General features: G+C 41.7%; 8 protein-coding genes across 13 annotated transcripts; 5 read left to right on the top strand and 3 right to left on the bottom strand.

Annotated features, from left to right (window-relative positions):
• The first annotated feature begins 2477 nt into the window (after positions 1–2477).
• On the top strand, positions 2478–44408 carry rasa3 (RAS p21 protein activator 3). Of its 2 annotated transcripts, XM_063474192.1 has the most exons (25): positions 2478–2703; positions 16982–17099; positions 18858–18961; positions 22535–22629; positions 25616–25692; positions 31023–31103; positions 31227–31299; positions 32991–33064; positions 33167–33271; positions 33402–33558; positions 33662–33810; positions 33890–34004; positions 34104–34178; positions 34255–34378; positions 34755–34861; positions 35413–35490; positions 35628–35705; positions 35978–36051; positions 36808–36867; positions 39721–39827; positions 40742–40824; positions 40955–41163; positions 41254–41357; positions 41450–41633; positions 41766–44408. In XM_063474192.1, exons 1-25 carry the CDS (start codon positions 2649–2651, stop codon positions 41839–41841), a joined length of 2562 nt encoding a protein of 853 aa, XP_063330262.1. In that variant the 5' UTR covers positions 2478–2648; the 3' UTR covers positions 41842–44408. The 2 variants fall into 2 exon arrangements, with proteins under 2 accessions (XP_063330262.1, XP_063330270.1); XM_063474200.1 differs by lacking the exon at positions 36808–36867.
• Positions 44409–45231: 823 nt separating this feature from the next.
• On the top strand, positions 45232–65034 carry pros1 (protein S). Its single transcript, XM_063489976.1, has 14 exons — positions 45232–45510; positions 46042–46199; positions 47078–47102; positions 47195–47278; positions 47361–47483; positions 47619–47744; positions 51141–51269; positions 51347–51587; positions 59655–59841; positions 60011–60175; positions 60321–60489; positions 63209–63345; positions 63417–63645; positions 64070–65034. The coding sequence occupies exons 1-14, from the start codon at positions 45432–45434 to the stop codon at positions 64255–64257; spliced, it is 2040 nt and encodes a 679-aa protein (XP_063346046.1). The 5' UTR covers positions 45232–45431; the 3' UTR covers positions 64258–65034.
• Positions 65035–68202: 3168 nt separating this feature from the next.
• gas6 (growth arrest-specific 6) lies at positions 68203–84055 on the top strand. The gene is made up of 15 exons (XM_063474180.1): positions 68203–68693; positions 68968–69128; positions 71193–71217; positions 71314–71376; positions 74239–74361; positions 75078–75197; positions 77382–77504; positions 80024–80145; positions 80342–80460; positions 80589–80778; positions 80879–81043; positions 81128–81296; positions 81394–81533; positions 81620–81821; positions 82151–84055. Exons 1-15 carry the CDS (start codon positions 68618–68620, stop codon positions 82300–82302), a joined length of 1950 nt encoding a protein of 649 aa, XP_063330250.1. The 5' UTR covers positions 68203–68617; the 3' UTR covers positions 82303–84055.
• A 1753-nt stretch (positions 84056–85808) lies between these two features.
• LOC134638827 (transmembrane protein 255B) lies at positions 85809–101479 on the bottom strand. 2 transcript variants are annotated; one of them, XM_063489778.1, is made up of 9 exons: positions 101363–101479; positions 100624–100766; positions 100429–100491; positions 90689–90778; positions 89679–89759; positions 88747–88832; positions 87980–88139; positions 87563–87709; positions 85809–87050 (listed from the first exon to the last, which is right to left on the bottom strand). In XM_063489778.1, the coding sequence occupies exons 1-9, from the start codon at positions 101424–101426 to the stop codon at positions 86805–86807; spliced, it is 1080 nt and encodes a 359-aa protein (XP_063345848.1). In that variant the 5' UTR covers positions 101427–101479; the 3' UTR covers positions 85809–86804. The 2 variants fall into 2 exon arrangements, with proteins under 2 accessions (XP_063345848.1, XP_063345927.1); XM_063489857.1 differs by having other exon boundaries at positions 87563–87706.
• Positions 101480–103041: 1562 nt separating this feature from the next.
• grk1a (G protein-coupled receptor kinase 1 a) lies at positions 103042–109522 on the bottom strand. The gene is made up of 7 exons (XM_063474168.1): positions 108572–109522; positions 108023–108150; positions 107709–107866; positions 106480–106563; positions 104656–104780; positions 104222–104423; positions 103042–103830 (listed from the first exon to the last, which is right to left on the bottom strand). Exons 1-7 carry the CDS (start codon positions 109271–109273, stop codon positions 103538–103540), a joined length of 1692 nt encoding a protein of 563 aa, XP_063330238.1. The 5' UTR covers positions 109274–109522; the 3' UTR covers positions 103042–103537.
• Positions 109523–111072: 1550 nt separating this feature from the next.
• On the top strand, positions 111073–114548 carry LOC134638752 (potassium-transporting ATPase subunit beta-like). The gene is made up of 7 exons (XM_063489656.1): positions 111073–111184; positions 112538–112666; positions 112751–112864; positions 112976–113181; positions 113280–113342; positions 113603–113695; positions 114281–114548. Exons 1-7 carry the CDS (start codon positions 111073–111075, stop codon positions 114437–114439), a joined length of 876 nt encoding a protein of 291 aa, XP_063345726.1. The 3' UTR covers positions 114440–114548.
• A 1296-nt stretch (positions 114549–115844) lies between these two features.
• tmco3 (transmembrane and coiled-coil domains 3) lies at positions 115845–126481 on the bottom strand. 2 transcript variants are annotated; one of them, XM_063474117.1, is made up of 15 exons: positions 126370–126481; positions 125490–125642; positions 123641–123957; positions 122684–122851; positions 122151–122330; positions 121860–122060; positions 121628–121756; positions 121416–121508; positions 120087–120273; positions 118901–119018; positions 118618–118813; positions 118337–118487; positions 118145–118224; positions 117904–118053; positions 115845–117286 (listed from the first exon to the last, which is right to left on the bottom strand). In XM_063474117.1, exons 3-15 carry the CDS (start codon positions 123896–123898, stop codon positions 117173–117175), a joined length of 2025 nt encoding a protein of 674 aa, XP_063330187.1. In that variant the 5' UTR covers positions 123899–123957; positions 125490–125642; positions 126370–126481; the 3' UTR covers positions 115845–117172. The 2 variants fall into 2 exon arrangements, with proteins under 2 accessions (XP_063330187.1, XP_063330196.1); XM_063474126.1 differs by having other exon boundaries at positions 125490–125639; positions 126370–126478.
• A 37-nt stretch (positions 126482–126518) lies between these two features.
• Positions 126519–132731, top strand: dcun1d2b (DCN1, defective in cullin neddylation 1, domain containing 2b). 3 transcript variants are annotated; one of them, XM_063474148.1, is made up of 7 exons: positions 126519–126623; positions 128366–128582; positions 128662–128830; positions 128988–129118; positions 129204–129286; positions 129567–129663; positions 130210–132731. In XM_063474148.1, exons 2-7 carry the CDS (start codon positions 128408–128410, stop codon positions 130287–130289), a joined length of 735 nt encoding a protein of 244 aa, XP_063330218.1. In that variant the 5' UTR covers positions 126519–126623; positions 128366–128407; the 3' UTR covers positions 130290–132731. The 3 variants fall into 3 exon arrangements, with proteins under 3 accessions (XP_063330218.1, XP_063330210.1, XP_063330226.1); XM_063474140.1 differs by lacking the exon at positions 126519–126623 and adding an exon at positions 127359–127445; XM_063474156.1 differs by lacking the exon at positions 126519–126623 and adding an exon at positions 127542–127626.
• The last annotated feature ends 3952 nt before the right edge of the window (positions 132732–136683 follow it).

Raw genomic sequence — 136683 nt, 5'->3', positions numbered from 1 at the left:
TAAACCCGCAGAAAGTTTTTATGGTTTTCAATAAATTATGTGTCAGATTGATACGAGGAACAATCATGTAACTTGCCAGATTTCTTGAATAAAAGCATTAAAAAGGAGCTCTGATTTGATCTGGAAAGCAAGGAGGTCATTTATGTGAAAATATATCTTTCACCATCTTACAATGCTGTGTTTGCAGCCATTCCCCAGCTCTCGCTGAATGGTACCAATGATCAGTGGTCATGGCGATCTGCATATTAACAATCATGAAACTGAGTCATTGTTAGGCAACGGTGCTAGTTTCTGTTATTGTGTAACCTCCTCACACTGAAGAAGTCACTTGGATGAGTGATGAATTGATAACATCCAGACCAGAACACTGAAAACATAGGTTTACCTTTGTAAGCCTCTGGATGCTTTACATTTACATTAGCATTAAAGAACAAGGCACTCTGAGCTTTGACGGGATTAGGAAAATCTCTCTCACTAGTTATTGAGTTAAATTTGGGAAGCAGACAGAGTGTTTGCAGCCCCTACTATACTTTCAGTTAATATTCTCTCACAAAAATGTATTTATTGATTTTCTGATAAACCTGAAGTTTTTTCCTGGTGCTGTTTCAACATTCAGAGCCACCTTTTATCTCGGGAAAGCTGGGCCGAGTTAATTCTGGTCCTATATTTTTCTGCGCTGGTGGCCTTTTACTCGTCTAAACACTTAAGGTCATACTCAGCCATTTCATAATGCAATATAAGTGAGGAATAACACGCCATGTTATTATTAAACTAGTAAACAAATATGCTTTCCTGCATTTGCGCAACATCCCTAAGATTTAAAAAAAAATCTTCTCTGACTGATGCTGAACAATTAGTTCATGCATTTATTACTTTTAGGTTGAACAATTTTAATTCATTATTATCTGGTTTCCCTAAAAACTCCCTGAAAACCCTTCAGCTGATCCAAATTCCTCGAGCAAGAATACTGACAGGGATAAGGAGAGCATATTTCTCCCATATTGGCTTCTCCTCACACAGAAGGTCTTGAATAATCAGGCCCGATTAGGGCTCTTCGTTCTGACACTGCAGGGTTACTTTTGGTTTGTAGAGTATTTAAAAGTAGAATGGGAGGCAGAGCCTTCAGCTTTCAGGCCCCTATTCTGTGAAATCAGCTCGCAGTTTGGCTTCGGGAGACAGACACCTTCTCTACTTTTAAGATTAGGACTAACTGTTCCTTTTTGATAAAGAATATAGTTATAGCTGAATCAAGTGACCCTGAATTCCCCTTGTAGTTACACTGGCCTAGGCTGTTGGGGGCTTCCCGTGATGCACTGTGTTTCTTCTTCTTCTTCTTCTTCACTTTTTACTCTCTGTGTGTTTATACACCACTGTGCATTTAATTATTAGTTATTATTAATCTCTGGCTCTCCTCCACAGTGTGTTGTTTCTCCTGTCTTCCTTTAATCAGCCCCCAAACATGGCTCAGGGATGGCTGCCCCTCCCTGAGCCTCAGTCTGCCAGAGGTTTGTTAGGACCGTGTCTTGGAAATCAGCCACAATACTTCCTGTAACATCGCCTTAAATCTTGTTGAATTCAGTTATGAGAATCCACAAAGAGCAGCTCTTTACAGCCCATACACAAAATGTACTGAGGCTCACAATACAAATTATTAAGTTGTTTCTGAGTGGTTCTTTTCCCCAAGCCACACCGCTGCAACCTACATGCCAAGTCACACTTCAACCACTGACGATATTCATTTTCCTGTTTAGGTGTGGCGACACCGCTTGCAGCACAGACAGCAACAAACAGAGTTAGTTTTGTTTTGCTCTTTTATTCCCTTTGTTTTTTCTTCTTTGTGTGTTCCACATAAAATATAGCCAAGAACTCATTAGAATTAGAATTTAAGTTGAAATAAAGCTTATATTCCCTTGCATTAATTTATTTGTATTGCTCTATGGATATGACAAAAATAGCTTCCAGAGGAGCCGCTTTTTTCTTTCATACTTTTAGTACATTTTAATACCTGTACCTTTTCACTTTTACTTGAGTAAAGAAGTCGAATCAGCACTTCAGTTTTCACCATACTCACCATACTTTTACTTGAGTGAGTACAATATGAAAAATAATTTTAAATCACAGCTCATGGCCTCAGATGGTGTCATCTGTGGGCAACTGCTGAAATGTAAACATGATAAATGTAATAATAATAAATAAAACTCTTTGGGACATGTGAGATTAACTTGATGCAAGGCAGTGTGATATTTTCCCTTTAAGACCTTATTCCAAAGAAGGAATATGTCCTATTCAAATTTATTGTAAATATTATTTTACATGTAAACTTTAAAGCTTTTGTATACAGCACAGTTTTCGTGGTGAAACCGCTTCCGCTGCGCTTACATCGCCCGGCACTGTTCACCCAGCATATACTAGTGGGCGGAGCCGTATAAACCACACCCCCTCTAGCGCGGCTGCTGCTGCTGCTGTTGGTCTGAGGTTGAGTCCGCTTGTTAGAGCTGAGCCAGCCAGCAGCCGGAGCGCGATCGCCGTCTGGGGAGCATAGATGTGCAAAACCCCTGGAATATCCGTGCGCTGGAGAGGCCAGAACCGACCACCGTGGAGGACCGTCTTCATTTAGTCGTCATAAAGGAAAGTGCCACGGCGAAAGCATGGCGGTAGAAGAGGAAGGTCTCCGGGTTTTCCAAAGCGTTAAAATAAAAATAGGTAAGAGAAAAAAAATCCCTACCCCCAGCCTGAGCGCCTCAATGGATGGCCCCGTATTCACGGGTGAAGCAGGCAGGCAGTGAGGGGCTGGAGGCTGTAGGGACTCGGATCTGTGTTGTTCAGCCTGGTATTGTAATTCAAATCACAAGCTTTTTCCTCCCAGCGCACAGACCGGGACCGCTAATTACAAAAATGAAAATGTTAAGGGGGGGAAATTTCCAGAGATCCAAAGCTTTGGGGGATATTGTGGGAATTTGGCAGCTGGCATTTGGACCCAGATCATGTGCGTTTGATAGAAGTCTCCACATGCGGACTTGAACCGATTAGAAGCAAGCTGTGCGGCTGCACACCAAACATCCGGCTGTTTTTATTAGTATTATTGTTATTAATAATAATAATAATAATAATAATAGTATTATGTATCTCAGATAAAGTAAGCCTTGATTTCGCCTAAGCTGCAGCCGGCCAGTCATGTTGTTGCACCCCTCCTCCCCTTATCCCTGCTTTCTCTGCACTCGCCCCCTTCCAAAAAGCTTTATGCATGACTGTCTAGCTATTGATTGTTAGCCCAGATTTCTATATTTAGAATTGTAGCTAGTCTCCAGTGGGTAACCCCGGTTTCTAGGAGGTATGTGGTGCATGCATATCTTGTGAATGGAGCCATGAGGACTCGTGCAGTGGGTGCTTTATTGAAGAAGACAGTATCCTAATGCAATTGTCTAACTGTAATATAGTAGTAACTGCATGTAAGCCCGCATATATCAAGCGCAAGAATTGATAATACCGGCTATAACAACAGGACTGCTGAGAGCTTTTCATGCTTTCATTTTTATTACTCTTTAATTGTTTGTGCAAAACAGTCTTATATGTGTACTCGCTCTTTTTTTTTTTTTTTTTTTTTTTGTTAATGAATCTGCGGGACTGTTGCTAACTTTGGAAAATACTTAAACAATATACTGGATTTGCAAAGCAAGTTTTGAATACACGTTTCAGGTGTCATCAGAGGGAACACTGTGACGTTTGTTTTGCGAGGGGAAGTGGTCCAAAATGCCACAGCAGTCTGACCTGTTTGACAGCATGTTCACATGTTTGCCTTTTTAACATCAAACCACAGGGAGCAGACAATCATTTCCTCTGTGTGCCCTAACTGTTATCACGGGTCCTTTTCACTGACATCTGGCACCCAGTTCATCCCGTCTGTGCTGTCCACTTTGTTTTGACTCCAAACATGCAACAGAAGGGATGAACAGGGATGAAGGAGGGGTGGGGGGGATAAAATTTTACAATAAACACACATACAAGCTGTGTGCCAGCCAGTATTTCTGGGCACAAAACTCTCCGGTTGTCAGCTTCTCAGTTGAAGTTAGGCTTTGTTTCCAAGCTTCTTACCTCCAGGTGAGTTCCCAGGAGAAAGTTGGAGAAAGAACCTGAGTCAAGTTTATGAAGTACTCCCAGTGAGATACTATGCTCAGACTCAAGGGAGAGTTGGAATATTTAAATTACTATGGTCTCATTAGTTTGCTGCACTTTCTGAATGAGTGTTCAGCCGGCCAGCAGCTTTGAGTTCCTGTTCAGGAAAACCGAATGACTGGAGCAACTCTTCCCGTCACAGATGTCTTTCCTAGATATACGTCTGCTTACAGCTCATGCAAGAAAAAAAAGAAGTGGAGGACTCATATCCTTTATTTTAAGAAAAGAAAACTGTTACCAGTTAGAGTCCAGACCTGAATGTACCTTTAGTATTGAAATAAATGCAGACACATGACAGCTGTGAGTGTCATACACAAACATGTTGTATTTTATTACTGAAGAACTACTTAGGCATTAATATTAATGTCTAGTCAGCATTTCACTGTTAGCTGGTTTCATAAAAGCCAGTATAATATGAGCTTTCTTTTAGACATACCGATATTTGGCGATTTAAAAATCCGATATCCTGATATATCGGACGATATTTTTCTTTATTTTTCAGACACAAAGCAAAAACAGATTCTCCTAGATTTTGTTATGTATAGTTATTTGTTTAAATATTTAAACTTTGCCTGACTCTCCTCAGATCAGCTGGTTGTTGTTTGTAGCATTCCAAAGTCAATTGTTCCTAACAGGGAAGTTGCAGAGCTCCCCCTGGTGGACAAACCACGCTGTCACTGGTAACATAGTCAAAGGGTGTTTCTCCTGGCTATTTTTTTTAAACTTTTGTAAATGTTAGCACTGCTGCATAGACAAATATCGGATGATATTGATACACACTCGCTACACTCTAGGTTTTTTGACTGTTTGTTGGACATCTTGTTGGACTGGAAGTTACTGGATATTTTTCACGGTTTTTCTGAAATATAATGTGTTTATTATGGATTTACATGTGCCATTTGCCTATGCCTTTTTATATACCAAACTGCTCTCTAAACCTTAATTGAGAAAATAAAGCAGAAATTAACACATAAAAATAATATTAGTTGGAAGTTGTATTACATCGGCTTGCAAAATGTATTCCATCGGAGGTGTAAAGTGTATGTAATCTAAAGTGAAGCTGTGTTACCCTGTAAACTTTTGCCAGTGAGGCATGATTACTGACACTCATGAGGAACATTTGCTGTGCGTTTTCATCACTTCCGAGCACTGACCCAATGTTTCCTTCGTCCTTTTTCTTCTGTGTCATCAAACAGTGATGACAGTGGAGTTTATACTTTGTTGTTGCCTAGCAGCAGTCATACTTGTCATCAGTACGATTCCCATGGCGCTCTGCTCCCAGTAATGTCTGTGTAACGCTTGCATCACATTGTTTTCATCAAAGTCTTCTCCTTTGGCGTGAGAAGACATTTTGCTGATGACTCAGAGCTGAAAATCTGCCACATAGTTGAAGACGAGAGGCAGCGGGGGAGAAAGAAGGACTTATTATTGTAACGCTGTTCCAGGTGATGACTCGTCTCAGTTTCCTGGAGGAACACGCGAATGTCGGAAACTGAACGGGGCTACTGGGCCCGAGTCCGTACTGTCTGGGGAAAGGCAGGAAATAGGAAGCTGCCCCCAAATGTCTTCCTGATTGGCTGGACTAGACTACAAAAGAATTGTGTTTTTTCCTGCATGGCAACAAGCTAATACAAAGCAGATGTAGTGAGATGCAGGGAGAAAGGGACAGAGGTGGTGTCTCACGTACAGGAGCAGGCTGCGCTCCGTCTGTCGGCGGCTGTGTCTGTGTCGGCGCTCGGAGAGATGGGAACTCTCAGTGGCACAGCTGGAGTTGGGACTTTGCACTAATTAACAACAACATATGTGCATTTGGCCTCTCTGTTGCTGCTAGGAACATAATCTGACAAACACTGTGCAAAACACACTGAAACAATATCTGGGCTCAAATTACTGCGCACGCCTTTGAAGAAATAAATAAGAATATAATCTTAATCCTGGCTGCAGGCATGTTAAGACATTACACGCTCAAACCCACAAAACTTAAAGGTCACTTGTATTGTTTTTAAACACTAGTGGCGCTCTAGAGCAGTGGGGTTTTTGTTTATTTTCCTTTTTTTGATTTGTTCCATGCATCATGACCCAGAAACAAAGACGTTAACATGCAGGCAGCGCACGTCGGGCTGAATGAACATAAGAATGCACAAAAGCCGCAAAGAAATAAACTTACTGCCTCCAAAGATGGAAGTGAACCGCGATATGAAATATTGAAAATGTATTTTAAGAAAGGAATGCACTCCATGGGTCAGTTAGACCTTGAAGTTGTTGAGGCTCAGGCATGACGTCCTCTTGTTTGTTTGTACTTTTGCCGTGTTTTTACACAGTGCAATTGGACCGACCTACTGATTTGACTCATTTGGAAGTTTGCATTCCTGCGTACACCTCTGACAGCTTCATCAGGGAAAGTTATCAACATAGCCAATAACAATTTACAATCTACACAATAAGTAAAGCGTTGGAAGAAGCTTATGCAAAAATACTCTGTAAGAAAATATGGAATAACAATCCTTGAAAGTGTGACAGATTGTTTGTGGCCTTTTTTTGAGCACTGCCAAAATTCTCCCTGAGTGTGTGTTTTACAGGAACCTGCCGTGTAAGATGCCACAACATGCTGACATTCAGTAAGCTTTTAATAATGAAAATGGAGTTACCTACAAAGGACAAACAGAAAAAAAGAGACTGGGAGTCCCGGCTGAAGCAAACAAAAGAGGAAGAAACCCATGAAGTGACCACACAATGGGTCCCCTAAACAAACAAAACTGAAAACAGTAGCGCCGGTAACTCCCAACTCAACCTATAGCTGACAAACAAAGCTGTAAAAGCAGCAGAAAAAAACCAGCCGGTGCTGATGGAGGTGAGGCGGAAGGAACGAGGGACCGAGATGCCGGTTGGCGACGTTTTTATTCATTGGCGAGCCTTCAGCAGCCAAGCAGCGCTAAGAATAAATCAGACAATTGAGAGAGCAGGTTAACGAGGGTGACAATAAAAACACAACAAGACGATTACTCGACCACCACGCCGGGGTCATGCGTAACAGTCATTAACGGTTATGTGGAGCTGGTTCCCATCACCTGATAAATATCTGTCTCCTCAGCTGTTCAGTGCTTCCTGTACTCATCAGCTAATACTAATTTGCATGCTTATCAGTGCTGGGTGGGTTATGGGGTGTATAGGATTAGCTGAAAACCACCAAGACATTGCTAATAGCACTGAATCAAAACACAAAAATTCTTGCTGGGGGTTACAGTAAGTATTTAGGTCACATACAGGATGCATGGTTTGCAAATGCACCCACTTTACAGCCCACTTTAATCTTAAGTAGGCCGAACCAGGGAGCCTCCCCTTTCTGTCACTGTACAGTTTATCTGCATATTTAATCCCTTTTTTCCTTATAATTATCAGTATGTCGTTTTTAAATAAATGAGAGTAATCTGTCAGCTCGACCCGTTTGGGCTTAAATTGTAAGAAATAAAAGTGTAAAAGATTTTTTTTACTGCGGAACTATTGTAAAAATTTCTAAAGTACACTGTGAAATAACAGGAACTACACTGTCATTTATCTGTTTATCTAATAATTAATTACTTTGGTGTAGTATGGCCATGGGAGAGGTCTTTATCAGTCGGAGAAGCTGTAAAAGTGTAAAAGCTATGCCCTCCTTCACATTTTCCAAAGCAGTCCAACAGCCTGGATTGGAGTCTTTTCCGGGCCGATTCTGGCCCCCAGGCCTTACGTTTGACATCCCTGGTTTAAACGCTTTCACGGTGCGGTCATTGGCTGATTGTGCCATAGTGCAAGTCACCGGTTTGGTCTGGAATCGATTCTCCGCATAAGCTGCGCACCCTGAACTGTTTTCATAGGCTTGATGTTGGTTGGCACAGAACTGTTGTGTTACTGCTTAATGGCGCCGTAACAATACAAGTGTGATTTTTGGAAGAAGTGGAAAAAAGAAAAAAAAAACATAGTGAAAGAAACTGCACGGAGTCTGGAGGAGAAAAAGCGGTGGCGGTCCAGGAAACAGGAGTGCGCGGCTGACTTCAAGAGGTTCAGGCTGGGAGGGAGAATTTGGTTGGGAGTGACAGAGCGTCCCTCCCCTCCCTTCGCTTTGCCTTTCTCTTGACAGGTGGCCAACAGAGTTTCCCAAACTTCATTCTGTCCAGACTGAATGGGAGATGCAGAGTGACTGGTGGCTGCGTGAGGAAGGGAGGGGTCAGAAACAGTTCATGTGCGTGCAGCGTTGAAATCTGATTTAGTTTAATGGAAGTAACAAGATCAGTTTGGTGCTGTTATTACATTATATTCATCTACAGTAGATGCTTAATACACTGCATAAGCACAGTCCGCCATTTTGTCCTAGAAGGTGAGGTGTGTTGGAAAAAAGTTTGCTGCTGTAAACGTGTGTGTTGACCTGTTCAGATGCAGACAGTGTAGGTGGCTTTAGGCTGGTGGAATAATCCGGTTTGTAATGTGTCCTCCATGGGAAAACAGAACGGGGAATAATGTGGAAGTATTGCCGTAGGCCCCGCATGCAGGGTCAGCACGGGTAAATAGAGGTCTGGAGAGCACGGCTCCTCCCGTGTGTCCTTCAGATGCCTCGTGGAACTGGAAGATCTCTACCAACTGGCAGTGACTTAAGCGTGAAAGCGTTTAGTGGACAGAGAAACTCCCGTGTCACAGAGTGTCAGGAGACGTTACCGCGTTGGTCCTCTTGTCACGACTTTCATGTGAAGTTGAACTTGTGTGGCAGGCGTCTGCACACACGCTGATTAAATCTGGTTTTGCAACAGCGTTTTCCTCCTCTGGCAACACCGGCAATGTCAACTTGCCACATGCGGGGACGTACACCCAACTCGCTCTCCCTTCCTGCGCTTGCAAAAGATAACGTATCTTTGTGTTTGCCAAGCCTGTTTGTGAGTCTGCGTGTGTGGAAAAATAACGGGTGGGAGGGTAAGCGCTCGTTTTACACTGTTTAATTGCTTTTTTTCTAGAAGTCATAAAAACAAACACAGAGATTTCTAAGAATTATGTGAACGGATAAAAAGCCCGGAGGCAGAGTTGAGGTTAAACTGACCAGAACGTAAAGGAAATAAAGAGCAGTGAAAGCAGCTCTCTGCAGCAGCTACACGCCGACGTGACACCGCGGCCACATCACGAATGAACGCACCAGGTCTCTGATCGGAGCTTAATTTAAGCCTAACTGTCCCTGCACAGTTGTGTGTGTGTGTGCATGTTTGTAGTTGTGTATTTTTGTTTCGCTCAAGTTTTCCATTGAGACTTACGAATCTGTGTAACCATTAGCTCTGTGCAGTGGCAGAAAGAGATTGGGTTTGATCAGTAACTGAATCCTGGTTTATCACACAGTCTGTGCTGTGCAGCCTTTAACCATAAACTCCCTTTGTTTTCCATGCTGTTCCATGCATGCTCCTCCAGCAGCTGTTCTGGTTGGGTGGAAACTTCAGGATAAGACAGCTCAGCTGGTTTCATGGGAGGCAGCGTGTGATAAGCTGCAGTGCGTTTGAAAGCACCTCGAAGCGTCTTTGCAAACCTAAAGAAGTGCAGTTCCTAGTGTGGTACAGTCATCCAGTGGACAGTTCAATTCACACTAATCGTCTCATTCATGATTTAAACGTTCATTTCCACACCTATGATTCCTGGTTTGGAAATACTTATTTATCTTATACTGGGCTTTGGCACAGCTCTTTAGTCCATCTGTCTGAAACAAGTACTCCCAGCCCCCTTGCAGCTCCCTTTAAGGCAGGCTTGTGATTGGCTGCCCCTCACAAATGGATGGTTCAGGGTGCACTTGGCGACAGTGTGAAAGAAAAACTCCCTTCAAACAGGAAGAACTCTCTGACAGAACCGGGAATTCTCAGTTTTTCATTAGAACCGCCTCATGTCTTCTCCTGATGTTACATAATAAACCCTATGATGCAAATATCTGTGTGGACCTCAGAGCCAGCAGTTCGTGCGATCGAGTTTTTCTTGCAGAACACTTTTTTTTTCTTAAAAGTCTGGATGTCCAGGTGACGTCGAGACATGAGCTCAACAGCGGCTCAACCTTAATTTAGGAGTTATTTTTCAACCATGACTGGATGTTGACAAAAGATGGCCAGCCGAGAGTTATTCATCGTCGATATCCCAGAGAATATTATTTTAATGTTTTCACGCAGATAAAACGACACTTTCGGAGCCATACATGTGGCTACAGCCGAGTGTGAAACAAGTGGATCCGTTATATGGTTTAGTGAAACTTTCGCATGACACCCTCAGCCCACGTAGGCTTAAAAAGTGGCCGTTCTTATCTACCACACCCCTTGTAACATCCTCTACCTGAAGCTGATTCTTCAAGTGTGATTTCCATGCTTAGATGAAAGTAAATCTCTCTGCAGCAGTGCTGACTTATAACAGCCCCCTCCTTTTGTAAAAACCTCAGAGTGGGTGAGGTTTCAGCAGTGCAAAGAAACTGGTGGGGCGGAAGCACAAGCACGAAACGGCTGTCTTAAAAGGTTAACAGGTTTTCACTGATTGTGGGTTTCAGGATGCGCTGGTGCAGGTTCGTGGCGGTAATTGTGGCTACCTGTTGTTGACTGTGTGGCTTATTTCTGACTGCACTGTAATCTGCTCCTGGGCCGTGTTTATTCTCTGAACTGGGCGTACTGATTAGTGCTCACCTTGGACGGTTATAGCTAAAGCACAGATGCAGTTTTAGAGAAGATTGCTTATTCTCTTTGTCACGCGTGAATAGGACTTCCAGGCAGCTGGACATCACATGAGGTCATTCTCCCAGTGTGCAGAATGACTTCACAGCTCAGGACCACTTTGAGGTTAACTTTGAAAGACGCGGTCAGCATTGGAGTTGCGCTGTGCCAAGTGTCGGGCCTCGTTCGTGCCGAACTGTCCCACCCCCAACTGTTGCTTTAACCTCTGTCGTTGAAAGTGCAAAGTCATAGAGTGAGCATTTTTATAGGGCAAATTATTAATCAGATACTAAAAAAGTTGATTGGGAGATTAACTGATGCTAAAAATACATGTGGGCTGTGCTTCTGGTTTCAATGATAAAGCAATATTTCCTGCAAGAACAAAGTGCCAGCTGTGGAGATCCACCAAAAAGGCCTGCGTACGTGTGTGTGTGTATGTGTGTGTGTGGGTGGGCGGGCGTAATGATTTTATGTTTAGTCAGAAAAGACTGTAATGTCTTACAGTTTGGTTTCAGTTCTCGTTTTGACTCTCTACCCAGAAGCATCAAAGGAACTGAGCGGAGACAGAGGGATAATATAAATGAGTTTCACTCCTTTCCATTCTCACGGTGTCTCTCTCCGTCTTACACACACACACACACACACACACACACTCTCAGGGGTAACTGGGTTGTTCGCCGCTTTTAAACTTCGCCTTGGATCCAGTTGAAATTCCTTTCTCCTCATCTCATTTCCTGTTGTCGCTCTCTCCAAAGCTAACCGCTCTCCAGTTTTCTATCTGGCTGACTTCTCTCTCTCTCTCTTTCTGCAGTCTTCCTCGTCTCTCCCCCTTGATTGAGTACACTGCTTGTATTTTTCTCAGTAACAACCCTCCACCCCCCCACCCTTCCTTTTCTTAAAGCCTGCGTTTCCCAGGCCTGCTACTTGAGCCCACGGCGACTCAAAGCATTCGCGCCTGTGTATCCTCGAATGTGTTCGTGTCAGAGGGGATTAGAATAACGAGCCGAGCGGTGCGTCTGTAACTGTACGCCACAGCGTGGCCGACTGAAACCGGTCGACAGAAGGAGAAAGCCGAACATTCGCTGCATCCATCGCGTTGGCTTCGCCGGCTTCCGTTTCCTCATTTCTTCCGTTGTTTTTTTTTTTTTTCTTTCCTCTGCAGGGATGTAAGGTTTCTTTTTAAGTGTCTTATTCGGCGGTTCACTCTTCCCCTGTCATCTCAGCTCAGTGCCTCCCCCTGTTTTGCGTGCACACAGAAACACGTGCAAAGTGTGTGTGTGTTTGCTTGTTTTGCTCAGATACTAGGGCAGGATATTCTCCAAGGGCAGCTGCGGTGATGCTTGATGAAAAGAAAACAAAAACTGCTGTTGTTGTTGGTTTTCTTTCCATATTTTCTGCTTATTATGAATCGCGAGAGAACACACACACACACAGCTCTGGAGAAGTTGAAAAATGAACAGATGAAAAAAAAAAGGAAGCAGTATGAGATGTAGGGAAAGTGAAATCAGGTTAAAGTTTATCTTGAAAGGGAAAACGAAAGCAGGCGTGAAAGACAAGTCCTGCACTGATAAAAACGCAAACAAAGGAGGCTTCAGACCAAAAGAGTAAAGGGATAAAAGGAAGAAAATGATAGGCAGGCTGAGGCGGTGGATTACAGACTCTGGTTTTATAATAAAGTCTTTAATCTAACTTGATGAATGGCAGGTTACTGAAGAGGCTTATCTTTTCTTTTGTAACAGGCTCACTCACTCGCCATCAAACATATACACACAAATATCTAAAAGTGGAGTTTGTATGCTCCACTCTCAGGCTGACAAACTCTCCTGGTCATCATCCAGATAAATAAAACGGCCCATCGCTTCTTCCTCTCCTGAACAGGAAACTGTCACACTGTACATCTAATTGTGGTAAAGACAGATGGTTTGGCATATTTACTACAGATCATGTCGTCTTTATAGAGCATACGATCATTTTCTGAGCATTCAGGCAGCAGCCAGTTTCATTTAGTTCCTCAGTAAAGCACAGCATGGAAACACTGTGATCCTTTATTGTAGCTGCCTTTATTTTAGCTTGTAAATTGCACAGTAACGCAGCTGGAAGCAGTAACTATTCTGATGTGCTTACAGGCACTCGAGCACAGTGTATTCAGGCTGTTCAGTATGCAAGTTAGTCCAGGCCGAAGGTGGGAAATCAAGAAGATTCTTCTTCAAGCTTGATTCTGATGTTGTGTGTTTGCTTGCTTGCACAGTGTTAAGTATCGAGATGTTGAAGTCGAGTGACCGCTAATCATGAGATGCTAGGTTTGGACATTATGGGTGTGTGACAGCGTAGGATCAGGTGATAAAAGCACCAGTCACAAAGGGATAGAGACTGGTTCGCGACCATCTGACAAACAGTTGGGGAGTGTTTGCTGGAGGTTGGAGGAAGTTGCTCTGAAGTCGATTGCTCAAGCTCCTGCCACAGAGGCCTGGAGACTGGTCGTTGTTCCCTGGCAACCACAGGTTGCTGGGTAAAAATGTGTATCTCCTGTTGGGGAAAACCTCAGATTGCTTTGTTCACTAGTGGATTGTCGTGGTTGTCGTGTTTTTCATGGAAGACCATGAATGAGCCAAGACCCAGAACTGTAGTGAAACTGCCAGTTCACTTTCAAAGTAGAAGTTGTGCCTTGTGAAGCATGTTGAATTTTGCATCGAGGCACACCTTTTTACTTTGAAGCAAGGTCTTCTCAGTTTCAGGTTTGCAACACAGTTTTTCAAATCATGCTACTGCTTGGCTAGTAGTTAGTGAGCGTTTGCAGACAAGCCAGCATCTTCCATGTAAACTATGGGTGACTGTGACAATCTGCTAGTGACTACCCTCACTGTGACCGATTTCTCTCAGCAGCCACTCGCTAACCAGTCCAGGAGTGGACGCTTTTTTCCTAGCGACTGGTGGTTGTATCATGTTTAATGTGACAGGCCGCACCTCAGGAATGTGTAGGCGCTACTAATGAATCAGGGTCTGGAAAATGAAGCCAATGTGCAGGTAGCTAAGCTTGCAAATTCTAGAATCACCACTTTAGACTGGCTCCAACTTTCATTGGAGTATTACCAAAGTGAAGCTAGTAAGCTTAGTAAGCTAGCTAGCTAGCTAAAGTGCGTCGAAAACAGTTTTTTGTACCAACCTAAAAAAATGTGTGTTTTCACACTAAAATATTATTAACTCACTTTTGGTGCCAGCTTCAGATGGCTGTCTGAGGAACACTTCCAACTTGCCTTCATTTAATTAAATTCAGTTCAGTTTAGTTTTAGTTACATAGCGCCAAATCACAACAGCTGCGTTTAGAGGCTTCAACAATCACCTGACCTGAATATGTGCAGGAGATACGACACATTGGCAGTCGTAGAACTATATTCTTTATGTTGAACTCACAGGTGTCAACACCCCTATTATGCTGTTTCTAATTTGCATGAACATTAAACCCTATTCTAAATAACTTGAACGCACAAATGATTAAGTTTTGTGTTTTTGTCTAATGTTGCCAGATTGTCTACATCCACATATTACAAATAGTTGAAAGTGGATGAAATATCTTTGCTGGTTTAGCTGCTGTGGGACGATTTCAGTTCTCCACTTACTGCATCATTTTGATTAAAATGGTTGTTACCCACCATCTAGCGCGGGAAAGAGGCGCTGTTAGATGACTTTGCACAGTCTGTTTACAAAGTGCAACACTTAGATACTGCAAAAACATGCAATTTGGGCAAAGTAGTGTCACCAAAATCATTTTGCACATCCTGTCGGTTATTGTGGGAACTTAAAAATAAAAATGAGACTTTCCCCTGTTTAAAAATATGTTACCCTGTTTAATCAAAATGTCTTTACACGTCTATTCTCACATTAATACTACATTTTTAAGGGGGGAAAAGGACCATAGCCTTATATGATCTAAGTTGTAATTATAATATATATATTGATATATTGAGTCATCTATGTAAAGTTACTAACTTTACTGTAAAAAAAAACCCAACACTGTTTACAAGCTACTTGTAAGACCTCATGATTTGAAACTTTTAACCCCTTGAACTATCTCAAGACTGATTTTTTTAAAAATAGATTTAATCTGCGCTGGTTTTGTTTTTGTTTTTACTAAGTTGAGCCATTAAACACACTTGCACGCATTAAGCACTCTCACTGGGAACGCTGTGGTAATCCCATGATGTTTCTGGTCACCAGGATGAGTGCAATCTGCAATCTTACAGTTCGTGAATGAAAGCGGGTGGAAAACGGAGATTGGAGAGAATTCGGGTGGTCGGGGTGAATGAGGAGGATTACGGGACGGAGATAAAGTAAATATGAGAAAATAAATGAGAGCTGCAGAAGCAAGGGAGCTCTAATAGCAGTAGGAAGTAAAGGGATAAAGACAGAGATAAGAGTCGGTTACATCATCTTGAAAGGCAGATGGAGCTGTATAGTTTGCATCAACACGTCAAAGCGGTGCCGCGTGTGTCCTGTTCCAGAGCTCAGGTGTCGTCTTAATTTGTGAATGAATGTTGTTATTGTGAATTGTTGAGTAATGATTCACGCAGTGCACCGTGTCATATTACAGACCCCACAGGGTGCACTTCACGTCTTTCTTTGTCTCAGCGAGGGTTTAAGGTTTATCCAGCATCACGGACTGAAAGTGGAGGCACCAGATCGTATCTTGCTTGCAGCTGGCTGCTTGCCTGCTATCTATTTTACAAAAAACGAGTGGGAGTAACAACAGCGCATTGTGAAAACGCTCAAAGGACACGTCTTGTGTTTTGCATTGTCAGCAAATCATTGATTTGACTGATTGTTTTGAATTTTCCTTGTGGGATTCGTTAAAGGAAATGTGGAACATCTTGCCCCACCTTCCTGGTTCTGTGATAAGATGCGGTTATCGGAAAGTCTTGATTATATAATGCCAGCAGGGGAATTATGTTTTAGTATTTATGGTAGGGCTGATTGAGTGGACCTGGAGTGACAAACAGGAAAAATAATTTGAAGATAGCCGTCTGCTTTGCAGTTTCACGCCCGGCTATTTGGTGTCAAATGTCAACTCTCCCCTCCCCCCTAGGGTCAGCCGCAGGGTCGGAAACCCGGCAGTGGAGATTTCTGGCTTAGTATCTCTGATGTGTTTCCTAGTGCAGTAAGAGTAATCAAAGTTTATATTGTTATGTATCATATGATAGGGCAGTGGTTCCTAACGTGTGGATTCACTCCCAAGATAAATACAAAGTGACGCAGGATGATGGAGGAGTTCCTCATCGGGACTCTAGAAGTCTTTAATAGGATCCTCTTTAAAGGATAAAAACATAAGGAGACATGCTAAATATGAGGTAAGGTAATGTAAAAGGCAGAAATGTGGATAAAGAGAAGTACTGTCTTAAAGAGAAAGTGTCAATTTATCAAATAGCATCACCCGCCCTTTAAACTTATGCTTCTTACTGTGAAGACGTTTTAAAGCCAGAAATAACAGAGCACCGTATGCTAGCAGTGTCAGATAACCACACAGACAATGGAGCGTTACTCAAGCAGACGTTCTCAATGATGGTTAACACTGTGAGTCCCCCCCAGGGTAAAGAGGGTAATGGCTAAAGTGGATGCACGTCTTCATAAATGAGAATAAATTGGCCCTGCGGGACCAGAGTACCACCTCTCCGGTTTGTGTGTTTGTGTGTCTCGGTGGGTGGCTGGATCACATTTTTGTTAAAGGGAGTGCTGACACACATGTTTGACATACAGGAAGTGTCCCACGCAAATTCTTTCATTCACAGATGTGACATCACAGACACAGCACGTGTCGCGCTTTGTTTTCTGAGGCCACGGTTTTATATATCTGCACATAAAAACAGCCGCCCTGGCAGAGCTAAGCTCATTATACATGGTGTCGGATGTGGTTAGGTAATGACAATGAGAGTGCGCGTTGGGACACTGTACCAGCTCAGGACCCCTCCTCCCTCCTTCATACACTCATCTCTAAAACAACAAACTTTACATAATGGTTTTTTTTAATGCTTTCCTAGTTCTTTAATAAATAATGACCTGTAGCCTGAATAAACACATTAATTTTTCCTACTTAATATGCCTGCTTTGTTCTTTTCATTGTGCAGGAGAAGCAAAAAACATCCCTCCGTACCCGGGGCCAAACAAGATGAGGGACTGTTACTGCACAGTCAACCTGGACCAAGAGGAAGTCTTCAGGACCAAGATTGTGGAGAAGTCACTTTGGTACAGGCCCAGCTGTCCATTTTTACTTCTGTCTTTTTAACTTTGCTTCTTAACTTTTTGGTGTGTAGTTACAGAAATATGCAGTTGCGACATTTAAATAATACCTAAAGGCAAAGCTGATCATGAATTTAAACAAAAAGAAGCACCAGAGTGTTAAAAATGGCAGAAAAGGGAAAACGATTGAGGTGTCTCACCTGATGTCAGCATGTCCACCATAGTGGAGATGGTTGAAAGCCAACATGTTTTAAAAGGCACAACTTTTATTTTGAAGGCGAACCGCCTCCATTTCCAGGTTTGCTGCACAGTTTCACTACAGCTCCGAGAGTAGCTGTGCAGTGTCCATCACAAAAGAAATCACAAAAAGTTTTAAGTCAGCTGTTCAGGAAATAACCATTTGTCCCTAGTGACAGTTGTTGCCGGTTGCAGACCAGTCTCCATATCTGTGTGACTTGTTAACTTAAACCTACACTGTCACAATGACTGTTACATATCTAAAATATCAGACGTTTACATGGTTACATGTGGTTAGTGGTGACATGTCTGCAAAACCTCAGTACAGCCGAAAGATGTTTTGACATATATATGACCTATAGTTTGTTCTGGTCTCAACCAGTGGATGAGTTTGTAACCTGTAGCTTTTTCCTGTGGTTTGGTTTCTGTTCACGCAGAGAAAACTCCAAGCCAACCGAAACGCGTCACTACAAACCATGTGAAAACATTCAGTCTGCTTATTGGCCAGATGCATCTAGGGCAGGAGAACAAGATAAAATACAGGAAAGATGTCCTAATATTTGTATTTTTTTGGCATCAGGCTGAGACCATCTGAGTGGGATTACGGTGGTCACATCTTCACATACGACCCACGCCAAGGGAGAAAATGAGCCATCTAAACAGACTAAACCGGTGTTCCTCAGATCAATAAACTACTATTATTTTCACTTTATGATATCTGCGCTGTTGCTCACACTTGAGGGAAAGCTGAGACTAAATCGATGGAGTCAAAATGTACTTAGCCCGCGAGGGCTTTATTTTCATTGTCTCATGTGATTCATTGACAAAATCAATCACTGCTGAACAAGGAAAGGAAAACAAATGTGGTTGTGATGTTTACACAGAGGGGAATGTTACCTTACCCCAACTAAGACCCACCTGTTCAGACAACACTGAAAAATACTTTGGAGGCACGAATAGTTTGCAGATTAACCAACCAGTCCATCGATTAGCTCACTTTAAACTTGATAGGCTGCTTTGTTACTTTCCAAACACGACAGCTTGTGTTTCATAGAATACTTTACATTGAAATATTGCTAGTAAAAGTATTACTTTAAAATATGACGCTGTTTCCAGACAAAGATGAAATAAATGAATTAAAAGGCAGTTATTTGGTGTCGAAGATAATGCAGCACCACTTTAATAGCATGGTTCACAACAGGTTGTAAAGGGGTACAGTGGTACTGAAACCCACTGCATTCACCATAACAAGGAAAACTTGCACACTGTCTTTCTCAGTATGACTTCTCTATCTAAACCAGTAGTTTCTCATGATAATGAAAGCTCCGATCATTTTTTCTTTGAATAACCAAAGCCTTTCATTGCATTCGTGACTTGAATCTGCATTTTGCTATATCTCTTTGTCCAGAACATGTTGCAGACATGTGACCTGAATTTCTTCTCTCAACTTTCAAAATCTCGCCATCTGTGTTAGTCGTGCAGCTTGCTTTATCAGACTGATCACAGTTCCTCTCTTCTCTCCTGCAGTCCGTTCTACGGGGAGGACTTTTACTGCGAGATCCCGCGTAGCTTCAGGCACCTCTCCTTTTACATTTTCGACAGGGATGTCTTCAGAAGGGACTCCAGTATCGGTGAGTAGGCAACTGCTCCGCTCGATAAAAAAACCTCACCGTTTCACCTCTCGCTACGGGCGTTACGATTCTGAAACCAAGGCGAAATTCTGTAGTGTGAAACCCACCCCACCCACCCACCCTTTGCTTCAACTGTTGAGCTCTCTGTCCTCTGTCCCAGAGCAGGCATGCTGAGACAAACCTCAGTGCAGCAGCTCAGTGTATAAGTGTAAACACAGACAAACAAGTTATATGTTGCGTGGGGGGCCATGGTAAATATACTCACCACAGGTTTTTACTGTTCTTACTCAAACCTCCCACTGTTTTTAGGCATTGTCCTGTGATTGGATGTTAAATTGTTAGCTGTATCTGACTAGGCGCTTCCATCATAGGCAGGCAGAGCCAGATAAGTGACAGAGTCACAACTCATGATTTTTACAGGTTTAAATAAACAAAAACAGCTGCATGAGAGCATAATGCAGAAGGATGCAAGCATGGCGGTGGTGTCATTATTCTTTTTGCAAGGGAGTTCGTTTAGGTGGATACACGCACCTGGTGAAACCATTCATTTGTGCTGAGGGTGTAAAATCAAAAGTAGCACCTTAGTGAAGGTCACAGCTGACATTTAGCTGACTTAACCTTTTTCCATGCTCAGCACATCAATGAAAGGGAAACAGCCAGTCAGAGCGGAACAAGAGCGTCCCTCCCACTGATCCAGTCCAGCACCTACCGCAGACTCAACCACGCTTCACTTCCTGTGTTTTGATTTGCAATCGTGGGCGACTGGTCTCTCATTCTTATTTCTACAGAACCATCAATAGGTACCAGTGTGTGTCTCCATGGCAACGTACAGACTCATTGATGTTTCATTGATGTTTTTCCCATGATCCAGGATCTCTCTGTTCTGGGTTGGGACACCTTTTCAAACACCATTAATTACAGCAACAGCTAAGGATGCATTATTTCCTTGTTAAAATGTTATTTTTTTCTGCCCCAAAACAACATTGTTTGGATTCCTTTTCGTCTTGTTGCACAATATAGTCTGGTGAGCTTTATGTTTAATTGAATCTCAGTAGTTTAATAGCCACCTTTGATGATTCAGTTTCAGAAAGAGAGATATTGTGGCTTTCACAATTTGATGCAAGTCAGACTTTTTCAGGAAGAATGAGAAAAAGAAGGAGGGACAGAAAACTCAAAATCTGAAGGATCTTTAGACATCACAGCTTTCACCTGAGGGACATTCTTTAGCCAGCTATTACCCATTAGAGCGCCAAATGGCTAATTAGCATGTTATTACAAAACAAACAGGATGTCAGAAAAGGGGAAGCGGAACTGCGCTGTTACACCCTTATTGCTTTCTGATAACTTTGTGCTTTTATTGCACGCTCACAAGAGACCATTCATATCCACGTTTTGATTCATTTGAATTTGTTCCTGACTTTTAATTCATTTGTGCACACGACCACGATGAGGAGTTTGTCTTATTTTGTAAATCAGCATGTTCTGGAACAAAGACCATAAAATAATCCTGTAAAACTAGAAATAGAGATTGTGTCTTACATGCGTGCAATAGCATTTTGAGTGCTGGATGTAGTAAGAACATGGGTACTCTATTGTTACTAACTACTAACTCTACTGCTGCTATGGTCAGTGGGAAAAAATCTACCGTTGTGGTTAGAAGTTAACATACACTCATCATAGGCATGAATATAATGGCAATTTGGGTTTTTTTTCAAGGTGTAATGATTGTACAGGATACATCAAGAATTGGGAGGACAAGTTTGAATTTATTTTGTATTTTCTCTAATCTACACAGGGTCAAAAGCATACGTACAAGCTCAAAGTAAGACCCTTCCTAATATTCAGTTAAATGTCCCTTAACAAGTTGCACCTCAACCAAACACTTTTGGTAGCCTGGTGTAAGTGTGGCCGGATATTTGAACACGCTTCTTGGCAGAATTAGTAGAGTTCATTGAAATTGGACGTTTTTGTTTTTGTTTTGTTTTGTTTTGTTTTGTTTTGTTTTGTTTTGTTTTGTTGTTTGTTTGTTTGTTTGTTTGTTTGTTTTGGGGGTGGTTGTTTATTTGTTTTGGCAAGGACACAGCTTTTAAGCACAGTCCACAAACTTTTAATATGGTTGAGGTCGGGCTTTTGGAAGGTCATTCCAAAACCCGTTTTAATGTGTGTTTGGAATCATTGTCCTGTTGTAAAACCCACTTGTGTTAATGTTTCAGCTGTTTAGCTGTTAATTTGAGGTGAGGAATTTGGAGATGGATTTTCTTCTTCATTATTTTATCTACTTTGTCCAGTGTACCAGTACCACTGGCAGCTAAACAACACCAGAGTATAATGCTACCACCACCATGCTTGACAGTTGGTACAGTGTTCACCTTTACTCCTCCAAACATACCTCTTGTTATTGTGGCCAAACAGTGTAATCTTTGTCTTGTCTGACCATAAATCTTTTCTCAAGAAGAAATTTGGTTTGTCCATGTGGGCAGATTTTAGTAAATTTTCTTGGTTGGCAACCTCTCAATTCATGGCAATATAAACCTCACTTCACTGGTGTTCCAGACGTTCCCAATTCATGCCAGCCTTCAGCCTTGGTGGTTCCTGGGTTGCTCCAAAGGATACTAACAAATTTCCTCTCATCTGAGGTTGGCAGTTTGGATTTTGTGGTGAAACATCAGAATAACTTGTACTGACATCCAGTTGTTAAACTGATGTTCTTGGAATTTGCACTTGTTTGGAAATTACTCCAAGAGACCTTCCCAATTTGTGTAAATCTTGAGTTCTCCTTAGATCTTCACTGAGTTCCTTGGACATTTCCATTGTTCTCAGCATTGATCAATCCAATGAGTGCTGTCAAACAAATCCTTTATTGCTGGCAAAGACAAACTACCAGCTAAAGTCAAACATGATCATTACAGTTCAAACAAATCGTTAAAAGCCCCAAAATTATCGTGAAACATTCATGCCCACGATTACTGTATGTAAACTTGCGACCACAACTGCATATATACATATATATATATATATATATATATATATATATATATATATATACCATCATATATGTATATGTGTATCTGTATAGTGGGTATGACTGCTTTATCGCAGAACAATGTTTTGGCTACAAATACGTGTCAAAGGTGTGTGTTTGTTTGTGTGGGCGGATGTTTCTATCATTGGGTGTGTCAGTGTGTACTGGTGGGTTTGGATGTGCAGCGTGGTTGTGTGAGGTCTCAAGCACCACACACACAAATGGAAAAATTTCTGTGTGTGTGGGTATGTGTGTTAATGTTTGTGGGTGTTGCAAACCCCTACTCTGACTGATTTCAGAAAAGAAATGACAGGGGTCATTTCCAGGGTACCGAAATGCACGTTGTTGTATTTCTGTGCTAGGTGACTGTGTGCATTAAAAAGCAATTGGCATGTGGTTTTACAGTACATGAGCAGACATGTAAGTATTTGTGTAAGAGTTTGTCAAGCATTCACGATCTACGTCACACTGAAGTACGCAGGCTTTCTGGGATGCATGAAGTGAGTTGTGTTTTTCAGCTCATTTATCTTTGTGTGCTAACATGTGCATAGGCAAGGTTGCCGTGAAGAAAGAGGACCTGCAGAAATATCACGGGAAAGACACCTGGTTCCAGCTACAACCTGTCAGCGCTGACTCAGAGGTGCAGGTCAGTACAAAGGCACACAGACGTACTTTTATAACAAAACTAAGTGTGCACTTTTCATCTCGTCCTCTCTTTTTGTACAGTCTCTAGTTGTTGTTTTTTTCTACAGAGCTAAAGGGTTTTTATATCTCATCTAAAAATGTGTACAGTTAAAATTGAAAGCTGGCATTAAATACTTTTAATGTCAGTCAACATTCAAAGCAAACCTAAACCATAAATCATCACTGGTAAGAGAAACCCTTTATTTGGGTCAGTCTTTTAATAGCATTTCTAATTTCTCCACTTAATGCAAATTTAACAGTTCACAGCATTAATCCCATCACACAGCTGCACAGTCATGTTCCCCTTTTTTCCCCGTACACTGATAAGCTTCTTTGAAAATTTTCACAAAAAAACATCTTACAGTTAAACATAGTGTGAAAAAAGACATTGTATTAGATTATTGTAAGCCCACATTGCTTCATTATGACCCTCCTTTTATTTGTTGGTGCCATTGTTGTTTCGATGTGAGTTTATTCCTTTTGATTTTTAATATAAACTAAACACTTGGTGGCAAACACATTGTCAGGTAGTCTCAAAATCTTAAAGTCTCAAAGTCTTAAAATTTTAACCCAGCACATGAAAGATCCCCAATTCGAGACCAGGTATAGACACAAATCCCTGGTAGGGTTGAATCAGGAAGGGGATGTGGTGTAAAAAATCTGACAAATCAAATATGTAGTTCCTCCTGCTGTGGCGACCACCCCTGTGAATAACAGAGCACCTGAAAGAATAGGCTAGCTGACATTAGCTAGTGCTTGCTAATCAGAATCAATTCTGATTAGCAAGCACTAGCCTTCAATAATGAATACTAGGCTAAGGTCACCTTCTCAACCAGGTGTGCCACAGTGGTACCCCAGCTAATGTTAGCTAACTTTCGCTAACAATACCTTAAGCTAAACTTAGCAAACATGAATTTACATTACTTACCAGTCTTCATTTTATATGTTGATAGCTATAGAGTGCCCCAGCTAATGTTAGCTAACTTTATCTAACACTAGCTGAAGTTTTTTAACATTAGCTGACATTTTCAAACATTAGCCTTCAGTACATGGGTCACCTGATCAACCGGCACCTCAGCTAATATTAGCTGCCTTTAGCCAACATTAGCAGACACTAGTTTTTGATACATGGGTTGCCTGTGAGCTATAGTGGCAAACACTAGCTTAGGTCTGTCCTTAATCTAATATTAATTAGGGTACCTAATATTAAGAACTTGTGTCACTTTCTGTACTCATACAGTAAATCCCCTTTTAATAAGCTCTTTTGTTTAAGGGAAAAAGGCCCTACTTAAAAATCATATTCCTGAAGGTAAGGTACTAAACAGCACTGTTTTGGTACGGAAATACAAGTGTTTTAAATGTACTCATATCAAAACATTTTAAATATTACACCTTCCCTCCACCATGTATAGATGTAGTGCATCTGTGTGTTCGTGTCTGAACTGGGGCAGAACCCAAACAAACAGACTGTGTGTGCACCTGAAACATTTGAGACTGGGGGGTCAAAGTCACCTGTGTCTCTGTGTCTACATAAAAAACATTTGTTCACCTCCAGTAGTTAACGTGCAGCTTTTATAATATTACTCTATGCTCTCCATTTGCCATGAATGAATGAAATTAATGGCTAAATGTCAGCTGATTGACAGATGTGAGAGCTTATGTTTGGACTGCAGGTTTTTGTTTTCATTGACTCATCTTGTATGACAAAGATAAAAGAAGTGTTTGCGGGAAGATTAAAGGACAGCGCTGGGTGAAAGGGTCGTTTTAATGTTCAGTGTAGCACTGTTTGCAGTCTCTCTGTTACCACTGATGTGTCTGTCAGTTGCTTTGTCCTCTTTCCCCTCGTTCACAGCCAGTCGTGGCAGATGACTGCCCCTCTTTGAGCTTGGTTCTGCTGGAGGTTACTTCCTGTTAAAAGGGAGTTTTTCCTTCCCACATTTACCAAGTGCTTGCTCACAGAGGGGTTGTGTGATTGTTGGGGTTTCTTTCGTTTTAATATTGTAGGGTCTTTACCTTGTTGTTATGATATGTACAGATTTCATTTTATAGCACTTGTCCACCATACTTATTTATTACATGTGCAGTATTCTCTACTATTCACTATTCAGCAGTGTCACTCACCCACACACATGCACACACAGAGTGTGAGACACAGTGAACAGTGAACAGTAACATCTGCAGACAGATGGGTGTGTGTAGCCCTAGAGCAGGGGTCTGAAACAGAGAGACATTCATGCGAGTAGCCGGGGAGAGGAAGGATGTGTGAGAGAACGAGACAAGAGAGAGAAAAGTGAATGTGATGGATCAGATGAAGTAGGAAGATAGAGTGTCTCTCTTCTCTTTTCAATAGAGGACACATTGTTTTGCCTGTGTGCACATGTGTGTGTAAAGTGTGCATGTGTTTGTTCTCTCAGCTTGAATCGCGCAGAAAGAGCCAACGCCTGTAGGTTTGCATACTGATGCTGTTAATTAATGGAGTTTTTCTAGACAGCTGCATCGCTGCACTGTCATCATGTCATTAATCCAATCACTTCAGAGGAAGAATAACTTCAGCATGATGTTCAGGCTCAGCTATTTTCACAGTGTCTCTGTTACTGAAGGAATTCCACTTGTTCATGATTGTGTGTTTTTGTTTTGTGTGGGGATTTATTAGAGATAAATTAGTCCGTATTTCTGTGTGTGTTGAATGAAACTCCCTCTCCATGGATCGGTCCTATTCTGAGAAACTGTTTCACGCCTTAGATAAGATTAAGTAACACCAAGTTTGCACCAGATTGCATATCAGTTTCAGTTTCAGATTTAGCAGAAATTTGTCTTGTGACACAAACCAACTGTGTTTCCTGTACACACATCAGGGTAAAAATCTGCAGCGGGCTGAATTTTATGCTGTGTTCTCAGTGGACAAACAATGGGCTAATAACAGGTGTCTCTGTTTTTGTGTCATGCAGGGAAAAGTGCACCTGGAGCTTCGTCTGAGTGAAGTCATCACGGACAGTGGCGTCATCAGCCATAAACTGGCCACACGGTGAGGCCACTCATACACACAAACACGTAAACACACAAAAAATGCTTATATTTAATGTACATTTTTTACCAGCATTGCCATACCATCTTTCTTTGTACCACTATGGCGCTAACAGGCGGTGACAAAGACAGTTTTTTTTGTACATGGCCTTTTGTTGTTTGAAAATGTGACTGTATTCACATGTGACTGGTAAACCTAAGCGATGAATAATGATAATTGTGCTCATGGATGAATTATTACGTTTACGACTGTGTGCGCTTGTTGGTTTTCCAGCCTTTGTAGCGTGTAGCAGTACAGGCTAATGACGAGCCAGCGTGGCTCTGTTCCCAGAGCACATCGTGGGTAAGGAGCTTAGAGTGGAAAGCAGCGGGTCATCTAGTCAGATTTCTCTAGAAAGACACGTGTACGGCAGAGACGGGGAGAGCCTTGTCCATTAAGCAAAAAAGTCTTAGCCATTATTAATTAACCGTTAAAGTGATGTAAACTGGAGACCGAGCTTCATTCACGTCTTCAGAGTTGAGTCCCGTGTGGGTTACATTTTAAGCACGTTGTTGTCTTGTGTAGTTTTTGTTTGATGCTACACACAGGGGGCTTTTTTTTAAAGGCGAGTGCATAACTAGTTTCAGTTTCCATAAATCACAAAGACACAGATGATGGTTACATCAATTTAAACCCCCTTCCCATCTCTCAAAGGGAAAAACATGACATGCTGGCAGACGTTAGTACTCATTTTACAGCAGAATACCTCAAACACAAAGTCAGATATGTTTCTGATTGAACTCCACGCCCCCCAAGGGTTTAAGACTACAACTATGAAGTAAGTGTGTAGCCTGCTGATTTATACTGAATGAATTCCTCGATTCAAGTGGTGTTTAAACTATTTTAAGAAACCACTATCACCCAAAAAAAGAAGCAGAAGCAGCAGGCTGTATTACTTTTTATTAAAATTACTGCAAAAGTATAAACAAAATAAGAAGAAGGCTTTAAAGTTTTTAGTCTTGTTACTTTACAGTATTCCCAGAGTTATGATCTCTTCTTATCTTGTCTGAATTTATATGAAGTCAGACAGAGTGGCTCCATAGCCCTGGGTTTGATTCTAGGGGACACAAATCCCTTGGGAGTTGTATCAGGAAGGACATAGTGTGTAAAAATGTAACAGTGGCAAGTCCTTGTGAATAAGTTAGAGCTGAAAGCTGAAAGTAGGATATACAAACAGACATAGCCACCATGACATCATGCATTGGTTTCTGAACTCTGCATTTTAATGCCTCAGTGTCAGCATGTTAATTTTGTGTACTTTTTTAATAACTAGAGGTTGGTGAGTTGACGTATAAGCTAGTAAAAACAAGCTTCTTTGTTAAGCTGTATCTGTACACTCTGCAGGTCGGTTTCACAGAAACAGATACCAGCTAATTAATGCCAAGCCAGAACCAACCTCACAATATGTCATAATTAGCTACACAGCAAACCATATCATTTGTCAGGTAATTTAATTATAAATGCTCCAAAAGGCACCAACACCATAAACCGAGAGGTCAAGCGTGACTGGAGTAACTGGAAGCTGCCTGTCAGTCAAACGGACTATGCCCTTAACTCTAAGACTTAACAGCTGTCTAGATAACAATATTTAGACTTGAGAGTTATAAGAATAAATTCCCACTGTATTTATGAGTGGGGAACATTTGCACAGAGACAATAAAATCTTTTTTGTGTTTTAATATCGGGCTATAAAAATACATCTTAATACTATTAAGTATTGAGAAACAAGTATATTAATGTAGAGTTGACATTTCAATGTGGGACTCAGCCTCAAGTGGCGATTAGAGGAACTGCAGTTTTTGACACTTTTTAGTCCCAGAGGTTATTGCTAGACTTAAAGGTACAGTGGGGAAAATCTCACCACTAGATGTCAGTAGATTGCAGATTCAGTTAACTGAATTCTGTTTTCTTACCCCACTTAATTCAAGTGCATAACCCTAGCTACGGTGGCCACTGTAGGACAAACTTGTTTTTAAAAAGACCCGTTTTCAGGTGGTAAAACATATCTATGATATTTCACGCCTTCAATCTAAAGGCGCAAATATGAATTAAAATTTGCCTTCACAAATTGTTCCAACTTTAGCGTACTGCTTATGTCTCTAGCTAGTCTCTAGTCGATCTTGACTGCTGTAATCAAGATGGCGGGGCAACATGGCGACTTCCTCAAACTGGTGCCCTTCTCCTAGGTATTTTTAAGTTTATGAGTCTGTTTGAACATGTAATTACACACTAATAAATATATATTTATAAGTGCAGTGTTCTTCTTTTCTATTAAATATACTAAAAAAAGACTGGGTGCACCTTTAAGGTCTATTAGGTGTTCACACTCACAAAAACAGAGCTATCCCCGTGTTGCAGATTTTGCACATTCCTCTTCCTTGCCTCAATCTGACCTCTCAGTAATATCTACATGTAGTGCTACATGTAGCCTCGAGCCTTTAGGGATCAGTAGCGGTTTGTAGTGCTCGCTTGTTTCTAATTTCCACCCTCAGTATTTTTTTCCCCCATTTCTATTTCTTTTTTCTCTCAGCTTGCAACCGCAAATATCACTGACTCAGAGTCCCCTGAGGCAGTGTATCAGAGTTCATGCAGGCTCCTTGTGGGCCCTATTTGGAAACAGACAGGTAAACAAAATGCTGAGAAAACTGATGACTCGAGACACTGACAGGCACATTGGAGCTGGTCATGTAAAACCATGGGAGACATCAGGAGATAACAAGTGCCTTATAACGCCCCTGCTCTCATATATCGCAGTGGTGTAGCCATCAGAGACACTGACTCATAATCACATCCACTCTATTTGTCTGGGCTGTGATGTAATTAGTTTCTCTTTTATTTGAGTGATATTGTTTTTGACAGGAAGCATGGGTGCAGCGGTGAAGCACATTAACCTAATATGAGTAATGTGGACTAAAACAACCAAAAAAAAAGTCTGGATCTCCACCGCTGTCTGGCATGCCAGAGCTCACAGCAGTGATGAGGTAGCGTGGGGCCAGGATTGTAGGCCAAACAGGGGTTATATAAACAAGCTTACTGGCCAGGAAGTGCTCTGGCATTAGTGATGCTTAACCCAGCCCACTTCTTATTCGTTATTAGGGGACCTGCGTGTGCACGCGCATGTGTGTGCATACATGTGTGTCTGTTCAATTGCGGGCAGCGCTTCTGTGATTTGCCGTGTGGTTCATCATGTGTTGTGACTAGTGGTGCATCACAGGTGGTGACACACAGGAAGTGATTCGTCCCGCTGGGTGTCCTGTTTGGGTGCTAATCTCCTTACAGCATGATGTCATGGGGTAGGAGGACAGCGGTGACACGTAGACATAGATTACAGTGAATCACCCTGAAACATCATTTTACCGCTTCGTCCTGACCTTTTTTTCAGTGTACTCAACTAGCGTTTGGTTAGTTTTTAGTTCTTAGTGCTTTAAAAGGAAACTTTTTAACAGCTTGCTTTTTGTAGCACATAAACTGTCTACCTCACACAAATAAGATGAAAAATATACTTACATTATACCATAGGGGAGAAATTAGAATATGCAAGATGTCAATAACTTAATAAAATGTGGCGATCATAGATTTTTATACTATAAAGTGTAAACAATCTATATATTATCTAATTTAAAATGCAGTGTGTTTATTTATAATGAAAGAGGTGAAATAAATGTCACATTTTTTAGAAAAATCACAATTCTTGGGTGTCACTGATGGACCAAAAGCCTTCCTGTGTTTAGTTTTCTCCCTTAAACTAAATCTTTGTCTATTTTCCTAAAGATACAGTTTTGATGGTTTTAACGTGATCTTATTTTCCTGTAACTTCTCACAAGTGACGCTTGGGTCGTGACTGTAGTTGCTGAATGGCGCTGGATTTAAAACTGGCACAGGCACTTGCCAAACAGCTCAGAGGGAATTACTTTCTTACATCTTTTTTTTCATGTGTTTCTCAGCACAGCCCGGTGGGGGATTTGTCCCAGAATGCCCCGATGGTCACTGTGTGCCAGCTGCTGGCATTCAAACTATTTTTTTAAATGAAATGTTCACACAGAATGATGGCAATGATTCGAATTTAAAAAAAAGAATAGTTTTATTCATGTATGTAATTGGTTTTGTATTATTTTAAGACGTTGAGGGATTTTTTTTCAACCTGGTAAAGCCACACATTCTTAACAGGTGGACCTGAAGTCGCCACTTTGCACTGGTGCAGACCAAGCTAAGAGCAAAACAAGTCTATAGGGAACGTGTATGCCGAGAAAACTCTTGTTTCAAATGACATCACCAGCCCAAGATGTCAGCACCCATTTCTGAGATGTGTTGGCCTCTCTTTTTCTTTGCACAATGACAGGAAGTGGTGACACATTGTCTGTTGTTAAATAGTCCGTGGGTAAAGCTGAATGGACGTTTTCTCCAGGAAAGGCACAGGAGTGATTTAAAGATATTAATCATGGGTTAAACTGTATTTAGCCTGACCAGCAGGAAAAACATCCTTAAATTCTCACAAAGGCTTCAGATGTCACCAATTATCTCAAAAAGTATATGCAGGTGTATTCAGGTAAATTTCTTTAATGTCTTCAAACTAGAAAAAATTGATTCTTAAATGAATTTTGAGCTGTATTGAGTCTTTTTTAGCACTAAGATACTGAGAACCTCCAGAATAAACTCAAATAATCACAAAAGCATAGTCATCTACTTTCTGCATGCAGGTTGTTTGCTGGTTGTTTACCTCCACAGAAACTTGCATATGTGGTCGGATGCTACGTGCACAATAGCAATTATTTCTGTGTGTCAATAATAGCTTTTTTTTTGTTCTTATCCTATAGGCGGGTTGACTAGAGGTCTGAGGCTTTTACTGGCTGTGCAGGGCTGTGAGATTGGGTGTCAGCTCTCAATGATCTTGACAGTACTCATGACTCTATTACTAGTAATATCATTAACTGATTATGTAAAGTGTAATGGGGCTTCCTCCGGGAGTATATTCAGACGGTTTTGTTTTACCATTGGTATTTGGCGATCTCTTCATCCTTCACCTGTTTTTTTTTCTTTTGCTGCTATTTTTAAATGAAGGAAACAGTTGAGCCAACTCCTCTTTTATTAAGGATTGGAGATTAGAACACCTGAACTTAAAATAATTAGTATATTGTAAAGAACATCTGGGTTTTTACAGCTGTTATTGTGACAGAACTTGTAGGACTATGATGTGTAATAGTTGGATAAACAACATATTAATGTCTTTCAGTTCTGTGTATGTGTGTGTGTGTGTGCTCATTCGCTGATGTTCACTTTGTCTGTTTCTGCAGAGTACTGGAGTGCCAAGGTCTTCCGATTGTCAATGGCCAATGTGACCCCTACGCTGCCGTGTCCTTGCTAGGTCCTTCAAGGTGTGAGATCTTACACAATTAAGTGTGATTTTAGAAGTCAGCATGCACAACTTTATCACGTTTAGCTTTGAATATACATGGACGTGGATGATTTATCTCCATCTGCTTTTCTTTACCGCTCAGGTCAGAAGCCAAGAAGACCAAGGTGAAGAGGAAAACCAACAATCCACAGTTTGAAGAGGTTTTCTATTTCGAGGTAGTTTCTCAAGAAATGCAAAAAAAAAATATTAACAATACAAATAAGTGTAATTGTCAATTTTCCAATTTCATGTAAAATGTGGCCTGATTCACAGTCCCAGTTCCTCTGAAAGGCCATTGATGTTATTATTCTCTTGATTACACTTGAACGAGGTTATTGATGAGTTAAACTGTTGTGTTTTACTTGGGGAGGGGTTATCCCCAAATTACTGATAACTATTCGTTAACAGCACCTCATTTTTGCATCAAGTTAGAGGTTTTCGTGGCCAGTGAGTTTAAGATACAAAAACCTCATATGTTCCTCCCACTGAATGAGCAGCGATATTTGCGCAGGCTTCACATACATTAAACACGAGCTGAATGATTGATTTTTAGAATCTAAGATAGTAAATTGTGGTCTGTATGAAGAGCATAACTACGTAGAGCCCTCATAGCTATTGACTCCAAGGCTTTGGGGCAGTGTGGCAATGCCAGGTGTTTGCTATCACTCTGTTTTTGACATAATATCCTGTTAGCTCACTCGGGCATGTTTGCTGGAAGTTTAGGAGCAGGTTTGCTCCCAAAGTGGGCTTTCAGGCAGCGAGGCATTAAAAAGACAGGAACTGAGGGGAGGCATAAGATAAATAATTTGGGGGGGGGGGGGGGGGGGGGGGGGGGGGGGGTGTTGAGCTGTGAGTACTAATTGTAGAAATAGGTCCTCTTTAAATTTTTAAAGCAGACATTGTAACTTTTACAAAACAAGTGTGGCTAATAAACAAATGCTAACAAGCTAATGTGTAATTAGTGTCTACAAGCTACAGTCATGTGAAACAGAAAGTTTTCACGGGATTTCGTACACTCCTGTGAAAGACTAAGTACAACCTTACTTCTCGGTCAGTATTATTAAGGTGCCGTTAATTAAATCCACTCGATTAACTGATCCTCAGCAAGTGTGATCACCTCTTTAAAAGCAAACGTTTTAGCTGTTTGCCTTTCTGGAAAATCTGTGTTTGCACAATGCCACGATCTTCATAAGAGTGGACGTCCCAGCAAATTCACCCCAAGGTCAGAGCGTTGCAATGATCCAATGATTTTTTTCTCTTTTGAGGAAAAAAGCGTTTTTTGAGAGAGAAAAAAACATGGCAGCACAGCTTAGTTAGCAACGTTACATATGAACAAACTAGAAACTAGAAAAATGTTCTTTGGTAAAACAACTCTCTCTTTGCATTAGCTTATATGTAAAGATATTTTTCATACACCCCCTATCACACTGGCCCCGTTAACCCTCGCTCACTCTGACATTTTTGTGTTTGCTCCTCCTTCTCGCTGAGGAACTTACTCTGCTGTGGCCTCCTCGTTGCAGCACCAGCAGACAGCAGGACAAGACTGTGATTGATTCAGACAAACCAAACAATCTGGCCCATTGATTTCTAGCCGACAAGAACGTCCTATTTATTCCTAACCACCACATGAACACAACTGTGCATTGCCTGTCATGCTTTCAGCTGGCAGCACCTCCCCCATCGCTCTAACATAGCCCATCCATCATGTTTCTGTCATGTGATCAGATTTTTTTGTTTTATTGCTTCAAAATCTCTTTTCTTACTGCCCCAATCCAGCGTGAGCGAGATCCTCTTTTACACCCAAAATCATTTAAAATCGTTTTTTTTTAATAGGATGTAAACAAATTGAAACTTTCTCCATTTCTAGGTGACGCGGCCGTTGAGCTACACAAAGCGGCAGTTTGACGTTGAAGAGGAGGATGTTGACAAACTGGCGCTGAGGTGAGTCAGTTTGCTGTCTTATCTGTGCCAGGATCAGTGCTGAACTTGGCGTGGCGTCAAGCCTCTCTGGTGTTTGATCGGTTCCATGCTCTTTGTGTTCAGGGTGGACCTGTGGAACGCCAGCAACCTGAAGTTTGGGGATGAGTTTCTGGGAGGTGTGCGTGTGCCCCTGCGGGTCCTGGGTCAGGCCGGAGTACACGACGCATGGTGAGAAAAAAACAGGGCACATATTCCACCCTCCACCCAGTCCTCACTTTAGGATTACATGTTACAACTGTCCGTTTTTAATCCAGTCTAGTTTTAAAGATGTTATAAAACGACACTTTTTCCTGTGCAGGTACTTTCTGCAGCCCAGGGAGAACGGGGGGAAGTCTGTGAAGGTTGATGAGCTCGGCTCTCTGCGTCTGAACATCGTTTACACCGAGGACCATGTCTTCCCCTCCGAACACTACACTCCGCTCAGAGATCTGCTGCTGCACTCTGCTAATGTCGAGGTGTGTGCACCTGCTCCTGCTCTGCTAACCCCTCCCCCCCACCCAAGTGCTGTTACTCGTGCCACTAACCGCCGTTTCTCAACCCCCCCCCCCCCGTGTCCAGCCCGTTTCAGCGTCCACAGCTCATATTCTCGGGGAGGTGTGTCGAGAGAAGCAAGAAGCCGCCATCCCTCTCGTGCGTCTCTTTCTTCATTACGGCAAAATAGTGCCTTTCATCAGCGCCATTGCTCATGCTGAAATTAACCGCACACAGTGAGTGACTCATTACAACTTTTAGACCAGTATTTGTTTGTTTTCACTCCAAATTCTCACTTTTTTGTTCTTTTCGCAGGGATCCAAACACCATTTTCAGGGGAAACTCGCTGACTTCTAAGTGCATCGATGAGACCATGAAGCTGGCAGGAATGCACTATCTCCAAGTCACGCTCAAGCCAATTATAGATGAGGTGTGACACTTTGATGTCAACACGTTTTCCATTTCACCAAGTTATGTTTGAAAAATCTCTCATGAAATAATAATCGCACACTTTCCTAACTCGCCGCAGATCTGCACTGAACACAAGCCCTGTGAAATCGACCCTGTCAAGCTCAAAGAGTCAGAAAACCTGGAGACGAACAGGGTAAGAAGGAGAAACCAAAGAAGTCTGTTAGTTTGTGCCGGTGCGTGTTTTCTGACTCCTGCCCTTCACACCTCAGGAAAACCTTCGTCACTATGTAGACCGCATCTTCAACGTTATCACAACCTCTGGTGTTCGCTGTCCCACCGTCATGTGTGATATCTTCTTCTCTCTGCGAGAGTCTGCTGCCACTCGTTTCCAAGGTAACCTGGAGCATGAATGGCTTAGAGGGGGATGAAAAAAGCTGCTAATATGAAACAGAAAATAAAGGATGGTAAAGGATGTGCAAGATGTCCAAGGACACTTTTTTTTTCTATTCACTCAGAAACAGAAAGGCTTTTTATGCTCTGCTAAACACTTAAACCTCCTTTACAACCCTTAAGGTCATCTGTAACACATTATGAACTGCGTCTCTTATACTGTGCTGCCTCCTGTTGGCATTACATGGCACTGCATTCATTCAGAACGAAGAAGCTTTTACATGTTTTCTTTGTGTGGATATCCTGCATCAGTCTTGTTTTTGTGAAGTTATGGACTTTCTGAACAGGTCTAATCAAAACTTTGTTTTCGGCTCTCTAGTTGACCAAGACGTCCGATACACAGCAGTGAGCAGTTTCATCTTCCTGCGTTTTTTTGCTCCAGCCATCCTCTCTCCAAACCTGTTCCATCTACGACCGCACCATCCGGTGAGTTTGATGGTTAACCCTTTAATGCCTAGTGCAGGGGTGTCAAAAATAAGGCCTGGGGGCCAGAATCGGTCCAGCAAAGACCCCAGTCTGACCCACTGGACGGCTTTGGAAAATGTGAAGGAAGGCATGGATTTAGACCTTTAACTGTGTTTTTTATAGTTTTTACAGCCTTTCCTACTGATAAAGACCTCCACCACTGCCTTTATAGTACACAAAAATAACTAAGTTGTAGATAAACAATAACAATTAAAACACAGAAAAGTTTGCAGTGAGATACCAGAACTTTTTCTGGAACTTTACACTTTTATTTGTGCTGACAGATTTATTATTTGCCATATTTATTTATATTTATAAGCCAGATGTAGCAAATATTATTCAAATTAAAACTTTTTTTAATGTAATAAAAGTTTAATAAACAATAAAATAGATTTTTTTTGGGCAATTATTTCATGATTCAGAGCTAACCAAGTTTAAATATTCCTGCTTTACTTTTTTCTGCTCTGGTCCGGGTTGAGAATTTCATTTTAATCGCCCTTTCCTCCCCTCAGGACCCCGCCACTTCGAGAACCCTCACCCTCATATCTAAGACGATCCAGACCCTGGGGAGTCTTGCCAAGTCAAAATCTGTGAGTTTCTCAGCTCAACGTGCAGTTTTTCTGTTTTCGTTCCTGTCTCTGAGCTGGACTTCCTTTGTATTTCAGTCTAAGCGTTCAAAAATGCTGACCTCTTGTCTCTTGACATACTTTTTTTTGTGTCCTTCAAGGCCAATTTCAAAGAGTCTTACATGGCTGCTTTTTACGACTACTTCAACGAGCAGAAATATGCAGACGCTGTGAAGAATGTGAGTGTTTGATCTTTGATTTTCTTTCACTTTTCTTGCATTCAGTGAATTTTTGCCCGTCAGCACACACACGATCAAATAGTCTTTTAGTCTTGCGTGTCACAAGTAGAATAAACACAGATGAACAGATAATAAATGAGTGAATAAAAGGATGTGAAAGCATTCATTTTACAGATATAAAAAAAACTGGGATGGCGCATGAGCCCGACCTAGACTTTTACCACAGCAATAAACGTTTTGATTGATGGCCTTCTTACGCTTAACCTCCACAGTTCTTGGATCTGATCTCCACGTCTGGAAAATGGGATCAAAAGAGCATTGAGACACCAATCATGCTCAAAGAGGGGTAAGGAGCCTGCTTTCTTAAACTTTTTATGGTGCAGACTATAAACAACTCCAATACTTCTCCTCCGAGATTCTTCTTTGTTAGATAGGTAGTCATGTACACAGTGGCCACTTTATTAGGTATACCAGTTTAACTGTCCATTAAAGCAAATATCTAATCAAGAGCTAATTTGAGCCAATAGAATGGCAACATCAAGGCATGCAGAAGAGCGTCGCTAAACACACAATACATTAAACATTGATCTGACCATCTTCTGATGACTGCTGGAGGCAGCTGTCTATATTTGACCATGTAATGAAGCTCAAATCATCATTAGTTTCTTGAGCATGACAATGGGTTCACTGTATTAAACTATATTAAAATGCCCTCCACCCTCCTCGGATCTCAATCCGTCTTTGGGGTGTGGTGGAACGTGAGATCACATCATGGATGTGCAGCCGATAAGTTTGATCCCCCATTTCCCGTCTTTATGCAAAACTAATCGGCTGCTGACAATTTTCTCATCTGACTGTCAGATTAGACCTTTGCGTTACAGTGAAGCAGATTCAGCCTTTACATACCTGACTCCTTAAAGTAAACATTTCCAGAAAAGCTCCATCTGAGGTAGTAAACAGATTCTTTTGTACTGACACGTTGGCTGTTCTGATGTTTCTAATGAGGCATTAAAGAGGAGGAGAGTTTCCATTTGACATTAGTTGTGCCAGCAATTCACTCACCAGCATCCCCACCCTCTTTTGTTTCTGCAACTGTGCGTAGGAGTGTAAAACTCACTATAAAGAGGGTTGATGGGAAGGGGTCAAAAGGCACGAAGGGCAGGTAAGAGATTCTCTATATAAAGGCTTTGCCCTTGAGACCCCCCTACTGTTTGTGCACTGTGTCCCCACCTAAATCTAGCCGGGTATTTTTTTTTTCTCCCACCAACATCATGCGCTGTGGTAGATGCTGCTGCACTTTACTTTATATCTGACCTGTATACAAGCGGTCTGTCAGGTTGACTATCTGAAACTCTTATTATCTGCTCTGGATTTTAATCTTTCTGCATTTACATGGCAGTAGACCGAAGAATACAGTGGCTGTAATGGTATAAAGTAAAGTGTACACCTTTAAGCCTGCTTACTTAGGAAGTGTAACCAGTGTTGATGGCCTTAATTTGTTGTTCCTCCAAATGCCAGACATGCTTAGTGTGACCGCAGGGGTGGTTTACTGCAGTGATTGTTAACCAAGGGTACAGTATGTCACGAGAGGGTATATTTTATTAAAGTTAAAACACAAACAAAACAAAAATTATATTTTATGTTTCATTTAGTTAAAAGTTTATAGTAAAATAGTAAAAGTAATTCAAAGTAATTGTCAAAAGTGGAAATAGCTAGCTAAAATAATTGCAAAAAGTATAAATTGGCAAATGCTATACTGCTATAAAATGATGAAACTTTGAATATGACGAAATTAAGATTAAGCAATTGAAATTATTTGCTATACATATGCATTTACAGTTAAAATAGTGAGCTACAACTGAGTAAGATTCTGTCTTAACATTACAGATAAAAAGGCAAAGTTTCCAATTAAACATGAAAAACTGTTAAAATTGGTCACTAAATATAATCAATAGCTGTTGAATGGAGTGATAGCTAAAATATGACTAAAAAGTTATAAGTCAGTCATTAAAAATGTGGTTAGCAATTTAAATTGTTAGCTACAAATTTGATTTATAGTTAAATTAGCTCAATAAAAGTTAGTTGTCACCTAATTGTATGGCTAAACAAGCACAGCTTCTAGTCAAACATTGGTCACTAAACATAATAAGTAGCTGGTAAATACAGTTGTAGCTAAATCTATAACTAAAAGGTTAGGAATGATTCATTTAAAAAAAATGGTTAGCAGTTAAAATCGTTAGCGAAAACTATGGCTTTACAGTTAAAATGCCTTAGTTTAAGTTAAACGTTAGCTAACAATATGAAGTTACCACAGTTTATGGTTAAGCATGCTAAACAGTTAAACTCAAGGTCAATTGTTAGCTAATGGTACAGATTAACAAACAAAGCTTTTGGAAAACACTGGTACTAAACTAAATAGCTGTTAAATAGAGTCATGGCTAAAATTTTGACTAAAATGATTTATTAAAATACTTTCTAAATGATGAAAGTGTTAATTAAAACTGGATTTACAATTACAATAACTCTATAAAATTAGCTCAATAAAAATTAATTGTTAGCTAATGGTATGGATAAACATGAAACAAAAAGATAATATTGGTCACTAAACATAATGAACAGCTATTAAACTGGGTGTTAGCTTAAATTATGACCAAATAGTTAGAAATTATTAACTAAAAATATGGTTAGTTTTTGAAATTGTTAACTAAAAGTATGAATTTACAGTCAAAATAGCTAAATATAACTTAATTGTTTGCTAACAGTGCAAATAAGTAAACACAGTTTCTTGTTAAACACAACAAACAGCTAAAATTCATTACTAGACATAGTGACCAATAACTGGTAAATGTATTAGCTCACTGATAAATGGCAAGATGATAAATAAGATGGCAAGTAAATAGTAAACACTGACTTAAAATTTGAGTTGTTGATGACGAAGGGGTTTTGACTCCACCTGACATGTCAGGTGGACTACTGTGTGAGCATTTCTTGGATCACATATCTGCCCCCATCCTGACCCTTTATGTCCTTACTCTAGACTGTGACCATATCGCTACTAAACACAACTGAGTTTCCAACACAGCTTGCAGCAGGTGTGAGACCAGCATGTTCTTCACTCTGTAGTAAAGAGTTCAAATTGTGTTGTGGGAAAGTGGTGGTGCTTTTGTACTTCACATGACCTTCGGCCCCTAAAACGCAAAAACAAAAACCTTCTGCTGTTTACTATCCTTAAAAGGAGCATACCAGTGGTTTTACATGTTTTAACAATGAATTGTGTCTTTCACAAAACATTAGAAACATTTTAATACAGTGATTTTAAGCAACAGGCAACCACTGGTTCTTTTAATTGAATGTGAGTGTCAGTTTATAGAAATCAGAATACATCCTTGAAGATATCTAATCCATTATATTGGATATTTACATCATATTGATGGCATTAAGGCGCAAAAGAGAGTGACATGTAAACACAGTTTTACAAAACTTAAAAAAAATACAATAACTTTTAAACAACTAAGAAATTGATTGGCTTATTTCCTAAAAAATGAGTGCTGATGATGTCATGCATCATTTTTCTTGCATTTCATCTCTAGCGTGTATATTTTCATAATGTAATGGAATAAAGAGAAATCAGTGGCTATCTGGAAGGCTGGAAATAAATCACTAGAATCCTGTTTTAGTCAGTGATTTATGCACAATTTGTTGGTACTGGGGTAAAATATGCAAAAACACTGGTACCTTTAATCTGCTGACCCATCTCATTTTTTGACTCATAGGCTCATGATCTATGAGAGCTGTACTGTACTTAAAAAAACCAAAACATGTACAGCAGCAGTTAATTCAAATAACTGCCAGCATGTAACTGGAATGATTAATAGAGGACTGCAGCCGATCCCTTTTAAGTGAATAAAATAGCATTTACAAATAGCTTTACGTCTTACACATTTAGGTAGCACACTTTCCGGTGTGGAGAAATAAAAATGCTCATCTCGTATTTTTCTTTCCCATTTTTGTACAGGTTCATGATAAAGAGAGCCCAGGGGAGAAACCGGTTTGGAATGAAAAACTTCAAGAAGAGATGGTTTCGTCTCACCAACCACGAATTCACCTACCACAGAACGAAAGGTGCGCTCTCGTGATCTGCTCGTGATCCCAGTAACGTTGTTTACTCACCTGATTGATTGTGTATCATCAGGAGGGTGGGGACATGGGACAGAATCTGCATACTCATCATCCAACATATGTGGAGGATATTAGGTTACTGAACACACATACATGAGCAGTTTTCAAATTCCTTAAGCAGAGGGCTATACTACGAAGAAAAATGGGAATCACAATGGTGGTTATCAACATCCTTTGTTAAACCATATGACTTCCTATGAGTGCATCCTGCTGATAAAAGTCTATAAAGGCCATAAAAATAGAGATAGAGATTTGGAAATATAGCTTAAAATTATCTTCTGGGAGCTGCTCAAACATCATCCTACCTAGACAACATCTTGACCTGGCCTGGCAGGCTGAACTCATTTCATGAACTGATGTGGAATAAACCAGCTGTGCTTTCTAATATCATCTTTTGTATTAGATCTTCCACATATGTAGATCTCTTTCTGATTTTTAAATGGTTATGTAATGAAGAAAGGTGAAATATCATCCTACAAAGAGAAGTCACAAGCTTATAATTGATGTTAAAACTGATCTCAACAATCTGCATGGGTGTAAAGTGTAACAAATTAAACATCTTAGAAATGGTAGCCAATTGTCTCTTTTAACTGTTAGATTAAAAACTTACGATATGAGTAAAACAAGTTTTTTTTTTAAAAAGTCCATATGAAAATAGTACAACTCCTTACCAGTGATACTTTCAATTACGACAATTTGCCACAAAGCAGAAAGCCTAACAAGAAAAGAAGCTGGACGGAACAGGTCAAATAAAATGTGTATTTACACCATACCACGCATCTCAATGACAGTCATAACAATCCAGTTTGTTATTACCTCAACAGTTCCATGTCTGATGTTGTTCCTGTTCCCACCAGGTGAGGGAGCTCTTTGCAGCATTCCCATAGAGAACATTCTGGCTGTAGAGCGGCTGGAGGAGGAGTCTTTCAAAATGAAAAATGTAAGGACCCCCCCTGTGAGCCCCTGTGAAATATTTGAGGGTTTGAGTATTTGGGCCCAAATCTCTCCTACAAGTGTTTACTTTCTTACCTAACTTGCACTCCTTTCTTCCCACACTCGTCCTCCTTCAGATGTTCCAGGTCATTCAGCCAGAGCGGGCGCTCTACATCCAGGCCAATAACTGCGTAGAGGCGCGCGACTGGATCGACATCCTGACCAAAGTCAGCCAGTGCAACCGCAAACGCCTGAGCACCTACCACCCTTCAGCCTACCTCAACGGCCACTGGCTGTGCTGCAAGCTCTCAGCAGACACTGCTCCCGGGTGTACGCCCTGCACCGGGTACATAAAGTTGCTAACATCTGCGCAGCTTCACATTCCTGTGCTTTGTTTCCGCTCTCTCTCATTCCGTGCACACTTCATTTTTTTCAGCGGCCTCCCGGCAAACATCCAGCTGGACGTAGATGGTGACAGAGAGACCGAGAGAATTTACTCCCTGTTCAGCACATACATGACCAAACTGATCAAGATGCAAGGTTAGACGCCAAGCGCATGTGTTTTTTTCTTTTCAAACTTCCCACATTTGTTTTTTTCACATTTTCGTCTCTCATTCCGTTTCCCGCTGCAGAGGCCTGCGGCAGTAAGTCGGTATATGACGGCCCCGAGCAGGAGGAGTACTCCACCTTCGTCATAGACGACCCCCAGGAGACCTACAAAACCCTGAAGCAGATCATTTCAGCCGTGCAGACGCTGGAACAGCAGCACACCAAGTACAAACGCGACAAGTTCAAGAAGACAAAGATAGGCAGCCAGTACGTGCACTGCTTGTGTTGTATTAGGAGATTAAGTTATACATGAATTCATTTATTGTATCTATAACAAAGTGGAGGCGCTAGTTCAGTACACTGCAGTCACATTTTTTTCCCCCTTTTCTTTGTACTCAGGGAGCATCCGATTGGAGACAAGAGTTTCCAGTGCTACATCCGCCAGCAGTCTGAGAGCTCTACCTACTCCATCTAGCCACAGCCCTGGATCCGGTTTCTGTGATGGTCAAAACCAGCATATTTTTCTCTACTGCAGAAAAATCCACCGAAACTGAGCTCTGTGTCTGGTATTGAGTTTTAAAGCATTTCCCTTGTCTAAAAAAAGCAAATAAAATAACTTCCTTAAGACGCTTGTGGAAGCAAAGCAACCTTTCACCCCGATCTGATCCAGTTTTGAGAAAATGACAACTTTACGACTCGTTGCCAAACTCCAAGAGCCGCGTATATGGACCTACCTGCAGTTTCTCAAAGTGCATCGCTCCACATTCAGACAAACAGATCTCACTTTTAGAAGAGAGAGAGGAGAAAAAAGAGGAGCACTTGTGGAGGAAAGGAGGGATATGAGTGAAGAGGGAACCGTCTCCTTTCCGTGACGAGAGAACAAAGGTTTTCACTGGACAGTTCTGACAGTGACCAGCACGCACTTTAATTGCCTCCAAATCTTCGGACGAACAAGCCTCACAGCACACTTTTCAGAAAGCGACTTTTACCTCTTTGATTTGTGTGCGGTTATTTTAAATGTTGTTGAAATTGTTACCTTTCATTTGCCGTCTGACGGACGAAGCTCCAGACGAGAAGGAATGACTGCAGCTTATCCCCTCTGTGGGTGATGTTATACCTGTGTACCTTTCACTTTCCAGCTTCTCCCCCCAGCGTCTTCGGGATACAAGTTCAGGGAGAGCCACAAAAACAAAACAAAACAAAGGGATCGTCGGGCCCATTCACAGCCCAAGCGACTTCATTTAAGCTACCGAAAATCTCTCCACACACAGTTTTAGCCCATATTTTTAAACCCTTTTAAAAGAGTTTTTCACGTTTTGTTTTTGAAGCTTTGGTCTGTTTTGGTTGGTCGTCGTACCCCAGAGTAACCAGTACCCAGGTTGCCCCCCCCCCAACACACACACACACAATTTTCATCACTCACTGTCCATTTATGGTGGATAAATATAATTAATGTCAGAAAAGCAGCTTTAATGATGAAACGGAAAGACACTTTTCCCCGACACCCAGCGCTGGGCTAAGGCCCCACAGCTTGACATTAGCTCAGAGGCCTGTTTCACTCCTGTGTAAGCAGGAAAATAAGTAAAAGCCAGTCTACCCCCTTCAGCTATCACAAATGAGATCATTAACAGGGATGTTTTATTTTCAGATACACTTCTAATTATTACACAAACTAACATTTTAACCTGTCTTAGTTTGTAATTGTGAAATGGATAGAGTGTGACTGATTGTGTTGCCCCGCTGGTTACCTAATAATAATGTGGTTCTTTTGTTTCTGTGAGTTAGCCTCTCACTCCCTCCGTACCTTGTCGTTTGAACTCTTATTTATATGCATTCCACTGAAAAGCTACCTGCTGTGAAGCGCCTCATGATCTATTGAAGGTACAGGATTTATTGTTGCTAGCCAGCTGTGTTGTGTTGTCCCACGCTTTCGCAAAGGCGGACACATTTTTTGTCTTTCACTCCGACAGTGCATGTGAAGTGTAGACAGCAGCCTCTGCAAGCGACTACAAACCACGACTTTTGTATTTTCCGAATCCAAGTATGTGCTTATGTAGCCTCGCGGGTGTTCGCCCCTATGGTCACAGGATCCCAAACAGTGCCAGTTATCACTTTTCTAAAGTTCATTTTTGAAATATATATATAAATATATAAAAAAAAAACAACTGTACTGTTTGTAAAACAGCTGAGCAACTAATCCAATTATATGTTTTTGTTTTTTGGGTGGGTCAAATAAGGAAGGTTCTCAACAATTTGACTCTGTTTTCTATCTTGTCATACGGAAATTTTGCTGTGTATCTGAGCTGGATGAGGTGTGTGTGTGTGTGTGTGTCTGTTATGTGGGTGTGTGCTTGTTTTTGTCAGTGTGGACACATGTGACTGACATGATGGGTTGTGTTGCCAATTGATCAAACAGTGTTACAGGTCAGGAAAGGCAGATCACTGCCTGTAATTATACTGAAGACACTGTTACTTCACTCTTGGCCTGACGTAGCGTATCCCCTCTTTCCTCTCATATACAATCACTGTTTCTTTTCAAGAAGATTTTGCCAATCTATTCTCCCCAGATGTCTTATGAACAGTAAAAAATATTAAGAGAGCAGCCTGGGTTTAACCTCTTTCAGGTTTTCCTCCCCCTACAGGTTACTAACTCTCCTCAGGTTTATGAAACTCATATTTATTATAACTTTCATTCAAACCTTCCCAGAATTCCCAGCGAAGTTGGTGTGGGTATGACTCCTCCAACCCCGATACCCATAAAAGGAATGAATTATGCAATAACGGTGTTTCAGCATGCAATAATATTAGCAAGCCCTCGATAAGCCTGTCAAGTGATCACAAATTAACAATGCACATCTGCTGATGTTTTGCAGTCAGATGCCTCTTCAGATAAACACATATTATAAAAGGGAGAACAGTGTATTTTGTACAAATATTTTAAAAGTATTAAAATAAGCCTGTTATTTGTGTACATAAAACAATTGAATGAATGGTGAAAATGTGATGTGTTTTCCCCCGAGTAACCAAATGAAACAATTATTAATGCAAATCTGGTGTCTGTGTCATTTATTACTTATCAGTAAAGTCTACTGTACAAACTCACATTAGCAGATTTATATTGTTTTGTTAGAATTGTCCTGCCTAAGTATGCCAAGCTTGTAGCATCACACTGATAAAGACGTTATTATTATCATTATTATTAGCACTCAGAGCACATTACACTCCAAAAAAGGCCCACCTTAAACACGAAGTAGGAACCTTTCACACGATGCCATAACAGATAATTTAAATGTTACACATGAAATTATAAAGTGAGGTAAGTGGCAGTGAAGTAATGTATGTGAAACCTAATATACAGCTTTTTTTATCTACTACATATTCTAATCTACACAAATAAATATGACCAAAAAATAAATATATAACGAGGTTTACACGATGATGATTATTATTACTATTATAACTGCTGCTATACTATATAGTGAAATAATATAATAATAAGTAAAAAACATTGAAAGTAGTTTAGCAGTGCCATCTTAGCAACGGCCAGACATTTGCGCCATTTTTTTCTCGTGTTTTTGGTATTGGCGTGGCGTTTGTGTGTGTGTGTGTGTGTGCGGGGGGGTTAATAATGATCATTTGGACTTTAAGAATAATTAAAAGTATTATAACTATTCCTGATACTAGAGCAGCCTGTTCAGCACAGAGTTTTGTGGTTATTTACCTACACAGTGTGTCCCGGGCCTCCTTTAGTAAACCTATTTTCTGCATGAGTTCAGCCTGAGCCGAGCCGCACGCGCACGCTCGGTTAAAAAATAACGGCACAGAGCGCGTGAGCGTGCGTGCAGCGTTCCCTAGCTGCCTCCCCTCTCCTCACACTCCACACACACACACACACACACACAACCCCTCCGTGTCCCGCTCTGCTGGCAGCTGCCTGTGCTCCCCCCATCTCACCCGACGAAAAACACTTTCGGGAAGAATAAAGTTTTTTTCCTAACGGACCTGCCGCTCAGCCAGTCTCTACTCGCAGCCAAACCGTGGCCTAGCAGGAGGAACGGCTCGACTATGTGGAGAAAGAAGCGGGCTCTTGGGGAACCCCTGGCTTGTCTCGTGTTTCTGGTGACGCTGGTCGATGCTTATCGGTGTAAGTACGCTTGAGGTTTTGCGGTTTTACGTGTTGAGCTGGACTGTAGTGTTTAGTCAGAGTGTCCCAGTTTGAAGAGAGCAGTTCACAGACTGGACGAGACCAGCTGGGAACCGTTTCAAGACTTCAATATTTTTTGTAATCACTTTTAGCATATGTGAGGGTCACATGGTTCCGTTGTTCACCATGAAACAATGCTTGGAAAACAACGTGAAGTGCTTATTACAGCAACTAGGGGTCATTTCTGAGAAATGGCGGTTTCGCAATAACACTCCCTACCTCTTTTCGGGCCAATTCATCTAAAAGTAATTAAGCTGCCCTCTTCATCCATTTAGGCAGAAGCCTCGGGAGAGCTGTCATGACAGAGGAGGCTTTAATTCCTTCGGGCATCAGTCATTTCTTTTTATTGTAATGTTGTTACAGGTGTTTATACTAACCAGCAATAGGTTTGTTGGACTCAAAACAGAGCTGACAGTTAAAAGATGTGCTACATGCATGCGGTGTACACATACGTGTTTGTGTCTCCCATAGTCTTGAGCCAGAGCACAGCCTCACAGTTCCTGAGCAGGCACAGGAGGGCCAACTCAATGTTTGAGGAGAGCAAGAAGGGCAACCTGGAAAGGGAGTGCATCGAGGAGCTGTGCAACAAGGAGGAGGCCAGGGAGATCTTTGAGAACCAACCGGAGACGGTGAGAGCTGACAGGGAAAGCCAGGCCCGACTGGTCAAACTGAAGTGACTAGATGGCAGTGAAATAGAAGATGAAATAAGCAGCAAAAGTTGTAACAGTGGGTTGGATTTTTGGCTGTTATCCAGCATGTGTTACTAATGACATTATGAAGGCACAGAGCTTAGTAACACAGTAACAAGGGTGTGTAATCGGTGGTTAGGGAGCTCCAAGTCGTTTAAGATAAGAGATAAGATAAATCTTTATTAGTCCCACACGTGGGAAATTTTTGGTCACGGCAGAGAGTACAAGTTAAAGAGCAGTAAAAGTTAAGAAAAACTCAATAGAATAGGAGAAGATAAAATAGAATAACATACTATACAACAAGAACGAGATACTATATACAATAGAATAAAGTACCAACAAAATAGAATCATGCCTGAACTTCATACTGTACAAAATAGGAAAAAAATGCTCAGTTATAGTAGGAAAAAAAAGATCTGTACTGCAAGTATTTACTGCTTCTTCATCTTCAGCTCCTTTTAGGGGGCACCACAGAGGATCATGTACCTCTATCTCACCCTATCCCTAGCATCCTCCCCTGTCACATCAACCCTCCTTCACTGGATCCATAAATCCTCTCTGTGTTTTTAATCCTGCCCTGCAGCTCCCTAGTCATTATTTTTTTGCCAAAATATCCACCATACCTTCTCTGCACATGTCCAAACCATCTCAGCCTTATCTCTTGCTGTGACTTTGTCTCTAAATGTCTCCGTCTCATCTGTTTGGGCTCTTTCTGTAAAATAGTAAAAGCTAAAGATGCAGCTGCATTTTCTCCTTTCTGTCCTTATCAGTAAATACCAAACTATCAACAGCCTTTTTTTTTTCTTTTTTTTTTGCAGGAATACTTTTACCCTAAATATGTTGGTAAGTCTGCTAAATGGATCACATTTCTTAATATTTTTGCACTGTCTATTTTGAACTGTTTGTCTCAAATAAACGCTCATTTTTTTCTGCAGCGTGTCTGGGTTCACACCGTGTCGGCATAAATAGCCAGCACTCAGATGCCGGCATCCCCTCTAACCTTCGCACCTGTGTGAAAGGTGAGCTTAAACCTCAAACTAAGCTTTTCGTATGCCTGTTACACTTCTCTGTAGCTGTCAAATGCTGTGTTTCCAAAACCAGAGATCAGTAATCAGTGCACGCCGTTTCCATGCTACAAGGAGGGTTCAGAGCGCTGCGAGGATGGCATGGCTGCCTTCACATGTGTGTGCAAGCAGGGCTGGAAGGGGCCGCGCTGTGAGGAAGGTGAGTTCTCATTTGGTCTTTTGGCATTTTAAACATTTTTCATAATTTTTTACCAAAATACATCCAGCAATCATTCATTCCTAATCTATGGGACCTGCTGCTGACTTATTTTTGTGCGGTGTATTGATTGGGCAGACGTCGATGAGTGTTCGGATCCTGAACTTCATGCCGGATGTAATCAGATATGTCAGAATATCCCAGGTAGCTTCCACTGCATGTGTGAAGAAGGCTACATACTCACCGACAACATCAACTGCATGGGTAAGACTCTACTGGATGGTCATTTTAATAATAATTAGGCTTAACTGATTTTCCTTATATACACTTGTTTGTGTCACGTGTGTGCCAGCTCTGTTTTTTACGGTCCCGTCTCCAGCAGAGTTTTACATGGCAGCTGAGCACGATATAATTCTAATTACTTTCTTTTTTATTTATTCATATGGATGCATTGCAAAACACATTTTAAAAAAAGATCAGCTCCCCCAGCTGTTGCCCTCTGGGGCCCCACCACTTGTTTTTTCAAAGCTGACCTGAGGTGACTCCTTATGTAAGAGGAAGGGGAAAGCTTTTAACATTTGAAAAGATGGTTCATCCTGATTGTTGTAAACACACCAGCAGGCTCGTAGCTCAGAGCTGTAAAAACATGCTTAAACTGTCCGTGCTTATCGTTGCCTGATTTCTCTGCATCTTCTTTTGCTGTGTGTGGGCAATCCAGTCACTGTTTGTCTTTCAGGCTGACCACTGCATGTTGAGTTCAAAGTCTTCACAAACATGTACTGAGTCAGACTGATAAATTTGCTCTCTTTATTTATTTATTTTTTGATGGACTGTTAGATAACACAGCCTGTCAGTAGAAATCAGTTATTATAACCTATTATTTAGGGATTCAAGATATTTTATTAAAATCAATCTGCCAGTTGCGATAACTAGAAATTATTTACTTATATGCATTAAATTTTTGATAATTTTTGGATTCCATTTTTCCAGAGATGCCAAAAGAATCTTTGAGCTCCCCAGAGAGAAATTTTATCACCACTGTGATAAGATTTCCCATACTTGAGCACAGTCTACGTTTTTGTTTAGAAAATGTTTAGATTTCTGTAAAATAGTGTTACAGGGGTCACTGTCTTAACTGCAATGTGGACCCTTTCTGAGAAACCCTGCTGATATTTTCAGACTGGTCTTTAATTTGCATCAATACTCAATAGTCGTCGTAGCAAATATAGCATAAATAAGTATGTAATGGAAGTCTGCACGTGGAAGTGTTTTGTTAACCTCCCAAAGTAACCAGTACATCTGTGAAAGCAGCTTTTGTGCGCATACAGTTATGTGAAAATGGAAGTTTTCAACGGACTCTGTGCAGTTTTATGAAAACTCTATAAAAGCAGACGTTTTGGCAGTTTGCTGGCACAATGTGACCAAATTCAACCCAAGTTCAGACCGTGCAATGCTCAGAGAAACTGACCCCCCCCCCAAAAAAAAAAATAAAATAAAACAAGATCTATGGCAATGTAGTTAACTGTCACTTAAATATTAAAGTTCGTGGCAGTACAATTAGAAAAAGACTGACCATGAAGATGCATGTGCCGGAGACTGAAGACTAAGCTAAACAACATCAAAGACACATGAATGGGCGTGAAGCTGATCAGCTGATCTCTCCAGCCGCCCAAGATATCAGCAGCAGGGGAGGTGGCAGCCGGGACAGGTACGTAGCAGAAGCCCATTTCCACCTCAAAACCATCCCCCCCATTGTCCTCCCTCGCCCATGCTCCCACCCCCATCCACCTCTTGGCTTCCCCTGCCAGTACGTCACTGTGATGGCTGGCAGGTGAGGAGCAGGACTGCTGGAACAGCTACATCAAGGCAAGGTTGCAGACTCTGATGGCATCAATCCCAGGATCCTGATGCACTGTGCTGTCCGGCTGTCTGGCATCCTGCAGCATCTCTTCACTTCTTCAAAAGGTTCTAGTGCCGTGGAAGAAAGACGCCATGTGTAGCACTAGTACCAATGAAAGCTGCTCCATCAGGGCTTAACAACATCAGACCATGTACCTTGATGTCACATGTCATGAAGATGCTGGAGAACTGGTTCTGGCCCGGCTTAGCTCTCAAGTGAAATATGCATTTGAGCCTTTTCAGTTTGTTTACCGGCCTCATATGGAGGAGGATGTTGTTATTTACCTGCTCTAGCATGCTCACTTCCACTGGCATTGGGAGAATCATGTTGTTTGATATTTCCAGTTCCTTTAATACCATTTAACCCTTTCTCCTGAGTTAGACACTGCTTAGGATGAGTGTCACATCATCTACTGTCTGTCACATGAGGGAGGCATGATCCAAAGTGCATTATTCAACAGAAAAAAACCCTAAAAATCAGAGTCTTATTTAATGCTGGAAACCTGACAGAGAAAAACAGCTAACTAACTAACTGGATTGAGACTTAGACAAAATATACACACTGAGGATAATGAGGAAATGTGGCACAGATGGGAATACAGCTGACGCTGATCAGGGATAATGCGAAAAGAGAAGCAAAATTGAGCATATTCTCTCATCCCATGTACATTATCAGAATAAAACAGAAAATAACTAATGCTGAGACCAGGACTAAGATATATAAATTTGACACAAAGACAGAAGATAGGAAACAGAGACATGACTGGAAAGTCAGAATAGGGAAACTAAAAGGTGATTAATAAACTTATCAACTAATGTAAAAACTGAAATACAAGATAATAGAAATACAAAACCAGAAAACAGCAACTAGCCCAGAACCTGGGTCAAAGACCCAGGGACCTTGACACTGTCTCCTGGATTGCTGACTATCTCTCAGAGAGTTTTCAGTTTGCATGGCAGAGAGCACTCTGTTTCAGGATCAAAAAAATAATTCACAAGGCTGGAGTGATCATTGGCCAGAATTTACTGTATACTATTTTTATGCTTTATGCTACCTATCTGTCATGTTTGGAGAAAACCAAACACAGCATATCAGCACAAACACCTCACACCATCTGTCAAGCACGGTTGTGGAGGGGAGATGATTTGGGCACCTGGCAGACGTTAAGTCTGCTCTGAACTCCTCTGTGTACCAAAGTAATCTAGAGTTAAATGTGGGACTGTTTGGTCCAAATTGGGTCATGCAACAGGGAAATGATCCCAAGCAGAGCAGCAAATCAACAACAGCATGTTTTTTTTTAAAAAGACTCAAGGTGCTGCCATGGCCCAGTCAAAGTCCAGACTTCAACCTAACTAAATGCTGCTGCGGGACCTTAAGAAAAAAGCTTAAGAGAAAATCTCACAAACCTGAATGAACTGAGGCAACAATGTAAAGAAGAGAGGGCCCAAATTCCTTCACAGCGATGTGAGAAACTGATAAACACAGAAAACAATTACTACAAGTTATTTCTACTAAACGACTGCACAGAGACCTACGAAATCCTTCTTTTTCACCTGTCTGTATCTCTGCTTACACTACAGTAAGGCAAATCATTAAAGTGTGTTTTTCATTTGAAACATAAAAAAAAATCAGATTTTCTTTTATATGTGTTAATTGTACTTCATACGAGTAGCAAAAATGACACTTTACTTCCTTATTCTGAAGTTCAGATTCCAACCACTCTGTTTGCTCATCGTCACTTTTCCCCTCATGCCTTCCAGATGTCAATGAATGCCTGCTATACAAAAGCATCTGTGGAAGACAAGCTGAATGTGTCAACATACCAGGCACTTACGACTGCAAATGTCCTGTGGGATATAAATATAACTTCACCTCCAGGACATGTGATGGTAAGCTTTCAAACTTATTACCCAGACGCAGAATCAAGGGTCACTGCTAATAAAGCCTTCCCAACCTGTCATTGCAGACATGAACGAGTGTGAGATGAATCTGTGCAAAGGGGTTTGTATAAACACTCAGGGCAGCTATTCGTGCTACTGTGATGGTCGCCAGGGTTTGCATCTGGCACAGGATAGGCGGAACTGCGAGAGGATCCCCGTGTGTGTCAAACTGTTTGAGGAAAAACACCCTGAGATGCTTTACTTGGGAGAGCAGTTCGCAGGCCTTCCTGTCATCTACCTGCGCTTCCGCCTGCCGGAGAACACAAAGTAGGTGTTTGTCACGCACACACACACAGAAACACACACACGTATTAATGTAGAGGACCAAGAGTCACAATACATGTAGTGCAAAGATGTTATCTTTTTATGCTAAAGGTTTTCACTGTTGTCTCAGCCCTGAACCAACAGGGTCTCATAGCCAGTGATGGGAATAACGGCGTTACAAGTAACGGCGTTACTTTTTTCAGTAACGAGTAATCTAAATATTATTTCTATCGGTACAACGCTGTTAGCGTTACTAACAAGCAAATGCGGTGCGGTCGCGTTACTATTTTTCAACAAACAGACGGTTGAAGCTGTGTTCAGCTTACCGCATCTTATATCAGTTGCACGGAAGTAGCTACGTAAGTAATCTGGGCGCTACAGCTTTAAGCAGCTGCGCGCACTCGGGCGGGCGGCAATCACTTTCTAGTAGACGATCACTTTTTGGCACAACACCTGGAGCTAGGGGGCAAAACAATCGCATGAGTGCTGCTGTTTGACTGAGAAAGAATAAAGTAGTCGTGGTAAGCCAATCACACGACCACTTTAAGATGACAAACCAACAAGGTGATATATACCAGTTTTTAAATTGTGCGTAAAACCAGAGTCATGATAAACAATATATACGCTGTGTTTTTTCCTGAATAGTTTTGTCACGTTTACTGTCTAAGGACAGCGCTAGCAAGATCTCTCTGCTTATGATCAAAAAAACAAACAAAACAAAAAACACCCCTTTCGTGTTGGTGGAAAAATGCACCATGTCGACCAATCAAAAATGATATGGCAACATGACATTTGGTTGTTTAGGAAGAGGGGGAAGTTTTAGGAGTGACTGCGAGAGAGAGAGAAAGACAGAGAAAGACAGCAGAAAAAGAGAGCGAGCGAGTTTTGAGATGTGAGAGATTTGTGACATTTAGCATGTTTGGAGTGTGTAGTTAGTGTGTAGTGTTGTGGATAGTTTTGTGTTGTGTGTCAGAACAATGAAGCGACTGCTGTCACCAGGTAGAAAACAGGAGTGGTACACCTACTGCTGTCACACCTGCAGGTATCAGGCTGTGATGTTCTCCTTTATAGTGGGCAGAAATTTTTGGAGTGCCACAAATAATTTGTGTGGCATCTTATCAAATGCAGAATACCTGATTGTTATGTAAATAGTTTGAAATGGTTATTTTAAAAAAGGGGTAAAAGGTAAATGGCTGCAAATAACTTTGTTACTTGCAAAACTTGTGCATATGATTTTAAAATTGACAATTTCAATTTGCGTTTAAAGTTCTGAAATATGATTCATTAAACATGTTTGTGGTTGTTACAGTAAAAAATATAACTCTTTCTACTCGGATTTTATGTTTTTTGTCTGATTTTAGATCAATTGTGTTAATACAATATGTCAAAATGAAAACATAACTGTAAATTCAGACACGTGAGGTTGTGCTGAAAAGGATGATACCAAACAAGGCAAAGTAAATAGTTTTTAAATGTGAAATGTAGAGGGAAAATCAAAAGTGGTTAAAAATGGCCAATTATACCCTGAACCCCAGAGGGTTAAACATTTTTTTAAAGTAACGCATTAGTTACTTTTCAAGTAATTAATTACTTTTAGAATCTTGTAACTCAGTTACTAACTCAGTGTGATTGCACAAACTGTGTATAAAGGGTGGTAGTACTGATTGGTGAGTGACGATTAATTGCGCACCAATTTCTCTGACATCATCTTATCACTCCTTATCTTGCTATTCAAACGTAACAAGTTACATCATGTAAAAAAAAATCGATGACCGTTATGTGTGTGCGTGTGTAAAAACAGATGGATGTACGTAGGTATTTTAGTTCTGCAGAGCCAAATAAGACAGGTCAGGGTGAAGAAGTTACAGCCAAAGAAAAACCTACCACAAAGCGGAAAAGTTATGACAAATCAGACTACGAGGCAAAAAGAAAGCACAGCTTTTTGGTTTCATGGACAAAAGAATTTCTGTGGCTGGAATATGACAAGCTAAATAACAAGATGTTCTGCCGCGTGTGTCGTGAGTTTCCCTTGATTTCTGAGTCAACAAGTACCTTTGTCACTGGGACCAGTAATTTTAGGAAAGACCCCATCAGAACCCACGAGAAATCTCTGCATCACAAGAAATGCATTGGTGCTCAGTCTGCAGCATCTTTCCCAGAACAAACACCAATTGCAAAAAACATACTAAAAACAAACCAAGCACAACAAGAAGTCCTGAAAAAGCTGTTTAGAACAGAGTACTATGTTGCAGAGAGTGAACTACCATTGGCAAAATTTAGCAGTCTTTGCAAACTTCAAAAAGCAAATGGCCTAGATCTTGGTTCCACTTACCTCAATGACCATGCTTGCAGAGAGTTTATTGGAGCAATAGCACAAACGTCAAGAGACCAGATTAAAAAGGAAATTCAAGAAAGCAGGTTCTTATCCATTCTTGCAGATGGCATTACAGACACTGGTATAATAGAACAGGAGTTGGTTCATGACAGGTATGTCAGAGATAATGGTGACATATCCACATACATGATCAAATGTCAGCCAGTCAAGAGTGCAAATGCTGCAGGTATTTTAGAGGCTATTGATGAAGCAGCAAACACCATGGGTCTCAGAGAAGACACGTGGAAAAAGAAAGTAGTGTGTGCAAATTTTGATGGTGGTACAGTGATGATGGGTGAGAAAACAGGAGTAGCTGGGAGACTGAAGCAGAGGATACCCCACATCATAACAATCCACTGTGTGGCACACAAATTAGAGCTAGCTGTGCTGGATAGCGTGAAAGGCTGTGAGTACCTGGTGAAATTTGAAGACACACTGAAAACCATCTTTAAGATGTACTACTATTCTCCAAGAAGCGAAGAGAACTGACAGAAATAAGTGAACTGCTAAATGAGAAGCTGGCACATTTCAGTGGCCTGAAGAGCACACGATGGCTTCCAAGCCGGCTGAGATGTCTGAAGGCTGTGGAAAAAAATTACATTCCCACTGTTGTTCATATGGAGAACATGGCAGAAGGAAGTGATGTCAAAGCCAAGGATGCAGCCAAGGCTAAGGGGGTGGTGCAGGAGATGAAGACTGAGAAATTTGTTCGCTTCCTGCATTTCATGTTGGACTACAGTACCATCTTATCCAAGTGCTTTACTGATTTTCAGCATGATAACCTAAACATCACACGAACAAATCAGTTAGCCGAGAGCACCACATCACACTTACTCAGCCTAAAAACAAAACCAGGAGAATATCAGAAAACCTTGGACACAAAGTTCACAGCAAACGAGGATGGTAGCATTTGCTACTCTGGAACTCAACTAACAACTAGAAAAATTTGCATTTCCTGCGAAAATGCTGTGTGGATGCTGTAAAGCTGAAGCTGTCCGCTGAAACTAGCTGAAAAAGCTGAGAAGTTGCAGAAATGGTAAAAACTTTGCCGAAGCATAAGAACCTTGCAAAAACGTAATTACTTAGCAGAACTGCAATATCTTCCCAAAGTGTGGGGCCCGCCCCCTAGAAAATATGGTGAAGCATATCTTCCCTTTGGTTTGTGCCAAGGTAGGTCTCCCCTGCAGAACTGGTTTTCCCTGTGTCGGGAGCATGCACTGGGCTGTTCAAATCACGGACAAACAGTTTCTGCCCTGGAGAACCTGCTGCATCATGAGAAAACTACTGATTGCTAGGGTCCAATGTTTCCAAATTTAACACAGCTGTGCTGTTTTCAAAAACTAATTTATAAATTAGAAATTTTTACAAATTCTCTCGTGTGAGGCGGCATGCTCTCCAGAGCAGGAACAAGGCTGAAGAGGAAATGCTCCGTTGGAGATTGGCGTGGCCTCTTCAGGGACTCCAGGATGGCCAGCTCCACCGCTGATGGACCGTCCTGGGACCCGTCCCTTGTCCGCCTCGGAGCTGTCCTCCTCTGTGGGCCTGTAAAAAACAGCACAAAACAACACAAAGAAATGAGAAGGCTGCTACTAGATTTTCATTTTCAACATTGAAAAATAAAAACAGGATATAAACAGATTGGTTGTAGATATTTAGTAAAGGTAATCACAAGGGAATCCAACCGAGTAAAAAGTTATTAGTGCTTGCTGTACATCTGTTGCTACAATTACATACCTGTGGTTGCAGCAGCAGGAGCGGAGGGACCAGGGACTGGGGAGCCAGGAGAAGCAACAGGGGATGCTCTGCTGCAGAATAAGTTGGCTCTGTCAAGACAATATTAAATGTTAACAGGTTGAAAACAATAGTCATAGAGAAAGTATTTACAGTGGTCCCTCATTTATTGCAGCAGGGTTTCTCAGAATAACTAGCCCCTCGCCACGCACTTTATACACTTTTTTATATTACGAATAATTATGAATATTACTCACAGTTCTCACAAGTTGATTCTCAAAGTGCAAACCTTTGTAGATTTCAAAACGTAAAAGTATTATTATGCTGCATTTTGTCTTCGTCTGCCTGCCACTTTTGTGCGCCTTTTTCCCTCCCGGTGCAGGTGTCTATTTCCGAATAAGGGTCATAGTTATGGGTGTTTTTGTGCTGTTTTTTTATTGGACGTGATGGTTATCAAAACCAAACATGACAAATTTGAAAAGCGCAGGAGACACGACAGCAAAAAAGCGAGGCAGTGACGGATGAACAGCGGGACCACTGTGTGCTGTTTATTAATAAACAATAACATATATTCCTATATGACAACATGCATAAAAGCAAAAAGGTATTTGTACATCAGTGGGAAAATAGCGGGGCAGTAGGCGGGCTTGCTAGCTTTTGTGCGGCTTCCCCGGGTCAGTCAAAAATTTCAAAAGAGAAATGAATAAACTTACCAGGTTGCCACCTTCACATATCTTCCTCCAAGCTCGATCCTTTTTATTCCTGTCTCGGTACAGAAAGCAGCTGGTGTCGTACAGCTACGGGTGGTTTGCTACGGCATTGATTAGCCTTTCCTCCATGTTGAATGAAGTATAAAGGGCTTTGGCTGGACCTGCCCCTTTGACCTAGGTCAGAGCCACGTCACCAGGCTCCTGATTGGTTGTTGCGGCGCAAATTGACGCTGGAGTTCAGATTTTTCCAACTCAAGCAGTTGACGCGATATGCGCGAATGCACAAAATGCAACACAAAAACTGACGTCTGAGAGTCCTTCAGGTGCCGTATTTTTATTCACGCGTCAAAGTAGCGCGTCTGGCGCATTTGACGCGTGAATAAAAATACGGCACCTGAAGGATGCTACTTTGACGCGCTACTTTGACGCGCGTTTGACACGTTTTCGCGACGCAAATCTGCTTCTGAATTTTCGCGGGACCCGCAATTGCGCGTCATCGCGCTTTTCCATTGACTTTACATGTAAATCTGACGCTCTATCACACTCGGTTTGAACACACCGTTAGACCATTTTGTTCAGAAGAGATGGGGGAATCTTCAAGTGTTGACCATTGGTGTGTGTGTGTGTGTGTGTGTGTGTATATGCATGTGCGAGCATGCGTGTGTGTGTGTGTGTATGCATGTGCACGTGAGTGTGTGTGTGTTCGTGTGTTTGGGGGTGCGTTTGTGTGACCTCCTGCTCACCAAAAGGGTCATAAAGGCAGGAAGTTTACTAAACAAGAAAACAGAACCCTCACATAGGATGTGCCTATAATAAAACACTACAGCCTCCCCCACCATTCAACAGGCTGGGGAGGGGGTCAGAAACAAAGGAATGTCTTTGATCATATAGTTTGAACCAAGATTTACAAATTTAAGTACAATAATGGCAACATTTAACAATTTGACTCCAACACTTTCCACTACCCCTGATCACCTCCTGTATGCTTTTAGTCTGTGTTTTCATTCGTTCCTTATCAGGTCGTCTGTTGTTTCACACCATATTTCCAGGTCTCATGTATTCATGTTCAGGTTTGTTCATGTTCATGTCAGGGTTCTTCATGTTGTATTTTTTCACCCAGTTTAGGTTAAAGTTTAGTTTTGCATCAGTTTGCCTTGCCCCTTTCTTTGTACCCTTCTATCACCCTTATTGAACGGCTGGAGGGATGATGTCATCATCACTCCATAAGCCAATGAGATTATCACATGACATTTTTGAATGGGGATATTTCTTTTCAACGGTTTTCAATTTAACGTAATATTTAAGTGTTTCTTAGTTTTAGACTAGTTGGTTAGTCTATTTCAATGTTTTAAACCATATCCCAGGGTTTTTACCTCACCATTTATGGAGTTTTAACAAGCAAATAAAAGACAGAGTTTAATTTTGTAAAGATTAGATGAAAAATACTCAAAGGATACATTTAATTGGTTTATTATTATGTTACATAAGTTGAAAAAAGTAAAACAAGTAACTACAGAAACAATATAAAAGAAAACTTAAACAATCAAATAAGTAAATGAAGGGGAGGGGGGGGGGGAGAGAAAACCCCAACAATCCCCTCTGAGCAAGCACTAGGTGACAGTGGGGAGGAAAAACTGCCTTTTAACGGGCAGAAACCTCCAGCAGAACCAGGCTCAGGAGGGGGCAGTCAACTGCTGGGACTGGTTGGGGGGTGAGGGTGAAAAAAAAGAAAAAAGATGAAGAAGGTAGGGAATATGTGTTAGGAGAGAAAGGGAGAGGGGGGACAAGTGAGGTGAAAATTAAGATGGATGGAGGAGGGCGAGGCTAATCTGAACTCCAGCTGAACAACCAGCAGAACCCTCTTTTCTTCTTTTCCAGGTATTTTTCCATGAGCGCTTTTTTCTCCAGGATAAGGGTTCTCAACTGATCATTTGTTTCTGCATTTTGCTTCTCGAGTTGCTTGCATCTTTGCTCCATTTCTTTTAATCCTGCTTGTTTTTTTCTAGGCTTTTCTTTCGGGTCTTTGTATGTTGCCTCCTCCATTAGATTTGCCTTGCACATGTCTGTATTTCTCTCTTGTTTTTTGTTGTGCATGTCTTCTAACAGCTCAATTTTTCTCTGGATTTCTTGATGCGCACGCATTTCAGTTATTTGGCTCTTCAAGTCATTGATCCTCAACAACATCGCATTCATGAGCTCTGAGTGTTTTCTCGTTATTCCATTGATCGTGCACTGCATCTGTGAACATCGTTTTTCCAGTATTTCCTTTTCTCTTTCCAGTTCAGGTGTTTTGTCCTTCATTTTATTACAAAATTCTCGCAGTTTTAGATTCCTTCTCTCAAAGTCCTGGAGAATACGTTTTTCTTCTTCCTGTTGCTTTTTTTCTTCAAGAAGCTCTTTATTTTTGCACTCTGTTTCATCAAACCTGACTGTCAGATCTACGTACATTTCCTTCATGGCTTTGAGTTTGCGCTGCATTTGTATTTCCTTTTCTCTTTCCAGTTCAAGTGTTTTGTCCTTCATTTTATTACAAAATTCTTGCAGTTTTAGATTCCTTCTCTCAAAGTCCTGGAGAATACGTTTTTCTTCTTCCTGTTACTTTTTTTCTTCAAGAAGCTCTTTATTTTTGCACTCTGTTTCAGTCTTCTGTTGGCGGATTTTTTCAATTGTTTTCTCAGCTTCATTGAGCTTTCCTTGAAGCACCTGATTCTTTTGCTCCATGTTTTGGAGATCCCATTGCATCTGCTCAATAGTAGCTTTCTTTCCTTGAGGCTGGGCAGATGTTTCTTTTAATTCAGCACTCTGTGTTCCTGATGAAAGAAAACTAGAAAAAAACTTCTTTCGTCCTTGACCAAACTTCATTCCCCAGCCCTCATTGATAATTTTTATATCAGGCGTGAAATTTAGGTGGTATGTTTTGTTTTTTTGGGGGGGAGGGGGTCATGATACTTAATTTTGTTTTTTTCATATAACGGGTCATCAGTCAAAAAAGCCTAGGAAGGATTGCTTAAACAGATGTGGCCATAATTCAAAGAGACAGGTAATTCTGGAAGGAGGGAATTGTTTGGAGAAAAGAAAATATTATCCAAAAGTGCCTTGAAATTGTGCACAATGCTGTCCTTACTTTTTTTTTGCAGTGGTAACAAGTGACAAGGCACAGCCAGGGTTTTACATGTTATTCATCACTTCCTGGAGGTTAATGAGAAGGGCCGTATTCTAGTTACTGTGTAAATTTACCTGTCTTCCTCCTGGTAGGTTTGCAGCCGAGTTTGACTTGCGTACTTTTGACCCAGAGGGAGTTGTTCTGTATGCTGAGTCTTCTGAAGGCTCGTGGTTCATGGTGGGACTCAGGGGCGGTCGCATTGAAGTCCAGTTCAAAAACCAGCACACATTTAAGGTTACCAGCGGAGGAAAAGCAATCAATGATGGACAATGGCATGTGGTGAGAAAGTCTGTCACTTTGTTATCATATAGCGGACATAAATCCTTAAGACTACATTGACGAACTAAAATGATGAGAAGTCTATTACGCTGTGGTAACATGTAGTGTGCAGAGTACATGATAATAGTGACGTGCTGTATTATGATATAGTGTTACGTGTGACACACAGATCTCTGTGGACGAGCTGGAGAGCAGCATCAGTGTGAAGATCAGCAGGGAAGCTGTGATGAGCATTAACAGCCCCGAGAGTCTCTTCACATCAGTCAATGGCAAGCTGGAGACCAAAGTTTACATCGCTGGCCTGCCTAACCGCACCGACAATGTCATCAAGCCTGTAAGCTGTTCATCCCAAGGCATTCACACATAACTAACCTTCCCAGGAGACAAGATGCAGCTAAACCTGTGTGAATTTAAATTTGTTGGCTGAGACATTGTGTTAAAGAGCAGAAGTTCACACTACTGCGCTGTTTGTTTATCAGATCAACCCCAGGCTGGATGGCTGCATCCGGGGCTGGAACTTGATGAATCAGGGGGCGTCTGGGGTAAAGGAGGTCATCCAGCAGAAGACAAGTAAACACTGTTTCGTGCATGTAGAACGAGGATCTTTCTTTACCAGGGAGGGACTAGCACACTTCAACATAGACTACAGTGAGTAAGTTATGTTACACTTTATTAATCCCTCAGGGAACATTTGGCGTCTGCATTTGGTCTACACCAACAGCTTAAGGGCATTACAGCAGCAGCTCTTAAATTTAGTTTTTGTGCAGTTCCCTGGTTTAAAGTCTTTAAGAGGGGAGTTAATGCAGTGGGTCGAGAACTCTGAATTAACACAGGAACATAGTGAGTGTAAAATACCACAAAGCTAGCCCTGTTAGGTTTGTGCAAAGACCTGCTGATACAGCTGATATAGATCTAAACTTATCATATGATGCATTAAAGGAAGACCTGTGATCTTTTATGAGCTGTGAGAGACATTTTGCTGGCATGGTTTGGGTCCACTTTTCTCATCAGAGGCAAGGATGACCTCAACTCACTATAAAGTTTTTAGCCCTTACTATCATCTTACGATAAGATCTTTTTGTTGTGATTGGAGTGGTCTGTTAAGATCAACCCTCTAGAGATGTCTGAAGATAACAGTCCACTGGGGGGCTCCCTTGACAACTGCATACTGTTATCTTCTGCTAAAAGCGGATTCAAAGGGATGTGATCAGTTTGAGGAATCTGATGGAAAAGGGAAAACATCAGTTAGAGGCTGGTGAAGGGTGAACATTGTATACTGTTAATGAGAGCTTACTCATCACACTTTTTACTGGAGAAGCGGGCGATGTACAGCAGGTAGGCAGCTGGGAATTTAGGAGAGGCAGATGAGACGAGGAGGAAAGGGGTAGGCAGGTGGTAAGCAATAATCCGGGTAAGTAATCCTGCAGACAGGTGGAACGTTGACATGTTGGTCTGGAGAGAGGAATGCTGGCTGGCACTGTTCTCCTGGCGCATAAACAGTTATGCAGTCTTGAGAGACGAGACTCTGCAGGAGGACAAGGAGATGAAGATCACTAATAATGTCAAAATATTAATCAGAACATTGTCGTAATGGGCTTTTTACCAAAGAGGCTGAAACAATGATCAGGCAGGAAACAGTTGCCATGCTACTCTTTAGATACACCAGCTTGATAAAGTAAAATGTCACCAGGTGCACATGGAAACCCCGAGCACCAAAGCCACCCCCAGCCATCCCACTGTTCCTAAAGAAATAGACAAAAAATAAAAAACAGGCTCTAGCTTTTGGACTAATAGACTTTTTCCAGATACCTTTAGAAGTTTTTTCATTTGCATCTATCAGCAGCAGGAATTCTAAAGAGACATACTGTACATCCCAGTGATACCTACACCAGTAACATAAAGTATGCTGTGTGTCTTTTTGTGTGTCTCAGAGAGCACCAGTGTTGGAGAGGCAAAGTGCACCTGAGGTTACTCTTTCTGTTCTTGAAATAATGTAGCATTACAAGGAACTATTTTTTCGATGTCGTTGCTTGCTCTGGTGTACTGCGCCTCCCAGCTCTCCCATATCCAAGAGCTTGACTAACAAACCTTTTTTGCTGCGTTACCAGCATATGCCAGTGTGTGGCCACCCTGGACAGGTCACCAGTTCATTGCATTATCATGTTACGTCCCCGGCCTACAGGTAACCTGGACATAACATGAGACACGGTTCATGAATCCTGACGCATGGCCCTGAATCATAACAATTATTGTTATTATTATCTTGATGTTGTTTGGTTGACTTCTGCCTGGTTACTTTAGGTTTACCCTACACAACACCACACACCTGCTGACACATGCCTCGTTAAGTTAATTATGGTCTTTGCTTAATTTCGCTAACAATTCGATAAATTATGGTGTAGTGGTTTACACATTTTCCTAACAAGTGAAAGCTTCCTGGTTTGATCCTGAGAGGAGAGACAAATCCCTTTAAGGTTGGTCCTTCCCAACATCTGGTGTGAATATCTGCCAAATCAAACATGTGGAGTTACTTCTTGTGAAGAAAGGAGCAACTGAAAGTAGATCCTTCTTAATTTTTTCTTCAAGTTGTGTCTCTACCATTTTTCGTGATTAATCTTGAGCTGGATCATGACAATACAGAACTATAAAAAAGCTTATTTGATACAGAAACTCCCATTGCTACATATAGAGGGAACAAGGGGCTCCGGAACTGAATGATCTGCTTGTGAAAATCATGTGACGGCCATATACATTGGCCAGATCTTAGACTTTTACCCAGCACGTCATTAGAAAGCCATACTAACGCTGGATAAGGCCTTCTCCTCAAAACAGCTTCATTTGATGGTGTTATGGATCCCACAAGCTGTTGCACTCATTTGAGACTCTGCTCCATGTTGATTTCATCACACATCATTTTTGCAGATTGTTCAGCTGCACGTTAATGCTGCCAATCTTCTGTTCTGCCATATCCCAGAGGTTTCCTGGTTAGATCAGGTGACTGCAGAGGTCACTGCAGTACACTGAATTCACAGTCATGTTCATTAAAACCTCTCTGACTTTTGATCTGTGAGATGATGCTGGAAACAAATCACTGGGGACATTGTAACTAACAGCCGTTGGATATTCAGATCCATGACTGAATGACTGATGGTCAAAGGCCAAAGTTGCTGCGTTGCTAACATGTATAGGCTGGTCGTGTCTGTGTTCCACATTATAACAGAACCCTCTATGAGTTTACAACCATGTAATTTTGAGAATGATATAACAGACCTGTGGGAAGTTGTTTTGTTAAAAGTTTGTAGAGAATCCTAAATTTTTAACCTGACAAAAGGAATAAATCTTTCTTGGCATGCATGTGTGTAACCAGGTGATTCTGGAAGCTGGAAAATGGATATAAAGATGAACATTCGTCCATCCAGCAGCACAGGTGTCCTCTTTGCCGTTGTCTACAACAACACAGTCCCCCTGTCAGTGGCTGTTGTAACAAAGGGAAAAGATGCTGCTGTAAGTTTGGTCACATTTTGGCTGAAAATAAGCACCTGTCTATCATCCTTAATCCAATGTGTGCTCTCCAGAACTTGCAGGTGTTCCTGCACGATGCCTCGGTGGCCACGTTGGACACTGTGATGCTGTGTTACCCTGATCGGCTGATGGTGCAGCTGAACGTGACTCCCACAGAAATCCTGATCTCAGCCAACTCCTCTAGTGTGACTTACATGGAGTCCAGTGCCCTGCAGAAGGAGCTGGAACACCTCAACAGCACCATGCAAAACCCTGTCAGCACATACATTGGTGGAATACCGGGTTAGTAATTATAAGGGACTTTAAGCATAAATTATCTTTGATGTGTGATCAAAATGAATAAAGGGTTTTGAGATTTTCATGTGGGTTATCCTCTTGAATGTGTTGCCCTTCCTGCTGGATCTGTGAGCCTTGTGTGAACAGTGGTGCTTTGAGCTGCTAATGCTAATATCCACATGTTGCCATAGTCACAGTGACAATGGTGACAGCATGCTGAAGCTTAGCAGGAGGTGTTTATTGTTTTTCATGTTTCATGATTAGCACTAAGCAGAGCTGAGAATGAAAGGAATCAGAAAACCTTTAACTAGATGACTGCACTAGATTAAATGCACCAAAACAAGGACTCATTCATATTGAAAGTAACATGAACAACGATACTTAGTGTCATAACAACCCATCAAACAGTTACTGTGTTTCTCTCCTTCAGAAGACATCCCTTTGCCTACCACCCCTGTGACGGCCTTTTACCACGGCTGCATGGAGATCAGTATCAACAGCCAGCAGCTGGACTTCGACGAAGCTCTCAGCAAACATAACAGCATCAAGTCCCACTCGTGTCCTCCAATCACTACGGCAGATGATGACCTGGAGGTGGCACACATGTACAGAAAGTGACCCGATTTAAAAAACCACATTGCATTAAAAAGCCCTAAAATTAGGCAGTCCCACAAGGGAAACTTCTTGGGATATTTTGGAAAGAGAATCTAGAGAGGAGGAGAAGACGAGACGGAGGCAGAGAGTGATTTTAAGCTTTTCATCCCTACAGTGTTCTTGTTTGTACCCTGACCTATTTTGTTCTGGTATTGCTTTAGTGAGTCACAACAAAGGCTGGCTTACCAGTGAGGTAGCCGGAAGCTGGATGACATAGGTGTAGCAGTTTTTGTCTGCATTAAGTTGTTTTCCAGGAAAGTGGAAACAAAAAGGAGCTGAGCTCTGCAGCGTGCATGCCATGAGTTGAGCAACAGATGGTTATGTTTGTGTAGAAAAATAAACAAATGGTCACTGCTTACCAGGCTATGAGACCACCTGCATCTTTGTCCCTGCTGCTGCTGAATCATGGTACTCTCTCTAAATTGTTTAAAAACAACTAGTTGAAATTAATGTTTGTGGCTGGAGAAACCACAGAGGAGATATCTGAGCCTTCAGGCGTTCCTATCAAATTCTGTTTCATCTCCTTTGTTTAAATCACCATCTGGAGCTCTGCATTTCCGAAGCCTTGCTTCAATTTACCACTGTTGTCATCAGAGGTGTACACCTGTCATAATTACAGCATTTATTGTTCTCCTGTTTCTTTCCTCATCTTAAGGGTTCTCCTGGTTGTCATTTGTTTCCACTTTGTATATAAAACATGCCATCTTTAATATATAACTTAAATGTAGTTGCTTGGTGTTGTGTTTGATGTTTGTTTTAATAAAACTGTATCAAAGCAACCTTATTATTGGATTCCAGCCCTGCTTTGTTTTGGTCTCTCACCACTGGACAAAACAAGGTCAGAGACTGGGAACAGATTCAGAATTTAGTTTCATGATTCAAAATGTGTCATGATTATATCAGTGTCTTACTTGGTGAGTTTTCTCATGTTCAGCAGAAAAACCTTAAACCCATACTTCCCAGCACTGCATCTGTCCAAGTACTTGGTGACACAACAAACTCATAAATCTGCCATTTACAAAACACAGTTTGGAGGTGTTTTCACATCAAGTGATGTGCTTTTTAATTTTCTGCAAAGCCCACTGTCGCGCAGATAAGAACCAGGCAAAACAGGACAAATGTGGACTGAAATATAAAGAAATTACTGAAAAACATGTTGCACAACTTCCAGAGTAAACGAAACAAAAGACTGTTACTTTGCAAAGGACTGGGATAAAAATAAACTTCACTGAAAATGAAAGTAAAAGTGGGCATAAGACTATTGAAAAATACTCAGTTACAAGAAACTGTTGAACTTTGAACACTGTAAACAAGTATGCAAGCCCTGTATACTCAACAGAAGACTAAACACACATTATCCATGCAGCTGAATGGCTCCTTGTGTAGCTGTATCATTATGTGTACCATAAATTGGTATTTAAGCACTTAATGTCATTTCACTACTTTAAATGCTGTTTAGTAGCTAAAACTATAACAAAGAACATATTTTATAAGTAAATGCTATGACCAATGCTGAACTATAAGTTATTTTTCTACTGTAAAATCTGCAAAGCTGTTCAAATTAAGGACTATACTTGGGGGGTATATGCATTTTATTTACATTTTTGTTCCTTTATAGCTACTCCACTACTTCCTAGCTTGACTAATCAGTATTTCACACACCCTATAATGCCTACAAAAAACAATACCGTAAGTGGTAAGTTTTAAGATACTTGGAATCAATTAGTAGCTTAAGTAGGGGCATTTCCAGGACTTCTTTACATGCAGTGACACAGGGGAGACCAAGAAAAGTGAGGGAAGGGCCTACATGAAGTCTGGATATTCAATCAGAAGGAAAATCAGTGTAGAAATCTGGTATAAAAAATACTGGGGACAATTTTTAGACTCATGTGGAGCCCTGTGTTCTGTTACAGATTTATCATGTGAAAAGTGGTGCTGTAAATAAGTTTTAACATCATTTTGTGTAGAATAATTGTTTTGCAAAGTTGGGGGAAAAAAACCTTTTTATTTACGTAAAAGCTATAATCATGATAAAAAAAAAATACCTGACTGACCGGGCCAATATATCTGATTAAAATATGTTTTAAAGTAATTAAAATAAACACATGTAAAATGCCACTTTCAGAGTCATATACATTACATTATACTATTATACTCTTAATTACTTATATATTACTAGGTAGCTTTATCTATAATAATACAGTTTATGATAATAATAATGAAAGTAACAAAAGCTTTGAAAATAAATAGTACTGAGAATTAAAAAAACAAAAAACTCTATTTGTATCCCAGTATAGCAGAGTAGAAGCCGAAAGTAGCAAAACATGGGCAGAATTTAAAAAAAAAAAAAAGTAGAATCACATTAAACTTGTACTTGTAGTAAAGCCTACACTAAAGTAAAAATACTGTCAGATTCATACTGGTTCTACTCCTGGTCTCCTTCAGTGTTGTTGGGCACTCTAACACTTCCAGTTAAAGTTAGAAGTCAGAATTTCCAACTTTCAATTGGAATGCCCCTTAAAGATGGATTTTCAGTTTGGAAAGCCGGAGCAGCCCCACCAACCTTGAATTCACAATCCAAGATTATGGCAATGCGCATAAACATTAAAATGTAAAACTTGAAATTTGTATTGCCATGGTTTTTTCCCATTGTATTTGTGACTCGCTAAATAAGGAATATGCAATCTGCTGACCAGGCTCTGTTCATGAATGTGCTGAAGTTGTGTTTTTGAACACACACACAAAAAAAATCCAAGCATTGTGGTGTACTGCTTGCGATGCACAAATAGATCTACCTTGCTAAGAAGAAAACCAAATCCTCTTTTTTCTTGCTTTTCTGACTTTAGTAATAGAACACGCTCAACTTAGGAGTGACGTCATTCCTACTTCTGACATGTGACTGTGACATAGTCAAACATTTGCGATAACTGGCAATGAGTATTTTACATCGCTGTGGAGAAATTTTGGCCCACTCTTGTTCGCTGAATTGTTTTAATTCAGCCACACTGGAGGGGTTTGCTTGTTCAAGACTTTATTTTGTTCCAAAAAGTTCAGTTTTTTCAATAAGCAAATAGGCTTGGCTAGTGAAACTGAACTCAGCTTTTCAGAAAATGTGGTTATTCATCGTTAATTCATGATGATTTAACAGGCAAATATGAAAAATATGCAAAAAAGAAAGAAAAAAGAAATCAGGAAGGGGAAAATACGTTTTCACAGCTCTTCAAAGTTTTTATCATTAACTAAAACTAAACTAAAAACTAAAATAAAATGTGAAAAAAATTAAAATTAAAATGAAAAACTAGACTTGAAATATAAATATAAAAGAAGTATGATTTGTTTTAATATTTGTTTTTTCTCAATTTTATTATAACTTGCCTGACAAGACACTGAGGAAAATGTTTATTGAGACTTTGGTTGTCTAAAACACTAAGTAAACTGCTTTCAAGAAGTTCTGTGTTTTTATTGTAACAATTGCACTGATTTACTTTTTAATTTTTTTAAAGTAACAGAAGAACTAATTAAAACTATAAACTTAAACTAAACATTTCCAAACAGTAATAATTAAGCTGAAATAAGAAAATCCACTTTGGAGATTAAACTGAATTAAAAAGAAAAAATCAAAATGGGGGGAAAAAATAACAATTAGCGTAGTCTGTGCAACCTCATGCCCCCCTCTGGTTATGCCCCTGGACTAACGTTTAAAATACTTTTGAAGGCATTGCAAAGTACTCGAGTATTGCTTACTTACTTACAAGTATTTACTTACTAACCACAAGTGCAACACCCAAATCACGGATTGCGTGCCAGTTAAACAGATTTTTTTTCCCCAGTGTGATGCGCGCGCACACACACATGCACACACGCGAACATACACAGAGGAGGGAGGGAGGGATGAAGAGGTGTCTGCATCACTTCAAACTCCTGCCTGCACTTCTCAGAGAGCTACTCCTCCTCCTGAAGCAGAGACGAGCAGTGTTCCTCCGCAGACTGTCCGGTCCGCAAACGGCTAAGTAAAAGTCCCCACACACCGCGATGGGGACCAGCTGAACCGCACGCGAGGGGGGTAGAAGAGGTCGGTCGTGCAGTTTCCCCGTGTAGTAGTAGTGAGCGTCCTGGAGGAGGAGGGGGACACAGACACACACACAAGCGCGCGCGACGTTCGTGTCCTATCGTAGACGTTAACGGCCAACGGTCGGAGCTAATCACCTGAATACCTGCGGCGTTTCGCACCGACGCCTGCGCTTACACCGAGAGAGGCTGAGGAGGGGGTGGGACGGGGCAGGAGAAAGTTTCTCGAGCTTGGCGCAAACACAGCGGTCAAACAATGCGGCTGACCCCGACAAAGTCCTTTTCGTCGGCAGCGCTGCTAATCCTGCTGCTCGTCCGCTGGTCCGACAGCAGTAAGTAAACAGTTACATGCTAAGCGGCTAGCTAGCCCGCTAAACCCTCTTTGACATTTGAGTTGCAGCTGGTGATGATACACGTCTCGGTTATTGCCAGCACTGACGGTTAACGTTAGATATTTCGCAACATCCCTCACACTGTTTTTCCTGCGCCAGTGTATTGCTTAACCGCAGAGTTGTTTGACATTCACTTGCTCTTTTTTTTTTTTTTTTTTTTTTAAAGGTGACTAAACTTTGCCCGTTTTGTTCTCTTTTGCCCTTCTTTCTTTAGTCTCACTGTCCCCTCAAGAGGCGAACCAGTTTCTGAGCAGACACAGGAGGGCGAATCAAGTCTTCGAGGAGACGAAGCAAGGACACTTGGAGAGGGAGTGCGTGGAGGAAAAGTGCAGCAAGGAGGAGGCCAGAGAAGTGTTTGAAAACGACCCGGAGACGGTGAGTGGTGTGTTCACAAGTTAGTCTCAGCTGCAGCTCAGCAAAGGCTGCATGCGAGCAAAGGCGGGCTTCCTTCTCATCCTGTGAGGAGGTACTGCAGTACCACCAACTCCATCAGAGCACCATTACCAGCTGAGGTTGTGTTATGTACTGTAACTTCTGGGAGGCTGGGTGTTTACATCATGTTCATAATGACTACACACACACTAATGATTCATTGTCTGGGCTGCTTGCCGCTAGTATTCATGCTTCAATAAGTCCAACATGCTGATAGCTGTCAGGACACATAATATTCCCATGTCTGGGACTTGGCCGCTTTCCACGTCTTTTGTTTTGTTTCTGTGACAGACACTGAGTCAGTATGACTCTACTGTCATTTGTGAAATCCCTTTTTTTATATATTTATATCCCCAATCTCCTCTTCATATTGACATGTGTCCTTAAGTTGATAACAAATATGGGATGTAGCTGGATGTCTTTCTGGTTCTTTTTCTCATCGTGTTGCATCTTCTGATGTTGCACATGCACACTTTTGCTCATGCATTTCATTCAACATTACTGTGTACGTTGCCCTGCTAATCTGAAGACACGTTTCCAACTTGCCATTTAACATCGTACAAAATCCATCACACGGGCCATGCTCAGAAACCTGTACTGGAAATTAGTTTCCATTCTGCATTCATGAGTGTACACGTCAGCCTTTCCATCCATGTGAATTCATAAGCCTATTTTATATGTACTACAGTGTGCTGTATGTGCAAACAGGCTATAAATAATCCAAAGTGTTTAGAAAAACACACGGAACTTGGGCTTCTTGGGCTTCCTTAGGAAGATGATATGTGTTACAGCAAATAATAGTGCAGATACATGCCCAGAATCTTCTGCAGCAAGTCTACCCTAACGTGGCTGGATGCTTTTGATTGTGAACTCTGTAATTTTGCTTAATTTCTACATCTGACATTCATATTCAACGGTTTTAAGTGGTGGACTTGTGTTGGTGATGTGCTGCCCTTTAAATGTCACATTCACTCCTTAAGATTTGATATTGTGAATTGTAGCAGAGAGGGAGCGAATGAGGCAATCGATGACTTAAGATTACTTGTAAGATTAGTCCGGCGCTGAGGGAGGGAGGATTAAACTGAAGCTGAGGTGGATTCTGGTAAAAAGGGTGAAGTCGGGTGATGTCTGAATCAGATCCACGCATGCCACCGGCAGAACACCAAATTACTCCTGTAAGTTTTGAACCTTGTCATGACACAAAGCTGCAGTCTCACTCGTATCTGCATTATTCATCCTGAAAGGGCCTGTCTCTGACTCTGCATTTTATTCTGCTGCAGCTTTGTAGCTCTGCAGAGAGGGAAAGAGAGAGAGGCTGGGGTGTTCCCAGTGCTTATGCTCATCCTTGGCAATGGACAGTCATACCAAGTTTCTGGTCTCTCATTTATTTGATGACATACGGGACATACAAATGAGAAGAAGGTGTCAAAACTAACTTGCTCAGTGTGAGGTTCAAATTTAGTCGTTTTGGTTAACCTTTGAAGGTCAGCTTCCATTTTAGGTCAGTGTATAATCAGGCTTTACCCCACACGGAATTTTGCCTGATTAGTTTCACTTAATAAGACACCGGTCTAACGCAAGCCTGCTGCATCTGGCATCTACTGCAGCATGAGTGTGACTCTGTGCCTCCAGAGTCTCAGATTTTGGCCTATATGTGGAGAAGTGCTGCAGCCAGAAAGCAGGAGGGATGGTACTACTACCAGGAATGCAGAGAATGCTGAAGAAGCTCCTGTCATAGAGCTGCACCCTGTTAGAGCAGATTACAGAGTAATCATAGCCTAATCTCTGCATCACACTGCCACATTTCATGATTGTTTATGAACTGTTTTTCCTGCAGAAGTGAGCTATAAAAAACCCCCAAAACAAATGCACAATTAAGTCAAGTATAAGCAGAAACCTGTTACTAATTTTAAGAGTTCATTGAGATTGTATTGCCTTGTTTAGATTTTTGTTTGCAAACACATAACTTTACCCTCTGTGTTTTGTTTTTGTTTTTCTCTGATGCAGAACTACTTTTATCCCAAGTATTTAGGTAAGTTATCATTCTGCCTAAAACCATTAACCTCTCTCTTGGCTGATTATACGTTTGTCATCCCTTCAACTGAATTCCATTTTTGTCTCTGTCTAGCCTGCCTGGACAGGTTTGGAGATTCTGAAAAGAAAAAACAGGATCTGGTCACATGTGTCCACAGTAAGTATTTTTTTTTTTTTTACCTCCTCCTGTCTGCCTTTCAGCTTTATTGTTAGTCTGTGAATAGGTTAGATTAATGCATGTCTACATCCTGCTCTCTCATTTATTCTCAGTTTTTATTTTACTGAGAAAGTTGCTACATGAAGAGACAGGGAGCTAGTTATGTTGCAGGGTTGTGCTGCACTGCAGTATAACTGCTCTGCATCACACTCCAGTGTGTGCTCTCTGCAAGTACAGAAGCAATCGGAAGCAGAGATGTGCTGAATCTCTTCGGCACCTCCAGGTCCATTTTCTCAGCGTGGCACACCTAGCTCCTTTTAAAGTGAAGTGTGTGTGCGTGAGTGTCTATGAGTAACATTGCAGCACTTTGCTACAGTGACGCTACACGTTGCTGAATGAGTGACACACCCCTTTAGTCGTCACATATTCGCGCACTCACTTCCTGAGCGACTGCGCCAGCCTCTTCGTGTGTGGGCTCGGCTGGGGAATGACGTAGAGAAGATGGTCTGACGCGAGGATGGCTAAGGATTTCTGCTGCATCAGGATACAGGAGACCGGCTTTACTGCTATTGGCTGTTGATTGTCTTGCGGGGGAGGCGTTTCCATGACTCAGCTGCAGCATCGTGACATTTAAAGATACGGCAGTACTTTTTTTTCCACCAGTTGTCAGCACCATCTCCTTTCCACCATTTTTCTATCTCGCCCATCAGTTGCCTTTCACCACTGATGGTCTCAAAGCGGATTCTGGCTTTCCACTAATTTATTTATGGAATATTTCCGACATGCACAGCGCATTATGGAAACATGTACTGAGAGCAGACAGGGTTAATTCTCCCACTGCTCCCTGCTTCTGTTTCCTTAGTCTGCAGTTTTCTGTGAATGGCACTCTACAAAAATGGATAAAAATAGATCACTGAAAGACACGTGTTACTGTTCTTTGACATCCACATTATGGCACATAAATTGTTGCTGCTCTGTAAGCTTTGTAGGCTGTGATTCCACAGTGTGTGTTTTAACAAATGGAACTAAATTGTGACTCTTTGTTGGGGGACCATTAAATTTTGAAGCAGAGGAAACAAGCTTGGCTCCTGCAGTTACACTTCTTGTTTAATGGTCTACAAAGCATCACTAACCAGGAGCATGGGTGGGATTCTTTTTTTAATATCTGCCCTCCTTTGTCAGAGAGTACAATTGCATGCACTGATGCTGATATGCAAATATTTTCAGTTTTGATGAAGGAACATTACAATGAAGGAACAACTTCAATGTAAAAAAAAAAAAAGAAAAAAAAAAGAAATATCTGATAAAATGTATTGTAGTAAAACATTCCTGCTGTGTTATTTGTAACTGAGGGATCATTCAATGCTCCTCTGTAAAGCACTGACATCAGCTAAGTATTTGTGCACATAACGCTCAGTTTAAATACAGATGTTTTTAATAAATGCACAAAGTTACATTACACCAATAGCTGGTAGCTGAGAGGATTAAGTCTGTTAAGGCAAATATACACAACTATAGCATCCAACCTTAGGCATTATTAACTTAATTAAAACTTAAGATAATAAAACGGTCCTAATAATAATAACTTAAAGGTGCTGTTTAAATGTTTTTAGTGCTGTCTCTTAACATTTGTTTTTTGTCTTACTCTGCATTGATGAATTGCTGATCTTTTCCTCATTGCTGGCATCATGCAGTGCTTTAATGTTTTTAAAGTCTAAATTCAGTTCACAAAATAATTGTCTCTATTTAGATTTTGCTCTTTCCGAATGAGACGGCTAGCTTTGGCTCTACACATCTCTAACGTGTAATTTCGACTACATTTAGCACACGTGTGACAGTCAGTATTTTTTATATTTGACTATTATTACATGTTATTTTTAGAGCGGCTGTCTGGCTTGCTTTCAGAACATAAGTCACAAGCTGGTATCTGTTATTAATACACACAGCATGGACAGATTCATCTCTGTGTAGGCACCATAAATGCTGAATGGTAGATAGAGGATTTGGAGAATATTGGTGTATATTGTAATATGGACATGTTATTTTCATAAGGTCTTGCCCATTGCAGCGAACGGATCCCATGCTTCACGTAGTCTTGTTTTTGTTTAGGAGTGATAACCTGGCATTCCTGAAAAGATTTGGTTTTGTATTATGTTTCTGTTGACACTTTCACAGCATCCCAACTGTCATATGTGAAGCTGCCAATAGAGATTGCATAAACAAAATAAAGGTTCACAGATGCAAAGTACCACAAGCCATTAGTGTGTAGTTTTGAGCAGCTGTCATGCAATGTTACAAAAATAGAAAAAGTTGTGGCTTTGGGTTTTATATGCAAAAACGCAAATCCTCTCTATTTATCTTTCTCCCTCTCTCTCTCTCCTTTCATTTTCTCCAGTCTTTGTCATTTTCTCTTTCTCTGAACTCCAGCTAACATGTCCAGACTTGTCGAGTACTCAAACTCCTTCTTGGGAAGGAAACAGATTTGGAGAGAAACTGAGCACTATTACACAAGCGTGCAGTGGGGGAAAAAAAGAGGGGGGGAATTAAGTGTAAATATTGAATAGAAAAGTAGCAAAAACAAGAATTAAAAATAAAGCTAAATATCAATTCAGTATTGTTTCTTGAGAAGTAGAGGACAGGTGTTGGGAATTAGGGCATGTCCGGAAAGAGAGCCTGGCCCAAGTTAGGCTATTTATACAGATCTCCCAATGTGCAGAACCTAAGAGTTTCTGCATATCAGGAGTGTCCTCTGTCTGTTATGGTATACAGTTACACTGACTATAAGCAACCTTTGTACAGACTTGATGCTTAAAGCAGTAATAACATGTCTTTTTCTCTGTCTCTGTTTTCTCACACTTTAAGATATTCCCAATCAGTGTTCTCCCAATCCCTGCAATCCCAGCGGTACCGTCCGCTGCGAGGACAAAAAGGGCGACTTCCTCTGTCATTGTTTTACGGGCTGGACGGGAGCCACATGTGAGAAAGGTACTGTCATCATTATGGAAAGCTGTGTCCTGGAGCTCAGCAGAGGTTGAATTTTTGCTCTGTCGTTCTGGTACATCAGTGCAAATGTCATTACTGTGACCTTGGCTCTGACAGCGAACCCCTGTCCTGTCCACTGATAGAAACATCCTGCTTTTCTCATGTGTAAACTAATACTATTTTGTCTCTCAACGATGCTGGAATTAATTTGACCTTGAAAAGCTGTTATTGTTGGCATGCTGTCTAATATCCAGCTCCTGCTACAGTTATTAATGATGTGTGAATGGTGCGTAAGATCATTATGAAGTGCATGTACGGGAAGTGCTATCCCAGACTCCAAACTGGGAATCCATGCCTCTTTAGAGGTCTCTGGTATAAACTGAGGTTTGCATGCTTGTTAGAAGTTAAATCCACATAAGTTCTAAACTCTCACTGTGAGGGAGAGGGGAACAAGTTTCTCTGATTTATGGCGCAGCCATCATTCCACACATTTCCACTGTGACTCATCCTACCACCTTACTGCGAGAGGAAACCAAAACAGATTCAGTTTGAGTCGGTCTGAGCCTTTTCCACTTGACAACCACAGTCCTCCTAAACACTCAGCCACAGTTACATACTGTGTCCCTTATTTGGAATGCACAACAAACAAGAAATTCACAGTCACTAAACTGCATCCAGCTGAAAGCAACCTGCATTTCTCACCTCTCTCCTGCTTGCAGATGTCGATGAGTGCAGCAGGAGAAATGGAGGATGTGACCACGAGTGCAACAATACTGTGGGCAGTTACCACTGCTCCTGTCGCCAAGGCTACACACTGTCAGGACGTCAGCTGTGTAATGGTAAGCCGCAGACCACAGATGCACGTTTTCTAATAGCTGGAATCAAGTCAGCACTGCTGCAAATAAACATCATCGCCATTTACCAATTCTGAATCCACTTCCCACTTCCCACTCTGAAAATGTAAATTCTTTTTAGACTTGTATAATTGATTATGTGGTATTTTTTATCTACTTCTGCTTTGGACATGTATTTGTATTTTGTATTTAATTTAATATCAGTCTCATAGACTGTAGATGGACGTGCCCACGATGACGTCATCCATTGGTCTCTGGACTCATTTTGAGCCTCAGTGTTAACAATTTGGCTGCCTCCACATTAGTTTTTTAAAACCAGAAGTTAATAGGTCTGGTGTCCCACAAGGATCGATTCTTAGTCCAGGCCTTTCTTTTCTTTAACTTCTTCCCCTGGGCCTGATTTTTAAAAAACATGGACATGCATGCATATCTTTCCTATGCAGACAACACCTAAATCGACATGCCTATAAAAAGAAATGTCAATTCAACCCCTAAACCACTAAAGAAGTGTCTGAAAGATATCAGATCACAAGAAACTCAGATCATTGTGTTCAGACCCGGTGGTGTGTGTACTACTCCTCTCTTGGACCTGGGTCCGAGTGACTAACCTTGATGTCAGACTGGACTGTGATTTTATACTAGATAAGCATATAAATTCCATTATTAAAGCTAGTTTTTATCATTTTGTCAGTTTTTCATTTCAGACTTTTATCCAGATTCAAATCCATTTTTCCCCCAATTTTTGGATGTTTTATTTTATCACAACAAATCTGGACTACTGTAATGCGCACTATATTGGCCTTAGCAAAGCTTCCCTTGCTTGCCTACAGTTAGTCCAAAATGCTGCAGCTCGTCTTTAAACTGGAGCACATCTCCCCCGTCCTGGCCTTCCTTCACTGGCTCCCTGTTTGTTCATTTTAAGATTTTATTTTATTTTTTTAAAACCTTTAATGGATTGGCATCACCAGACATATCTCAGCTCCTAACTCCATTTAAAACATATATTAAAATGTTATTCTTTGGCTTTTAATTCAGAATGAGAGTGGTGTGTTCTTACCTTCTGTTTGTTACTGTTGTTGTTGCTGATTTGTTGTGTGGTGCTTTGGTGCTTTGTACAACACTTGTGTTTTTAAAAAGTACTTTTGTAAATAAACTGATAATTGGTATAGTTGCATGTTACGTCCATAAACTACACAGGGACAATGCATAGACACACACAATGCTAATTATTGTTAAATACTAGAGCAATAAGATGATAGTACTGTGTTTGTCAGATAAGCCATTAAAATGCTCCAGAAACGCATACCTGTCAATCAAAGCTGCCATGCCCCAAACTCCAGTGCCCAGATGGACGAGTTATTAACAAAAAAAAAAAAAAAAACTCTCCCCACTTATATGGAATTTAGTGGCTGAAAGCATTTTGACACGATGCTCTGTGGGAACTGAGTGGTCACTGAAAAAAAAGTGCAGTTTCTGGCCTCAGAAGTTGCAGCTTAGCCTCCATACCCACGGATTGCAGATGAAAACTGGCCAGTAGCTAAATCTAGTTCAGGGCTTCTTTTCTTTTTGAGATCAGTGTTTTTGTGTATAATCCCTGACAAAAAAAAAAATAAAACTAAAGTTAAATTTGTAATCATTCTGAAGTTCAAGGCCCTAAAACAGTCCAGCAGCAGTGTTATTCTGTCTTGTGTCATAACCATCACTGTGAGTCCATAAAAGAACACATGGCTTTGATTAGTGAACAAACGAGGCAGAAAATAAAACATTACAAGCTCATGTTTTCCTAATGTGGACCCCTGTGTAAACTCACACAGTTTTATTTATAGTTTTAGCTTTCCCCCCAGAAAAGAGAAGTCTGAGAAAGGCCTCAAACTGTTGTGTGATTTAACATCCTGAAAGGTTCCTTCTGTAAATATTTATTTCAGTGTAACTGCAGTGCTGGAACATACAGATACTGTGTATTAAATATGCAAACAATACATCCATGTATTTAATTATTTTTCTTTGGAGCATTAAATGGTAGTTCTTAGCACATCAGGACCAGGTTAAGTTTCCATTCTTCAAATTACTCCCACTGGATTGTCCGATGTCTTTTCCTTTGAAATGTTCCTGAGCCCTTACACGTGACTTTTGGAGTCTCAAAGCTGAGGACATTTTGGTGTCTTTCAGATCTGAACGAGTGCGAGATCGCGGGTGTGTGTGGAACGGCACGATGTGAGAATAAGGAGGGTGGCTACGACTGCTTGTGTGACATCGGCTATGTTTACGACAATGAAACCAAAAGCTGCGTCGGTAAGTGTGTTTAACTACACATAAATACACTTGGTTTAATCAGAACTGACTGAGGAAAAGCTTTACCCTCAGCGGGGCTCGGTGCAGCTGCGTTGCAGGGTCAAGAAAGGAATGCAGAGGTATTTGGAGAAATTGTATATAAGTAGGTAACAGGTCACTGTGAACAAGTCTGCGTTTAGAAAAAGATAACTCAGGGAGTAAACATACAGCCTGAGCCATTAATGCACCTTTCCTTGGTAATTAATGTTAATCACTCTAAAGAAAATGTGGTATAGAATAGAATAGAATAGCCTTTATTGTCATTGTACAGGGTACAACGAAATTGGAGTGCCACTCCCTTGGTGCAAAATGCAATAATAAATATAAATGTAAAATATAAAAAGTACAATAAAACAATCGTAAGTACTCAAACAATAGTAAGTACGATATATACAGGATAGCAGCATTAATATAATGACAGTATGAATAGCAGCATAATATAATGGCAGTGACAGTATGTAAGCAGGTTCAGTTGTTTTTGTGCTTATTTACTACGGTGATAGCTCTGGGGAAAAAAGCTATCCATGAATCTGTTTGTCCTGGTTTTATGTGACCTGTACCGTCGGCCTGACGGTAATAGTTCAAACAGTTGATTGCTGGGGTGAGAGTAGTCCTTGATGATATTGCCAGCTCTGCTGAGGTACCGAGAGTTTGCAATGACCTCCAGGCTGGGCAGAGAGCAGCCAGTGATCTTCTGGGCTGTGTTGATGACCCTCTGCAGTACTTTCCTGTCTGCAGCTGAGCACCCTGCATACCATGTTGTTATACCGTACGTTAGGATGCTCTCTATGGTGGCTCTGTAGAATGTCACCAGCAGCCTCTCCTCCAGGTTGTTCCTCCTGAGCACTCTCAGAAAGTGGAGACGCTGCTGGGCCTTTTTTACCACCGCCGTGGTATTTGCAGTCCAGGAGAGATCGTCAGAGATCTGCACGCCCAGAAACCTCATGGACTGTACCCTCTCCACACAGTTCCCGTGAATGTAAAGTGGGGCCGGGTCTGCTCTGCCCTTCCTGAAGTCCAAGATAAGTTCTTTAGTTTTCGTGGTGTTCAGTTGGAGGTTGTTAACTGAACACCACTCAGTCAGTCTGTTGACCTCATCTCTGTAGTCCGACTCATCCCCCCTTGAGATGAGTCCAACCACTGTGGTGTCATCCGCGAACTTTATGATGGTGTTTGAGAGGTGGGTAGGGGAGCAGTCGGATGTGTAGAGCGTAAACAGGAGGGGACTCAGAACACATCCTTGTGGAGACCCGGTGCTGAGTGTGATGGTGCTGGACAGGTGGGGGCCGAGTCTGACAGACTGTGGTCTATTTGTCAGGAAGTCCTTGATCCAGAGGCAGATGGGGGTGGAGAGTCCCAGGTGAGACAGTTTCTGGACCAGGATCTCCGGGATGATATGATTGAATGCTGATATGATTGAAGTCCAGAAAGAGCATTCTCACATAGCTTCCTCGGTGCTCCAGGTGACTCAGCGCAGTGTGGAGCGCTATGGTGATAGCGTCCTCGGTGGATCGATTTGTCCTGTAGGCAAATTGGTGGGGGCCCAGAGTGGGAGGCAGACCGGCCCTGATGTGCTGACAGACCAGTCTCTCAAAGCACTTCATCACTACAGGCGTAAGTGCAACAGGCCTGTAGTCATTTGGGCTGACCACAGCTGTCTTCTTGGCAATGGGGATGATGGTGGAGGTTTTGAGGCAGGGCGGGACGGTGTTTAATGACAAGGAAAGGTTGAAGATTTTAGTGAAGACTCCGGTCAGTTCGTCAGCACATGCTCTGAGAACCTTTCCATGTATTCCATCAGGACCTGCCGCCTTCCTGGGATTCACTGACCTTAGAACACATGTAAGGTAGAGCGAAACCGCAGCAATCCTGTATTTCAGGATTTTTATGTGACAGCTACCACACAAAATCCTACTAGTTACCTTGGAGCTCAGTTATTGGACTCGAGCTCAAGATATACGCATACACGCACACAAATCTGATCTTCCAGTTTTTTATTCCAAAATATGTGTGATAACTTAGCCACCAAATCAGATGTGTTGAATCAACATGGAAAAGAATCTGCAGATTTAAACCGAAGCTTTGAATTACTCGTGTGCCCAAGTTCTAATCTCTACTGGAAACCAGACTTTTCATAACCTCATTGTCCCTCCTTAGAGAATTACTGCTTATCATAGCCTGCTCATGGCCATGTAAGGTTATATATGAAGTGTGGCGATACCATCCAGTCAGCGTCAAAGGCCACTTAACTCAAGTGTTGTTTGCATTCCCTGATATGTTTTTTCTTCTTTTTTCCCCCCCTGCATTCCTGGATCTGATGTTTTGTTGATCCTTGTGGGGTCATGTTTTGACTAATTCCTCTGCTGATGTGACTTTGATAAATTTATGAACTCTCTTCTTCTCTGTAATTCTCTCATGTCGCAGTCGTCACTCTGAGCTCTCACGCCCTTTAATTTGTCCAATCTTCTGTCGCTTGTCAGATGTGGATGAGTGTGAGACGGGTGTCTGTGAAGAGGAGTGTTTGAACACTCAGGGGAGTTTCCACTGCTTCTGCGACGGACGCCAGGGTATGAAGCTGGCGCAGGACCTTCGGAGCTGTAAGGTGAAATACAAAAACCAGCTGCCACTGTTGTTAAATGATGATTAAAAGCTATGTCTGTTGGACCACATGCTATTTTTCTTGCCTGTACCATCCCGTAGAGGGATTAAAAAGTACAATTTCAAGTGCCATCTTGTATATGTGCATGATTCTCATGACTTTATCTCCACGCTGGTTGTGTGTTTGTCCTCTCCTCCAGCCTATAACTCCCTGCACGACACCGGCCCTGAAGAGGAACCCCCGCTCTCTTTACCTGGGACGCATGTTCAGCGGTGTTCCAGTGGTGCGGCTGCGTTTTCGCCGCAGGGTTCACACAGGGTGAGAAATTTCTGTTGGATTTTTCAACGTGTTCATCAGCAACAGCTGTCTTGTCTTGGAGGCATTTTCATCTTAATTACCTTTGGACAAAGACCATCTTCATTGCTGTTTCCCAATTCTCTTTTCAGCTTTTCAGCAGAGTTTGACTTCCGCACCTACGATAACGAGGGAGTGATCTTCTTTGCTGGAGGTCACCTTAACAGCTCCTGGATCGTGCTGGCGATGAACCAGGGGAAGCTGGAGCTGCAGCTGAAATATGGCGGCGTTAGCAGGGTCACCAGCAGCGGACCTATTGTCAGCGATGGCCAGTGGAGGAAGGTCTGACTCTTCTGCTGAGGATCAAAACAAATAATACTACGCTGTATACACTGTCTTCATTAGCTTATTAAAAGCTTGTTAAATGTCCGGTTTTAACCAGATCTCGGTGGAGGAGCAGGGGCGGAGCCTAGTGATTAAGATTGACAGGGAAGCAGTGATGAAGATTGCAGTAAACGGGGACCTGTTCACACTGAAAAAGGGGATGCATGAGCTCAACCTCACTGTGGGGGGAGTGCCTTTCAAAGAGGACAGCCTGGTCAATAAGGTGTGTGTTTTGTTTTTTTAATGTATGCACCACAAAGAGACTTTCACACATTTCCTAACTGTTGTGACTTCATTCGTTCCTCAGGTGAACCCTCGTCTTGATGGTTGTATGAAGGAGTGGCGCTGGCTAACGGGTGAAGACACCTCCATACAAGAAACCATCAGGTCTAATGATAACATGCAGTGTTTCAGCACTGAGGATCCGGGGGCATATTACCCCGGCACAGGCTTTGCTCTCTTCAACATCACCTATGGTACATGCGTGTTTGTGTTCATAGCTTGAACAACTCTTTGTATTCATTGTAAGCACATGTGGTCATCTTCATCCCCCTGCCCTCCTCTTCTCTTCAGAATCACAGAACCTGAGCGTCCACTTGACCCTGAATCCAACCACTGCTATCGGGGTGCTTTTTGCACTGGTTCACCAGGACAGAGTGCCTCTCTCCATTGCTCTGGCTGATTATAACCCTGTAACCGATGAGTGGCGAGATGTGAGTAAATACATCCCGCACTGTGCACGTGTTCAAAGCCACTTCTGTATATTTCATATGCAAACTGACCTCCTGTGTGTCTTTAGTTTGTTCTGGTGTCTGTAGGTAATGTCGTCATTGCCAGCTCTCCTGCACCCTTCTGTGATGGTATGAGTCATGAAGTCCAGGTGACTGTCTCTGGTAACCAGACCCTTCTGCTGGTCGATGGCCATTCTGGACGAAGTGAAGATGCTGAAGTTCCCACCGGCCTCCTGTCACAGTCTACTACCTTTATAGGAGGCCTCCCTGGTGAGCACACACACACTTTTACACAGAACAGAAAAGTTTTCCATAAAGTTTTTAAAGTACTTCCTTACTCTGTTGAAGAGTATCAGCTTCTGTTATTGTCTGCATGACTGCTGGGTTCAGACTGGAAAACATCCCCGGCAGCTAGAATCTTGCACAGTTCTCAAAGCTGAAAGAACAACATAAGATTTTTTGTAATGCAATAATTTAAAAATAAAAAAAAAACCCACACAAAACGCCCCACATGACAACAGATGGATGAATGTTTTCACTGACACGTTGAACAAAGTGAATAATGTTATTTGGACACTTCTTGTGATTTCCACCCTCAGATGTTCCTCTGGTGTCCACGCTGGTGTCGACACCCTACAGCGGCTGTATGGAGGTCAGTGTAAACGGACAGCCTCTGGACCTGGACCGGGCCATCCACAAACATAACGACATCCGCTCGCACTCCTGCCCCCTGCTGGACTCCCACCAGTGAACGGCGCTTGAATCTGCCAAAACCGATCCATAAGCAGTTCATTGAGACAAGGGGGGTGATGGGAAAAATGTTTTTAATTGGAATATGTCACAGTGTGGCTCGAGCCCAAGATCACCCCTTCCCCTCCATCCTCTCCCTCCCCAGCCTTATCCTGTGATGACACTGCTGCCTAGAAGCAGTGGCAGGGATTTTCACAGCAGTCTCAGTGTTATGACCCAGCAAGTTAGTTCTTCTGCCAGTGAGTAACACCCCCTGTACAAAGGGAATAATAGCTGCACAGCATTGCCTGAAAACTGGCTGTGTTTTAAAGCCTCGTAAGCTCACAAGAACACGCAGGGTCTAATCCAAAATCAATGCTACGGGTTTGGTCCTGGGTCAGCCTTCTACGCCTGGTATCCTGTGCTTAAACGCAGATCTAACTGGAGGTTTGTAAGCAACGACTAGTCTGTGCTCGTGTTGCTTACATCCAGCTCACTTAAGGTCCACGTTCACAAAGCTTGAATTAATCGAGTGCTAATGTAGAATCTCCAATTAAATGAAAATGTAAGAATTAAAAACACGGGGACCAGAAAGACAGTCCTACATCAGCTACTTCACTCAGAGAAAATGTGTGGACAGGTGCTCAGATCTTCAATGAATAAATCCCATTTGCCCTTAACCCCCCCCTTGCCGCAGCGAGGCAGTATGAACTTTGCGTTCTATAGAAAATATTGCACATCGTTGCAGGTATAAATGGACTGCCTTCTTGAATCCCCCCCCCCCGCTCTCAATTGGAGGAGCACTCCATATCTGCCTGCAACTTCGAAAATCAACCGTGTGCCTACAAAAGAACAAACCAACCCACACTTGTCGACAGCTTCCCTCTAAACAGGTGAATCAGTTCCCAAAGGTGCAGCACTGCAACCCAGCAAACTAACCGACGCTTTGCAGTGTGTGCCCCTGAGGATTTTCTCTTTTAAAGAACAGACTCGCACTCATGTTCATCACAAAAAGGTCCCTTCTTTTCCCAAAAATCACCCAGTCACAGTTAAAGCCTGCCATATACCAACCCGAGGACAGTAGATTAGACACAGAAGCACAGGGAGACAGGAAGGGGCCTTCTCCACAAGGGAGAGAGAGCACTGCATTGATCGCACCACACAAGCTACTGAGAAAGGAAAAGAGGGCGCTGTAATATACTGAATATGTAAATAATGTGATTGTACAATGCTTTATAGAAGACAGAGCAAACACTACCTTAAAATCCCCCCTTGAGGCACATTTATGGTCCAAAGTTCAAAGAAAGATCAGAGTCTCTCAACTTCATCTGCTTCTTTAAAAAAAAAAAAAAAGGTTTCAGCGACAAATCATGGTGGAACTGGGAGACTGTGAGAGCAATACCCAGGCATCAAGCTTTAGAGACTCAGTTTTTAATTTGATTTATAGGTGCTCAGCGAATCAAAACACAGTAACAACAAAGAATGTCAGAGGAGCGAATGCCTAAAGGGCTCCAGTGTTATTTTACATCCCTGTGTAAGGTATCATTTTCTAGTTTTCTGATGGATGAATGCCAGAATATAGAGCTTGACCTGTTAATGTCTTATTTTATTTTTTAATCATATGTGATGTATCTTGAACTTCTAGTTTTTATTTTTCACCTTAACTGCCAGTATGTGTATGATGCTGAGAGAAGTCTGCCTTTTTGAGTTTTAACTTCCCTCAGCAGTGAAAATCCTATTTAAAAAAAAATAAAAAATAAAAGCAGCTGTATGAACGTCACTGAGTAAAGTTGTGTTTTGAAAAACAAAAACACATCCGTACACCTTGTGCTTCTGTTTCCGATGCTCTCGACTGTTGCAGCATAGCTTAAGCTGTGATAGAGCTCAAAATTATGCTTTAATACGGAACCTCTGCCTTAGAGGCAGGGTGACCTTGAAAAGAGAAGAACTAAAACTTTCTTTTAGATGGAGGATAGCCTGAGGGGCTGCATCAGGGGTCTCAAACCTGTGATTCTAGAGCCACATGTGATTGCTTTGCCCTACATCTACAGTGACTTTGCCATTGGACTATTTTTAAAGTTGTTAAACTGCTGTATGTTTCAGTTATTGTCAAAGTAGGCTGCTTTTAATGTAATTAATTTTCTCCCAGAGACCATTTGCAGTATGGTAAATGGATTGGTGCTTATATATAATGTACTAACAAGTGAACGCAGTGGAAGTAGTACTTTAAAGGAGCTCATGAATGAAGAAAAGAGAGGATGGATGGAAGGAAGTTAGTGAATCAGAAAGTGCAGATGATTAGTGAGGATGAAGGGAGGGCACCTACGAAGAGTGGAAGATGGTCCAGATCAGTGGTCCCCAACCTTTTTTGCGCCACGGACCGGTTTATGCCCGACAATATTTTCACGGACCGGCCTTTAAGGTGTCGCGGATAAATACAACAAAATAAAACTAGTACCGGTACCGAAAAAAAGAAGATTTATTCATAACACACATGAAAAGACCCAGGAAAACCGAGTTAACGATAAAAACGATAACAAAATAACGCTAAAAACCGATAAAAACCCTGAAAACCATACATTTCACACCCGAGCCTCAACTCTTGCGGCCCGGTACCGGTCTGAGGCCCGGGGGTTGGGGACCGCTGGTCCAGATGACATACCTGTGGAGGTAATGAAGATGTGTAGAGGGCAGTGGACTTTTTGATCAGTGAATTATGTGAGGCCTGCTATGATGTCTGGTTTGGAGACAGTGACACTGAAAAAAAGAGCTGAAGATGTAAAGGTTTTCATTGAAATGACCAGGAGGGACAGGAGTAGAAATGAGAAGACATGGGAGAGTGGTTATAATTGACAAGGGAGCTACCAGGCATGAGGAAAAGAGGAAGGAATAATACAAATAAAGGGACACTTTTGTCTCAGTGCTTTCCAAAATTCACAATTGGGGTTTAGTATCTTATCCATGGATACTTCGGCATGCAGACTGGAGTAGCCTGAGATTAATCCATGATCTGATTGGAAGACAACCTGCTTTATCACATGAACATTCACCTGTAGCTAGTCTACTTCAAAGTAATCTTAAACATGATAATCTCTTTCAATTCTCCTGTTTGTAAGAAAAATAAGTTTTGTTTTGTTTGTTTTAATATAATGTGATAAATGCAACAAAAAATATAGTTTTGCATTGAAACTGTAACTGTAGCCCACTACAAAATAGTGACTTGTGTTAAAATCTTTTAGTATTTTATACCTGTAAGAAACACTGATGCCTAACAGGCTGTGTCACCTTTATTAGAGAGTTCCAATAATAGTTTTAAAATTATTTATTTTTGCAAAAACAACTCAGAAATTTATATTTGGGCCTCGAATATTAAAAACATGGGTTATTATGGCTAAACTACCTAAAGTGTGTGGAGCTGGGAATGACCACAGTAGGTTCACTCTACAGTTTAATAACAGCAGTCACTACAAGCAAATATATCACAGAAAAAAGCAGAACTACAGCGCAGCGCACTGGGTTATGCAGAGGTGTGCTTTATTGCTTATGAATGTAACAAGATTATGAGACTATGAAGTTACACGGTCTGCCTTTGAGGTGAAAAAAACCTAACAGAAGCACTGGGAAAAAAAAGTTCAACATTTTGGAAAAAATAAACTTATTTGCTTTTCCGATGAGTGAAGGCCAAAACAGGGAAACCCGAAACCCGTTTGCCTGGATTTGTTTGAAAAGTGGAGGACAGACGTTACACAAAGTCTTTGAAGACCCGTTTTCAGACTCTCTGCCTCGGATATTACAGCAAATAAACTTATTTTTGTCAGTGTTGAACTCCTTCAAAGGTGAAGTTTTTTTTCAATATAAAGCCCTTACTATGCATTTCTTACAGGTCCAGCAGTCCCATGCATCGACTCAGAGGTCATATCGACTGTAAAGTGCACATTAAATGAGTCACACAAACATAATTAAATAACAGCTACATGAACATAATTTACTCTCAGGAAAGCCCTTTGAACTGTACAGTATAATGAGACGATACACAGGACGACCTGCAACTTAGAACAGAAACCAGACCACAGTCAGTATTTAAACTGAGTGTGAACCATCCAAAGGCCAGCCTTAGGCTTAAAAGAATCTTTGACATCTTGGGAAATTTTGCTTATTCACTTTCACTTCACAATTTTTGTCTTTTTTAAAAGAAAACTTTTGTTAATAATCGAGCAGATTCAGAGGTGCTGGTACTTTTCCCTCATTTCTGGTCTTTTTGCTGCCGTGCAGAGCTTCAGAGCTGTGTGGTACTGAGTGAATAAGCAAGTTTCCTTTGATGGCTACATATTAAAAGGACTCATGTCTACATATTAAACACTACATAACCATAAATCTCTGTCTGACTTCACTTGAAACCCATTAGACACACGTGAAACGCAGCATTTAAATCATTGAAATCTCTGTTTCTGAAATGTTTTGTGCTACTTTCAGTCTGACCAGGTGAAGGTGTTCGCAGCACGCTCTCCATATTTGTCTAAAGTCTCAGCAGGCGTAAGGTGGAGGTTTCTCAAAGGCGCTGTAGGAGGATGCATAGAGGACCGGAGCGTTGGGGGTCAGCATGTAGCCTCCTGGGTCCTGGGTGGCTCCCTGAGGCTGTGGCTGGGGGGGAACCTGAGAGGGCAGCTGGCTCTGGTTCTCCTCAGATGGGCAGGAGGAGGGGGAGGAGACAGGGCCTCCCCCAGGAGGGAGCATCTGGGGAGTAGCAGGTGCCTGGTGGTTGGTGTTATGCTGTGGGAGAGGGGGAGAAACAGGAAGTGGTTGGCTGCAGAGGCATGTGGAAGTTCAGCCAAAGAGATATCAAATATCAGCAAAGATCAGCCCCGAGCCATCGATCAGACGGACAGAAATACGTAACCAAAGCAACACGTCTGCAGATTTAAGATGATTGCCTGGTTTAGGAAGATGGAATACTTGTGGTATCTTTTCATGGAGTTTTTAAGCTTTAATGTGAAACAAGCCCAGCTGAGGAGTCTGCAGCCAACCAGGAGCCAGCTGCGACTCTGTTATGAGCTACAGCTGTGCTTTCAGCTCATGTGTAACAGGCATTAGTTCACTTCCATCACCAGCTGTTTTGATACTAGAGTGCTAGTAGGCAGGAATGTACACTCAGTGACACTTTATTAGGTACACCTCAGTAGCATCATTTGGGTAAAGTGAGATTCAAGAAACCAGTCTGAATAAAAGTGGCTGGCGAGTGCATCTCCCTGTGCTTCACTCTTAGTTTTGGCCTCAGCTCCTACCTGCATGGATACTGGGTAGTTGGGGTAGGCGGGCAGAGCCTGCCCAGACGGACAGAAGTTGGGGTAGGTGAGCATGTGCTGGGTCGGATTGTACAGGATGTGAGGTGCTGGCGTTGGGCTGGGAGCGATCTGAGGAGCAGGCTTCTGCTGGAGGAAACGGTAAAACATGCTTTAGGTAAAGAGATCACTAAAAACAAGCTGCTGTTAAAATAACAGGTTAACACACATTTACACAGATGCAGGAACACATCAGGAAGTTTAAACTGCTCAAAGGTGCTGCGTTTATTTAACCAAATAAGCATGTAGCCGATCATAGCATGTGACTGCTTCTAAACTCTCTGCCTTCAAAGTTTTGGGTTTCTGTTTTTTTGGGAGGGAGTGGGGGTAGAGTGAGTTAAATCCTCTTGGACTCCTCACCACGATATCCTTGTACGCTCCGAGGATGGCGGCGGTGATGATGCCCAGGAACAAGCCGATCACGTTGAGCACCACCGAGGTCCACATCAGGCGGTACAGCTGGACCACATCCCAGCAGCTGCTGACCCCGGTGAACTCGTAGTAGTGTGAGGAGTACAGGCTGGAAGATAAGAATAAGTTGTGACATGGCAGGAAAATCGCAGGTGTAACTTATTTAAGTTCTGCTTTATGGCTCTTATTGTAGTTTCCATTTCACATCCCAGACTGTTTTATCCCAAACCTTCCAGGATGGCAAGAAAACAAAGAGTCTCCTACACCATCCATCACTTTTGCTTGCTTTATTATTTCCAGACAGCCTTTTATCGGCTTATGACTGAGTGGTAATGCGGTCAAAGGCACAAGGAGAATGTTTTGAAAGCGCTTTCTCTTGTGTGTGTGTATGTGTGTTAGGCTAAAATATCCAAGATTTAAGAGCTGGCTGTCATACAAGAAAGAGCTGAAATTTCCAGGGTTTTTTTTTTCTTGCAGCAGTTTCTCTGAGCTCTTTCTCATGTCTGGGATGCTATTTTCCTGCTGCCCTCTGGCCTCTCTGTTATTATTAGAAGACTATAAGCTCATAACTGGAAAACAGAAAAAAAGTGGTTGGCCGATATTCTGACATGACTTGTGGAAAAGCTCCTCTGAAACTAAACTGGAGAGAAATGGTTAAACAACACAAACCTGTGTTGTGTTATGTCCTGCAGACCTGCAGTTTGAGTTTGTCTCACCTCTCGCAGTTATACAGGTAGCAACAGTAGCAGGTGTTGCTCCTCACTTTCAGCTTGCATGACTTCTCAAACGAGCGGCATGTCACCTGCAGCTCCAGAGAGTGGATAAATGAGAGAGAGATGGGTTAGATACAGATGCAGAAACCAGATAAACAAAAACTGCATGGACCAATAACCAAACACACACACACAAAGTCGTCAACATATTGCTTCCACAGCATCTACGTGCTTTTTATTTGATTTGCAGAGGGAGACTGAATGCTGTTGCTTTCAGTGAGCCAGTAAATCTGTGTAGTAACATCATTTGACCACTAGGTGTCACAGCAGCCTTTGCAAAAGTTTAAACTGAGCATCAAAAGGTTGTAAGAGCACGCCACACAGTACTGTGGTATATTCTTTAAAACAGAGGTGTCAAACATAAGGCTGGGGGGCTCAGAACGGGCCCAGCAAAGACTTTAATCTGGTCACTATTGGAAAATGTGAAAGTGGGCATAAATTTTTAACTGTATTTTTATAAGTTTGTCCTACTGAGGAAGACCTCCCCCACTTCCATTCATACTACACCAAAGTCATGTAGTAATAGATAAACATTTGAATTACAGATAAATGCTGTTTTTTCACTATCTGCTATAGGAATTTCACCACGTGTACACAGTAAAATAAATAAAAAAATCAAGTAAATAAGAATTTTTCTGGATGGTTTGGGCAATGAGCTACGAAAACATTTTCTGTAATTTTTTACACATTTATTTGTGTTTTTTAAGCTCAGAGAGCTGTGCTGTGAGATTTCCTTCATTGCCTACAGCAGCGTTTATTTCTCATGTAGAAAAACTGAGGCGTACTGTTGAGACGACACTTTATTAAATATGTATTTAAACTTCTTCACACTGACAGAAAGAGGGGCACAGGGTTTACATATATATGAGAATCACCTCAGTGTAGTAGCTGTCGTAGGCGTAGCCAGATCCACTGGGGTGAAAGTCACACATGCCCTCCTGCACAGGTGTAACGTCCTGAAAAAGAGAGCCGTTACACATCTAACATGATCACATCCTCGTCATCCTCCCTGCTGCAGCGCACCGTCCACTCTACCCGGTGCACAAAACCCACCTCGTTCAATAAAACCCTTACTGAACTTTATGCAACGTAAAGGGTAATAAAATCATTCTCACTGTCCAGAGCTTGACTGTGCAATAAATGTGACTTTTACAGTCATGAGATCACAAAATGAATATATCTGCAGAGGTCTGATAAGCACCCGGGGATCGATAACGGGGACGGGGTCCAGCTTTGAAACTCTCATTAGGAAGTGGAGGCTCCTTAAACAAATAACTGTGAGTAATACTTTATAAAAGGGGATAATTCCCCTGTAATTGAATGGAATTTAAATGTGTTTTATTTGAAATTAAAATGTAATTAGGATGATCACAGTTGGTGAGGAAGAACAGTTCTATTTAATGTAATTCTATGTAGTTACTTCTTTGTTTCCTATACAAACCTGACTGGTTACTCTGTTGTTCTAGTGTTCCTACCTTTAAGCAGGTGTAGGCAAATATAATTACAATGTAATTTCAAATAAAATACATTGAAATTCCATTTGATTAAAGGGGAATTACACCTTTAGTTGTAAAGTGTTACCAAAATGCACACAAGCTAAACTCTACACTCGGATTTAACCTGTGAGAGTGTTTGGTGATCACATCCCAGCTGATTTATTGTTGTCATCAAAGTTTTCTGTGACACAAAGAATTTAATCAGGCCTGGTATCCTGAAAGTTTGTCAGCTTTTCATGTCACACAGCAGCTCGCTGCAGGGTGAGATTAGTTGGTCTGCCTTGCACCCACACATTTCTTGATCTGACCTTTTGATCTCAGCATGTGTGGTTAAACCCCGTCTGTGAGGATGCCTGCTTGAGTTTATGTCAAATAAAAGTGATACTTACAATAAAGTCTGAAGCAATTATCCCATCCACGATGGCACAGAAGCAGGCAACGATGACTCCGACACTGATGAAGATTATCGAGGACACCAGCTTAAAGAGAAGTGAAGGGAGGAAAGCACAGAGGAGAGTCACGAGACACGATTTAGTAAAAAAGTAGTGAGAAGTAAGTAAAAAACAAAACTATCAGAGCAGGTGCAGCTTGTGTTTTTGTGTTATTTGCATGCATATATATCTAAATAAAAGCAAAAACAAGATTTTATAAACTTAACACACACACAGAGACACACACACACACACAGATATTTAAGCTTGGCATGTCTGCTGATTGGTCGTCTGCACGCCAGGCCTGCAGGACAATAAAGGCAATGTAGAGGCTCTCGCTCTGCCAGCACAGAGGAGCTTTGTGGCTGATTTACAGGCGAAGAAGCAACACGCAGGACAGAGCAAGGTCAGTCCAATTCTCCCACAAACGCAGACGCACACACACACACATTCGTCTTCACATCTTTGTGAGGACATCAAATTGACATAATGCTTCCCCTAACTCTAACCATCAGAAAACAAAGCCGAATCCTAAACTCAAATTTGTACTTCTCAGACAAACTGAACAATGCAGCGCACACGTGGGTCTCCTATAAGACTTCTTCTGTTAGATAAAGTCATTTTCTAATATCACACGCACACAGCCCAGCAGACCCAGCTGGCTGATCACAGATGTCTGATCATAAAGTTTATCATCGAGCATCGGTTACTGTCTGTTCAATCGCTCCTCCAGGACTGAACCTCCTGCACAGAAACACAGTTTCGCTCTCTCTCTCTGGTAGTTGTAGTTTGAGACCAAAAAGCAAGGAGGAACGGTTACCTTTCACAACCACAGAAACAAGTATGGGGTCTGTAACTTGAACCCTGTAGATCGTGATGGTCACAACAATCAGCTCCAGGTATTAAAACAGGATGTTGTTTTGTGTTCTTTCTTTTCCATAAATCATCAACTCTTTTAGCAAAACAGGTTTGCGCATGATTAATACACACTGTCCCGTTTATTTGGGGAAAAATGGATACGAAGGCATATTAATTCTGAGCTTTTCCTGAGCAAAGTGAAATAAGAGGCAGGCTGAGAATATAAGCTTTTCTGGGTGGGTTTTATCTGCCACTGGTCCAGACTCTCTGCTTCATTAGCGGTTTAAATGGCTCCGCTTTTATGGGCTGCAAGTGGGAGATGAGGCCAACGGCAGAGACAATAGAGCCTGACAACTGCATTACTTCACATTACCTTAGCACCAGCTGCCAGCACATAAAATATCCACGCCACCCAAACCTCCCCTGATACTGAAAAATCAAATAGTGTAAAAGATTAAAGACACGCGGCATACTGTAGATGGTTTTCTACTCTCAGGAGCCGCTTTGGGGAAGAAACATTAAAAAGACGGGAAAGTAATTCAGTCGAATCCTTTTACTGACAGGCGACTGTAAAGTGTGAAGTAATTTACTTCATTACCGTATCTCTGAATTTAATCTGCTACATTTTAAAGCAGTTTTTTAAATTCAACATAAAAAATCGAATGAAAACAGTAAAAGGTGCGTCAAGCACCTCTGTAAAATTTATTCTGATCAGTACTCAGAACGTTGAGCCTTTTCTGTAATGATCGTTCATTTACACAATGTTTGGGAAGAGCTGATCTACATTATCAACAGTACAGTTACTCTATAGAGTGAATACACTACCTGCCCAATCTCCTGTTCCACACTTTCTTTCACCTGATGGACATCAGTTTTTTTTTCATTCATTCGTTTCATAGCTACACACACACACACACACACACACACACACACACACACACACACACACACACACACACACACACACACACACACACACACACACACACACAAAACTATGGTTTGTCACATCGAATGTGCATGGAGCTGGCTCCAGAAGAGGATGCCTAGATTACTTGTTCTTGGGGGCGATCAACTTGGTCAGACTGGACTATTTGAAGAAATGGACAGGCTCAGTACAGCTGGAACTAAACCCAATTAAATATTTAGGTATTGTTTCTCCTAAGCTTGCAGATTTAGCTAAATTAAACCACATCCCACTTTTAAAGAAAGTCACATACGATCTAGCTAGATGGAAGTCACTACCCATATCACTCATGGGAAGGGTCGTTTCAATAAAAATGATGGTTCTGCCAAGAATCAATCATTTATCCTCAATGATCCAGAGTAAACCTTCACCCTTTGGAAAGTTCCAAAGGGTGAAGTTCCTTTGGAAAGATAAAGCCCCATGTATTAGCTTAAAAACGCTACAGAAGACCAAGGATAGAGGAGGACAAGGTCTGCCTAACTTTCACCACTTCGTCTTAGCCAACAGGCTACAATACATCTCAGGATGGTTAAAACACACCCTCTTAGATAAGCCCTGGCTAGATGTAGAACAAGCACTATGCAATAATATAGAGATTTTGGACCTACCATTCATTAGCTCAAACATCAAATGACATGTAAGCTTAAAAAGCATCAATATCAGCTCCTCTTTGACAGCATGGTGGGAGTTTAAAAAAAAAAGACTGAGTCTTCATTAATCGAATGCAAACATACACCCATCTGGAACAACCCTGACATCCTACAGAACAATAATATGATAAACTTCCCAGATTGGAGTTGTAAAGGAATTGAATACTTGGAATATATATTCAGAGGAACAGACTTTATTCCATCTGACAGATTAGTTATACAATACGGGATTAACAAGAATAGATTTTTAGATTGGAAACTTAATCAAATTAAATCTATAGTAAAAAAGAAAACAAATCAAATTACACCATCAAGTGTGGTGCAATTTCTCAAAACTGTCTAAAGTATACAGGACACGCTCATAAATAGATGAATCAACATCCCTTTGTATTGCAAAATGGGAGGCAGATCTATCACTTAGGTTTGATCAAAACAGCTGGTCTCAGATATGTTTAAAAACCTTTAAATGACTAGAAATCCCAGTCTCCAATTAATACAATACAAAATCATGAACAGAGTGCACTACACAGGCCAATGGATGTTCATGATGGGTTTTATGTCATCTAACACCTGCTCACGGTGTCAAGGGAATACACCTAACAATTATATCCGTGCTCTTTGGTTCTGTCCACCTGTTCATGTTTTGGTGCTGGATATGTGAAACCCATCAAAGTGCTCCAGCCTCCCCTTCAGTTTGCTTTTCTGGCGACTTAGATGATGTCATTATGGAGATGAACACAGTCCGCCTTATGCATTGCTAAGAAGACCTCATGAACTGGAAAAATAAAAATAATCTTAGCATTAACCAATATAGAGGGGGTAGGTCCCCTCCATGCCTTCCTCAGGTCATGGAGGGTGGGGCTATGGCTTCCCACACCCACCGTTAGACACTTACATGGAGAAACCTCATGAATGCAAGTGCTAACGCATACCGGTACCCAGACACACACTATCTTGGGCTGCTGCTGCCTCTAAAAATATCTTGTATTATTAGTACTGTGTGCTTCTCAGTAACAATATCATTGTTATATATGTTGGTTGTTGCCGTGGTTTCTCTGCTGTTTGAAGCAGATTCTCAGTGTTTTCTCTCTCTCATCTTCTTCTTCTCCTCTATTTTTCTCTCCCTGTCTTTCTATTAACTTTCCTTCCAGCTTCTCTTTCTTTCACATCCCCTGGTCTTGTCCATTGTGGTTGTAACAATCCAAAGTAAAAAATCCTAATAAAGTCCCAATAAAATAGAGCTATCAAGTGGACCATTATAGCGAATGCCATTACGCTCCACTTGTGAAAGTAAATCTGTTTGGCATTTTTTGGCCTTCTGATTGCTACACTGCTGGACAGGACAGGGAAAAAAGAAGAAGAAAGAAACACAGAGAGGGAAAAAACCCCAATGGTGACGAAGCACTAATAACATAAAATGAGGAATTTTACAACCTCGGTAAAGATACCTATCAGGTTATGTAAGCAAAGTCGCTGACCTCTGCAAGGACTTCCTCCCCTGCTCAGTGGTCCAGCGTCCTATCATGACACCAGCTGAACACACTGCTATTAAGAAGCAATCGTCCCCCGCCCTGTTGGGTAAAATACGACCCTTTAAAGGCCCACCGCTCCTCTCTCGGAAGCTACAAGGTGACCATGAGGACGGCAGCGTGTGAGATACCGGCAGTGCCTACAGGAGAGGCCACCGGGGTAACGAACACGAGCCACGTGAAGCGTGTGGTCATAAAGAAACATTACAGGGTCTGAGGGCAGTGAAGCTTGTTATCACACTGGATGTGTGAGAGCAGATAGAAGTGGAGGGTTTTTTTACAGGCAGATTTTCACACTTCACAGTCCGTCACAAAGGACAAAATGAAACGTGGCTGGACGAGTCATTAACATTTGTAAAGCTTTATTCAACAAATAGACAGAGAGAGAGCTTTCCCTTTAGCTTACTTCAATTAGATCACGAGGAAAAGGGATCAACAGTTGGACAGAAACTGGAGAGAAGACGCATAAAATGAACAGGGAAAGAAGGCACAGGTGAGGTCAGTCAGACACTAACAGGGGTGGGAAGATCAACCTTCAAAACAGGAAAACCGGAAAAGTGTGTGTGTTTATCGCACCCAAAGTGTGGCTTTGACCAGGTGGCTTTTTGCCACATTTTTAAAGATAAGTCTGAAAAGGTCCTAATGTAGACTATAGCAGATTCTCAGCTACATAAATAAATAAAGACACACATGTTTATATTGTGTGAGCCTTTTATATTCACTTAGCGTTTTTTAATATTTGTTCTTTCTTTGCCTCATGGATATTCTGTAATTTGCTCATCTCACTGCTGTTGTTTTATTGTTGTCTTTATTCTGTGATAAAGCAGTTAGCTGTGCATGTTTGATTTAGCTGTTTTTGCCCTTCCTCACGAAACCACAGACAGCTCTGTGTCCTTGTCTAATTTTCCAAATTTTGACATGGAAGTTTCAAAGTTTGCTAGAAACATTCCTCGGAGATTTTGGTCCATGTCAACATCCCAGCATCACAAAGTTGCTGCAAGTTTGTCAGCTGCACATCTATGATGGGAATCTCACATTCCACCACATCCCAAAACTGCTCTATTGGACCGAGATCTGGTGACTGTGGAGGCCATTTGAGTCCAGTGAACTCTTTGTGATGTTCAAGAAATCAGTTTGAGCTAATGTGAGCTCTGCAACATAGCGTGTTATCCTGGTGGAAGCAGAAGATGGGTACACTGTGCTCACAAAGGGATGGCCATGTCAGGTAGGCTGTAACGTTTAAGCAATGCTCATTTTGAGCTCAGGGGCCCAAAATGTGCCATGAAAATATCCCCTAGCAGCCAGAACTGCTGATACGAGGCAGGGTGGATCCCTGCTTTCATGCTGTTTATGCAAAATTCTGACTTTTCCATCTGAATGTTGAAACAGAAATTGAGAGTCAGACAGACCAGGCAACGTTTTTCCAATCCTCTGTTGTCCAACTTCGGTGGGCCTTGTTCATTTTATGTGACAGGACCACCCAGTGTTGTCTTCTGCATCTGTAGAACTTCAGCATGTCATCTTGATTATGTCTACATGCCTAAATGCTTTGAGTTTCTACCACGAGATTGGCTTTAATACTTGCATTAAAGAAAGTTAAGCAGGAATAGGTCTGTGTATTTTATATATAACACTTTTTTGGTCACTTTTACCACTTATCATTTGTTGTTATCTTTATTTAGTATTTCAGCCTCACCTGTGAACTCTAATGTGCATAAAAACTGCTATAAAATTTCATTTTAGCTGCTTTGATTTTACAAGCCTTCATTCAAACAGGAAACTTCTGTTTGGCTACAGTAGATGAGCTTATCACTTCTCTTCAAACCACATCAAAGTCTTCATCTGCTGCTATATGAAGTCAAAGGACCAAAAGCGTTGAGCAACCTAGGAAGCGAGGCAGGCTCCGGTGCTCTCAGGTGTCCGCGGCATTGTGGCACAGTTAGTTGTTCTTTAATGAGCGGCCTCGCTCTGCGAGCCAGCTCTCGTGTTACAGGACAAGCCTCAGATGCAAGAGGGAAGAAGATACCTACGTGAGAGCTGTGCCACATGTGCCTCATAAGAGACACCGTAGACCAGCGATCACACCATTAAAGTTTAAAGCACAGAGCTGGGAGTGATGCCAGAGAGACAGAGACGGCAGCTTTCGGTGTCTTTCCTGCTGTCCACACATTTAAATCCACACAGAGTCTGAGAACTGAAACAACAAGGACTGTGGATCTTTATAAAGATTTTAAAAGCAGGTTTATACTGGACCCTGTGGGCTGTAAACACACATGCAAACACACACACAGATGCTACATTTCTTTACATATGTGAACAAGAACAAGGATATCTTGGTAGACCAGATCAGATACGATACACTACAGAGAAAAGTAAGCCAATGTGATCTGACCAGGTGCACGACACCTGGACAACACATGAAAAATTCACAGCACAGACACGCACACAGAAATTCAGGTGCAGTCATTCAGGGACAGGAAAAAAGAATCGATCTGTTTTAGGACACAGTTTACTTGAATTGAACTCACTTCCCTTTAGCACACGATCATTTGACAAATACGGCTGCTATAGCCAAACGTTTACCTGAGACCTGATGACCTGGAGGCCTAATTGAGTGCGTCATACACCCATTCACTCACTCGCAAAGTCTTTTGGATCGTTTGCTTCTTGCTAAATTCATTGTTTGTTATACTACAGCGAGGGGGGCAGATTTCCTCACCTCTCATCTACAAAACCTTTATCTTTATTTGCACCCTGATTAGACAGGAGCTCCTTCACGCACCAGAAAAAAAAACAAAGAAATGAAATAAAAGGACACATCCAAATGTAGAAGCAATTTCTTTACAAAATCTTGGAAGTCTGAGAAATAATAATGATGCTCATTCACGAGTTTCCCCAAGCTGTGTAGGATACATCAACGACTAGTATATGCAAAACACTGTGAAATCTGCCTCGGTGGGATCATGAAGTGAAGATCTTAAATATTCTATAATTTATATAAAGGCTATTGTTAAAAATGTCACATTTGCAGCTTTGACTTTGGAAATCCGATGCCCTCATCTCAAATGCAGCTTTAATACACCCGTCATCCACCACACCCGTACTCCTCCATAAATAAGAAAACCCTGTTGTAATCAAATATTTGCTTTAGCTTCGACACCTTCTGTGGTTTGAAAGCACCCTTATCATACCGAGTCTCTCAGAAACCAAACATGACAAAGGGTCATTTATCACCGTTGCCATTCAGTAATCTAGACCAGGACCCAATCAGCCTACATTCAGCTATCTTTATCAACTTACGCACTTTTCCACACGCAGCACACTGAAATGTGAAATATTTTTATGCCTGTGGGGCCAAAATTTCACGCCCCCAACTGGATTACAGTGCTTTAATCTTACAAGCACTTAGCTGAGCCCTCCTTCTCTTACCTCCACGACAACAGTGGCAACAACGCCAGCCGCTTATTTAGGTTACGTCGTAGGCGCTAAAAAGATTTCAGAAGTCTAAATCAGGCGTAAGGGTGGGGGGAGATGTGCTGCCATGCTTTAGTGAAGGGTGAGAACATGCTGCAGCTCGTCCAGAGGTCTGGAAGGGAAAGCAAACAGGAAGCCATCGAGGAGGAAGGAGATGAAGGCATGAATGATTTTAGTTGCAAGATTTGAAATCGATGGTTGATTGGAGATGTTCTACAGGGGGTAAAAAAAAAAGAAGCAGATTTAGAGATGAATTAGATTTTTGATGGTGAGGAGGAAAGGGTGGAGTCCAGAATGACACATGAGCTGCTGACCTCGGAAAATGATGAAACGTCAAAGAGGAGGTCCGGCACTTTCCAGAGCAGGAACAGTTTAGTTTTGTTGCTGTTCAGTTTGAGGAGGCTCAGAGAGACTGAAGGCTGACAGTCACTACCAAGGCTCTGCTTTGAATTTAAATACTGAGGAATTCCCTTCTGAGGGTTACAGAGCTACAACATCCAGCATGCCAGCCCGAATAACCTCTGTTATCCAGCGAAGCAGCTGAGAAAACTAATCAGGCCTCAGCTGGACTTTGAAACACAGCTGGATGTGCTGAGCGTTAAAATCAGGACAAACTTGCAGGTGAAAAACGAGGAGTGGTACCTCACTGATGTCACACACTTAGTCTCATGCTGGGTTTCATGTGCTCTGAATGTGATCCTGACCGGCCGACTTAAATGTCACAGCGCAGCTTCTGGTTGCCGCTGGTCTTGAGGCAGCGTTGGCCTTGTTGGCAGCCTGAACATCGACACAAACAGTTCAGCGCTGTGGCCATTTTTAAAACCTCCTAATTCACATTAGAAATCCACTTTATGTACTGTGGAGTTTTTCAGAGGCTCTAATCTTTCTGTAGGCAGGCCTACCTGTAATCACCACTCCTGAATCATTTAACATGATCGTTTCTTTGAGCACAGAGAGCCACTGTGAGGATATAATACCTGTGTCCCTGCCTCAAATAAAGGGGCGCTGTCAGCAACTGACCAATACTAACCCAATTTCTCTTCTTGTCACTGAAGTCCAGAGAAAAATATATTCACTTCCTCTCACCGCAAATCCTGTCACGCACACTAACCCGGGCACAAGGACCGAGGATGCATTAGGCCTCCCATGAGTAATCCGATTTGCTTCGTGCTCATAAGAGCAAATTCCCACAAAACAGTTTAGGGAATTTGTAAAGTTTGTAACATAATCCTTTAATTTGTGATGTATATATATCCTGTTTTCCAGGAACAAAGCCTCATTTTTAGAGGATGAGTATGATGCAGATTAAAAAGCTGACAGAAATCACACAAATAAAAGGCTTCAGTGCAGCTTCACCCGCTTCACCCACATGTCTGTGATGAAGCCATATTACCGGTGCAAACTAGCAGCATGTGACTGAAGCTAACCAATGAATGATAAATGAAACTTCACATTTTACATAACTGAGCCAGATGTTCCCATACACCCGAATAAATCACTCATATGTAAGATATCACCTGAGACCAAACCACCCAACAAGGCTGTGGTGATGTAAACACACATTAACTGATGCTTCTGTTTGAGGACCTTTCGGGTAAATATATGTAGACATGCGCCATAATTTTAAGTACACTTGCAGCTCCTCCTTACGCAAATAATTTGGTTGTAAACAGATCAGCCAGTGATGCAGAAAATCATCTGCAAACCTGTGCTAGATATCATTTCTTGAAATAGAGGTGTGGTTTAGGAGGTGGAGCAGGTTGTGTACTAATTAGGTAGGTTAGTGGTTTGATCCCTGGCTGCTACAGTGTGCATGGCAAAGTACCCTTGGGCAAGATACTGAACTCTGAGTTGCTCCTGATGCATTCACAGGGTGTGAATGTTGGATAGAAAACACTTGGGTGTGAATGGTCGTCTGTCTCTCTGTTTTTGTTGACCTGTTCAGAGTTTACCCTGCCTCTGGTAACCATGAATTGGACAAGGGGAAGAAAATGAATGGCTGGTCACTTCATCTGAGGGATTTTTCTTTATGGGAGTAAAAACTTATACCTATATCAAGCCAGAAATGTTATAACCAGTCAGTTTATTTTTTAAAGTTTCTGATTATTTGAGGTCTGATTTAAGAATTTGGAGGTCTACATGGAGAAGAAAAGGTGTTGGAGGACAAGAATAACTGAAATCATCATCCGCATTTGAATCTGACAAGAGGAGCACACTCACCATAGGTCTGCGGTTTTCCACCAGGTGGATGCCAACAATACCCAGAAATGCTCCGAAACTCAACTGCAGGGCACAGAAAGCAGAAACTGTGAGTATACACATGAAGGTCTGACAGAGGAGCAGAAATGTCCGATTCACGGTGAGGGGTTTCATGACTAACAGCACGAGAACTGAGTAAAGGTGACCGCCACTCACTATGATGCCCGGGTATAGTCCAACGACCGGCACGTTGTCGGTGCGAGTGGCCGAGATCAGACCTACGGTCAGAACCAGCAGGCCCAGAGTGAGCAGAGAGACGGTCACCCACAGAGCAGTTCTCCTCCGACGCAGGTACTGAGCTACAGGGTGACAGAAAACCTCTTTTACATTCAAACACACTCAGGAAACATCTTTCACCCTACTCGCCTGATTGTGATGGTTTAGACTGCTGACTGTTGCAATCATGCAGCTGAAATGCCTCATGTTAATGTCAAGGCACCATTATTTGTCTCTTTATTATGTAGGTTTATCATCAGCAGCAAATTTCATTTTTGAGTTGTTTTTCTTTAGAAGGACATGCTCAGGAAATTTTTATTACACAGAAGAAAAACAGTAAATGAACAGTAGAGTAAAAATTAAATGACAGTGCAGTAAAGCAGGATTTTAAAAAAGGAAAAGCATAAAACTATGTGAGTAAATGTATGAACTTGTCTCAGATAAAGTCCCCTTTATCTGAGAATTAAACTCTGCAGGAGTTATCCAACCTTTTCCTCAGATATTTAACTACACCTAAACGCTTCCTGGACAAATAATCCTAGATGAATAAATAAGATCATATATATATGATAAAAAAAAAATATCTAAAAGACAAAATAATATAAAAACTTTTAAGATAAAAAAGATTAAAAGGTAACATTTTCACGTCTGTTGACTGAGAAAGTGACTGTAGGTGTACCTGCTGGATCCAGAGGTTCAGGCGCAGTTTGCTGACCTATCTGCGGGGTTTCGGGCTGCTGCATGTTCACTCAGTGAGGATGGATCTGCCCTGAAACGAAGACACAGATCAGGAGGATGGAGGCGATTCTCGCAGTGTTTTATTTCTCGACTTTTCTGTCTCTTTAACACAGACTCCTCATCCCCTTCGAGACTGCAGGTTCGCGCAGGTTTCTTGTTGTAATCCACTCAGTGTCCAGATGTGGGGTCTGATCACAGCTGACTGCCTCTGAGCTCACGAGGGCTCAACTTTACTTGGAGCCTTAAAAGGAGAGCGACACACAGAGGGAGAAAGACCAATCAGCTTCCTGTATTCACCTCGGTGATCAATTATTCAGTTATTGATCTTACATAAGTTGATATATATCTCCGATTTGATTTATGCTGAAAGTAATTACACGATCAAACTTTACGCACGATGTGATGAAACAGAGGGTATGATGTATGTTTGCTGAGTGTTGATGTTTGCAGACGGATGGATCACACCTGGTCGGGATGCAGCCTACTTGCTGTAGAAGTAAAACAAATATAGGACTGCAGCGCCCTCCGTCGGCTAAGATTGGAATTAGCAACACACCTCCTATAAGGTGAGGACACTTCGTGGGATGTTCTGGAAGTTGTTGCCCATCCTGTTTGCCTCTGTGGGTTAAATATAAATAAGCTCATATGTAGGATATTAAAATTAGATTTTTCATGAAGATAAATATGTTCAAAGACTCTATCAAACTTTTCTTCCCCAGCTTCTTAAATTCAGAGTCTATCCCATCCGCCATATGGCTTCACCCTGAAAGGTCGCCAGTCTCTCGCAGGGCTAACACAGGGAGACAGACACCCATTCACTCTCCCATTCACTCTCAATTTAGAGTCACCAGTTAACATAACTCCACTAACTGCGTGTCTTTGGACCGTGGGAGGAAGCTGGGGTACCACAAATCAGACCTTTATTACTGTGTACTCTTTTTCAGGATACAGCCATGGCAACAGGATCTTTTTGTTAGGATACAATGTGCAGGTATTAGTTTTTTCCATTTGGTGCTTAAACTGTAGTGTGTAAAATAGTGTAAAACTCTAACACTATCAATTCTTCTACAATTTAAAGTCTGGACGTAGCGTTTTCAGTGGGAGAAATGCTACGTCAGGATGAACAGAATCAACTTTTGGAGATTTACTTACCTGGATGATTGAGCATGCATCAAGACAATTTAAAGTCTATTATTCCACAGTGAGAGTGGAAATCATTCAAGACATTTGTCGGTCTTCTAAGCAGTGGATGTACCAGCAAATTCACACCAAGGTCAGCACTTGCAGTTCTCGGAGAAACTGAAAAAACCCCAAGAGCTACATTTCAGACTCTTCAGGCCTCAGTTAGCATGTTATATTTTAAAGTTCATGACAGTATGGATTATTTGGAGAAAGTGTCTTCTCTCTAAAAGGAACATGACAGCACAGCTCAGGGTTGAATAAAAACCACACAGAACAAACACTCCAGCTGTCAAGCACGGAGGTGTTGAGGTGATGATTTGGGCTCCTTGCAGTCACTGAATTAAACTCGGTAAGGACCGGATTAATTTTTATTATTACCTGATATCTTTGTCACTGTGTGTATTAGTGGAGGGGAAAAAAACAACACAAAATCCTGAGTTTAATGGCAAAGTATTTATTTAAATCCATAAATATCTCTACAGCTACGGGTAGACTGTTATTAAAGTGTGCAAAAATGTTAGAGCTGAAAAGTGGAAACACAGATGTAAACCTGCATACATGCTCTCACCTGTGCAAGTGTTTTTGCCACGTTTTTGATTAATTAAGCTGCATTTCAGTGAGTCTTAATGCAGGCAAAGAAAGCAGACAAACAAAAGCAGGATAATAAAATATATAAATTCTCTGTTTTTTGCGGTCCACGCGCACAAACACTGAATAATCAATCGTTCCTGTAAAACTCAAAGAGATATCAAAATGACATTACAGCAACAAACTGAACACAAAGTGCATATAATACCGTAAAAACCTGATTATGGCTTAGAGCAGCTCCACCAGTACAACTTTATCATGACGAAATACACTTATGTCTAACCTGTACTGACCACCTGTACAAAAAGTGCTCGAAAAGCAAAAAGTTCATGTCATTTGAAACCCTTTACGACACAGCGCAGGTGGAGGACTTGGGCGGCTGCTCCAGGATGGATTCCCGCCGCAGGTCGTTGGGTAAAGTGCCACCCGGACCCCAGACTGTGAGCTCGCCGTAGATGCTGGTCTCGATCATCTCCTCCTGCCAGGGGATGGGGATGTTCCCCGAGGCGAACTCGTCGAAAAAGTCCACGTCCTTGTCGTCCAGCTGCACGCCTTTAACCGTGGAGAAGGCCCCGACGTCATCGACATCCTTGGCATAAACTGTTTTGGAGTCCGGCACGAAAGGGGGCGTAAGGATCCCTGTGCAGACACAACACAGAGAGACGCTGGGTTCTTATCTCTTTCCCTGACGTGACACACTGTCCTTATTAAAAGCACAAAACTGTTGCTTTGGCTCTGGCTGAATTTATTTCTGTGGCACATTTAAAAAGAGAAGATAAGAAGATAAAAAGCCACAGAATAAATGTGGGTTTGGATAATCTCTAATGTTGGGGAGGTCCTGAAGTCTAAATGAGTGTTTCTACAGCTGGATTTTTATCAGCACTAAAAATGATCAAACCAAGCTTTAAATGAAACCAGTCATGCTCTTTAAACCTCATGCACAGACGTGTGTTAGTGCAATGATGAAAGCCGACACTACAACTGGGAGACTTCAGTGGAACTTTGGGTTCCTTGTGTGTTTCTGTCTGACCTGCATTCAGTTTCCTCCAGTTAATCTCACTGAAGAACGGGTGCGCCCTCAGCTCGTCGCACGAGTCGTTCTTGAAGCCGAGCCTCTTGTCGACCTCTTTGCACAGCAGACCCTCACAGATGGACCGGGCGTTCTCGCTAAACTTCTCCGGATAAGTTACCGGATCATTCAAAATCCGCTTCTTCACCACCTTATTCTCCACCTTTAACATTAAAACAAAAGCAGAAAAAAAGAAGGTAAATGAAAACCTGATTGTCACGTTTGTTCAGTTCCGCTTTAAAATCTGTATAATTGCACAGACAGCAAGATGCATGACGGAAAGAACCGAGAGGTTCTTGAGGAGAAAAGATCAAAAAGATCAAATGGTAAATTTACAAACTGCTTCAAAAGGAAAATGACACAAGATCGCACACAACACGTCTCAGTGCTTCTACCTTCTCTCCTCGGGTCCTGAAGGGCCCCTTGGCAGCCAGAAACTCGTACAGAGTGACTCCCAGAGTGAAATAATCCACAGAGTAGTCGTATTCCTCACCTTTCAGCAGCTCCGGAGCCATGAAACCTGCAGGTGACAGCAAAGAGGTCACGACCCTTCAGATAGAGGGTGGATGAAAACGACCAGGATGCAAAGTATCCTCCATTAGCAGGGATTACGCTTTTGTATTTCGGGGGATATTGACCCAAACCCAACAGGAAGTCTGCCATTTTTATTTGAAGATTCAATTTTAGTGCAGATTTTGCCACTTCCAGATGTTTTACTCTGTCGAACTCCTAGAGATGTTATCCAATCAACTTCATATTTGCTCAGTCTGAACTACAGATCTGGACCGTATTGAAATGTGGAGCTTCTTTCTGTCAAAGGGCGTGGCCATGGCGCCATTGCAAAATGCAATCATTCCTCATGAATTTTCATTTTGATCTCATTCACTCATACATTTTCCAGTCTGGACCAAACCACTCAGGTGTGATAAGGCTCCGCCCCTGAACACATTTCATTGCCAACAACCGTAATTTGTCCAGGAAAGCCGTACACAGTTGGTCTTAGGTCACATTGAAAAATGTGAGTTTTTGTGAATAGGTGTGACCCTGACGGCATGACGAATTTTGATGCTTCGCCACGAAGCACGAAATTGTTATAACTCAAAGAAATCTAGTCCAATCTCTCCTAAACTTCACAGGCATGATGAGAGTCCCACCCTGAACAGGTTTGAATAGTTAGAGTGGCACCTAGTGGGAGCAAGAAATGTAGTTATTGAGACTTTGATGTATTGCTTCTCCCAGGTTTACCCCATCCACCTCAAAAGCGGTCAGAATAAACATCACACTTTGATGATACTTCAGTGTGAAAATTGTGGGTTTACATTGAATGGCGCACCCTGGTGGCAGGGTGAATCACAGCGAAACAGGAAGTAGGTTTCATGTTTTATGGTCCTTTCCATTGACCATTGTAACAAAGCTCCCAACAGGAAGTCAGCCATTTTGAATTTAATGTATAATGTTGGCTAAAATTTTCACAGTTTTCAGGCCTCGTACTTTAGTGAACTCCTCCTCGGGATTTCAGGAGATCAACATGATCTCAGGTTGAATTTAAAGACCTGGGCGGCATGTAATGGCGAAGCTTTTGAGATTTCGCAAAATGGTGTTGCCATGGCTGCATGGCAAATTTCGATAATTTGCCATAAAGCATAAAACTGCTGCAACTCAAAGACGCATCAGTCAATCTCTACCAATGATGAGAGCCTGGCCCTGAACAGACTGATATGCATTTGTCAGTAATATTCAGAGCACCGCTTAGTGGGAACAGAAAATTAAAAGAATATTTTTCATCGCCACCTAGTGGGCAGAGGAGGTGTTTAGCATGCCTCGATGCGCCCAGTGCGAGTGCCCTCGTATTTCTGATTGCAGCTTTAATTTTGCATTGTTTTCATTATATGTTGATCAAAAGTCTTATACAAATAAACTTTCACTGCCTTTCTTGAACAAAAGTACACTTCGCTATTATCATACTGTGTAAAACAAATGATCTCTGAGTGGTCTTACTTTATCTCACATGATAACGTCATTTTGATAATGCCGGGGTTCATGTATGTAAAGCTACAGCAAAGAGCTAAACACCTGAGGTAAAATCCTCAACTGTGAAATGTAAATGTAGTATTCTGTATTTCAGTATATTACAAGGGAAATTTCACACATTAAGTGCAGAAACACTGAGTTTAGTTGTTTTTTGTTTTTTATTTCCATTTGAGGATTTAGTGGTGTACCTGGAGTGCCGGCGTAGCCCTTGATTTTAAACTGATCATCAGCCAGCTCCACAGCCAGACCAAGGTCAGAGATACGGACGTTACCTGTGTGAGAGCAAACAGGTTAATGTCAGCGTCACAGATATGATAAGCAACTCATTAACCTGCAGGAGTGTGATAACCCAAAGATATCCTTGTGTTAGCTGTGAAACACATTGTGTGTAATGTAGGTATGAAGTGTGTGTGTCTGTTTTAACTTCAGGAGGCTATTTCAAGTCAAGGTGAAGAGCTGTAATTGCACAAGCAGCTACAACAAGGCTTTTGTAATGATTTTTAGAAATAGTTCACCATTTTGGAAAACATGTTAGCATAAAGCTAGGTGAGACAGAAACATAATTTTTACCATTATCAGAACATATAGTGCGCTATCTAAGGCTCAATGCGTCATTAGGGAATCTTAAAAACACAATAAATACTAGAGTCCGAACAATATCTGACTTTCAAGACTGATACCGATCTTGTGTTATTTAAAAATCTGATATCTCAATTTTGATATAAAATTTTCAATTGTATGAAACAAAAATGGATGAGCTTGTTGTTGTTTTTTTGCAGTCTGCCCTCTAGTGAGCAAACTATGCAACATCAGCAGTCACACAATGGTCGAAGGGTGTTTCTCCCATCTCTTCTTTAATTTTTAAATTTTCATTCAGCAGTCGTTATAAATGCAGATACCAATAAATCGGTAAATAGCTAATATTGAATGATAATATCAGCCCTCCTATAAATCCTTTGTGCACACTTGAAATGATCTATGTTTTGCAGGATAACCACAGAACGGTGCCACAGGTTGCAATAACAGGAAAGCTGATACAGCAATGCCCCCTGTAGCTCTCCCCTCTTCGCTCTAAGCCCCTCCCACCAGAGGAGCACAGGAATTATTTGGGCTAAAAAAGTAAGACTTTATGCAGCGCACTTGCTGTAGACTGACCTGATCTAATCTGGAAAGGCTAATGATCTTGTAGGGAGTTAGACTTTCTAGAGCCTGGAGGAAGGTCAGGAGTCTAACTCCTTTTCAAAAACCTCTTGAGTTTACAACATGCAGAAATGTAACGATTTTAGATTATTATTAGATAATTCACAGCTGACCTCATACTATCACTTCTTTCATGTTTACATTGTCTCTACGTGGTGGCATGAGCACTGCAGACTAGACAGTTACCTTGGAGTCATCTTGTTCACGAGTGTTTTACCTTGATTATCCAGCAGCACATTCTCTGGTTTGAGGTCTCTGTAGATGATCCTCTTCTGGTGGAGGTGCTCCAGGCCCTGGATGATCTGTGCAGCATAGTAGCAGGCTCGTGGCTCTTCAAATCCTGGGTTGTTCTCATCCACATTATAGATATGGTACCTAATGCGATCAGTGAGAGATGTTGTAGGTTCATCCGAGGCAAAAATCCCTATATCGCAATAATAATTCTTAGTTTTGGGGTTGCAAGTTGTTAAATTACCTCTATGAGCCTGAAAACGTGTAGGATGATGGGTCAAAGAGAAAAGATGATCTAACCTCAGGTCTCCGCCGTTCATGATGGTCATGACCAGACACAGCTCCGTTTTCGTCTGGAAGGCGTATGCCAAAGAGACGATGAACCTGCTGTGAACTCGGGCCAGGATCCTTTTCTCCACCATCGCGCCCTGCAGGCAGCAGAGGAGACAGCAGGAGACACGAGAAACTCTGTTATTAACAATATCTGAACTTGCATTTCCAGCTGCACCAGCTCTCCAACTTTAGAAGCGTCTTCTTGTTTCTGCTTTGATGACTAGAGACAGGAGACTTCAGTCGGGGTCCGCTCCATTTATAAACATGACAGGATTGGCACTTTATACTATAAGGAGATCAAAATGTACTAATGCTGAGAGGACTAATCATATAAGCCTATGGTGCTCACCTGTAAGCCTCTATCCTAACACTGACTGTTTAATCAGGTAGGCTGCTCAGCTACTGCAGGTAAAAGTCCTGCAGAACCTCATGGAAACTAAATGCAAAAGGTTCCTGTATTTGAACAACTTGATGAACTGCTGGACCTATAATAGAGCAGGTGGTGTAACTCCTTACCTCATAGCCTTTTCTCTTCTTCAGCCTCTTCTTGTTGAGCTTTTTGCAGGCATATAGTTTCCCCGTGCCCCTCATCTGACAGGCAAAGACTTCCCCAAAACCCCCTTTCCCCAGTACACGAAAATCCAAGAACCAGTCTTCTCCCATGGGCTGCATCTCTAGCCACTTCCACTGCAGAAACCTCTTCAGGTACATACTCTCCAGGAAGAAAGTGTAGGGCACTTCCTTGAGGAAGTCCATCACACTGTCCATGGTCTCGTTGAAAAGGTCATCAGAAGCCTGTTGGTGTTTCTCTTTGACCTTCGTGATGCCATTTTCTGGCAGAAAGGGGCAGTAATACTTGGCATCAGGCTCCATATAACGCGATATGATCTTGCACGCTTTGTTGACTCGATCTTCATCCTCGGCATTGTTGTACTCCTCGATGTCTTTCCACAGACGGCTGGGGCCTTTGTACTCGTTGTTGGACTCCAGGAACTCCTGGAAGAGACGTTTGCCAATGGGCTGCTCCACACAGACCGCCTGGAAGCCCAGGTCTAAAGTCTCCCGCAGACCCTCGCACACCGTGATGTGAGGCAGCTTCAGGCGGGAGTGGAACTTCTTGTCTCGGTTGGCCGCTGGGTTGGCAGTGCCATCAAAACTTCCGCGGGCCGAGATGTAGGCAGAGTTGGCCACAACTGTCGTCAAGCCACCGATATCCATGGTGGATAAGAGAAGAGGAGAGAAGGATAAAGAGCAACAAAAGTGTTACAGGGAAGAAAAAGCAGATGAGAAAGTCTGCAAATGAGAACCAAGATGAAGAAATTGCAAAATGCAGACAAAAATCACAGAGAAGTAAGTGATGTAGGAGAGGACTTCTTCCTCCGGTGATTCAGAAGCAGAGTGACTCGCACATGTGAGCATCTGCTCACTGCACAGCCACAGAGTGACTTCCCTCAGCGACCCTGACAGTCTCTTCTCTTCCTCTCACACATGCACACGCACATGCAGATCTACCTGACTCATCACCTTTCCTCAAAGACACTTATCCACGCTGAATCTCTGTAATGCTCTGCCCCGTGCCCGACCATGTGCTCTGTGCCGGAGACGGGACGGGAACAAGGTGTGAGGGAACACGATGGAGAGTAGAGGCAGAAAATGAAAGAGGAAAAAGAGACAAATTAGGTAAAAATATGCATGTATGTAGCGGGACAGTAATGACAGCAAAGTGAGAGCAAAGTTCTCTATCACTTTATTAGGTACACCTGTTAACTGCACATTAAGAAAATGAAGAAAAGCGATTTAAGTGACTTTGAATGTGGCATGGTTGTTGGTGCCAGACAAGCTGATCTGAGAATTTTAGAAAGTGCTGATCTGCTGGGACTTTCCCACAGAACCATCTCTAGGGTAAAGAGAAAGGAAAGGAAACAGAGAGAGAAAAAAGAGAAAAATTCCAGTGAGCGGCAGTTTTCTCTGGGGAAAAATGTTTTGTTGATGTCAGAGGTTAGAGGAGAATGGCCAGATTGCTTCGAGCTGATATGAAGGCAACAGTAACTCAAATAATCTCTTGTTGCAACCAATGTATGGAGAAGAGCATCTCTGAATGCACAAAACATCAAACCTAGAACAGCAGAAGACTGCACCTGACGCTGAAAAATGTCAGTCTCAATTTCTGAGCAACATTTGGACACTAGATGAAATGAAAATATGCTTTGTATCACCCCCCATCCCTTTAGGACCTCAGCAGGATAATGTATTATGTCACAAAGCTCAGATCATCTCAAACTGGATTCTTGAACATGACAATGCTTCCTAGTAGCTGGAGTAGCTGGTGTCAATAAAATATATGAATTTAGTAGCAGTGAAACAAGCCGGCGGAGCCTCCACCTGAAGCTGAATTTGAAGTTTTTGCAGCCCTGTATTAAAATAACCTACACTCAGCCCAGTAGAGCACCTTTAGGATGTGACAGATGTGCAGCCAACAAATCTGCAGAAACTGCTGTCATGTTATCATGGAGCAAAATCCCTGCTGGAGGAACATTTCCAGCATCTTGTTGAATCTGTGCCACAAAAAATGGGCTAGTACCTATAAAGTTTGTGCTTTAGTACATCAGAATTAGTCAAATGTTTCAGAGGCCAAACTGACTCAGGTTTTCATTTCTGTTTGGATTTGCAGTGATTTAAATCAGTCCTGTTATCATTAGTAGCCGACCTTTTCAAGGTGATCCTGGTGTTTCTCCAGTGAATAAAGGACGTCATTGCTAATGAAGGAAGTTTACCTGCTCCTGTCGTGGTACACCTTATCTTGGCCTCATAAATACAGAGTGAAAGATAACACACATCACACTGTGGACCGACTGTAAGTGCAGAAAAGAATGAGACTGAACGCAAGACGTTAACACAAAAGCTGAAAGTTCCTCAGAAGATTTGGAGAGGGACGAGAGAGGGAAGAAAGAAATATTACTGCTGTCTTTACTGAGCTGAGAGAAGGAAAGAGAAAAGGTTTGCTGTGAAGCTCCATCATGGCCACTCTGAAGGAAAAGAGGACTTGCGGGCAGCGGTGTGAAGACTTCGGCCACTTTGTCTGGAACTCGGAAAATGGGACGTTTATGGGAAGAACGCCAGAGAAATGGGGTAACAAGGACATGACTTCACTAATCTCTCCATTTTTAAACCGCTTAAAACAAGTATTTTTCAGATTATTTAAAACATGCTGATAGCACTCATTCAGTCAAGTTACATGTTAAAAATTGTCCTAATAACCTTTAAATCTTTTCTTTTTGTCTGTATTTAATTTTGAATTGTTGCTGTGATCTGAGCTTTGTGACATGGTGCGCATGATGAGTACACTGTCCTCATAAAGGGTTGGATGTGGTCAGCAAGAATATTCAGGAATGCTGTGGTGTTTAAATGAAGCTCAGTTGGTACTAAGATGCCCAAAGCATGGCCAGAAAGTATCCCCCATGCTGTTATACCACCACCATCCTGAACTTTGATGCAAGACTGGATGGAGCCATGTTTTTATGGTGTTAATGCTAAATTCTGACCCTAAAATGTGAATGCTGCACCTGAAATCCAGAGTCATCAGACCAGGAAACATTTTTTCCATCTTCTACTGACCAGTTCTTCCCATCCGTTAAGTAGCCTCAGTTTCATGTTCTTAACTAACAGGAATGGCACCAGATGTGGTCTTCTCCTGCTGTAGCCCATCTGCTACCATTAAGGTTTGATGTGTTGAGGGCTCTGACCCTACGATTCAAATGTCACAGCAGAAATTGAAACTGTGTGAAGCTGTAACTCAGCTTCCTGTTCTTGAATGACAGGAATGGCACCAAGTGTGATCTTCTGTTGTTGTAGGTTTAATTTGCTGTGTTTCAGAGGTACTTTTCTGCATAACTTGCTTGTAACAAGTAAATATTTGAGTTACTAATGCCTTTGTATCAGCTTAAAGCAGTCTGACCTCTGGCATCAACAAGGCACTGTCACTCTCTGGATGTTTTCTGTTTTCGGTCCTTTCTCTGTTAACCCTCTTTAAATAATTTAAGTCAGGTGCGATTGGCTCGTTAGACATTTACATTAACGGGCAGTTGAAAGGCTGTACCTAATGAAGTGGCCGGTGAGTGTAGTTGTTTTTCTTTCACATAAAACATAAAAGGCCTCAACAGTATCTGTGTGTGAGTGTTTGCTGAAAGACACACGTGATCCCAGTCACATGTCATGCACTCCTAGAGCAGCGAGAGATAAGTAATGATAAGTTTTGTGCACCCTTCTCTGCTTGACCTTACAATGAGATTAAATTCAGTTTGCAGCAGCAGAGGACACCTGACCTCTGCGTTTCCACATTAGGCAGAGCTGCCTTGCTAGTGTGTACAGTAAATATTCTTTCTCTCACTCTTATTTTCTAAGCTTCAGATTAAGGAACATTGATAACTAAAAAAATTATTGATGTACCCATAAAGGTGTGTTAATAAACTCCTTCCTTCACAGTGTACATAAGTCTGTACTATGTGGCCTTCTACGTCATCATGACGGGGCTCTTTTCTTTGGGGATCTGGGTCCTCATGTACACCATCAGTCCCTACAAACCTGACTACCAAGATCGACTAACATCACCAGGTTACATAAATCATAAATACATAAATACATAAATAATCACAAAAGATATCTCAGTGCCTCATAAGCATCTGTTTTCCCACTCAGGGGTGATGGTGTGGCCGGACACATACGGAGAGGAAGACGTTGAAATCTCCTACAACACGTCAGACAAGGCCAGCTGTATGGCAATGGCCAACATCCTTCACGACTTCCTGAAGCGTTAGTGTTCCCATACATGATTTATTTGGCATTATGTAACTTTTAACATGCACATATGTCAGAAAAAATTAAAAAAAGACACCTGGCTCTGTTTTCACCTCTCTCTTTTAGCCTACAATGACACCAAGCAGCTGGAATGCAACAACTACAACTGCACCAAGGGGAAGTACTTCATCCAGAAGACCTTCTCTGCCCCCCACCACACCAAGTGGGCTTGCCCCTTCACACAGAGCATGCTGGGACCCTGCTCTGGAATTGAGGATCCGACTTTTGGCTACAACAGCACCATGCCTTGTGTCGTCATGAAGATGAACAGGGTGCGTTTGGTTTCACTCTGTCAGGATCTTTAAGCTAGAAAAGCGATGACATCATATAATAACCAGAACTAAAAGCAAATGTTGTGTTTTGTCTGCAGATCATTGACTTTTTGCCTTCTAATAACACCGCTCTGCCCCCATATGTGAACTGCACCATACTGGTGAGCTGCATGCAGTTACTTTAAAGTAATAAAGTAGTAGTATAATATTTGAATAAAGTAGTGGGTATAGGGTGACTCTATACTGTGGAAAAACACTGGATTCAACACATTTTCCACCTTTCACAGATCTTTCCATCACACGCTTCCTGTCTGTTAATCTCCCGCCTTTTAAACTCATCAGCCACAGTTGAACAAAGATTCACAAAATGAATCAAGTTTGTCTTTCAAGAAAATAAAACTCTGTTTCTGTTTGGATGTAGGATGGAGAGGACAGTGTGGCGAAAATAGAGTATTTCCCACACGGTGGAATTATGGATCCCTCCTACTTCCCATACTACGGAAAGCTAGCACAGGTAAGACAGCAAATAATGATCTAATATTCAGGAGGCTTCTTCCATGTACAGTAACCTTCATATGTTTTTAGCACAAAGACATATGGAGATCACACCCTCAGATTTTCATCTATAATGGCCTGGATGAGCCAAATACAGATGAAACTATTGTATTTGGCTCTAAAACACAGCCAGACACTCACTCTGGGTGGAACTACTTTGATCTTCAGTGCTTTGACCAGAACTCGCTCTTTAAACGAATGTTTGTGTCTTCCTTCGTTCACATGCACAGAAGTGCTAAAATTAGAAACATTGTGTCTCATTCGTTGTTTCTAACAACCCTTTGATCTCTGGATGTCAAATATGGACACCGAATTCACAATCCTCTTTGTTGAGTGCTTGTTCACTGAGGATTTTTGGATCGTTGGAGTTTTTTATTTACACTGTTGCAGGTTCTCTACCATTATATTATCATAAGAGTCTTGAGATGATTCGGTGCCACATTATAAGCACTTTTTTTTTCTATTCAGGTACCCTTGTTCTTATGTTGCACTTGGTTAAGGAACCAACACTCTGCCTCTTCTTCTTTCTTTCTTTCTTTTACAGCCTACTTATGTCAACCCACTGGTGGCCGTTCGGTTCAGCCTGGTCGGAGAGAAGAAAGCCAAGATCCAGTGCAGAGTGGTGTCTGAAAAGATCAGCTACGAAAACATCCACGACCCCTATGAGGGAAAAGTCATCTTTTACCTCAAAGCAGTGAAATGAACCAAGTCAGATAGTCACACAGTACCACTACTCACCTGCTACTACCATATATCTGGATCAGTAGGGATACTTATCAAACCACCTTTAAGCCACTTGTATTCAACTTAAGCAGTCTATAGACCTAAGTTTCCAAGTAATTTATTAATGTTGTTGCCAAATAAATTGTAAGATCTAGAAATCTGAAGGAGCAAAATTCAAGTGTTATGACCTCCAAATGTGTCCTTAGAAACAGTGGATAAATGTATTTCAGCAACATAATGAAGAGTCTGAATAATAATGAATAAAATGATATGAACAATTATATGGTTTTGACTTTGGGAATGAGCAAAATCAGTACGGTCACTTTTGAATAATAAAAATCTGAGTATCAGCTGTAGAGTGTCTGTAACTGGCTGCCGTCTCCTCGGGATAATAGGATGATGACAGTGAGGAGGTTTCTCAGGGATGTGCTGACTGCAGACTTTGTAAGTTATCAGCTTACACATTGCAAGCATGCTGGTGTGCACACATACAGAGACACAGACGGACACGTGTAGGTGTGTCTCACATTATTATTATTGAGGTTTCCTGAGGTCTCGTAAGCCCGCTGTCGTTTTCTTGGAAAGGATTACCGTGTTTGGTGACGAGTGAATGTTTTAATCACGTGGACAGACACACATGAACGCTTCTATAAACATTCATGTGGAACTAAATATTCCACAGTCAACTGTTAGTGGTATTGTAACAAAGTGGAGGCAATAGGGAACGACAGCCACAACAAGGTAGGCCACGTAAAATCACAGCAGGTTCGGTGTGGAAGAACTTGACTGGCCTGCACAGAGTCCTGAGCTCAACCCCACACCTGAGCCGGGCCTTCTCATCCAACATCAGTGTCTGACCTCACAAATGGATGAATGGACAAAAATTCCCACACATTTCCTGTGGAAAGCCTTCCCAGAAGAGATGAAGCTGTTAGAGCTGTAAATGGTTGACCAACATCATATGAAACTACGAATCTAGAAGGATGTCGCTCAAGTTTATATGCGTGTGAAGACATACGAGTGTATGTAATAAGATCCTCCACACCATTACACCATCTGGTTTTGTCTTTCAGATCATTCTCTGTAACCACTAGAGACGGCTGTGTGGGAAAATCCCGGCATCCTGATCTGATGCTTGGTTTGAACTTCAGCAGGTGGTCTTAACCATGTGATTGGTTGATTAGAGATTTGCATTAGGGTTAGCAACTGAACAGGTGTAGCTAATAAAGTTCCTGATTATTGTATATTTTTCAGAAATGAACCTCTTAAGCAACTTTTTGTGTCACTACAACACAACTTCAGTGAATTAATTGCCAAGTTTCCCAGTGCAATTACTGGATCAAAGGAAGAAAGCAAACACGAGACCAAATAAATTCTTCGTTGTCATCTTCTTTTTAATAAATAAAATGAATTTAGCAGTTTAGAAATACACAATCATGAACGAAAACAGCACTTCTTTATGACTTGAAGTGTCTGCCATGACCACCAACACACATGTATGTAAATAGAAAAGAAAGAAACAGTCTGCATATTGCAGGAAAGTATCTGAGAATCATATTAAAATATTCAGTAACATGGCTGTTGGACACACATTTACATTGCACTTTATGGAATATAAGACGCTTACAGCACAAGATGAGCAGGAATACACTCCTCAAAGTCTTGTTTTTAGTGCAGAGAAGTGTTGAGCAGGCACATAAGTTTGACATTCAGGGTTAACTAGTGCATTTTGTATTCAAACGTAACGTCAGCGAAGAGTTGTCATTAGTGTCTGATGCATTTCTGCTCCTAAAATCAGGTATTGTTTGTTAGTAGTGTGATGTACCACGGTGTTCTGACATTTGCCGAGAAAAAAGAGTAACAAACTACAGTCTTCAGAGAGTGCTATTATAGCAAAATTCACAGTAGCACGATGATCAGAATAACCCACTTCTGATTAAATACAGCACACAGAAGGTTTTTACGTCAGTCAGAAGCACAATCTGTCATCTACGATAACCAAGAGCCGAAGAAGACAAAGTGAACAGTAATATAGTCATCTAGAAGAACGACGGAGGTCGTTTTACATAATACAAAAAAATACTTCCCAAATATTTCACCTATTCATAAGATCACAAAACAATATATGGAGGTGTGTTGAACTGTCATGTGATTTCTACATGGAGGAGGCAAATCTAAGGTTCAAGTTGCATAAGTGACGGAATGACTGATGAAACAAGTGTCTGAAAATAAGAAGAAAGGCATTTCTGACATCAAAAGCATCACAGCGTAAAGGATCTCTTATCTGTTGTGCTTCTCCTCAAAACATGTGCTTTCTATCAAAGTTTTTTTTGTAAGTAGCAGACACCACCGAGCCTTACAGATGTTTCCAGAAAATCAAAGCGGTTCAGTGATGTTGCGGTTCTGTAGATTACATGTAAAGCTATTTCAGCATGTGATATTAAAATACAGTATAGTTTATCTAGCACATGTTACACCAATTTGGACCATACCTAGGATGGAGAAACTTTAATGAGGGCTTTTTTTAACAGTCAGAAGCAGGCTTTTATTAAGGACCTCAAGTCACTCTCCTCTAAAGCAGCAGATTGAGTCAGTACAAGAAGAAGAAGAAGAAAGAGGGAGATTTGGTCCTGCATAAATAAAACTTCTTGTTATGCCACTGTTATCTCTGCAAAACTCAAACGAGAACCCTTTGGCGCTGAAGTCAGTGTGGTCATGTGACTGGTCTGCGTTCGGTGCGGGGAACCCATCTGTGTGTGGTAACCTTCCAGAGCAGCGGAGCCAGCAGCAGACTGAGAGTGGTGACGCTGAGGACCAGCAGGTACACCTGCACAGAGCCAGAGAGGCAAACCAAATAAAGATCCAATAATCAGATGGCAAAATTTCATTAACACAGACTTTGAATAATGCTAATTTAACACTTTTTTGATTTATTCCACAATGATACCCCAGGAAGAAAGATGGATGTTCTTAAATGCCAAGATATCAGTGACATAGTCGGTCATCCTACTCACGATTCTTTATGATGCAAAGATTACTGCGTCATTATAGGATTAGCTTAGATGGGAGATAAGAGGTCTTTTTGCTAAAAACTGACCAATGCAGTTGGTTCTTGTGATTTGTAAATAGACAATGGATGATTGACACTACAGATGAAGACCTGCCCAGCTACTGTTCAAACCTGTCTTTGTGAGGGGCAGCCAATCAGAAGAAAACTGGCTGAAAGGGAGGGGCAAGTCAGCTACAGCTCAGAATAAGATAAACGTATTGACCTGGAACAGGGTATTATAGGTCTCGTTTAATTCTGCTTTAAACAATCATTAATAAATGATTATTTAAGGCAGAAGACGAAGCAAACAAAAGTCAAATTGAGCACCTACTATATTCTCCTCTGTCTGAATAGTAAAACAGATGCCAACACTAACATAAGAGGTAATCACTGACCTCTCTGGAGATGATGCCAGCTCGACGCGCACGACTGCCCAGGACGAAGGAGAACTCGCTGACCTGAGCGAGGCCAGCAGAGACGATCCACTGTATGTGCCGAGACCCTGGAGGCAAGATTGCTGACAGCACGAGTACAGCCATCATAAACTGGAAGGAAATAAGGAGTCAAATGAAGCAGAAACTGGAGCTAGACAAAGAAAAACAAAAAACAAAGACAAAACACAGGAGTAGTCTGTACCTTCATAATGACGAGTGTGAGAGTTAGCGCCAGCAGGATGGTGAGTTCATACAGCACAAATGTCGGGAACACGTGGAAACCTGCAGCATCACACAGACACACACTTACCATTCAGTAAAGTCTCACGGTAAACAATACAAAACTAACACAACACCAAGGTCAGATCAGTCACATGATTGCGTTCAGGCTAACCGATAGAAGCAAAGAAGATGATGGCAAGGAAGTCTCTGATTGGCTCGATGCATCCCATGACCTCTGCTGTGACCATGTGACCCTGTGAGGACAGCAAAGCTCCAGCCAGGAAACAACCGAGCTCCATGGAAACATCCAGCACCTCAGTTACCTGCAGCATGAGTCAGCAAGAAAAGAACCAGCACAGACACACAACGGGTTAGACAAGAACACGAAATACATAATAAGTGAATAAAGTGAGATCTTTATCTAAAAGAAAAAGTTAAAAACAGACAGCATACTGTCAGCATGAAAAAGACAAAAGCTGCCATCCCCAGCACCAGGATCTCCCTGTTGCCTTTGCTCTCAGTGTGAAGCTTCTTGTAAAAGGGGCCAATCAGGAATGATCTGAAGAGCAAGCAGAGCAGCAGCACAGCAGCCAGCGACACCAGGACCTGGGCCAGGAGATAGAGCACGTGGAGGCTGCCATACAGAAAGCTGCGGTGCACAGAGGGAAGAGTTTACAATGCTGTGTGCGTGTTTACACAGAGCACACATGCAATAACCACAGAAGGACCAACACACCCGTCCAACTCTCCACTTTGTGCCTGGATCAGAGTCGGCATGACAGCAATGAAGAGGCCGAGCTGAACATCTTGCATCACCAACATCCCAAGGAGAACGCTGCTGTAGTCCAGCTCAGCTACCACACACACACACAAACACGTTAATGATCACTGGCTAAGGAAAACACTCCTAGTAATCAGTATTGTGTAAGCGGATGTAGTGTGATATTAAATTTGCCTACATTAAAATGTGTAAATTACCTAGAGTAATGGCATGGGAAAAGGCAAGCTGCTCTTAAATGTAAAATAAATGTGATTTTTCTTCACTGTGAGCAAAAATCATTTACCGCTGCTGTGCTAGCAGAAGTCAACACAGGCATGCAGGTCACAAAACCCTACTCAGCTATATACTACCAGAGGTAAGGGAGGATCTGCTGAATGCTGCTGTAACTGGTATCTGAGGTATGCTTAACTTTCTGGAATGTGGCCAGAGGGATAAATATACATTTTCTCTGTTTCTTATCTTTGAGAAGGAGGTAGTGAAGAGGAAAAACCTGCTAGTCACATCTTATAGCATTTAAATGCAACCTGTTCTCTTCATGTAACAGACACACACGGTCTGTTTCCCTCAAATGCTTTAAACACTGTAATGAGAAGACTTTCAAAACACTTGTGTGAAAGTGCATTCTTCTAAGGTTTTATTATAGAACATAACCCCTTAGCAGGTCATAAACTAGGTTAGTACAACCGCAAGCAACATCAGCCTCAGGTAAACAACAATACAAAATATTATACCATATCATTATTTATTGAACAAAACTACAGGAAAATGCAGAAGCAGTGTGTGGAAAAACTAAGCACACTTTCCTGCTTTCATAGGAATTAAGAGGTAAGTAACATTCAGGTACTGCTAATCAGATACATTTAACTGATCATCAGCAAGTGTGATCACCTCTATGAAAGCAGGATTTTTGTCAGTTTGTTGGTCTTGAGCGTTACTCCTGCTAAAGGTGGTTCTAAAACCTACTGAACAATGGATCACCACATACAGCTTCTGCATTTTGGCTTCATTCTTACAAAATACACAATGACGCTGTGTAATGTATCATGTGTTATTGTTCATCTGATACTGTATTTACCTAATTCTAGGACCTGGTAATAACCAGATGATTGCTTTATTATGTCCTGACACATAAAACACAAACCTTCCTTATCTCCTCTGCTTCCTCCTGCCAGGAAGCGGGACACCAGAGGAGTGCTGGACAAGGACAAACAAGTAGAGATGAAGACAGTCTGGGTGGGTCGAATATGCAGGACTTGTCCCCACAGCAAACCGGCTCCTACCATCAGCAGACTCAAAGAGCAGGAACCCTGAACTGAAATCTTCCATACCTATGCACACATAGACAGGTTGATGACTGGATGATGACTGTCCATAACGTAAGTAACAGAGGCTATAAAAACAAATGGTATTAAAATAACTAGACTGTGAGCAATAGTGGATTTTACAGAAACATTCTAATACGGATGTGGAATTAAATCTAGATGTATCGGCCAATATTCTTCAGCATGTCCGCTGCTACTTAAACTTTTTCTAAATTATGCCAAGCATAAAAAAAAGCTTCTATATTAGCACAAACTGGACAATAATTACACATTACATTGGCAAACATCAGCTGCTAACATCCAATATATGTCTGCGTAGTTTCTCAGTCATCCAGGTCACTGTTGTTTAAGGAGGTTAGAAAGAAAGCGACCAGACTTCTTTAAGTTTTCTTTTAAAATCATTTCTCTTCTCATCCAAGAGGCTTCTTCACTTCTAAAACCAAAAGGTTGAGAGTCCCAGGTATTTAAATCCTTGTGCAGGTCTTCAAAAAAAGTAAAGTCCAGTCGCCTTCTTTTCAGCTCTTCTAATATACCAATCAGGCTCTAAACCAGGGGTCTCCCACTCCAGTCCTCAAGGGCCGCTGTCCTGAAACTTTTCCATGTGTCCCTGCTGCAACACACCTGAATATGATTAGTGGGTCATTAGAAGGACTCTATAGAACCTGACTGCATGCTGAGGTGACAATTCAGCCATTTAATTCATGTTCCAGCAGCTCATCAGTGAATGAACATGGTGCAATAAAAGTACATTATTCCAAACACTTACATTTACTTAAATTTACATGAGTAGGGTTAGGAGTTGCCACTTCAGCATGCAGTCATGTTCTATAGAGTCTTGCTAATGACCTACTAATCGTATTCAGGTGTGTTGCAGCAGGGACACATGGAAAAGTTTCAGGACAGCGGCCGTCGTGGACTGGAGTTGGAGACCCCTGCTCTAAACCAAACATTGAAGGACATAAAAGTATTGTTTTAAAAGTTGCTTTCACAGGTTGTGATACTGATGTTGGTTAAATTGTGTCATGCTGCACCACCGCAACACAACACACAGAACAGTTTGACCATGTCATTGGCATCAGTGCCAGACTTGTCTTTGCCTTTGCAAACTGCATTTGTATTATTCCAAAAGGAAAATCCTCTTCATTTACCTTTCTGAGGCGCTCAGGTGAGAACTCCAGTCCGACCACGAAGAGAGTGAAAAACACACCCAACTCCCCGAGAGTCTCCACCTGAACCATAGACTGCAAGAAGCAAAACCGAACACTGATATAAACAACAAGCACAGAAAGTAGAAAAAAAGACTGATTTGAAAAAAAAAATTAAAAATTACAGTCTCGCTCTCACACACGCACTCACACACCTTGATGCTGTTGAGCCCAGAAGGACCAAGCAGGACCCCACAGATGATATATCCAAACATGGGAGGAAGACCCGCCAGAGTGCAAATCCAGCCACAGGGCAGAGACAACATCACCACTGAAACCAAGTCCTGCACATACATGTTTAAAAAAGGCCGTCAATACTGACTAAAAATGACTCAAAACAAATGAATACAGTGTATCCGCTTCTTATGCGTGCGAGGAATGACTGACTTTGATAAAGTGATGGTCGGCTCTCGGCATTGTTGAGTCTCGCGGTTTAGTCAGAACATACTGGTTGTTCTGCGAGTCAATGAGCATGCTCAGTCCCAGGTCATCCTCCACTTCCTTTTGCCTGGACTTGTTCTTCCTCTTGCTTCCATTCTCTTCGTCGTCTTCCACTCTCAGCACGGCCTCTACATTCACTCCTTTCATCTACACAGCCGGGAGCATGGAAGGAGCTACAATCACTATCATCTTCAGTTTTTGAGTAACCACAATATGTGACAGTGACTGTCTGCAAACCTGCTTGTTGTTGTCAAAGGCGTGCTCTTCGATCTCCTCCTCAAGTCGGTCGGCTGCCTTCCTGACATCCTCCAGGATCTCATCCAGGATGGACAGAGTTTTGTTCTGGGCCAAAGCGTTTTTAACAGCTTCCTGCTGATGCTTCTCAGCCGCCACCAGCTCCACGTACTCCTGTTCTTCCTGAAGTGAGATAAGAGGGGCCATGCATGTGTTAGGAGAGATGAATGTAGGAAATGTGTATTAAAGATTCAGTCTTAAATTTTGAGGTCTGTAGGTTGGTCATATCAACAGTTTTATATGTCTCCTATATTCAGACAGGATTAACTTATTTGATAATAAATTTACATTTTGGATAGTCTTTTTTGGAAGGATCCAATTCTGCTACAGGTCTCTTCCTGTTAAAAGACAGTTTTTTCTTTCCACTGTCACCAAAGAGCTTGCTCATAGTGGGTTGTCTGATTGTTGGGCTTCTGATATTTCCCTGTCCTTTGAAGAACTGAGATACAAATATAATGAAACACAGCTGACTTCACCTTTATGGCTGCCTCCCTGAGGGCCTCCAGCCTTTGTCTGCTGCTCTCCTTCATGTTGACCACATCCCTGTAGTCTCCCTGTAGCGCTCTCTGAAGGCTGTGCAACGCCTGGAACACGAGGTGCTCGCTCTCATTCAGCTCCTTCTGCAAAACCTCCAGAGTGTGAACCTTAATGCAGACAAACAGAAACTTGTCAATCGGTAAAATGTCTCTGGTCATCTTTCACTGAAGCCACCGTGTGCAGTGCAGTTTACAATTCTTCATCGGAGACTGGACATGACAAACAGGACAAAACAGATTGTGATGAAGCAGGTTACAATAGGATGAAGGTGCATTTTATGTGACTGGGGTTGATATGTTTTAAGAAGAAAAAGAATCTTTTATTGTCATTATGTGTTTACACTTGGTAACTCTTGGCACACATCAGAAGAGGCACTTAAATACAATAAAACAACTGAATGCACACTATCCGTATATGCAGTATAAATATGTACAGAAAGTCACATGTCGAATTTAGATGGATGTCACAGCTCTGGGGAAGAAGCTGCCTCACAGTCTGGTGCTGCGTTTTAGTGAGTTAACTAGAAGGCATTTCATTCAGATTCGTTTCAGACGTAAACTAGAAAAAAAAGTTTTTGAAGATTTGAAGAAAGCACATTAAATTTAAATGCGTTTTCAGCTAGGTCTGGTATAAAAGTATAAAAGTGGTGCTTAGCTATTGCTCCTGTTAGTTGTTTTAATCAAACCAGTCATCTTATTGCTACATGCACAAATCATAGGAAACATGAATTATAAGCATGCACAGTCATTCTGTGCAACGGTCAGAGAGGCAAACAGTTTAGAGACCTAAAGAAGAATTACAGGTTATGCAAAAGTTAAATGTCTCTAACTCTTCAGTGGCTAACAATCTGAAAGGAGCTCTTGGCTCCATCAGATTGCTTTTTCTCAGTCTGGTACCTGGAAGTGTTTCTCAGTCTCTGAAAGGCTCCGGTCTTTCCTAACAGCATCGGCAGCAGCCGCCAGCTTCTTGAAAACCACATTTTTCTGACGTAGGAGGCCCACCAGCCGCTTGCAGTTACCAGCCACCCAGCTCTGCCCGTGTGCGGCCCTGTTACTTCGATAGAGCTTGACGGCATGCTGGGCCACCTGGTCTTTGTGGACCACGGCAGATGCCCCTGCCAGGCTGAGGCACAGCAGCCAACATACAGCCTGCATCCAAAGTCCTACTCGTGTCTTCACCAGGGTGTGAGGGGGACTGAAGACGGGTGTGAGGCCTGGATATGGAAAAGGTTTTTTTTTAAAAAGTAAAAAAAACAAAATAGCATGACAGATTAAGATGGGTTGAGTGTCATTGTTTGGAGAGAGAAAAAATGAATACATTCAGTTTTTAATACTATAGTTTATAGAGATTAAGTAAAGTGAAGCTACTTCAGGGAGAGCTAGTGAAAGTGCACATCAAAAGAGTTTAAAATCCAGTTTAAAAAAAACAAACAATAAACTTCACTGCCCAGCTGAAACTTAAGCTTATTTCAGGTGCGCCATTGGGGTCGTCACTTTGGGTGGATCCTAGAAATCTGATTTGCCACAGATATTTATGCTGGATGCACTTCGTGATACCACCCTCCCAGAGATTTATGTCTCCTCCTTCCTGGTTACAAACAGAGGATCTTTCAAATGTTAGGCAAATGTGTTAACCGCTACACTATGGAGACATAACTGTCCCAGAAATGCAATTAGTCTTTCTAGTTTTTTGCCTCTTTACCTTGTATGCAAGTATCTATTTGTGATTTTAAAGATCTAGATTTCCAGTAGGTTTAGTGCTGAGCTACAGACAGAGTGCTTATTAGGAAAATATGGAGAAAGGTACAAAAAAATTGCTTGCGTATTTTTGGGGGTATTTTTGGACTGCAACATGATCACAGACAAAGAGGAATGCCAGCTATGCCTTTTAAAGCAAAAAGAGTACTTGTCTCAAAATTTACGCTCAATTTATTAGTTACACCTGTTCAACTGCTTGTTAATGCAAATATATCTATATATCAGCCAGTCATATGGCAAAAATTCAATGCATTTGTTGACATGGTTGAGACAACCTTCTGGAACTGAAACTGAGCATCAAAATGGGAAAGAAATGTGATTTAAGTAATCCCCTTAAAACCGAACTACCACCTACCCATCTCCCAATGGCTCCTTCCTGTAGGATAACACACCATCTCACAAAGCGCAAATAATCTCAAACTGGTTTCTTGAACATGACAATGAGTTCACTGCACTCAGATGGCCTCCACAGTCACCAGACCTCAATCCAGTAGAGCACCTTTGGGATGTGGTGGAACATATGACTCAGATCATGGAGCCATGTGTGATGCTGTCATGTTAATTTGGACCAAAATCCCTCTCCCATGTTTCCAGCACCTTGTTGAATCTAAGCCATGAAGAATTAAGGCAGCTCTGAAGGCAAAGTGAGTGGTATTATGTGAGATACAGTGTGTACTTATGCAACCTGTATATTTACTATTGCTATACCAACAGCCTGTTCAGTCTTTAAGCAGGGTGTGGTGGCAGCTGAACATGAGGTCCGTCTTGCTAGCAGTTCTTATTATTAAGCTTCACCTTAATGTGACTGAATGCTTAACCTGTAAAAAATTCCAGAGCTGCTTCCTCTGCTGCCTTCATCAAATACGCTGCAGTATATATAGTGAGGAAAAGGATTGTATTTAAAAAAGAAACAACCAAAAAAACAAAACATCCAGGTTGCTTTACATTTAATCTTTAACCACACCAACACTGAATACATTCAACTCACAGCCAAGGCAGTCTGCACTGTTGTGAGCATGAGTCAAGCTGAGAGATGTTTACTTTCCAAACTCCTCCTATGTCCTTCTTCCTTTGGGCTAGGCTGCAGACGCTCTGCCACTGCAGCTAGAAATCAGTAATACCACTGTTCCGTCTTGAGCTGCTGAAATGGACAAGCACACATACGCACACACAGGTTCTCAAATTACGGCATTACAAACTTTAAAATAAGGCGTGTCAGCCTCAGAGAATTAAATATAAACAAAACCAGAAGTGCATTTCCCCTACATTTCCTTTCACTTTACAAAGCCTGATCTATGAAAAAAGACCACGTATACACCATGAAAAACTAACAATGTTAAATGACTATATAACAGGTTATGTATGTTAAAAACAAAACACCAATGCCATTATAAACAGCCTCCGTTCTATTATTATTACTGACACAGTAACATTAAAGGTTAATGTTATATTTGGTTTCGATAGAGTAGATTTTTTAAAATATAATACATTGCTTTGTATGACAAAGTCTTTGTTGTTGTAGTGATGTAAAAAGAAATACTCAAGTAAAATGAAAATGTTCCTTCCCACAGGTGATCTGCACTAAAGTTTGGACTCGTACCTAAAACTTGAAGTTTTACCTTGTCAGGATGTGCATAGTCGAATTAAAAAACACAAAAAAATGGAGCACAGACGTGTAAATGTAAAATAAAACGGGGAGGACATTTAGCTATCTTAATAACACACACCTCCAGGTATGAATGACATACCGAGGAAACAGCACGGACAGCCAGTGAAATCACCCATTTTCTTCACTGTCCCAAACACAGATTATTCGACTCCTATGAGTGGGTATATCAGCAGAAACAGATGAGTAAAGAAATTACTACCTGCGAAATGTGTGTACTGTCCTGGCTCTCAACTCCACGACTGAAGGAGCAGCAGCAGAAGAAGGAAACAATCGTGCTGTTGTGCCGCACTACCACCACCCCTCCTCTCCTGCCACATAGCTGGAGACAGCGTCGGTGCAGGCGTTCACCGGTTTTTACTTGGCCACCAACTTCATGTTTACTCCGACCTCCGGGCCGTCGGTAGCAGTGTCGGTGCAGGCAGACAGGAAGGGGTAACGATACTTTTTTTCCAGGTAGGTACAAACGACCCAGTTCCTAAAATAGCTGAGTTAGTTCTAGTGTGGCTAAAGTTGAATAGGTAAAGCTAAGTTAGCTTCCAAAATTGCCCGGAGCTGTCAGACCAGCTCCAGCCAGCTGAGTCCACACACACACTTGTGACACAGCCGTTAACGCTATCTCAACTTTGCTAACATTAGCAAAGAAATGACGGTCGTGTGTGTGTGTCGACAGCGGCTCCCCTCCCCATTTACACCAGGCGCAACTAAAACTAAACAACCCCTCCTCTGCTTTCAGAACATATTCCTGTCGAAAAAAATTAAAGATCCATCTTCAGATTACTTCCGAAACATCTTTATCAGATTTGATATGGGAGTTGTAGTTCTCAGGTGTTTTGCGTTTTCGACTCGACTCTTGCGTCAAGTGCTTTTACGTTATGGCAGCGCTTCTCCGTTTTTTCTTTTATTTTTCAGTTATGACACATTTTCACTGTTCTGTAAAGTCGTATTATTTCGGTGAAGCGAGAAAAACACCGTTAAATTAGCTCCACACCTAGTTCTATGACCCGTCCCCCTCAACAAGGGTTATACTCACGGTGTAGTATCGCAGTAATAGACGTGGAGTAATAATGAGACTTTTAGGCGGTGTCAGAGACGTTGCACAATATTTAAGAATAAAACAAGTATTTTACCGAAGCGGGGGTTGTATTTTGAATTTCAGCGGTGCTGAACTACATTACCCATGACTCCAGTTGCCGTACAGTAGCCCATTTCTTTTGCGCATGCGCGCCTGAGGGAAACTGGATCTCAAGTTGGCCAAAACAGCGGGTGATAAAAATGGTAGGTGAGATTAAAAATGAGAAACCGTTAGAGTTGTTTATCCCCGTTTATGAGCTCCTCAGACAGTAACAGTTGCCTCTGACGCTCAGGGGTCACCGCAGTGTGCGGGGTCGGGGTGTCCGCGGCCAAGTGTCGCATCGTCAGAGGAGATGTGTGTCAGGAATGTGAGGGGAAACGGAAGGTCAGTTGTTGATGTTTTTGAGACGGGATGCATGCACTTGCGCCACGTATCTTTGCCTTTATGGGGTAGCTCGTCTGCGATGCTGACCCAGGTGAGGATACCCCGTGAAGGATCATCACCGCCCCCCCCCCCGTGGCTAGAAGGACCAGGTCGACGAGCTGTGGCCTGCCATAGTGCGTTTGCTGTTTGATCATCGGGTAGGTCAGGTCTGCAAAGACGGGCCACATGATCAAACAGCATATTCGTGGACTAACCGAACCTCGTGGCCGTGCATTTGCAAGTGCTAACATCAGCGCTGTGGCACACCTGGTTTCCAGCCTTTTACTTTTTAATTACATGCAAAGCTTAAAGTAGTGAGAGACAGCACAGCAAGTTTTCTGTGGAGTTTCTAGTGAAAGCCTCCACTTGAAGGGAAGTCTTTGCACTCTAGTGTACTCTAATAGCACTTACCCTGTATGTTTGAATGTTGGTGTGCAGTTTGATGAGCTCCTCATGCACGGCAGGATTACCAAAGCTGGCAAAGTGGGGGACCTGTCCTCCATTACCCCAGGACTTAGAGGGGTCCAGAATTTGCAATGTTGGTTTGATGAGCATTATTTGAATTTATATGCAGCTTGAAATATTTTAATTACTTGAAAGAATGGCCTGTGTCTATCTTACCTTATCACATTTGATACTCTTTCCTATTTCATTTATATTTTGGCCCCTGCATTCACCTGCATCCCTCCTTACTTTCCAGCACAAGCTGAAGTCATCACAGAAGGACAAAGTTCGGCAGTTTATGTCCTTCACGCAGGCAGGCGAAAGGACAGCTGTGTACTGCCTGGCACAGAATGACTGGAAACTAGAAGTCGCCACAGACAACTACTTCCAGAACCCAGACCTCTACTACAAAGAATCCATGAAAACCTCAGTGGACCGCAAGAAGCTGGAGCAGCTCTACAACAGATACAAAGGCAGGTGTCAGGGATTGAAATCGGAGCGATCCGCTCATCCCGTCGCGCTTTTGCTCATTATTTTCGGCTGTTGTTGTAGATCCCCAGGATGAGAACAAGATAGGCATCGACGGGATCCAGCAATTCTGCGATGACCTGATTCTAGATCCGGCGAGCATGAGCATACTGGTGGTGGCGTGGAAGTTCAGAGCGGCCACGCAGTGCGAGTTCAGCAGGAAGGAGTTCCTGGATGGCATGGCTGAGCTAGGGTGAGCAGTAACTGGCTTTGAAATCTACTTTGTGATAAACTGTACTGCATTTCTGACATATGAGTGTATGTACTGTGCCGTTTGTCTCTGTAAGACGAGTCATACGAGTATTTAAGGTTTCATATTTCAGACTTTACATCATCATCATGTCCTACAGGTGCGACAGCCCTGAAAAGCTTAAGGCCATTCTTCCCAGACTAGAGCAAGAGCTGAAAGACTCAGGAAAGTTCAAAGACTTCTACCAGTTTACCTTCAGTTTTGCCAAGAACCCAGGCCAGAAGGGGTTAGGTAAGAATGACATTGTGTAGGGAAAACACTGTTTTTAATCAAAAACATGAAGCATCCACCCTTAAACAGATTTTCTGCTTTCTAGACCTGGAGATGGCCGTGGCTTACTGGAATCTAGTTCTCACAGGTCGGTTCAAGTTCCTGGATCTGTGGAACCGCTTCCTGCTGGTGAGTGTGGGATGTTCTGTTGTCTCCCCGTTCTTTTCAATTTTGGATCAGTGGGACATTTTCCCTGACATTTCAAGCATGCTTTGTCCATCTTGTTGACCTATATAAAAGAAATAATCCAATCCCCCACATTGATTTTTGACAGTTCAGAGTTATGTCACCTTTAATCGAGGCTGTTTGTTTGTTGCCTTTGTAATTTTTAAAAAATGTGGGGTTTTTTTGTTTTTTTTTATGATCACAATGAAACTCCAAACGTTTCCTGTTGCTTTGCTGCATTCAGGAGCATCACAAACGATCGATTCCCAGGGACACATGGAACCTCCTCCTGGACTTTGGCAATATGATTGCAGACGACATGTCAAACTATGATGAGGAAGGTGAGCTAACGAGTCTGGATGAAGATGATTGGTGAACACATCGAAAGCTCATCAGTTGTCACATTAAATACAAATAATTCAGGGTGTTGTCTCTTTGTCTGCCCCTACGCCAGCGCCCAAGTGACTTGAAGTACTGTGCAAATGCTTTGAGACACCAATAATTGCTTTCTTTTGCTTTAAATGAGCCAGATTTTCTAGTAGTTCACATTTCTTAAGCTAAATCTATGATAAAGGCCAACAATAAGACAGTTTGACAGGTATAAAATTCTATTTTTTCAGCAGCTTAACAGCTCTTAGCAAGAACTGGGTATATCTCAATAGGGTGTGTTGTGAATCTAAAAAAAAAATGAAGGAAAGTGGACAAGTAGCGGGCAAAAGAAGTGGCAGGCCGTTAAAAACTATCTACAGCAGATTCACTTCCTTTAAGGCCACCCTTACTTTTATCTAACTTTCTTATCTCTGATGTCTTGAATCGTGATTTCACTACTTAAATCTTGTTTATTTATATTCCCTCTAACATATTCCTCTTCTGCTTGCTCTCCTCAGGGGCCTGGCCCGTCCTGATCGACGACTTTGTGGAATTTGCTCGGCCGATTGTGATGGGGACCAAACGCAACGTGACATAATGTTTGTCCCGGCTTCATGCAGCGGATAGAGTTTTGCGTTTCTTCCTGTTTTCTTTTCCTGAATGAGGTTTTTGATACAAATGAGCCAAAAATTAGACTACTTCTAATTAAGCCTGACTGCAGCTTTTTCCATTAGGATTGTTCTTCCAACTGCATACGATGCCTCTGAAAGGGAGAGACCCGAACTTTTAAAATGGAAAGCAGGACGGGAATCAGCCAGAAAGAGAACTTTTTTTTCCTTTTTTTTAGTTGTTGTTTGCTGACAGAAACAGCAATGTGAAGAGGATGTATACGCTCAAACTTCTCACCGACAGGTGTAAAACCACACCTGTGGACTTACTAACCAGCAGCCTCGGTACAGTGACAGTCAGAGAGTCGGGTTGGAAGTTAAACTCTGCATGTTTTGTGAGCTAGTGTGGAGTGGTGCCATGATGTGTGTGTGAGTGGGGGTGGTGCTATTAAGATGATTTTCACTGATGTTGCGAATGCGTTGCTCTCCAAGTTACAGTGAGAGCAGACAGAGGAAGTGAGCTTGAGTGTGTGCGCGTGTGTCTGTGCATATTGCCTTATTTACAATACCATCCCACATATCTTTGGTTTTGTTGATATGTAAAAGGCTGGAATAATTCACCTTAAACTCCACATCTTGTGTTCAGAGATCTAGGTAGAGAAGCACGTTTGTTGAGCACCAGCAGAATCACAAAGGCTTTATCGATCTGTTACAGTGGTGTCACTTTCATTTCATCACACAAACCCCACTGATCTCTGTCACTAACTGCAGGCTTTCTGTGCTGCTCCTGATAGCTCTACCTCCTGCAGAGGCTCAGAGAGGGAAGTCTGTCTTCTGGATTAGGAATAACCAAAAAAAAGCATCGTAAAAGGAAATGAAGTTGATGAGATAAATATGTTACTGCTGTTTGGGGCATTCTCAAGTGAGCTGAGCAGCTCACAGGTGATGGCAGAGAGAAGTGCAGCAGTCAGTTAATGTGACTGCTCGTATTCAGACTGATTCGGTCGTTAGGAGACGTTAGCAGGTCCGACCTGGTTAGATTTTTGTTGTGACTTCTGTGGCTCGCTCAGGCCTGAAGCTGGCCGATTATGGAAAGGAGCTTTAGAAGAGCAAAAACAGGTCGTGGCACTTTTTTTAGTTGTGATTGGTGCAAAAGCAGCATTTGGGATGCTGCAGCATTACACTTGTTGGTTTTATGTCTTGACTTTAGCAGCAATTAAAAGTACGAACACAGAGAGAAGCTGAGGGGCACCCTGACTGTTTCCTGTCATCCCGGTGAGGATGACTTGTCACCTCTACAAACTGCACTGAAGTACACTTTTTCTGTTGTAGGATTATACATTTTTATTTAATCAGATGGCACTGTGTGGAGCATTGGAGTTATTCGCGTCTCATGGCAGTAGCTTTCTCTCACGTGCTAAAGTTTTTATAATGAAGATGTGCATCACAGCAAGGAGTATTTTAACTGATTGTTTACACGGCTGGAGGTTGCTTTTTATAGATTTGGTTGAATTTATTACATAGGAGAACATGAGCACTGCTCAGGCTGCCATCTAGTGGTGGCAGTGGGCTATAGCATTTCTCACTTTTCTGTAGTTTAATGAAGACTTGAGCCTTTTAACACTTAAGAGATCAGTGCAGCAATGCTTATTATGATTATGATTATTATGATTATTGTTATTATTGTTATTAATAGGATTAACTGTTTCTCTTTAAGTGTACCTAAAAACACTCTACATCCCAGAGTATGGCAGAAGGTACCAGAGCTCAGGTACCCGTCACCCTCACCTCAGTCAGAGTGAGCTGTGCGGCTTCCTGTATTTGTCAGTTCTGGTTCTGTCATGTGTTGTCACTTCAGTTAAACCATGTGTTGAAAAATAGATAGTTATTCTCTTGGATCTGCAGCTACCTACAGGGGGAAATAACTTGACAACCTGGTGTGGAAATGCTCATATTTATGTAAACACAGTCACTCATAAACTGTGGTGGTGGTGTGTGTGTGAATGTATAATTTTCTTTTCTTTTTTTTTTTTTAAGTTCAAGGTAAATCGGGACTGGATTGTGGGTTCACTTCCAGACTGATTAGTGCGTCACAGTGTTTGCCATTGTAATTAAGTTAGACATGTTGCTTTAATAACATAGTTTCTGTCCTGTCAGCATCGCCACCGTCAGCCAGGGTGGCTGTTATCTAACACCTGTAATTCTCCGTGGTTCAGGAGTGACAAAACAACTTCCAGTATTTAGTGTTCTGTTACATTCGGTGCATTTTTAGTTGTCGAATGTGCGATCGGCTGTTTCTAGTCATACGCACGTGGTCATGGTCTTTAAGACAGTGTTATTTTTGCTGGCAAGAAAACAGGTATTTACAGAGTAGTGTTTTTGCTGCAAAAGCATACCGTACATTGTTTTCTTGAAAAATGTTGTCAATAAAGCATGTTGTTTTTAACAGTCTTGTAAAAGGTGGGTTTTTTTTCACAACTATTTGTAGTTTTTCATTTTAGTTTAGTTTTAATTAACTACAGTTGCCTTGATCCGGTGACCTTTGTATATTTACCCCTCACTTGTAAAGTTTTCAAAAGCTAGTTGGTGATGGGCAAAATGCTTGAGGACTATGAACTATGAACATTGAAGTTTTATTGAAAAAGGGAAAATTATGTCACTGTAATGTGCTGGAGAGGAGTTGGAGTGCCCTCTGCTGGACAAACTATCCGATGACCCCATTGTGTAATGATCCCATGCCTCCTTGTTTTACTTTTTTCTTTTAAAAAGTTCTTTCAGCTCATATTGAACAACACATACCAATTTATTATAATAATAATAATAATAAAAATACATTTGTGTTATATAAAAGTTGTTTATGTCCAGTTGCAGTTAACACAAACCCAGCACAGTGATTTCAGAGATGTGTTAAAAAAAATCAGCGGGAAATGAGAGGGGAAAAAACATCCTCCTGCTGAGGACGAGTTGCCCATCATGTTTGAGTGTATGTAAAATGGCTGCTTGTTAACAGTTGCCTGTTATCAGCTTGCATTCCTGCTGTATATCATCATGATCATGGTTCTTCTGGTAATGCTTTGTCTAGTGTTACTCTGAGTATAATAATAAGGGCAGCTGATGAATGTAAATAAGGGTTGGGTGTGGCACATTTGTGTAATCTGCAGTCAACCAAGTGGGGATTAAAGAAACTGAGAACGGGTCTCTACCAGTGCACATAACTGAAGCATAGATCAGCTGCTGATGTCAGAGGAGATGATTAATAAAGATGCTTAAAACATTGAAGTAGGGATTAAAGTGTTGAGCTCTTGAGCTTATATGGTATCAGGGGGTCATTGATGCTCCCCTCTTACTCTTCTCTCATGGGACAGGAAGGTTGTCAACAAGGTCCAGCACCAGCTGACAAGCTTGCACTCGAGCCCACAGCACATTAGCATCCTCTCCAGTGTGTCCGGCCCCTGTTACCATTCCACACCAAGCCACCCAGCTTTTCAGCTTTGGTACCGTGGGGATTGCCTTTTTAGGAGACACCTGATCACTCACCACCGCCCAGCTCAATGAAGCTGAGGCTGATAACACGATGCTTTCGTGTTTGCCCGCCCTTAAGAGTTTGTCTGCTAGAAACTAATGAGAAACTACAAGAGAGCTGCGAGGATGGGGAAGGCAGCAGAGCTCTGATGTGTCAGGAACAAAGGAAAATGGAAGTTTCGACAAAAACCTTGAGAGCTGGAGAAGCTTTTTGAACTACTTTAGGATGTTTTGGGGCAAGACAGTTTGATCTGTTTCTTGTTTTTTGAGGCTTTGAGGTAGTAAAGTACACCTAAAAGGACCCAGATCAAAAAGCAGCATGGAGAAATTCAAGGCAGCCATGGTTTTAAGTGCTGTAGGAGACGCCTTGGGCTACAGAAAGGGCCGTTGGGAAAGGTGCACCTCGGGAAAGATAATCCAAGAGGAACTGGCCTCTCTGGGAGGACTGGCAGTCCTAAAACTGGATCCTGATAACTGGCCCCTAAGTGATGCTGCGCTGATGCATATGACCACAGCAGAAGCACTTGTAACAGGTATGTTTGGGATTAATGACAATTAGGATTTATGATTGTGATTGTCTGATCAAGATAAAAACACATATTTTACACTCAACGTCACAGAAAACCAATAATGGTCCATCTTTTTGTGTTCACTGGACGCAACCCTGACTTGATTCTAAAATAGACACGTAGCATCTGGCCTGTTCAGACTGGCTTTAATCTCTCTGTGCTCAGAGGGACCAGAATAGCTGCTTCTATACAGGCAAAGGGAGCTGCTAATCACGTTTTGGCAAATCAAAACTGAATGACAAAACCTCACATACCATGATCCATCTCTGCCGCAGGGGGATCAAAGACAAAAATCTTAACGGGAACCTTACTATGCAGGCCCTCACCCAAATGCCCTCTTGAGCTCCCGCAGTGTGGCTCGAAGTTTCCAGGACAGAAGAGTCCAAAATAGACTACTTTGGAAAAGCCTGTCCTCAGCTCCGCTGTCGGGAACAATAGCAGGCCTGACTCCTCCGTAATCTGCTGGTATCATGTGTGCCTGCAGATGCGGCTCAAAGCCAGTGACAGTGGTCCTGAGAAAGAATGGTGATGACATATTTTGAGATTAGCAAGCTCTATTTAGCAACAATCCAGTATGCCTGCACATATGCACTTATGCACACAGACACACAGCAGCCAGATGACAGCACATGGAGTGTAATGTATGCTGCGCTTCTCAGTGTTTGCCCTGTCACTGGACTTACAGGAACAAAGTAAAAGCAAATGTTACAGCAATTATTACTCATTAAAGTCATATTGTATGAATTACATTACACAGTCTTCTTTAAAGCAGTGAGTAAAAATTAAATCTGAAAGAAAATAGTTCATATTTCCCAGCACCTTCTTTCCACACATGCATTGGAGTGGACAGACTTCTTTATGAGTGAAAGTCTGAGTCCTTCATCACAAGTTATGAATCACTGACTAAAAGGTGGTTCTTCTCTGTCCACACGGACACTCTCTAATCCACACACTCACAGATATACAGTCCACAGATTCTAGCACACTGTCTGCGGGCTCTGCTTGTGGCTCCCAGTTGACCTCATAGTGTGTGGAAGTGACTCCATGCACGCCGCTGCTAATCAGCGGTGTGGCAGGCTGTGGCTAAATTTAGCTCGTCAAAGCACCACTCAGCTTGTCTTCCACGCCAGGCTTGAATGACTCTGACTCGGGGGTTTTGTGTGTGTTTCCAGATTACTGGTGTCTGGAGGACCTGTACAGAGAGCTGGTGCGTCTCTACGTTGAAGCCATGGTGTCTCTCCAGGGCCGAGTCCCTGATCCCGCCACAGTGGAGAACTGTGCTCATCTCAAACCTTACAACTTCCTGCTTGCCTGGCATACACCTTTCAATGAAAAAGGTCACTGGAGATTTTAAAAAAATATATATGTAAATTGTATTCATGATCACATACAGTTCACATGCAGTCATCATGGGCATTTTGGATTTTTAATAATTTCTTGTTCTAATGTTCCAGGTTGAAATTATTGTAAGTTTGAATTTATTTTCTGTAATTCACACAGGGTCAAAAGTATACATACAGGCTCACTTATGTCTTTAAACTTGACAAGGCCAAGGTCTATTAACTTCTTGCTAGTGATCATGGTTGACTGTAACAGGTAGTTTCTCTTTGTGAGAATAAAAAGGATTTATTTGACAGGACTCATTGGATTGACCAATACTCAAAACAATGGGGAGCTCCAAAGAACTCAGTGAAGATATTAAAGGGGGGAACTGAAGATTTATACAAGTTGAAAAGGTCTCTTGGAGATATTTCTAAAACAAACTGCAGGATCTAGGATCATCAGTTCAAGCAACCAAAAACGGCACATACCGAAAACTGCTGGAACACCAGCTTCGTCATCCACAGTGAAGCCAGTTTTACATCGCCCTTGATCGAAAGGGTGCAGACCAAGAAAGAAGTGCCTTCTCCAAAACCAACACCTTTAAGCTGGACTAAAATATGCAGCTATCCACATAGACAAGCTAAATCTAAATGGATTTAGCTTGTCTATGTGGAGAAAAGTCTAAATGTCTAAATGGAGAAAAGTTTTATTTGACCACAATGACAAGGACAAATGTAAGAACATTGTACCAACTGTCAGGCATGGTGGTGGTAGCATCATGCTCTGGAGCTGTTTTCCTGCCAGGAATGATAGTACATTGCACAAAGTGGATGAACGAAGTAGAACTACCTCCAAATTCTTCAACGTCACCTAAAATCAACAGCTTACACAGTTAAATTAATTCTCCCAATAAGAGTGGTCAAATATTCAGACAGAAATATGCCAGAAGTTTGTTGATGGCTACCAAAAA

The sequence above is a fragment of the Pelmatolapia mariae genome, linkage group LG1 (assembly GCF_036321145.2).
Source record: "Pelmatolapia mariae isolate MD_Pm_ZW linkage group LG1, Pm_UMD_F_2, whole genome shotgun sequence".
NCBI classification, from domain to species: Eukaryota; Metazoa; Chordata; class Actinopteri; order Cichliformes; family Cichlidae; genus Pelmatolapia; species Pelmatolapia mariae.
The sequence above is the reverse complement of the archived record's forward strand: the minus strand, read 5'-3'. Positions and strand labels throughout refer to the sequence as shown.

Excerpts from the sequence above, each read along its gene's own strand:
- grk1a (XM_063474168.1), bottom strand. The coding sequence starts at position 109,273 with ATGGATATCGGTGGCTTGACGACAGTTGTGGCCAACTCTGCCTACATC. Across the intron at positions 107,867-108,022 it reads ATGAACGGCGGAGACCTGAG|GTACCATATCTATAATGTGG; the intron begins GTTAGATCATCT and ends TGATCGCATTAG. Across the intron at positions 104,424-104,655 it reads TCAGGACCCGAGGAGAGAAG|GTGGAGAATAAGGTGGTGAA; the intron begins GTAGAAGCACTG and ends TTAATGTTAAAG.
- rasa3 (XM_063474192.1), top strand. The coding sequence starts at position 2,649 with ATGGCGGTAGAAGAGGAAGGTCTCCGGGTTTTCCAAAGCGTTAAAATA. Across the intron at positions 31,300-32,990 it reads AAGAGGTTTTCTATTTCGAG|GTGACGCGGCCGTTGAGCTA; the intron begins GTAGTTTCTCAA and ends CTCCATTTCTAG. Across the intron at positions 33,272-33,401 it reads GCCGGAGTACACGACGCATG|GTACTTTCTGCAGCCCAGGG; the intron begins GTGAGAAAAAAA and ends TTTCCTGTGCAG.
- gas6 (XM_063474180.1), top strand. The coding sequence starts at position 68,618 with ATGCGGCTGACCCCGACAAAGTCCTTTTCGTCGGCAGCGCTGCTAATC. Across the intron at positions 80,461-80,588 it reads CGCCGCAGGGTTCACACAGG|CTTTTCAGCAGAGTTTGACT; the intron begins GTGAGAAATTTC and ends TTCTCTTTTCAG. Across the intron at positions 80,779-80,878 it reads GCGATGGCCAGTGGAGGAAG|ATCTCGGTGGAGGAGCAGGG; the intron begins GTCTGACTCTTC and ends GGTTTTAACCAG.
- LOC134638752 (XM_063489656.1), top strand. The coding sequence starts at position 111,073 with ATGGCCACTCTGAAGGAAAAGAGGACTTGCGGGCAGCGGTGTGAAGAC. Across the intron at positions 112,667-112,750 it reads AGATCGACTAACATCACCAG|GGGTGATGGTGTGGCCGGAC; the intron begins GTTACATAAATC and ends TTTCCCACTCAG. Across the intron at positions 113,343-113,602 it reads ATGTGAACTGCACCATACTG|GATGGAGAGGACAGTGTGGC; the intron begins GTGAGCTGCATG and ends GTTTGGATGTAG.
- LOC134638827 (XM_063489778.1), bottom strand. The coding sequence starts at position 101,426 with ATGCAGCAGCCCGAAACCCCGCAGATAGGTCAGCAAACTGCGCCTGAA. Across the intron at positions 100,767-101,362 it reads TGAACCTCTGGATCCAGCAG|CTCAGTACCTGCGTCGGAGG; the intron begins GTACACCTACAG and ends GTCACCCTGTAG. Across the intron at positions 87,710-87,979 it reads GAGCGTACAAGGATATCGTG|CAGAAGCCTGCTCCTCAGAT; the intron begins GTGAGGAGTCCA and ends CGTTTCCTCCAG.
- tmco3 (XM_063474117.1), bottom strand. The coding sequence starts at position 123,898 with ATGCAGGCTGTATGTTGGCTGCTGTGCCTCAGCCTGGCAGGGGCATCT. Across the intron at positions 121,509-121,627 it reads CTGGGCTCAACAGCATCAAG|TCTATGGTTCAGGTGGAGAC; the intron begins GTGTGTGAGTGC and ends TGCTTCTTGCAG. Across the intron at positions 118,225-118,336 it reads CATCTTCTTTGCTTCTATCG|GTTTCCACGTGTTCCCGACA; the intron begins GTTAGCCTGAAC and ends GTGATGCTGCAG.
- pros1 (XM_063489976.1), top strand. The coding sequence starts at position 45,432 with ATGTGGAGAAAGAAGCGGGCTCTTGGGGAACCCCTGGCTTGTCTCGTG. Across the intron at positions 47,745-51,140 it reads CGACAACATCAACTGCATGG|ATGTCAATGAATGCCTGCTA; the intron begins GTAAGACTCTAC and ends CATGCCTTCCAG. Across the intron at positions 60,176-60,320 it reads CCGACAATGTCATCAAGCCT|ATCAACCCCAGGCTGGATGG; the intron begins GTAAGCTGTTCA and ends TTTGTTTATCAG.
- dcun1d2b (XM_063474140.1), top strand. Across the intron at positions 128,831-128,987 it reads GATGGCATGGCTGAGCTAGG|GTGCGACAGCCCTGAAAAGC; the intron begins GTGAGCAGTAAC and ends CATGTCCTACAG. Across the intron at positions 129,287-129,566 it reads TGTGGAACCGCTTCCTGCTG|GAGCATCACAAACGATCGAT; the intron begins GTGAGTGTGGGA and ends TGCTGCATTCAG.